The sequence below is a fragment of the Oncorhynchus tshawytscha genome, linkage group LG18 (genome assembly GCF_018296145.1).
Source record: "Oncorhynchus tshawytscha isolate Ot180627B linkage group LG18, Otsh_v2.0, whole genome shotgun sequence".
Classification (NCBI taxonomy): domain Eukaryota; kingdom Metazoa; phylum Chordata; class Actinopteri; order Salmoniformes; family Salmonidae; genus Oncorhynchus; species Oncorhynchus tshawytscha.
The window spans coordinates 21222816-21366994 of NC_056446.1; the positions used below are offsets into that span (position 1 = coordinate 21222816).

A 144179-nucleotide genomic window follows, 5' to 3' on the forward strand; every position below is an offset into this window, starting at 1 on the left:
CATAAAAATGTTAGATAAAAAAATACATAAAACATATTCCTTAAATTCTCATTTGTAGAGATTACTAATGTTACTGTCCCCACTACAACATCAAAATACTTAAATACATGCAATTCCTGTGGAGGACTGCTTCGACTGGGGAGTACCAATATGGCCGACCAGTGTCTTTAAAGCCTCTCAATGGCCAATACATAGCATCAGCAATTCAGGGTTGATATACATCATTGGTTTAAGCACACAACACAGACTGACTATGTAATAGATGGTTGGGTTGTTTAGCAACAAAACCGATGAGGGCACAACTCTGGGGCAAAACAACTGTCAACTCCAAAGGATTATTGACAACATGTAAACTATATTTAGTCTCCAAATGTTTCTTGAAAACATACATTTGCACAAGAAGCACTTGTTGTCTATCAAATATTTTGTTACAATTGTTGGTTAGCTACTTAGCTAAATTTAGCCATATTAGCTTAGATGTGACATAAGTCAAAACACCTCAAAACAAGACATGGTATCAAGAACAAGATACAACTATCTGAAACAATCTGCCTAAGATTGCCCACATGGCAGCTTCTTGTCATTGTTGCTACAGTAGGTATCTGACCATTCAGAATCAGGCAACCTGTCTATATGGCTCTTGTGATCTAATAGTACAGATCTCGTCAAGGAAGTGACACAATAGGGCTGAACTCTAACCCCTTTCCTTGACTATCTAGAATGGAGAAGGACAAAGTTGCCCATAGACACTGTCAAGGATCCTAGATCTATGCCTATGGGCAACTTCTACCTTAAGAGTTATCTTTAGGGGCCTTCTGAGTGGCGCAGTGGTCTAAGGCACTGCATCGCAGTGTTGTGGTGTCACCAAAGCCTGGGGTTCGATCCCATACGGGGGAGTCCCATACGGGGGCACAGTGTCGTCCGGGTTAGACTGGGGGGCCTTACTTGACTCATTGCGCTCTATTGACTCCTTGTGGTGGGCTGAGCACCTGCAAGGTGATTTTGGTGTTTCCTTCGACTCATTGGGGCAGCTGGTTAAGCGAGCAGGTGTTAAGAAGTGCGGCCTGGCAGGTCATGTTTCAGAGGATGCAAGACTCGACCTTCGCCTGTCCTGAGCCCGTTGGGGAGTTGCAGCGATGAGACAAGTTTGGAATCATGAAATTGGGGAGAAAAAGTTGGTAAAAATGTTGTTGTTTTTTAAAAGAGGACAGTTGAAAAAAATTTTTTTTTACTGCATTATTTGAGCTTAAAATGTACATTGAGGGGAATTTTGCAAGGGAAAATATTTGTTTAGGGAATTTTCAAAATACTTTCAATATTGTTAATTTCCATGTCGACTATGTCTGGAAATGCCCTTTTCCAGAGCAAATTATTACAATTTCAAACATTCAAAAAAAAAGTGGTTAAAATAAAGATGGCAATAATGGATATTAACTGAAAAATGATCTTATGTAGTTTCTTTCAATAGCCCTCTGTGACTTTAAATAATATTTGTCTGGGATTCCTAAAACGGTGAACTGTGATTCCTAAAAGATGTGTACGGAGATGTGGTGTACTCAGTCAGATTTGTCTAAAATCCTAAATGAATCAGGAATGAGCAGGGTCAGCGATACCCTTAAGGACCCCTTATTCATGTCCTCATTACATGTAGTGCAACAGGACCACTCATAGTCTGTAAAGTTCTCTACAAACAATATTGTTAACTCTGTTAAAGTGTTGAAATATCTTATAGAATAGTTGTTTTTATTGGGCATTTTCAAATAAATTATTTTACAAATGTTTGTATTGAGCTTTTATATCTAAAGACAAAAATGTGTCTGTTTTGAGTATCTGTTCTCAACTCAGTCAATGCTTTGTCAACTCCGTCATTGATGGAGTCAATATGATTATTTTATCTGGAAGAATATTTGTATCATTGATCTGCAACATATGCTAAAACAATGTGCTGTGCTGGACCTAAGGGATACTATTTGCTTTAGAAATGTTGTTTTATGTTCTAAATCTAGAAAAACATGCCAAAATGCTAATGAAATTAGCCAAGCATTTAATAGTGCTATAAAACAAAACAGTTTGGAGGTTGGTATTACATATTTGAATAATCTAATGTTAGAATTAAACAATCAAGGCCGTTAAACACTAAAAAGATAGGAGGACCAAGGCACTTTTCATATAATTCATTAAAATACCGTTATTTGTATGGCATGTTTAATGGAAACAAAGATTCAAAACTTCAAAGATACGATAATACAATGTCCTCTTTTGAACAGCTTTTTCCAATCAACCCTGATTTGCGGAGGGAGTGGTAACAGAATTCATTGGACAACACCCAGTATGCAATCCTATACACATTAAAAAGATCACCTAGTGTACTATAAATTAGATGGCTCATATTCAAGGTTAGAACCACTTTTCTAGGGGTTCTGATGCTTCTAGCCTTAATTTGCATTTTGATTGGACTTTTTAATGTGTATAGTATTGCTTACTAGTTGTTGTCCAATGAATTATGTAACCACTCCCTTTTCAAATCAGGGTTGATTGGAAAATGCTGTTCAAAAAAGGACATTGTATTATCGTATCTTTGTACTCGCTGACGAACGGCTATGCAGCCGAAACGCGTCAGAGTTTTTAATCTTTGTTTCCATTGAACATGCCATACAAATGAAGGCATTTTAAATAATTATATGAAGAGTGCCTTGGTCCTCCTTTCTTTTTGATGACCAATTTACCCATTTTACCAAAGAGCATCTTCTGTCTACAAAAATGTACTATTGTGTACCTTAGCAGCGCTTCCCTTCCTTTTTTTCCTACAAATTAAAACACTTTTCGGACAATAGTTGTAAAAATGAAATGCCTTTTATGATGTCTGACAGAGTTGACATACACTGATCATACAAAACGTTAAGAACCCCTGCTCTTTCCATGATACAGACTGACTCGTGCATCAATCTAAGTCACATTATCAAAAAAATCCCCATCAAAATCTGTCAGTTTAAGATAGAGATATCAGGTTTCCTGCCTGGGCTACATCTCAATCAACCACATCTGCCTGTCGGCCTTACGCACCTGCAACTGAAGGTGGCCGAGGTACATCCATCTTTATCAGATCATGAAACGTCTTAAAAATCGGTCTTCTCACGACAACCTCTGTAGCGTCCGAATGGTTACAAACTCTTATGACCAATCTATGGAACGGGGAGACTCTCACGAACACGACAGTGTCTCAGTTTTGCTCTAGGACCATCACTCATCTGACTGTAACCCATACAAATGCATGGAAGTATGAAGGTAGTTTTGTGCCTCAAAAAATAAGGGGTTAAATATGTGAAGAAAATAAAGTATATATATTTCCAGAGCTTTCTTATATCTCCTAGATGTAGGACAAGACACTTCAAATCCTTATTATTGATATTTTTACTGTCTTTTTTTGTCATTTATAAAGGCATTATTGAATCTGTTTCAATGGGCTATGGTAGAAAAGGCCGAATGTAAAATTTTATAAAATAATATTTTTTATAATGATCCATGGTTTGACCATCTTAAAACAATTCCATATGTTAGATTTGTACCCCCCAAAATAATAATTTTTTTGGGGGGGGGGGAATTGGGGATCCACAAGCTGCAGGTGGGTTTGCTACGCCAGTGTACTAGATAAGGGACATAAGCATGCCCCAATGAAACTCACAGGTCATTTGGTGGTTGGGTTTAGACTCAAGCCTAAACCCAACTACCAAAGTTCAGCATTCACCAAACAGTTCAGCATTGTTAGTTCAGCATTCATCAAACATTGAACATGTCACGATTCTAGCAACCATTAAGAGAGGTTTGCTTCAGGTTGAGATTTAGATTATAACATAGTTCTGACAAACCAATGGCAACCCAGTTCCAGTAGAATAAGAGGACCGCACACAACATAGACATACAATCACACTCCACTCTTTACCATGTTCAAATAGGAGAGAATCTGAACAAAAACGTAATTGGCAGCAATAGAACAAAAGTACAAAAATATAAGAAAATAAATAGCTACATTACTAATAGTGTCAAATAATGCCTCATTATAACATCACCCCCAAATGTAAACCAACAGAATCAATAAACATGAATACACAAAACAAATAGAAAACAAATCATTAGAAAACAAATAAATAGAAAATAAATCATGTAAAATGTAAAATACATAAATAATATGCTTTCACTGGCTTAAAAGGTAAACACCAAGGCCTTACAGTAAATCCATAAGGCTGTGTCTCTCACATGGCTCGTATAAGTGAAGGCAAGAAACATGCAGGCAGGGTATAGGGGCACAGACAGTGACAGACTGATGCATCGTCTACACACAAAGGCTTATGTATCACTGTGTAAATTCACAGCGTTTTACCCCACATGAAGGACTCTGTTTTGTAGTAAGATGTGGTCAGGAGAGTAAACTTCTTCATAAGGTTTGCAGAGGATCGTCATCGTATCATCATAAACATCACCATCATAACCATTACAATCATCATCGTTTCCATACTAACGTCTACACCTGCCCTGAAGAGAACCCAATACTTCACTACTCATTCATTACTATTCTCTGCTGCGACCGTTAGAACAGATGAGAGTCCTGTCTCTGTGTGTTCTACTGTGGCCATGTAGCTGTATCTGTATCTGTGTCTGTATCTCTGTCTGTATCTGTGTCTGTATCTATATCTGTGTCTATATCTGTGTCTGTATCCGTGTCTGTGTCTGTATCCGTGTCTGTGTCTCTATGTATATCTGTGTCTATATCTATGTCTGTATGTGTCTGTATCTGCGTCTGTATCGGTATCTGTATGTGTCTGTATCTGTGTCTGTACGTGTCTGCATCTGTGTCGGTATCTGTCTGTATGTATATGTGTCTGTATCTGTCTGTATGTATATGTGTCTGTATGTATCTGTGTATGTATCTGTATGTATATGTGTCTGTATCTGTATGCATCTGTGTATGTATCTGTATCTGGCTGTATCTGTATCTGTATAGGGTCAGCTGTTAGCACCCAGCATGAATAAAAGGTGTACGCCTCAAAATCAACTCACAAGGTACGATGACTCATTGATGCACCATATGGACAGAATTCTACACCCTCTGTTACACACACACACAGGACCCAGAAGCGTCCGCAGAATGACAAACACTTGTAATGTCCACATCTCACCATCATACATCAGCAATGCACTAGAAATAGAAAGATTAGAGTAGACTGTTTCACTATTCCACATACTGTAGCCTACTATTAAATAAGACTGGCAATCAACACTGTGGATTATAGTAGTTGTTTCATGCATAGCACAGAGTGAATTGATGCTATAAGTAACAATGGCCATTCTATTCCTTCTATTTCTAGAATCAATTCATTCTAAAAGGGGAGTAGACACGCCATGTATTTGATGAGAACAGAGAGGCTGGGAAAAGGCCTAATAGTTATTTCAATCTATTGCATCTTTGTTCGCTTTCTCTGGCCTGAGGCACACACACACACACACACTGTATCACAATAAACATTAAAACAGGGAAGCGTAGAAACGTAGATAACAGATAACCAGCAGGGTAGTGTGATTTTCATTGGCACCTATTAGCCATGCACCTCCAAGTATATCTAGTCTATTTAGTCTATTTCTACATGGTTATTTCATCCGCTCTCAATGGCTGAATGTACATACACACAACTAAAGATCTCATGTAGCCGCCTCTCCTCCTCTTCTTCATCTGATGTGAAAGAATTGGACAAGTGGAATAAAGTTCCAGTAATCATCTACCATATTGCTTTCACCTATCCAATGTTTTCAGATCTGTGCAGATGAAGGAGAGGAGACGAGGAAAGGAAGCCACTTTAGATTATTGAGATGAATCCACTTTAGATTATTGAGATGTCCCCTCAATCCACAGCATCTGAAACTCGCCCTCAACATCAATGACCATTCTACAAAGGACTGACGAAATACTCAATGATGGGTTAAGACCTGACTGCAGATGCAAAGTGTCAGTCATCTGGGTAGAAATAGATGCATTAGAATTCCTAAAACCTACACCAGCACAAGGGGTTAGTTGAAGGTCACCAGGAAGTTTGGTCATATCAAACAAGCAGAGAGGTTGTACAGAAGAACCACACAGAGTATTTACATTATAGGACATTGGGATAATATATATAATTTGCAGGCTATCTATACTATTTATACTCATATTGAACTGTACTCATTCACATCTTGCCTGAACAGTTCCCCACATATCATATATAATATCAATATAATGACTCATATTTTGCAAGGATGCAAGTCAGGGGGTCAGTATGTCAAACACACATGGTTGGGGCAATGCAGCTCAATTGTGGAACACAGGTAACACACACACGGTTGCCGTGGTAAGAGCAACTCGACAACAGGAAACTGGGCGACAGGTGTTGACATCACCCAGGTGGAGGAGTTTCTCAGTGATTGCGTCATTAATTCCTGATCTTTCTTTTGCAACTCTTTTCTCCATCCTTCTCTCTTTCCCTTTTATCTCTTCCAGGTTGATCTTTTCCTCTCTCTATCCCTCTTGGGCTCTTTCTCTATTGCTATATTACCCTTATTTTCTCTATCTTGCTATTCCTTTATCTCAATATTCAGTCTTTTGTTCCTCTAGCACATTGTGTGTAGAAGCTCTGATACCATCCCTCATTAGCACAGGCAACAACAGCCACTGGCAATAGAAATGCTCCCCAGTAGTTATTCCCTCCTCAACAGGTAGAGGGCACTGTATGGGGACGGAGTGTGTGTGTTGTGTGTGAGTCATATGGCGGTCAACACTTGAGCTGCTCCATCTCGGAGCACTCTGTGTCCATGTCCGAGTCGTAGAGCGAGTGGCCTGTACGGTCACTGTCTGGGGAGATTGTGTGTGTGTGTGTGTGTGTGTGAGGAGGACTGGCCTCATCCTGGAAGGTGTCTGTGCGGGAATACAGCCCCAGGTCTTGGAGTTTGGACAGGGAGTCATCATCCTCTGTGGTGTCATCGTAACAGAAGTCCTCCAGATCAACGAACCACTCGGGCCAGAAGCGCCGGCGGATCCTCTCACAGTACATGGCCAGGTTGATCAGCTCGCCTGGAGGGGACAGGGTGTGTCAAAGGTTAACACAGAGGCAAAAGTCAACAAGATCAGATGAGAATGGGTCAAAAATATTTATTTTAATAACTAAAGATGGAGTCTCTTCTAGAGTCTGATTTCTCTCAAGGTTTCTTCCTCATCGCTGTAACTAGATAAAAACACATTTAAAAAACATTTTGCCTGGGATGTTCTTTCTGGGGAGTGATGTTAACCATGACAGGCAATGTGGTTGGTGGTTAGCTCACCTTTGATGAGTTGCTCTGGCCGTGTGCCCGGCAGGGTCCACATAGCAGGGGCTAGATGGCTGAACACAGTGGCATCCACCATGGACAGCTTAGGACCCATCAGGTACTTCTTATCACCTACCCAGAGAAACACATCAAGAATCAGTGAGCGAAAAGAATGCTATATGGAAACAAGAGCGATGGGGTAAAATGTGTACCCGAAATTAGTCCATATGGTGTAGTATCCATCTTTCACCAGAAGAGGTCAAAGTTGTACAAGGCTGTTCCATCTAGCACTTGAAACTGGCCATAGTACTATATACCCGAAAGAGGAGGCTGGTGGGAGGAGCTTTAGTAGGACGGGCTCATTGTAATGGCTGGAATGGAATACATTGAACAGAGTCAAACCTGTGATTTCCATATGTTTGATACCATTCCATCTTTACAACGTGCCTGTCCTCCTATAGCTCCTCTCACCAGCCTCCTCTGATACCCGAATAATCTATAAAACAACAAAGGAACCTACAGCTGGCTTTAGGCCTGGCCTCGATATGAAATGAAGCGTGCTTCTAAGGCTGCAGATTGTACCTTGTGAAATGAGACGGGATGATGATCTTTAGGACTAAGTGTGATCTTAATGATTATCTACAGTGCACTCTACATACCGAGCAGGGCGGCCAGCGTCCGCATGTCTTTCTCCATCAGAGTGTAGACCTCCTCCTTAGTGAACCGTCCAATCCCGTGGCCGTACATCTCTCTCTTCACGATGCCGCCGGTCAGGTGACTCAGGATCCACTTGAGTAGGTCACTCAGCGGCCCGCTCACCGCCAGCATCTTCTGTGTCTCCTCCAGGTTGTCCACCCACTGACAGTACGCTAAGGTCCTGTCATCACATACAGATCAGCAGAGATTTTCATTTGGCCTACAGCAGGGATCATCAACTAGATTGAGCAGCGGGACGATTTTTTCTTGAGCGGATGACCAAGAACATAATTACAAATCATTTGTAGACTACAAATTGACAACAAGAAGTCCAAACAGATATAATATTTGAATAAAACATAACGTCGGCGTTACTCTGGACCCTGATCTCTCTTTTGAAGAACATATCAAGACCATTTCGAGGACAGCTTTTTTCCATCTACGTAACATTGCAAAAATCAGAAACTTTCGGTCCAAAAATGATGCAGAAAAATTAATCCATGCTTTTGTCACTTCTAGGTTAGACTACTGCAATGCTCTATTTTCCGGCTACCCGGATAAAGCACTAAATAAACTTCAGTTAGTGCTAAATACGGCTGCTAGAATCCTGACTAGAACCAAAAAATTTGATCATATTACTCCAGTGCTAGCCTCTCTACACTGGCTTCCTGTCAAAGCAAGGGCTGATTTCAAGGTTTTACTGCTAACCTACAAAGCATTACATGGGCTTGCTCCTACCTATCTCTCTGATTTGGTCCTGCCGTACATACCTACACGTACGCTACGGTCACAAGACGCAGGCCTCCTAATTGTCCCTAGAATTTCTAAGCAAACAGCTGGAGGCAGGGCTTTCTCCTATAGAGCTCCATTTTTATGGAACGGTCTGCCTACCCATGTCAGAGACGCAAACTCGGTCTCAACCTTTAAGTCTTTACTGAAGACTCATCTCTTCAGTGGGTCATATGATTGAGTGTAGTCTGGCCCAGGAGTGGGAAGGTGAACGGAAAGGCTCTGGAGTAACGAACCGCCCTTGCTGTCTCTGCCTGGCCGGTTCCCCTCTTTCCACTGGGATTCTCTGCCTCTAACCCTATTACAGGGGCTGAGTCACTGGCTTACTGGGGCTCTCTCATGCCGTCCCTGGAGGGGGTGCGTCACCTGAGTGGGTTGATTCACTGTTGTGGTCATCCTGTCTGGGTTGGCGCCCCCCCCCTTGGGTTGTGCCGTGGCGGAGATCTTTGTGGGCTATACTCAGCCTTGTCTCAGGATGGTAAGTTGGTGGTTGAAGATATCCCTCTAGTGGTGTGGGGGCTGTGCTTTGGCAAAGTGGGTGGGGTTATATCCTTCCTGTTTGGCCCTGTCCGGGGTGTCCTCGGATGGGGCCACAGTGTCTCCTGACCCCTCCTGTCTCAGCCTCCAGTATTTATGCTGCAGTAGTTTATGTGTCGGGGGCTGGGGTCAGTTTGTTATATCTGGAGTACTTCTCCTGTCCTATTCGGTGTCCTGTGTGAATCTAAGTGTGCGTTCTCTAATTCTCTCCTTCTCTCTTTCTTTCTCTCTCTCGGAGGACCTGAGCCCTAGGACCATGCCCCAGGACTACCTGACATGATGACTCCTTGCTGTCCCCAGTCCACCTGGCCATGCTGCTGTTCCAGTTTCAACTGACCTGAGCCCTAGGACCATGCCCCAGGACTACCTGACATGATGACTCCTTGCTGTCCCCAGTCCACCTGGCCATGCTGCTGCTCCAGTTTCAACTTCCACCTGACTGTGCTGCTGCTCCAGTTTCAACTGTTCTGCCTTATTATTATTCGACCATGCTGGTCATTTATGAACATTTGAACATCTTGGCCATGTTCTGTTATAATCTCCACCAGGCACAGCCAGAAGAGGACTGGCCACCCCACATAGCCTGGTTCCTCTCTAGGTTTCTTCCTAGGTTTTGGCCTTTCTAGGGAGTTTTTCCTAGCCACCGTGCTTCTACACCTGCATTGCTTGCTGTTTGGGGTTTTAGGCTGGGTTTCTGTACAGCACTTTGAGATATCAGCTGATGTACGAAGGGCTATATAAATAAATTTGATTTGATTATCGTTTCAAACCTTGCTTTCATTTGTATAAGATCACATACAGTATATCTCTCTATCGTGCTTGAGATTTCTGGAACAGATTTCCAAAATTAAAATCACTTGGAGCTGATTTGCTTGTGTTTTTTCAGTCTTTTACATCCAACAATGATTTTTTTTTTTTAAACACGTTGTTTTTTGGGCTCCGGACTCTTGGAGGGAGGGATAATAAAATGGCCAAATTCTCCAGCGGGGGAGCCCTAGACCACAGTATCTCAAATCTAGTTGCTGATATAACGTGTGCTCCCGACAGCACAGTTGGTTGGAGCATGCTGCGTGCAACACCAGGGTTTCAGTGTTTCATTCAAGGGACGGATTAGATGTTATGGTTTGTGACACAATCACATTCACCAGTGTATCATATATCCTTTCCCAGTATCTAGTGGATGTCCTTCGGTAGTGGAAGTGTCTCACCAGTAGAAGTGTTCCTCCACCATCTTTGTGACAGCCCGGGACACAGCCTTCTCCTGGGAACTGAGGTTCTTGTTGAGGCTCACGCCCAGCTTCTCCTCCAGGAAGTCGATGATGAACTCTGTACCAGACACCTGCTCCTGGTTGTACTCTATCCATGGCATCTTCCCCTGGGGAGAAAGCTTCCCATCAAAGTAGTTCTGCAGTAGAGCGAGAGCAAGAGAGAGAGAGAGAGAGAAGGAATTTCAATGGTCAATTCCTCTTCAATAGAAAATTACACAACCATTATATCAAAATCACTAATTCAAACACGCACCAACCCAAACATCTCTCACACACACACACACACACACACACACACACACACACACACACACACACACACACACACACACACACACACACACACACACACACACACACACACCTGGTAGGGCAGGTCTACCATGCGTAGGTAGGTTTCTATCTTGAGGCAGAAGGGGGAGAGGGAAGGGACTCCGCTCTTTGGCCTGGAGAACTGGTGAAGGATGATGGCATCTTTAGAGTTCAGCTCCTGTTCTTTCCTATGGACCAGCCAGGACAAGGCAGTGTAAGCTCCACATTCTAATTACTCCTCTTTAGACATTTTATTCACAGCAACTTACAGTTAGGGCATAATTATATGCATGAATTGTGTGTGGGAAACAAACCATCAACTCTGATGTAGTAAGGCCATCCTCATGTAAGGCAATCCTCATGTATGTCCATCCTTATATTGGATAAGTGGAAATTAAGTCGCAATTCAAATACACTGTAGACTATTTTACTATCTCTCGATATCTGCATCCCCTGGTAGGCTGTAGTTCACACGCTCATGACACATTCACCTGCAGGCGATTACAGGCTAATGATCAAATTGTAATATATATATATATATATACTTAGATCTTATGCATCAATCCCATGTGAAATAGTGTGTCACGTTTTACAGCTATCTAGCACAGAGAGCATTGCACAAGACCCAGGCTGAAGCTCGCTTCGGGCAAGGGCGCCATTGCCAACGGGACACTACAATGTCAAAACAATTAGGACACAACCGGATGAAATATTGCAATACATTAACATGGCCACTGTAGCAGATAATATTACACGTTTGTACTAACCAACGTGGTCAGAAATTAAGTCGCTATGTAAGGAAGTTGTTAACTTCATAAAGGTGCTTAAACGCGAGGGCAACGTCATTGCTGAAATTCCGAGGAGCTGTCCAGTTAGCTGTGGTGTTGAAATGCCCACATGCCAACAACAAAAAAGCGTTTTGATCCCATTATCTATAGTGCAAATTGCTTCGGTATAATGACATACAGGAAGAGTAAATTACAGAGTAACTAATTAGAGATCGATGTAGAATGGATCTTCATGACAGTTGTTTTTTTAAAGTATGAAAGAGCACAGGCTGAACAAAAACAAACGCCACGTCATTGCTGAGTAGGCCTTAGGCTATTGTTGCTGCAGGTAAACCGATATGTTTTGTAAGGACAGCAGCGACCAAAGTCACTACGTTATTACAGCGACAATCTAGGGATTCTACGGCGAAGCTGCAGTTCATAACAGATCGCCAATTTCTGTTTGCTCTTGTCTATTTGGGCCTGGCTTCTCTCGTAATAATTATCTCACGTGTGAGGTTAGTAAAGGTCATTTTATCACAACCGCAGTGTTTTTCTACTGCAAGAGACAGACAACGAGGAGACATCTTTGCCTTGGGTAAAGCCAGATAACTAATATCACACATGCACTATCATACCATGCCCTTGAGAAATTGTAAATAACTGGAAGACAACCTTTGCAGCAATAAACATTATCTTATTATTATTGTAATTACAACGAACAATCGCTAATAACATGCGTCTAATAGGCACATCACTAGAATACGAAGAGCCATAACGCCCGCAAAACGCATTGGTTTATTTTTCCATAACGAGACTGAACATGGAATCTCATTCAAGAGGGCGGTTACATCACATTCACAATCCACCCACTCACGATTCCTTATTATCAACCGATTCCGCTCATGCAGCGCTCAACTCGCCCAGATTAAGTAATATCATATATTGAAAATACAACAATAATATAGACATGTGATGTTCCTAAATAATGCCCAGGCACTACCGCAACCATTCATATTGATATCAATTCCACGAGTAACTGACTGTATACAAGCGTGTTCTGCATCTACAGTGTTATTGACATGGCTCTGATTTTGGTAGGCCTACCTGATGGCGAGCAGCTCGTGCAATAGATAGGCAGCGGTGGCGAGCAGAGCGCCCCCGGCAAGATAAAGCGTTTTCCGCCACCACGAGTCCGACCCAAGGGCCGACATGATCCCGCCGTAGTCCTGCAGAGGGTAGGCGACGATGTACCCAATAAACGAGAGCTGCTCATCGGAGCCGCCCAGGCCGAAGGAGAAGCTCTGGTTCCGGCCAAGATCAACCACACACGAGCGCGTCCAGGCGAACCCGACGCGCCAGTACATTCTCTCGCTCAGTGGCCTCTTTCCGCCTTGCTTTGGCCGGTTTTGGCTTCATCAACGGGGGCTTCATGGGTGCCGAGGGGTCGTCGCGGTGCGGGATGTGACGAGGAAGAAAGTAACGGCCATCTCGCCTGGCGGTTATCCCAGCAGCGGGGTAGGCATCCTCCGCAGCGGATCGCCGCCGCTCTCTCTCTCTGCCGCGGATGAGGAGTGACGTCACGAAGGCTGTACCTTTGTGTACCAGCTCCTAGAGGCGGAGGGCAAAAACATCAACAAATACACCATGTTGCTCCAACAACAATGACTGTTTTTGCAATAAGTTTGACAATACTACATTTCCTACCAATGTCAATGCAGTTGTCGAGGCTACTTTTTTTTCTTCCAGTAGTCCCAGTATAATGGACAGGTCTGCTTTGCAAGCATTTATATGTAACTAATCTGCATTACATCTGCTTACCACTAGATGTCGCACTACAGCCACATACCTATTTCCTCAGAATGGTGGTGTAGCCTGTGACTTTGGCAGACTGACATTTTTTATGCAAGATGTTCAGTGCAGTGTGATAGAAACTTCCAGACGATTAAACATTTCAAACGAGTCCAAACTAAACTCTCAATCATCTCAAAACTGTCTTCCTCTAATTATTTTCCTCTCCATCTGTAATGATTTGTAAACAGCCAGTAGGTGAAAGTAATATGGAGGATTACCACGTCTGACTTCATCTTGACTTTCTTTTCACATCGGGGTATATGAAGCAAAATATAGGAATTTACTATTGGGATGCCCCCAAAGAGAGGGGACTAATTAGAATGAACACCCCCCCAAAACATTACACTTCCATGCAATAGGACACAGCTCTGAAGTCCCTTGACAAGCAGCTTTATTTTGTAAGGCATTCAATCACCTGGTTCTGGACACAGACATAACACAAGAGAAACTCAACCCCAAACACTAATCACTCCCACTGTATTATTTACAGCACAGACAATATGTCAATATCCACAAGTAAATATGCACAAAGGTATTGTGACACTTCAATTTGATGTAATAGACAGCAGGTGCAGACAATAAGTAACACTGGACCTGGCAAATGTAGGACTGATTCAATATGCAATAAAAAACAAGGCTAAAATACAACCTTCCCTCCCCACCAAAAACAAATAAATGTGGTCCTTAGACAATGTTTTTTATTTTTATTTTTTTAATCATGATAGTAAACACATTTGAGCACTTTTACTTGAAGCAGACTTAGCTAATACAGTTCATGATTTCTACCCATGCAAATTTGCTCATCAAGCGAAACACAAAATATTAAAATAAAAGGAATAAAGATATGCGTAAGGCTATTTGCAAAGGTTGGAGATGGGTTGGGCAGGAGATATAACAGTAAATGAAGACATCTGAATCTAGTGTGCACCCCTGGAAATTACATTCTCGCCCGTGACTTCACCTGCTAAACTCTGCAACCAATCAATGTAGACCTCAGATAGCAGGACATCCAATCGGGTAACAATCAAACAGCCTTACATCCTATCAGATCGCATCGAAAACAGTACAGGGTACAATCATCTTACAGATACCAGTATAAAGGACTACTATTATCCCTGAGGAATGAAGCAACTATCAAAATGGGCCACTCAATCACGCACGCGCACACACTCACTAATGGTCAAGTTCTCTGGTCCCATGGAGCTCCATATTACATGACTGATCCCTGAGAGAGTTCAAGGATGTCAGGATAATCACAACTCAAAGTCCCCCCCTCCCTGCCTACATCCTCCTGTTTCTTGCAGTTTGGTTTAGGTCCATAAAGTTAACTGTTGAAAGACTGAGTAACGTGGCAACACATGACTGCTGGCACCGATTGACTGATGCCAGCATTCCTGTGGCCATCTCTCTGATGAGTTATCGTATGAGCAAAGGCGGACTGAGCGTGTGCAGACTTGGTCTTCTGGTTGGAATAACCATATCAGAAAAGAGGGTTTGGGCTTTTTTGGTACCCTGTTTTTTCTGCTATTCTATCAGTTGAAATACATATGATTTGTCTCTGATGTCACACCACGGTATTGTGCGACATAAGTTTCCCCCTGCACCCTGTCCATGGATACCATCTCGTTGCCTATGACTGGCTGTAGGAGTTGTTCTGGTTCCCATTAGAGCTCTGGTCATTCTCACTGGTACACAAACAAACAGGGAACAGTTAGTTTAGGCAGGAAGTGGATGTGTCATGTAAACAGCCAATAACTAGGACATTGAGGTGGGGTTAGGAAAGATCTCAGTACCTGTTGGGAGGAGGCTTGGGTTTAGGCATCTTGTGGATCACAACAGCCATCTCCTTCCTTTCGTCAAAGTTCTTCCACTGGTCATAAAGCTTTAGGATGACTCGGATGATCTCCAGAATCTGAGCAGGGAATAAACGTCACCGCACAGTACTCTATTATCCCTAAGGCAACTGGATCTATATACATACATACAATCAGCTTTCCCCTCTGAAATAAGCCATTTGTATGGTGTTGCCTTACCTTCTCCATGTCTACAGAGAGCTCAGCGAACCATTGCCTGGCGTCCTTCTGCTGCACCACACAGGCAACATGCAGACAGGCTGTGGATGCAGGAGGAAGACATTTAGTGTAACACCTCAACTATATTTTATTGAGCTGAATATCTAGCAGTAGTAAAGGTGAGTGGTCTGATAGGGAGTCTTACCTAGAGCGATCATGAAGGGAGGGTAGAGTAGACAGAGGTCTGTCCTATACGTGTCATTCACTATTCTCCTTTAGAACGAAGAAAGGGGAAACCATGAGTGTTCCAACAGTTCATATAAAATCAACACATGCTCCCACAAAGAATAACTCATACCAGGCCAACGGCAGTAGCATGTCCTCCTGCCCCATGTCCTGCACATACTGCAGCAAGGGTCTGTAGGGGTGGTACACTATCAAACAGCAGTCCTGGAACACACAAGATCAGTTAATCCATCCATCCAACAAATGGATGATATGATCCAGCATGGAGTGTATTGTGAGAGACAAAGCATTCTATACTCACCATGAGCTCCAGTAGGTAGAACTCACATTCTAATATCTGTCATGAGGAAAGCAGATGAAGTTTAGTAAATATATCAGTTTCATAGTCACAATTTAGAACCCTCCTTCTCTCTATTGGCCTCTATAGTTTTGAGAAATAGTATCTGGTACTAGCAGCATCCTGCTAACTGAATCTCTAGTGTGAATCACCATCATCTCCTCGCTCGCTCCACACCAAATCAATAATAGTCTACACAGCTTTTGGACAGGCAAGGTGTTAGGACAGCTCCAACGGGGTTCTGGTAACTCTAAATAACTGGCGCTGCCAACGGTGTTGCCTTACCTTCTCCACTTAGCACCGCAGGGAGAAATGCGCCCCGGCCAGGACACACGCCACCAACCAGTCAAAATCACCTCCCACAGCGATGGGAGTTTCACCATAGGCATGTGATTGCTAGTGGAATGTGGCATCAACATACTGATACCTAACTACAACACACACCGTAATGGACTCATAGTGGTGGATAAATATTCCACAATATAGTGAGTGTATGTTGCGTAAGAGATTGGTCCCACCACCATGCAACATGATCGTAACATCTAGCTCCAACAATGAATGATATCCTATCTAATAACTGTATAATAAATAGTACATTATTACACCTAAGAACTGTTTATATAGCACATCCTAAGTGAATAGTAAGGTTAGGTAAGACTTACATGGTTCATTCTATAAGGGAACTCCTTTGGGAAGGCATAGGAAAATCTGGTTTTTACTGCACAAAACAAAAAAACACTTGTTAGATTTGGAATTACATGAACACAACCCATCAGAATGAATGTAGCCTTTCTACCACAGCACTAGTGTATTTGTCATTTTCAAAATAAGCTAATATCTAAATGGACACACTTGAGCGTGTCTCCTGACTTACACACGGACGTAGCTGCAGAGATCAGACGAGTGTTTGAAACAACACCAAATTCCTGGAAGAGACAGAGGCTTTGATGATGCTGTCATAGTGCAGTTAACCCCATCCTACTTAACTGCTCTGTAACAATCTGTGTGGGAGTAGGGATGGGGTTATGTTATAGAGCAGTTAATCTGTGTGGGAGTAGGGATGGGGTTATGTTATAGAGCAGTTAATCTGTGTGGGAGTAGCGTTGGGGTTATGTTACAGAGCAGTTAACCCTACTCCCACACAGATTATGTTACACAGCAGTTAACCCCATCCCTACTCCCACAGACTATGAAATGTGGAACGGAAAGAATGGGAAATCAGGCCATATACCTCCACTTTAGAAGCCAGGAACACGCATGTAGGAGCCATGAGCACCGGGTCTATACTCTTCAGGGAGTACCTGCAAACAGAGAGAGATGGAGATATTAGGAAGAGCTATTATAAAAGTTTGATGTTTTTTATTTAACTTTTATCTAACTAGGCAGGTCAGTTAAGATCAAATTCTTATTTACAATGACGGCCTACACCGGCCCAACCCGGACGATGCTGGGCCAATTGTGCGCCGCCCTACGGGACTCTCAATCACGGCCGGTTGTGATACAGCCTGGATTCGAACCAGGGTGTCTGTAGTGACGCCTCTAGCACTGAGATGCAGTATGTTAGACCGCTGCGCCACTCAGGAGCCCGATTAATTATTTTTTTCTTAGGAGCACGATGCTCCCCCAATGACATTTAGAATTCCATAATGAATAGAACATAGTGTTCTTGCCATGAAAACGGCATAAGCACCTGGCATAGAAACGTTTGAAGTAGACGATTGCTGTAGCGATGACCTGCTGACGGAGCTTCAGGTGTTCACCCAGGGCCTGGATGACTAGAACAGAATAAGTCAAACATATCAAAAAGCAACCATAAAAGACAATAGATCATTTAGAATATAAAAGATGATATGTAAACAAGATCATTGCTGGTTATTGAACAGAGTGCTACGAGACCAGACCTCAGGGTGATGTGATATTGTACCAACAGTAGGCTAATTCTCCCATCACAAAAAACTGTTCCCACCACACTGATGTATCACAATAGGTGGAATCAGAAGAAATACAGTTAAAGATAGCCTTCTTTAGATACCATTGGCAAAGAAGATCTGCAGTTTCCAGTACTCCTCCTCATTCATAAACTTCATATCCTTCTGACGCTCCTTCATCAGGTCCTGTTTGTCCAGGACCCACTGCAAACTAATGACAGAAAGGAGACAATGAATTGCACAACGAGCGATCACATACACACAGTATCATAACAAAACGCTGCAGATTGGAAATCTGATAGCGGTGCGTCAGAAATAATCAACACAAAATGCCTTGACGACCAGTGGCTAGGCTGTCACAGAGGCACAATAATTAGCTGGCTCAATAAAGAAATCTTAGCATTCATAACTAGCTTATTACCCCTTGGAATTGCATTGATAGCTATTGAAAATGTTTATCCGCTACGCTAATATTGACCTAACATGAGAGTGGGCGAACACAACGTTAGCTAGCTGTTAGCTAGCTAACGTTAGCTAGCTACTGTGAAGCGGGCTAAGCTAGCAAGCTTGCCAACTACTTAGTCCTCAAAACAAAGGAGTTTATTTGCCATGCACAGTCCTTATACATCACGTTTGGCCAGAACACTTACTAATGCGAGCTCTGCCAGAAGTTCCCCGCCATGGCTTAATAGTTGAGGTAGAAAACGCAACTTTAAATTCTGTTCATTTGTCTTGAAAATTTGTCAAACGAATTCCAAATGGAGGGTGTCACTAGGTACCACACCCACAAAGTCAGAAAGCCCGCCTACTCTACCAATCAGATGACTGAGTGTGATGACGCGAATGCCGGTTTATGGTTAATGGGAAATGACCAATCAGACGAGGGAGTGTGATGACGCAGGTGCGAACCGGCTTGCAGGAGAAAACGAGAGATCCATTTCTTTTATCTAGTGATCCATCAATGATTTGGCTATGTATTACTCTAAAACCAACCGTTCTAAATGCAAGTGGTAATCCGATGTCTTCATCAAACTCAGCTTGCAAGCGTATTTATTTATTTTACCTTTATTTAACCAGGTAGGCAAGTTGAGAACAAGTTCTCATTTACAATTGCGACCTGGCCAAGATAAAGCAAAGCAGTTCGACAGATACAACGACACAGAGTTACACATGGAGTAAAACGAACATGCAGTCAATAATACAGTATAAACAAGTCTATATACAATGTGAGCAAATGAGGTGAGAAGGGAGGTAAAGGCAAAAAAGGCCATGGTGGCAAAAAAGGCCAAAGGCCAAGTAAATACAATATAGCAAGTAAAACACTGGAATGGTAGTTTTGCAATGGAAGAATGTGCAAAGTAGAAATAAAAATAATGGGGTGCAAAGGAGCAAAATTAATTAATTAAATAGTTGGGAAAGAGGTAGTTGTTTGGGCTAAATTATAGGTGGGCTATGTACAGGTGCAGTAATCTGTGAGCTGTTCTGACAGTTGGTGCTTAAAGCTAGTGAGGGAGATAAGTGTTTCCAGTTTCAGAGATTTTTGTAGTGTGTTCCAGTCATTGGCAGCAGAGAACTGGAAGGAGAGGCGGCCAAAGAAAGAATTGGTTTTGGGGGTGACTAGAGAGATATACCTGCTGGAGCGTGTGCTACAGGTGGGAGATGCTATGGTGACCAGCGAGCTGAGATAAGGGGGGACTTTACCTAGCAGGGTCTTGTAGATGACATGGAGCCAGTGGGTTTGGCGACGAGTATGAAGCGAGGGCCAGCCAACGAGAGCGTACAGGTCGCAATGGTGGGTAGTATAGGGGGCTTTGGTGACAAAACAGATTGCACTGTGATAGACTGTATCCAATTTGTTGAGTAGGGTATTGGAGGCTATTTTGTAAATGACATCACCAAAGTCGAGGATTGGTAGGATGGTCAGTTTTACAAGGGTATGTTTGGCAGCATGAGTGAAGGATGCTTTGTTGCGAAATAGGAAGCCAATTCTAGATTTAACTTTGGATTGGAGATGTTTGATATGGGTCTGGAAGGAGAGTTTACAGTCTAACCAGACACCTAAGTATTTGTAGTTGTCCACGTATTCTAAGTCAGAGCCGTCCAGAGTGGTGATGTTGGACAGGAGGGTAGGTGCAGGTAGCGATCGGTTGAAGAGCATGCATTTAGTTTTACTTGTATTTAAGAGCAATTGGAGGCCACGGAAGGAGAGTTGTATGGCATTGAAGCTTGCCTGGAGGGTTGTTAACACAGTGTCCAAAGAAGGGCCGGAAGTATACAGAATGGTGTCGTCTGCGTAGAGGTGGATCAGAGACTCACCAGCAGCAAGAGCGACCTCATTGATATATACAGAGAAGAGAGTCGGTCCAAGAATTGAACCCTGTGGCACCCCCATAGAGACTGCCAGACAGCAGACCCTCCGATTTGACACACTGAACTTTATCAGAAGTAGTTGGTGAACCAGGCGAGGCAATCATTTGAGAAACCAAGGCTGTTGAGTCTGCCGATGAGGATGTGGTGATTGACAGAGTCGAAAGCCTTGGCCAGATCAATGAATACGGCTGCACAGTAAGGTTTCTTATATCGTTTAGGACCTTGAGCGTGGCTGAGGTGCACCCATATCGTATCATGTTTGCCCTTACTCATAGTTACTTGTCAAAATCAAATCAAATTGTATTTGTCACATACACATGGTTAGCAGATGTTAATGCGAGTGTAGCGAAATGTTTGTGCGTCTAGTTCCAACCATGCAGTAATATATAACAAGTAAACTAACAATTTCACAACAACTACCTTATACACACAAGTGTAAAGGAATGAATAAGAATGCGTACATAAAAATACATATGGATGAGCGATGGCCGAACGGCATAGGCACGATGCAGTAGATGGTTTTGAGTACAGTATATACATATGAGATGAGTAGTGTATGTAAACATTATATAAAGTGGCATTGTTTAAAGTGACTAGTGATACATTTATTACATCTAATAGGTGTATTTCAATATCTGCATTGTTTTTAAAATGGCATCGAAACAAACACATTTTGCATTCCACATTGTGACAAAACAAAGAAATTAAAGGAAAAGGGGAATGGGGAAAATGTAATTGCACCACCAACTAACCCTGCACCTATACACCCCACTACTTGGGCCCTAAACGAGCCAACAACAAGTTGTAGGCCTGGGAGGATGGAACCCCTTCTCTCAAAACTTCCTGTAGATTTTCTGCACTAAAATCTCTCACACCCAAATATTTATTTGCTACTGCAACTACCACATCTATCTTCCGTGATTTTTGCCCCATCAGTGCAATGCAGTTGATCACCATGGCTATAAATGCAAGAAATCTAACCTTATTGGCTCTCTCTTCAGGCCTACTCACTGGGTGGCTCCCAGTCGACTTACTCTATACACAACTCTCTTCACTGCATCAGCATAGGACACTTTCTGCCCCACTTGAACTCTGGCAATCTCAGCCAGTCTCGCTCTCTCCCAGTGCACTTCAGATCCCCAGTTGCATGGGCACCCCCACAGTTGACACACAGTGCTTTCTCTATCCAAACTGTACACTCCCTCGGACTATGCCTTGCATGAGCACATTCCTCACTTCGTGGGATCTCCCTTCTACTCTGCTGCAACATGTCCTAATCCTCGGGACCTAAAGCACCAAAGCGGGTTCAGAGCATAGGCCCTCACAGAATAGTAAATGTAACCTTATCAGGAATAAACTCGGTGTCAAAGCTCTATCTCCATTGCCACCGGGTCCGCGTCTCACCAAACGGTGGGCGTCAGAAACACTAGAAATATTCCCTTTCATTTGATCCACCTCTACACTCAACGCTATCCCTCTGATCACCACTCATAACAGCACCCTGCAAAGCACACCACAGATTAAGCCCCGAGCCGCACAACTGCAGTCTGACTCCATTTCAAGATCATCAAGGTTCTCAACATAGAATTAAGACCTGCAAATAATATTACTTTGTTTGTAATGAGAAGACGTAGGCATGTACACATAATTGCCCAAAAAGGTTTATACCATGTTTTGTGCTGCTACCATGTTGTTGTCATGTTGTGTTGCCGCCAATGCTATGTTGTTGTCTCTTGTCGTGATGTGTGTTTTGTCCTATTTGTTTTTAAATCCCAGCCCCGTTCCCGCAGGAGGCCTTTTGGTAGGCCGTCATTGTAAATAAGAATTTGTTCTCAACTGACTTGTCTAAATAAAACATTTACATCTCAACGAAGGTGTATACTCAGGACACTAATCTCTGATTTTAACAGCGCCATTCTTACGCTACTTCGTCATTGCACCTCCTCCGTCGATCTCTCTATTTGGGTCCTCAAATTTAAACTCAAGACATGCCATTTCGAAAATGAGTATTTTCCCGCAAACCGGAGTACGGGTCTTCACACTTCCTCATTTGATTGGTCGGATAGGTGGGCCTTCTGCACTGGCATACGCGTCATCACACTCCCTCATCTGATTGGTCGAATAGGCGGGCCTTTTGACTTTGTGGCTGTGGTAACTAGTGACAACCAATAGAAAATTGTCAGTTTATCAATTTGCAGTAGCATCACACAATGTTGTTCTGACGGAGACTGGGCGTGCTATGCCTGTGTTCCGCGAAGAGGTTCCGGGGTAGTAAATGGTGGGGAAAGGCACATCTCCTGTCGTCAATGAAATTAACTAGTAAAGATAATATTGCTACTGTACCGAAGTATCCTAACAATGGAAATATATTATATTTCTATGAGCCTAACACAGAGATAGTTAGAGGACGCAACATTGTGTCTGTCAAATTATGGAAAACAACTTTCACAGCAGTGAATTTAGCACCTCAGAACCCGTATGACCTTACAAGTGACGTCAAAAATGTTGTCCCATTAGCGAAGAAGGTGAAGAGGGGGGTGAAAGTGAGGCTGGGTAATTTTGCAGTTCATTCACTCCATCCACTAATGGTCCACTAATTTAGGAGAGTAGGCTAGTCTAGATTATTATTGTCTGTAAACATTCTTTAAACCCAGTGTAATAAAACACATTGTATAAATAATGTATACTCATTCAACCCTTTATTTTGATCTACTAACAAAGTCTGTGATTAGTTTCCAGCGGTGAGTTAAGGTGAAGACACTTAAAGGCAATCATCATGAGTCGCAGCCCAGAAAGGATGTCTTCTTACTGCCGCCACTTCGAGGGCCCCCTCGCCGCCTCCTCTTCCTACCAGGTGCAGATCTCAAGCCCCTCGCCAACTTGTGATGCTGTGGGGAGACGCATGACAGAGGAGACACATCTGGTGAGTAGTGCAACTCCCACAACACATCTTTACTGTAGAAAGAAGCACGGCAGGTCAGGGCTTTTTTAAAAGTGGGCAACAAGTGAGTTTTTTTAAATGGACTCTAACAGCCGCTTAGAGATGGATCCCTATGACCTAAAAGCTTGTGTGTGTTTTCCACAGGAGAGTATTGAGGGGCTGAAGCTGGAGATGAAGGTGATGAAGGAGAAGATAGCTCTGCTGCTGAGGGAGTACCAGGAGCTGCTCAACATCAAGATGGCCCTGGAGAATGAGATCACCACCTACAGGTGACATCACACCTTCCCCAATAGTCTAAACAGGCTTCTGCTCTTCTTGCGTCTTATCTCCTTCTTGAATAGACAGAAGTGGACAGGTGAAAGCAAATTCACAGTAGGAATCATCCATATTGCTTTCAACTATCCTGGGTTTGTCAGATCTGTGGAGGAGATTAAAAAGAGAAGACAAGGAAAGGCAGCAATGCATGTCTTTTGATATGGTTGTTCTTTTGATGTTAGTAAGTGTACGTGTGTTTTGTCATTGCTTCTCTGTGGTTGTGTATTTGTCAGGGCGCTGATCGAGGGCAGGACACCAGTCTCAATACCATGGCACAGAGCATGTCTCTGGGTGGAGGAAGAGGGGGCATGGCCATCAGTGCTAGCATGAGTGCTTGCTCCGCCTCTGCCTCCGTTAGTGCCTCTGGGAATGGGTATGGTACCGGGCAGAGTCCCCAGTTATGGACATAACGGAAACCCCAAAGAGGCCCCTGTCGGGGCAGTGGAGGTGAAATCAACAGAGAGCTATGAGGAACAGTCAGTGGAGATGACTGAGCGGAAGACTCTTCTCATCAGGTAGAGCAAGCCTGGGTCATAACCTATGATCTATCGATAAAATATGAAATACCGGTCATTTTTGTCATCTGAAAATATGCTAAGTGTGTACATTTTTGTATACATTTGTATATTTGTGTCACCCAGTATCATTTTCAAAACACTTTTGTCCTGGCCTTTTATCTCAGAACAGTTAAGACATGTATGAGAGTGACAAACAGGAATGCACCATCTCCATCTCCGGAGCTGCTGACGACACAGACAAGGATTAGAATGTTAGACCAATACCCTTTAGACCTAAGCCCTAGCTCTTCCACCCACAAATGTATTCTACACCAACCCCCTCAGATAATGGTCTTCAGGATCAGGACGCCTATGGTCCTCTTCTGTGTGTCTCTGGCTGCACTAAACTCTCTGAGCCTCACACTGCCTTTCTGTTAGCCTTTAACTTCCCTGTGTCTTAGAATCATCTCTCTATATAAGCAACAACAAAAAAAACACAAAAAAAAGCAATTACCATATTTTCTCTTGATGTGGTCATTTCAGAGAGTATACCTGTATTTGGATTATTCTGTTAAGTAATAAGGCAATTAAGTCTATGTACTAATGCATGCCATTTATTCCATGTAACTGGAGGGTTTTTGAGAGGATACGAACTAAAAAGAAATGCAGAACAAGTTTGATGTCAGTTTCACTTTCATATCTTTACTCTTGGTGTTGAACAATTACATAGCAGCACAGTCTTTCCAGTTGAGATCTGTTCATAGCAGTGCAGTTACTCAGATATGAACAGAAATGCTAAATTGATCGACAATAATAACCGGTAATGTAAACACTTATAATTACATGGGAATAGTACAAAACAAATACATTGACTGGATTAAGGTTGGGTAAGAAGGGGGATTACATTTTATTTAACCTTATTTAGCATATGCTCTCTTCACATTTACTGAAATCAATCACATTTTCCAGACTCATAGAAAAGTAGCAATAATACAGTATTAAATGCAGTATACCGTATAAAATGATTTGGCACCTGATAAAAAGGCTACAAAATGGGACTGGATTCAGGAAGTGTAGTCCATCTTCAGGAGATTAATGGATTTTTCGTTAGACTTAAATTGCATAGTGTGTGTGTTTTATAACGATTTAGGCTCCTCTCCTACTCCTCCAGCGAGGCGGTACACTGCCAGGCTAACTTCATGTGCCAGGGCATCGGCACTCTCCTGAAACACACAGAAACACATTACCACCCCCACCATCAGACAGTGAGAGACAGAAAAAGAAAGTGCAAAGAAAGTTAAAGGCATAGTGAGTGAACATGGAAGGTGAATTGAGTGGCTCACTATCACTCCATGTCTCAGCCTCAGTCCCACCTGTGTGTCTGCCTCAGCGTACACTCGGACCACATCCTCTGTGCCAGAGGGACGGACAAAGGAGCGTGCCCGTCTGTACTTCTTCACCCGGCTGTCTATGGCCTCCTGCAGACCTGCTGGACTCACTGTTCTCCTCTCTGCATCTGTAGTGTCAATCACCCGCCGGTCTGCCACCTATAGGCCGCACAACAACACTGCAACTGTGAGGCACTGGGATGAACTGTGTTAAAACGTATGTACTAGTTTCCTTTTAATATACAGTCATTTATAGAAACATACGATGCAACTCCCCGAGTGCACACACGCACAAACACACACCTTGACTTTGAGCTGTCTGTTGGGCAGGTCTGTGTAGATGGCATCCCATTGTTGTACTGTCATCCCTCTGATGGCTAACACAGCCTCAATCAGCAGCATGTCAGAGATAGCATCTCCTACAGTCTTACAGAGAGAGGGAGAGAAAAAAATGTAAGTAATGCACACAGAATTTGACCCTTCATTGCAATGACTGTGTGTAGTCCCTGAATTGCTAAAATGGTTGACTGTGGGTGTTTTGCAATATGCATATTACAGTGCTGCACATTCATGTGCCGAGTGCATTCTCAGAGGACATTCTCTTGAGTATGTTCTTGTGAGGACGGGAGTGTGGAGAATACATAAAACATTACATTTGAGAAGCACTCGCACTTCCCCTACTGTATTACCTCACACCGCCCCTCCCCCATTCACTGAACATTCTTCCAGCCAGGCCAATGGCACCAATAGATGAAACAAGATATACACAAAGCAAACGTTTTACTTTATAACTATCAGCTAGCTATATGTCAATAGCAATACTCTAGCTAACCAGATAGTTTATTCACGTGAAAAAATGTCAACAGTCAGACGTCTACAGCGGGTGGTCCCTAAAACGCTGTGTGCTGAACGATCGGCAGACAAATGCTAGAGCCACATTCGGTACGATGTGTGTGAGCCTTAAGAACTGAAATTTCAGCCTGTTTTGGTGGGTTGGAGTTTTGGCCTGCCTGGTGACATCACCAGAAAATGTGTTAATGGACCAATAATAAAGGCAATTCCAAACCTCTCTGCCAATAGATGGGTTGGTTGTTTAGCAACAAGTGCGCAAATATGGGGCAAAAACAACAGGGTTGGCTTAGATTGTTGACAACATGTAAACTATATTTTGCCTCCAATGTTTATTGAATAAATTGCACATGAGCACTTGTTGTCTATGAAATACATTGTTACAGTTGTTGGTTAGCTAGCAAGTGAATTTTTTAAATATTAGCATAGAGGTGACGTCAGTCAAAACACCTCAAAACAAATCAAGGTATCAAGAATAAGAAAACACTTACGTTCCCACATGGCAGTTTGTCATTGTTGCTATAGCTATCTGGTCATCCAGAATCACAACAACACATGGACTTTTGTCCCATTTTTAAAAAATGTATTTAACCTTTATTTAACTAGGCAAGTCAGTCAAGAACAAATTCTTATTTACACTGACGGCCTAGGAACAGTGGGTTAACTGGTCTAGGAACAGTGTGTTAACTGGTCTAGGAACAGTGGGTTAACTGGTCTAGGAACAGTGGGTTAACTGGTCTAGGAACAGTGGGTTAACTGCCCTAGGAACAGTGGGTTAACTGGTCTAGGAACAGTGGGTTAACTGGTCTAGGAACAGTGGGTTAACTGCCCTAGGAACAGTGGGTTAACTGCCTTGTTCAGGGGCAGAACAACAGATTTTTACCTTGCCAGCTCGGGGATTCAATCTAGCAACCTTTCAGTTACTGGCCAAACACTCTAACCACTAGGCTACCTGCCGCCCCACTGAAGCATGCACATCATTTTTGTGACGTTCTCAGCTAAGCCGTCTATAACAGCTAGCTGTCAGTTTTCCCCTCCCCAATGAGACCACTCCCAGACAGTCCTAGGAAAAAAAATATCTTGAGAATTTGCTTAGCTAAGAAACTGTTTGTTTTCAATGAAAATGGTCAAAAAGAAACAATCACAGTAAGGCACGTCATTGTTACCCAGAAATGATTTGATATTGAGATAAAAACAGCTGCATTGGACCTTTAACATATCAAGATAAAATACTGTAGTCAGGCAACATATGAGATGTGAATAGGCAATATTTCATTCTGAAGTCAGAGTTTATTTTCTCTTGCATCAGCCCAAATAATGTCCACCAGCGGTTGTGTTATATTTCTTAACGGACTTGCCTCGTTAAATAATAATGCTTAGAAATGTGCACAAGCGGATTACGCATCTAAGGAGTGCCCTCCGTGCTTTTATTTGGACTCCGACTGATGCATGCTCCAATTTCCATGCTCGGACCGCGGTACTGTAGTATGCATATTTAGAAACACCCTGTGGTGACCTGACAATGTGTGGCCATACCTGGTTGATGAGGTTGACCGTGTTCTGCAGTAGAAGTGCAGCTCTCCTCCTCTCGTCGTTGGTGTTGGAGTCCTGGGCTAGCTTCTGAATCTTCTCCTCTGCTGCTTTACTGAACAGAACCTGAGACAGGACCACAACATAACCATAGTCAGACGGGCGGCCATTGATTGCATGCTTTCAGTGCGAGTGTGTATTTGTATGTGGCTTACTCACAGTCCCGTGGCCGTTAGCCTCAAAGTAAACACCAATGTCAAACTCCTGGGCTGCATGGTGAAGGTGTTTCACTCCTGTCTTGGTACACCTCACTATTACCTGGGAAGAGGGAGGAGAGGTCAGCACTGATCGCATGTGTGTGTTGGAAAGACTGAGGAGTGTGTCCACACCTTCATGGTATCTTCCAGGTATTGTGTAGAGCTGCCGTTAGCGTACGCTGTCTGCACCACGGCTATCTGCAGGTCAAGACCAGCCTGCACAAACCCAAACACACACAGGGGGAACACAGGTTAGTGTGTGCACACTTCTGAATGAGGATGGTACCGAGTCCGTGTGTGTTATGTAGGGGCGTGTTTAAGCATCATTCATCTTGGTTAACCCAGAACTAAAGTCTTGCGTAATTGGTCAGCTGCTCGATTAAGTTCTGAGTCCATACAGAAGCAATGAAGAAATGCTAAACGAGGAGCAGAACCGGAACAAGTAACTCCACCCTCTGTCTTCGCAAGCTATGGGCCGAATGTCACCTCCCCTTCCAAATTTCAAAAGATGCTAACACCTGCGAAATCGTGATTTGTCCAAATAACCAGTGATGAAAAACCCAAGCCCCGGAACTATTGCTGCTCGTTAGCGAACGGTGCTCATTGTATAGAGACAAATCGACAGTACCACTTATGTTTACTGCAGTCTGCCCACCAGAGATTAAAGCATCCAAGGTAAGTATAGCAAGTGTGTGAGTGTGTGTGCATATACTTGTGTGAGCAGTTCTTTGAGGTAGGTGCTGATGAGAGTGGCAATCTTGTCTCCATCTAGCAGATGAAATCTCCCTGCAGAGCCGCTGTAGTAATAAACTATACGATCAGCATCGCCATCATAGGAACAGCAACGCTCCCCAGCAGTCATCTCCACCCCTAGAGAGAGAGAGAGAGAGAGAGACAGAGAGGAAAAAAGAGAAGAAGAAGGGTCAGAGCCATCCACTTCATGAGTCTGGCTGTGGCCGACAGTATTTATTACATGTAACTCATTGAGATGTCTTCCCTCTGGTTGCCAAACATGGAAACTATAATATAACAATCCTGACTGTCCTGCGTTTCATAGTGAGATATAGCAGGTCTGTTTATCAGTCACCTGTAGTCTGAGACACACTCATGAGTCAAAGTTCGGTGTCGACCTCACGGTGCATTAGGACACACCAAGAGGTGAGCCCTACCTCAATAACAGCAGTCCCCGTGTAGCTCAGTTGGTAGAGCATGGAGCTTGCAAATACAGGGTTGTGGGTTGAATACCCACGGGGGACAGTTTGAGAAAAAACTATGAACATGTATGCACTTGCTAATGTAAGTCGCTCTGGATAAGACCATCTGCTAAATGACTAACGTAAATAATCTTAAATAGCTTCCTCTCCTTGTTTCTTGTTCTTTCCCTATACAGATCTGAAATGTAAAATGACAGTTGCAAGTGGATGTTCTCCATATAGCTTTCACTTGACTTACCCCATCTCTTCGCAGCAATACAGATGCCGTGCAAATAAAATACAGGAAACTGGGCGAGGATGCTATTTGTGGTCTATTGAGAGGCACACATGGAGAGAAAAGAGACCAGGAGAGGTCTGCTGGACTGCAGTCGCACCTTTGGGAGCTCTCTGCTGTACTTTGACGTAGTCGGCTCCACACAGGTGGTTGAGTTTCCCGCTGGAGCCGTCGTTGAAGAGGGACAGCTGCAGCTCGTTCTTCAGGTAGGTCTCCATCTCACACACCTTCAGAGCCCCGATACCATTAGCGCCGTCCACCAGCAGGGCCTTCTGATCATCTGTACGGTTAGGCACCTGGAGAGGGGGGGCGGAATGGGTAACATTATTTTTCATGAGCAATCATTTAACTGCTTGAAAATGTGTATACATGATTTATAAAATAATATACATGCTTATAACTGCTTACAAATGTGTGTATGTGATTATAAATGATAGAATACAAATGTTTTATGTATTGTCATGCTTATTAAATGGAGGTTATTATAGTGTTACAAACAGACAGAGGTGATGTAGTCTTACGTTCTTAGTGAGCTGGATGAAAGCCTGGGAGAGTTTCCGGTAGTAACCTTTGACAGTGGCTTCACCATAGCGACCCTGGGTGTTCTGACAGCATACCATGTAGTGCAGCTGGGGTGTCGTCACCAAGCCATAGTCTGATAGACAGGGAAAGATACAAATCAGTGATTTACAAAAAAATAAAAAATAACCAACAATCAATCACACACCAAGGTGTAGTCGAATAAGAATGACAGAAGGATTGACATAATAGACAGCTAAGGAAACCTAAGAGTTAACACACCTTTACTGTGGCCTCCCAGGGCATGGACTCCATCCAGTACTGCCTGTGATAGGCTGTCACTACTGGGCCTGAAGTAACACAACCAATCAGATTAAACGTCTAAGGAGATATCGGAGTTGCCTGACGACTCAAACTGAATTCTTCCTCTGCTGTATGTTCGCTACATAGTTCAGTCTGAGAATTCCATCTTTGAAGTTGTTTGTGGTGACGTCAAAATGTTGTACAAAGCAAAGTCATCAGTGACTGGATCATATCTAACCAATGAGAGTATCAAAGCCAATGACACATTTTTAGACGCCGCTTTACCCACGTGTGTTCTGGCCCAACCCATTGGTTTCTGGGACCAATCAGAACGGTTGCATTAATTTGCATCACCCGGTGCCTCATGTGGAAAGAGTTTACGTATTTAAGACCATTCCATTGGTCCTAAAGTTAAATCTCCACCCACCCAGGACACCGGGTGATGCAAAAGGAACTCACCCCGTTATATTGATATTCATGGTTATAGTTTAGTTTCTAAAGAATGCGAACACCCCAGTACCTGGTGTCTTTGCCCACGAACACGCTGGCCTCTTGGGCCATGCTGATGGCCTCTCTCTCTATGACGTCTTTCAGAGCGGTGAGTAGCTCCTCCTGCTCTGCGTTGGCCAGCTGGGTGGCATAGACCTCCCACGCAGGGGTCACCATCTCCCCCATGGGGTCCACCAGCTTCACCCCGTTATCCTCCTGGAGAGGGGGTGAGATAGTGGATAGGAAGGGAGAGGTGGCGAGACGGAAAGAAGGGGTATGATGAGAGGAATAGGTAAATGGAGGGTGAGGTAAATGGGGGGGGGGAGAGAGAAACATGGATATTGTGTAATTCAGAAAAGCAATAGTTTACCTGAAACCAAATCAATACTAGACAACTTTCCTCTAATAATATCTGAAAATTGGCCCTGAGAGCACACCAGAATAAAACACCAGAGACTATCAGTTAAAGAGAGACTCTGAAGCCACACAAACACAGTGAATGATTAATAGGCTACTGAATGCACTTCATGTTTTGTTCACCTCAGGGTTGTGTGACGCAGTGACCATGACTCCGATGGTGGCCTTAGTCTTCTTGGAGCGGAGTGTGGCCAGTAAACCCATTCGGAACATGACATGGTCTAACTGCTTAGAGTTGGTGCGGAACCCAGCAGTACCATACTGTAGGACCAACCCTACAGGTTTAGGGTGGACAGCAGACTTCTGGGATACTTCCTCAAACTGGGCCATTCCTGAAACACATAACAGGGAAACAAAGGGGATGTCCTGATAGTCTTAAATTGGTTCCTCTCTTCAGCTCCTCTCCTTCATAACATGTAGTTTATAGTCGTCAAGGGGCTAAACATGTTAGGAATCCCAAAGAATCATCATGATCTGATATTCATTCTGAACACATTACAATAATAACGACGACAGCAATACACCTTTGTAAACACTATTACAATATTTGATTTGTCAATTTAATGAGGTGACTGAGAAAACATGTTCATCATGCATTCGTCGTTAATCCACCATAAACCTATGCCCTACTAGGACATACTTTACGGGTCAAAGGTGTAACGTTGTCTGTGCTGAACATTCATGTCAACCAGCTAGCTACAGCAGAAACATGATTGAGCTCCTCTGACATACGTGCAGCGTAATTTACTTGTTAAACGATCAATAGAATACAGACTATTAATTTCGAAATACTTACTAAACTGATCAATTGTTTTTCTTTCACTTACTTGCAGTTGTTGAAGAAGAAGCTACCAAGGAAGTGGAGTGAATGGAAAGCTTCCTGATTCTCCTGGCGACGTGGCTGCGGTTCAGGGTACGTCACGTGACCACGCCCTTCAACTGTGGTGCGCTGCTACTTGGAACGAACCCAATAATCTGAGCACATGAACTGGGCGGATTACACATTCTGTTTTGATGCATTTATTCAGTGGCCACCGTTTTAGACGACGATTTCAAACAAGAACAATTAGTGGGTTTGTTTTTCCAATGTTTTTTTTCCCCAAGACAAATAAATACGGTATATTTTTAATCATAGAGCCTTTAATAAAGTGCCTAGAATAAATGTGTATAATAAAATGCAGTTATTGTCTATTATATTATCTTGCTCTGTATAGCTTTTGCAACAAACGGCAGACAACGCAACTTTACTTATAAGGGGTCGAGGCAATACAATTATGCTAATTATATTGCTGTATAGGCTACAGTGTGCGGCAAAATTTCAACGACCAGGCACGGCTACAGTAATAATGAGAGTGTAGTTTAATTGAGAGAGTAGCGTCATGAGGGCACCTGCCAATTGGAAAAAATAAGGTAATCCCTGTGCGCAGTGTGTTCGAACCTGGCTTTTAATATTGTGCACCCTTGCAGCAGTGCACACTTGAAAATGAACACTGTCATATTAGCGATATGAGTTATATACTGTAGGCCTACAGGAATACTCCCCTTTAAGAACGCACGACCGTGAGCGTGGTAGACTTGGGCGTGTGTCGGCTAATAAAGCGTCACCTGACCCTGACCTAACACTGACTGCACTGAGGGAAGAGAGGACAGAACCGCAGACAGATAGACACTCTAAATAAATAAATACACGAACGAGTGAATTAAATACACAATTATTTCCAACATCTCCATCTTCATAGAGTAGCCTATTCCGCGTCCTTGGATTGGTGCGCCGGTCAGTGTTGGCTACTGCCACAGGGGGAAGAGGCGCAACTGCTGTAGACAAAGAGGCGCGTTGCCCTTCTCTATCAGACATTCCTGATCAGAAAAAAAGATCCGGTAGGAATATTTTAACCCACGAGCCGACAAGGACACTGTGCGTCATTACTACAAAACGGTTATTTTGAAAGCTCTACATTCTACCCGTGCATTTACCTCCTCCGGTTTACCGTTTTGCGTGGGGAGTGGAAACACTTGACCGTCAATTCGATGTTCCTGCAAAACGGATAAGAGAATATTCTGTGGATTTCTGATGAAGTTTGGACATTTGGCCAAATCCATTCATTCCGAGGACAAGAAGCGCTGCGCGGTCGCAACCTTTTCGATCTCCTGGTTGATTCTTTGTTAGGCCTATTGCTTTATTGCTGTGGTGCGAGGAAATATATTCTATTGCCAGCGTAGTGTTACGTAAGAGTGGCGTTATCCAAGGTGCTGAACTGGACGTTATAACGGGACACAAGGCAAGGGAAGAGAGCAATCTTGCGTAAGTCTAACCATGTCAGAACACACATATAAACGTGACCTAATTATTTAATTTCAAATTATGTCTTTATTTATTTACTTGAGCTAATTTTGAAAATGTGTTACCCATTCAGAAGGTCACAGGCCTATCCGTGAGGGATTTGGAGAGGACCGCACTGCACTGGCATCGTTGATACCCGTATTCCTGTAGGAAGACCGCCTTTTCATATTCTTTTTTCTCATTAGTGAAATAAGTTCTTGAGGTGGTCGACTACACGGGGAGAAAATGTCGGGGCAGACGCTCACGGATCGTATTGCCGCTGCGCAGTACCAGTTGACGGGATCAGAGGTATCTCGCGCCGTCTGCAAAGCCACCACTCATGAGGTGATGGCGCCCAAGAAAAAGCACCTGGAATGTAAGAGCACTCCCATCCCCACCCTTTTCTGCATATATTGATATTTCGGGTCTTTAGGCCTACTCTCCAACTTGATTAGGATAGACATTTGTTTATTCAGAACTCACAGAAACACACACACATACTGTAATCACACACACACACATACACACACACACACACACACACACACACACACACACACACACACACACACACACACACACACACACACACACACACACACACACACACACACACACACACAGAGGCAATATCAAGTGTAGAACACATGTCACTGTAAACTGCATCATTTGTATTAGATGTCTATGGACAATTTGTTTGACATTCATTAGAATGTCACTTTATATGTTAGGCAAATCTTCAACCAATGCATTACATTTCTATGTTCCTGCCCAGCATGTGGGCAGAGTGGTAACATTAATTGATGTTTCCATGGAGATGACCCCATTGGTGACCCCTAGTCATCTCACATGTGCAGCCCATAGTGATTGGAGAGAGAGGTGGTCATAATTCAAGACAGGCTGACACACACAGAGGCCGATAGTTATAATACACAATGCTCTTGTTCACTTGCCTGCTGCCCTTGCACACTACCCCTCCCAAACTTCCCTTCACTGATCCTTATGGCAGGAATGCATGTCTTCAAGTCTTCACGGGCTGCAGTGTCTGCTAGTTTTGTTATTGATTAGCTAAAGAGCTCCCTTACTTGGTTTCACAGGTATAGCCTACACACTATGCCGTACATCAACTGACAATGCACGGGCAACAACTAGAAAACAGATATATGTAGCCCGACAATAGGTAGATAGGCCTTTACATCCAAGTTGGCTTATTAACCAGTAGACAATTTTTCCTGCATCACCACAGAATTGCAACTTCATACCAAACAACTCTGTTTCTATAAAGACACAGGTCTGCCTCATGACAAGACATTATTAATCACTGTCATTCGGCCTTGCAGCCTGAGTCAGACTAAACCAGTCATCCTCCGTTGCGTGGATGGGTGGTGTTCCACCTGGCTATGTGTGTGTGGTCAGGTGGCCGGCCTAGTCTTAGGCTAGGTCTAGCAGGACTCATGCCTTGTACTGTGTGATCCGCTCTCCACTGAATAATGCATTAATCAGCCAATGTCTGGCCTGCATTATTTACACAGCCAAAGGTGGCAATGCTAATGATAGAGTAGGCAGGAGACTGCTAGGGATTAGTTTAGCATAGCACAGACAGAGAGAGACAATTCACAGAATGGCTGTCAAGGGAAAGACCTGAGGTCTTTAGCCAACAAATTATATGTTAATGTTTACTGTACATTTATAGGATTTTCATTTGATCACCCTGTTGCAGGAGAACTTTTCTGCAATATCCTTCCTGATTTGTCCTTGTTTTGAAGATTGCTCATTAAGAAATGCTAGCGGCCATGACTGATGCCAAAAAACGAGAGTTGTCTTGGGAAGTGTGGTTTGATGTGGGTGTGTTATGTTCACATATCGTACCTTAGCACCGTAGCAACAATATGGTCACTTCCTCAAAATAGTCACTTCCTTAAAATAGTCACAATTAATCTAAGATAAATTAAGAAATCTTTAATTAATTTAGACGTTTTTGCAAAGGAAGTCTTAGTCATGCAATTGTACATAGCTAAGCTATTTGGTGCAGTATTTCTCAAGTGAAATTAGCATGAGGCCTCCCGAGTGGCACAGCAGTCAAAGGCATTACTACAGACCCGAGTTCGATCCCAGGCTGTGTTGCAGCCGGCCACGACTGTGAGACCCATGAGGTGGCACACAATTGGCCCAGCGTCGTCTGGGTTAGGGGAGGGTTTGGCCGGCCGGGATGTCCTTGTCCCATTGCGCTCTAGAGTCTCCTGTGGCGGCCGGGCGCATGCTCTCTGACTTCGGTCACCAGTTGTAAGGTGTTTCCTCCGACACATTGGTGTGGCTTTCTACCGGGTTAAGCGGGCAGTGTGTCAAGAAGCAGTGCGTCTTGGCAGGGTCGTCTTTTGAAGAACGCATGGCTCTCGACCTTCGCCTCTCTGAGTCCGTACGGGAGTTGCAGCGATGAGACAAAACTGTAACTACCACTTGGATATCCAGAAAAAGGGGTAAAAAGTACAACCCAAAATAACGAAATAAAATGTGCATGAAAACTAGTCAGTGCAAACAGTCTATCGAGTTGGGAAAGTCTGGCTTCGCGCTCAGTACTGATTTCTGAGAACAATAACATGTCGACAACTTCATCATCTGCAAGCTGTCAAACTATCGTAAATAAAGCGCAAGCTACACACTGTTTATCAGTAGACAAAATAATTTGCTAGCTAGCTAATTCCAACTCTGTGTTTGTCAATTAAGCTATCAAGTAGTAGCTAGCAGGCACAATGAGCAGCCAGGCCACAATCAGCTTATTAAGTCACTGGCCAGTGGCTTGGTGCCGCGTTTTTTTCACAACTTTATCACTATCTATTTCCAGAGTGTGTGTCTGTCTGTGTTTCATAGGGACTCATGTTACAAAACAGATCATGGGGACACATGAGGCTTGCAAAAGGGTTTTTGAATATTGACAAGTTGCAGTTAGGATACAAGTGTTGTCTGATCGTCTCAATTGATTGACACAACGGGATGCCAAACGAACTATGGGAATTGGTTCCCCTTCACGCAATGTGATTAAGATGAATAATATCAAAGATGTTTACAGTCACGCCACACCCTTACTGTACCCATGTGACATGTCACTATAAAAGGTGATGAGGTGTGACATACTGTCTTTTCTTCATGATCACATTTATGTGTTTTACAATGCAAGATTGCTATTAATCCCCTTTGGATTACTTTCTTACAATTCTTCTATGATTTGAGGAGGTGCCACGAGTAGTTATATTATCTAATCTACTCCCTCTCTCTCGCTCTCATTATTGTGCCTGCCCATACTAGCTAACTTTTATTACTTTTTGTAGGGCTTTTCTATACTTATGTGTTAGCTTCGGGTCTATCCCGTTACCTAAGAAGTTAACTTGTAGCTAGCTAGCCAAATTAGCCATGCATAGCTGTTGTTGGTGCTTGTTTTAATTTTTTATTACATTTTTACCCCTTTTTCTCCCCAAAAAAGGGGTATCCAATTGGTAGTTACAGTCATGTCTCATCGCTGCAACTCCGGTATTGACTCGGGAGAGGCAAAGGTCGAGAGACGTGCGTCCTCCGAAACACAACCCAACCAAGCCACACTGCTTCTTGACACAATGCCCACTTAACCCGGAACCAGCCGCACCAATGTGTCGGAGGAAACACTGTACACCTGGCGACTGAAGTCAGCTTGCACTGCGCTCGGCCTGCTACAGGAGTTGTTAGTGCGCGATGGGACAACTACATCCCTGCCGGCCAAACCCTCCCCTAACCCGGATGACGCTGGGCCAATTGTGCGCCGCCCCATGGGTCTCCCGGTCGCGGCCCGGCTGCGACAGAGCCTGGACCCGAACCCAGAATCTCTAGTTGCACAGCTTAGACCACTGCACCATTCGGGAGGCTGTTGGTGCTTGTTGACCCATTGATCCAACATTACCACTCCCTCACTTGGAGTTTTGTTGTGATCACGGAGCTCAGCGGTGTTGTAGGCTACCAGTCCTCGCTTGACCAAGTCCACCAACGCCGAGACTGACAGTCCGTGCTTGACTCTGCTATTCAGATTTTTTGTATGTTTTTTAAATATTTTTTATTTAACCCTTATTTAACTAGGCAAGTCAGTTAAGAACAAATTCTTATTTACAATGACAGCCTACACAGGCCAAACCCGGACGATGCTGGGCCAATTGTGCGCCACCCTATGGGACTCCCAATCACGGACAGTTGTGATACAGCCTGGAATCAAACCAGGGTGTCTGTAGTGATGCCTCTAGCACTGAGCATAATTATAATAATCACAGTGGTTGTAGAGGGTTTGTCAGCTTCCCACTCTTATGACACAGACTATGAGCGCTCTGATGATGCTATCTAGCATCATCATGTCCCATCATGTCCCAGGGTCGACCAGAAAATATTGTGTCAATACTTTGCCCCTTGATAACCAGGACACTTCTGTATGTTGTAAAAGCGTTACATGATCGCTGCCCATATCATTGCATAGTGCCAAAAATACACGAGAGTTCAGGGGCCTTACTTTAACAAAGTTAACAATTTTCACTGTAGAGTCCAAAACATCTTTCAAGCTGTCAGGCATTCCCTTGGCAGCAAGAGCCTCTCGGTGGATGCTTCAGTGTACCCAAGTGGCGTAGGGAGCAAGGAGTAGCTGCTTGCACGCGTGTTACCACTCCACTATGTCTCCCTGTCATGGCTTTTCCGCAATCAGTACAGATACCAACACATCTTGACCACCAAAGTCCATTTGATGTCACAAAGCTGTTCAGTTCAGTGCTGTTCAGTACTTATATCCTCTCATGTTATATCCTCTCAGTACTTATATCCTCTCCTGTTGTCCTGGTTTCCAGTACCACCCATAAAGTTATTTAACTAGGTGAGTCAGTTAAGAACAAATTCTTACTTACAATCACGGCTTACCAGGGAACAGTGTGTTAACTGCCTTGTTCCGGGGCAGAACATCAGATGTGTACCTTGTCAGCACAGGGATTTGATCCAGCAACTTTTCGGTTACTGGCCCAATGCTCAAACCATTAGACTACCTGCCGCCCGGAGGAAAGGCACTACTCCCAATATAAGTGAACCCCAAATCAATGTAGTTCTCATCATATTTACGCCTCTTCAATAGTTCAACATCCCTGTCTGTTGTTCAGTGCTTTCCTGGGTAAAAAGGGGGCAGTAGCTCTTTGGCTGCATCAGATTCACATGCTTGCTGGGCTAACAACATATTTTGAATTACCGATGCTAGCATTGGATGTGCTCGTGGAAGCAGAACAACTTGTATCGTCGACAGTTGCAGGTGTAGTCCTGCTGGTAGTAGCAGTACTACCAGTGGAGCTGATATGTGTCTCTATGGACGCAACCATTTATCAATTTTTGAGCAAATGGAATGAGCAGCAGCTACGTTTGGCTACATATTAACCGTTAGTGGAATTCCCACGAGAGAGTAACAGAATGTGATTGGATGGTAATTATTTGACTAAGCTACCTGTATGACATTGTGTTGTTATTTAGCTGAACACTAGATGGTTTAATTTTATTTTTGGCAGTGAAACAAGGCTACTGAGGCGTGAAAAGAAACTCACCCAAATGTATAGAACCATTGGAAAATATAAATATAAATGGACTGTTTTTGAAAATGTGAAGGAATTTTTTTTTTTTTTTTAACTTTTATTGATTTAAAATAAATGTGAATCACATTTTTATGTATGTAACCTTGATTCTCTGAGTATAGTAACAGGTCGCCAAGCTTTCATGTCGTTCCTCCACCTCCATGGGGTTCGAGTGAAGTAATAGACAGTATGTCATGCCTTTTATAAGTGAAGTTATGTGGGTAAAGTAGGAGTGTGACTGTAAACATCTTTGATATTAAGCATCTCAATCATATCGCGTGAAGGGGAAGCAGTTCCCCTGTAGGTCGTTTGGCAACCCGTTACTCAGAGAACCAAGGTTACATCTGTAACCTAACATGCTAGCACATGCGCAGATCAAATACACAGCTGGAACACCGATTGAAGGTGTTTACACGTCCTAGTAATTCAAAAGATTGCCCTGAAAACAAGGTGTTTTATTCTGCATATGCTTCCTTTGATTTTGACCTTACGGATAAGCAGAGTAGGGTGTTTACATTACTACTGCATAATGTGCCTACTGACATAATCAGTTTAATATCAAATTATTACTGTGAATGTAAACATACTCAATATGTCCCATTCATTTTCATTGCACTCAAATAAATGTGCATGCCTATTGGCGTGAAAAAAGTGATGGGAAAAATGCCTATGGACGTCACACGTCATCTGCCCAAATCAAATCAACTTTTTATTAGTCACATGCGCTGAATACAACATGTGTAGACCTTACAGTGAAATGCTTACTTACTAGTCCATAACCAACAATGCAGTTTTTTTTAAATGAATAAGAATAAGAAATGAAAGTAACAGGTAATTAAAGAGCAGCAGTAAAATAGAGCAGCAGCCGACGTTCCTCTGCACTGCCATGAGCAACTTTTGGCCAGCTGGCACATTTTGATTGGCTGCTGTCCGATTCAAACTGTAATCGGTTAAATAAAGAGTTGATGGGCTGCACACTTGTTTTCAATAGCATCATTTTTTATATTTGGGCTTGGGGAGGGTATCAAGTCAGTTTGAGTAAAAAGGCTCAAGTCCAAGTTAAGTGACCAGTCATTGGTGTTAAAGTCGAGTTGCAAGTCATGATATTTGTGACTCGAGTCTGACTCGAGTTCAAGTCATGTGACTCGAGTCCTCACCTCTGGGTGTTCCTTTTGTCCAGGTGGGAAAGGGCAGTGTGGAGTGCAGTAGAGATTGCATCATCTGTGGATCTGTTATGGAGGTATGTAAAGTGGAGTGGGTCTAGGGTTTCTGGGATAATAGTGTTGATGTGAGCCATTACCAGCCTTTCAAAGCACTTCATCAATCAATCAATCAGCTGATGTCACAAAGTGCTGTACAGAAACCCAGCCTAAAACCCCAAACAGCAAGCAATGCAGGTATAGAAGCACAGTGGTTTGGAAAAACTCTCTAGAAAAGCCGGGAGAGAGAGAGAGAGAGAGAGGAGTGGTCTGGAGACACTGTGGCCCCGGCCGACGATACCCCCGTACATGGCCAAATAGGCAGGATATAACCCCACCCACTTTGCCAAAGCACAGCCCCCACACCACTAGAGGGATATCTTCAACCACCAACTTACCATCCTGAGACAAGGCGGAGTATAGCCCACAAAGATCTCCCCCACGGCACAAACCCAAGGGGGGGCGCCAACCCGGAAAGGAAGATCACGTCAGTGACTCAAGTGACACACCCCTCCTAGGGACGGCATGGAAGAGCACAAGTAAGCTTGTGACTCAGCCACTGTAATAGGGTTTGAGGCAGAGAGAGGGGAACAGACCAGGCAGAGACAGCAAGGGCGGTTCGTTGCTCCAGTGCCTTTCTGTTCACCTTCACACTCCTGGGACAAACTACACTCAATCATAGGACCTACTGAAGAGATGAGTCTTCAATAACGACTTAAAGGTTGAGACCAAGTCTACGTCTCTCACATGGATAGGCAGACCATTCCCTAAAAATGGAGCTCTATATGAGAAAGCCCTGCCTCCAGATGTTCGCTTAGAAATTGTAGGGACAGTACGGAGGCCTGCATCTTAGGACCGTAGCGTATGTATAGGTATGTACGGCAGGACCAAATCGTAAAGATAGGTAGGAGCAAGCCCATGTAATGCTTTGTAGGTTAGCAGTAAAACCTTGAAATCAGCCCTTGCCTTAACAGGAAGCCAGTGTAGCGAGGCTAGCGCTGGAGTAATATGATCACATTTTTTGGTTATAGTCAAGATTCTAGCAGCCATGTTTAGCACTAACAGAAATGTATTTAGTGCTTTCTCCGGGTAGCCGGAAAGTAGAGCAATGCAGTAGTCTAACCTAGAAGTGACAAAAGCATGGATTCATTTTTCTGCCTCATTTTTGGACAGGAAGTTTCTGATTTTTGCAATGTTGTGTAGATGGAAAATAGCTGTCCTTGAAACAGTCTTGATATGTTCGGCAAAAGAGAGAGGGTCCAGAGTAACGCAGAGGTCATTCACAGTTTTTTTTGAGACAACTGTACAACCACCAAGATTATTTGTCAGATTCAATAGACAATCTCTTTGTTTCTTTGGGACCTAGAACTAGCATCTCTGTTTTGTCTGAGTTTAAAAATAGAACATTTGCCGCAATCCACTTCCTTATGTCTGACACACAGGCTTCCAGGGAGGGAAACTTTGGGGCTTCACCATGTTTCATTGAAATGTACAGCTGTGTGTTGTCTGCATAGCAGTGAAAGTTAACATGATGTTTCCGAATGACATCACAAAGAGATAAAATATATAGTGAAAACAATGGTGATCCTAAAACAGAGCCTTGAGGTACACCAACATTTACAGTTGATTTGTCAGAGGACCACAGAGATAAACTGATATCTTTCTGACAGATAAGATCTAAACCAGACCAGAACTTGTCCGTGTAGACCAGTTTGGGTTTCCAATCTCTCCAAAAGAATGTGGTGATCAATGGTATCAAAAGCAGCACCAAGGTCTAGGAGCACAAGGACAGATGCAGAGCCTTGGTCTGACACCATTAAAAGGTAATTTACCACCTTCACATGTGCAGTCTCAGTGCTCTGATGGGGTCTAAAACCAGACTGAAGCATTTTGTATACATTGTTTGTCTTCAGGAAGGCAGTGAGTTGCTGCGCAACAGCTTTTTCAAAATGTTTTGAGAGGAATGGGAGATTCGATATAGGTCGATAGTTAAAAAAAAAAATTCTGGGTCAAGGTTAGGCTTTTTCAAGGGAGGCTTTATTACTGCCACTTTTAGTGAGTTTGGTACACATCTGGTGGATAGAGAGATGTGTATTATATTCAACATAGGAGGGCCAAGCACAGGAAGCAGCTCTTTCAGTAGTTTAATTGGAATAGGGTTCAGCATGCAGCTTGAAGATTTAGAGGCCATCATTATTTTCATCAATGTGTCAAGAGATATAATATTACAAAACTTGAGTGTCTCCCTTGATCCTAGGTTGTGCACACTCAGGACAACTGAGCTTTGGAGGAATAGGCAGATTAAAAGAGGAGTCCGAAATTTGCTTTCTAATGATCATGATCTCTTCGTCAAAGAAATTCATGAATTTATCACTGCTGAAGTGAAAGCCATCCTCTTTTGGGGAATATTGCTTTTAAGTTAGCTTTGCAACAGTATCAAAAATCAATTTTGGATTGTTCTTATTTTCCTCAATTAAGTTAGATAAATAGGATGATCAAGCAGCAGTGAGGGCTCTTCGATATTGCACAGTACTGTCTTTCCAAGCTAGTTGGAATACTTCCAGTTTGGTGTAGCGCCATTTCCATTCCAATTTTCTGGAAGCTTGCTTCAGAGCTTGGGTATTTTCTGTATACCAGGGAGCTAGTTTCTTACGACAAATGTTTTTGGTTTTTAGGGGTGCTGCATCTAGGGTATTACGCAAGGTTAAATTGAGTTCCTCAGTTAGGTGGTTAACTGATGTTTGTATTCTGACATCCTTGGGTAGGTGGAGGGAGTCTGGAAGGGCATCTAGGAATCTTTGGGTTGTCTGAGAATTTATAGCACGGCTTTTGATGATCCTTGGTTGGGGTCTGAGCAGATTATTTGTTGCGATTGCAAACGTAATAAAATGGTGATTATGAGGAAAAACATGAAGATCCACAACATTTATTCCACAGGACAAAACTAGGTACAGACTGTGGCAGTGAGTAGGTCCGGAGACATGTTGGACAAAACCCACTGAGTTGATGATGGCTCCGAAAGCCTTTTGGAGTGGGTCTGTGGACTTTTCCATGTGAATATTAAAGTCACCAAAAATGTGAAAATTATCTGCCATGACTACAAGGTCCGATAGGAATTCAGGGAACTCAGTGAGTAAGGCCATATATGGCCCAACAGTAGCTATAAAAAGTGGTTGAGTAGGCTGCATAGATTTGAGTTTGGGTTTATTTTATTTTTACAGGGACAGTGCACATTAATCAACGTTTCAGTAAAAGTGCCGGTTTTAGCCAGCCGGCTAATTTTCAACCACAGTCCCCATAACTAGAAGCTCAAAAGACAAAAACGCAGTCGGTTTTTTTTTTGTAAATTTAAATTTGCTATTGTAAATGTTAGCAACACCTCCGCCTTTGCAGGATGCACTGGGGATATGGTCACTAATGTAACCAGGAGGTGAGGCATCATTTAAAAAAGTAAATTCATCAGGCTTAAGCCATCTTTCAGTCAGGCCACTCACATCAAGATTATGATCATTGATTAGTTCATTGACTCTAACTGCCTTGGATTTGAGGGATCTAACATTAAGTAGCCCTATTTTGAGATGTGAGTTAATAATGACAGGAATGAAGGTCTTTATTCCAGTGAGATTGCTAAGGCGAACACCACCATGTTTAGTTTTGCCCAACCTAGATCGAAGCACAGACACGATCTCAATGGGGATAGCTGAGCTGACTACACTGACTGTGCTAGTGGCAGACTCCACTAAGATGGCAGGCTGGCAATCTCATTGTGGATGTGAGTTTATAGCCACAGACATGAGTGCTATTGGTCGGTAGTCATTTATACAGGTTACCTTAGTGTTCTTGGGCACAGGGACTATGGTGGTCTGCTTAAAACATGTTGGTATTACAGAATCGGACAGGGAGAGATTGAAAATGTTAGTGAAGACACTTGCCAGTTGGTCAGCGCATGCTCGCAGTACATGTCCTGGTAATCCGTCTGGTACTGCGCACTTGTGAATGTTGACCTGTTTAAAGGTCTTACTCACATTGGCTGCGGAGAGCGTGATCACACAGTCTTCCGGAACAGCTGGTGCGCTCATGCATGTTTCAGTGTTATTTGCCTCAAAGCGAGCATAGAAGTAGTTTAGCTCATCTGGTACACTTGTTTCACTGGGCAGCTATCGTCTGTGCTTCCCTTTGTAGTCTGTAATGGTTTGCATGCCCTGCCACATCCGTCGAGCATCAGAGCCGGTGTAGTATGATTCGATCTTAGTCCTGTATTACACTTTGCCTGTTTGATGGTTTGTTGCAGTGCATAGCAGGATTTCTTATAAGCTTCTGGGTTATAAGAAATAAGTTACAAGAGTCCGACCTTGAAAGCGGCAGTTCTACACTTTAGCTCAGTGTGAATGTTGCCTGTAATCCATGGCTTCTGGTTGGGATATATACGTACAGTCACTGTGGGGACAATGTCATCAATGCACTTTTTTATGAAGCCAATGACTGAGGTGGGGTACTCCTCAATGCCATCGGAGGAATCCCGGAACATATTCCAGTCCGTGCTCGCATAACAGTCCTGTAGCTTAGCATCTGCTTCATCAGACCACTGTTTTATTGATCGAGTCACTGGTGCTTCCTGTTTTAATTTAGCTTGTAAGCAGGAATCAGGAGGATAGAATTATGGTCAGATTTGCCAAATGGATGGTGAGGGAGAGCTTTGTATGCGTCTCTGTGTGTGGGGAGTAAAGGTGGTCCAGAGTTTCTTTTCCATCTGGTAGCACATTTAGCATGCTGATAGAAATTTGGTAAGACAGGTTTAAGTTTTCCTGCATTCTAGTCCACGACTACAAGGAGCGCCGTCTCTGGGTGAGCTTTTTCCTACATGCTTATGGCAGAATACAGCTCATTCAGTGCGGTCTTAGTGCCAGCATCAGTCTGTGGTGGTATGTATACAGCTACAAAATATACAGAAGAAAACTCTCTAGGTAGATACTGTGGTCTACAGCTTATCATGAGATACTCTACCTTAGGCGGGGCAAAACCTCAAGACTTCCTTAGATATCGTACACCAGCTGTTATTTACAAAAATGTTCTGTCCTGCTTTTACAGCGTATAACCAGCTAGCTGTATCTTGATAATGTCGTCATCCAGCCACAACTCCGTGAAGCATAAGATATTACAGTTTTGAATGTCCCGTTGGTACTTTACGTTTGTTTTACTGCTAGCCAAAAGACGCTGATCAGGAGGGATGGCGAATATATTGCATCTGAAACAGTTCTCAAAGTTGGATTTTCTAACAAAATAGGGGGTGATAAGGGATGAAAGACCAACACTTGAGCTTAAACGTTTGAATCCTGTTGCTGCAGGATTATTTTTCTTTGACAATATAGTTCAAATTAAGATCCTACAACTGTATATGTCTTCCCTTTGTTGTGACATAGATAGCTTTGTCTCTTGACTTTTCCAGGGCCATTCAACAAACTAGATGAATATAGGGCACCCTGTTCTCCCTATATTCTTTTCTTGCCAAGTAGCTAATGCCCTCAAGGCAAAATTCAAGGCTTCAAACACCAAACGTTAAATTAGGTCAACATTTTTAGGCAAGGGCTCCGCTTAACCTATGTTTATCAAGGGAAACACTGGTAGGGCATATTATTTGTCTTCTCCTCAGGGATAATGATATGGAAGGGTGTTTCTACTTTACATATTATATATATTACATATAGTTTGCACTTTTATGTGTTTGCATAACACACATTCCACAAATAATGCCCTAGGCCTAGACAAAGACATGGACATGGAATAAGAATATTGTATATCTCATTGACACTTTGCCGGTGACATCAATTTGCCACTGTGATGATACATCAAACATCTAAACCCCTCTAGTCATTGTGTGAAGCCATTCTTTTGGAGAATATAGAACTTGTTCTCCTTCCTCATTGTGTCATGATTGCTGACCCTTGAGGGGCAGTCCGGTTGCTGTGGCAACAGATTGGAGAGAGGCTCAGAGACTCTGGGGGTGATACTAATGACAGAGGGGGGTTCTGGGTAGGCACAGTGGTGGACAAACGACTCCAGAGTGATATGACAGATAGTCATTTGAGAGAAAAGCATACATATCCTTGGAATTACATTTTCTAATCAAATCAAAGTGTATTGGTCACTACAAGGATTTGAAGGTGTTATAGGAGGTGCAACAAAATGTTTGTTACTAGCAGTACAGTAGAATGTCTCGCAAATACAACACACACACACACACACACACACACACACACACACACACACACACATACACACACACACACACAAACAACAACAAATAGAACAAATAAATCAAGAAATAGGCATCCAAATTAGATATATTAAAGTAGGCAGGTGTGAGAATCCATAATATAAATGTGTGATGTGTAGAGGCAGTATATAATTTGGAAAAGAAAATGGTAAGCACAGTAATGTAACCTTTTGATTTCACCTCATTTTAACATTCTGTCATAAAGAGCACATGTTCAACTTGCAAAAATATTTTTCCATCTCAAGCGGTTAAATTTTAAAAAATGTACTACAGAAATGACTTTGTCAAAGCAACAAAAATAATTAGGGCTTTACAATTATGGCGAAACCTGGACACATTTTGGGATTAAGTGGGTTGAAATCTTCCTAGAAGTGACACAAGGTTGACAGAGGGACATGTCAAAATGCTGCATTTTGGCACTTTTAGCCTTTATTCATATATAAAAATCAGATTTATTGAATTCTCCATGTGGTCTATATTGAAGGGCACTACTTTTTAAAGAGGCTTTTAAAATGCAATATAGGTGCACAATTTTGCAGGTACAGTATATTTGGACGAGCCATGTCGAGAATACAGTATACATACACAGAGCATAAACAACAATATACAGTATAAACAGAATATGAGCTGACAAGCATTCAATGACTCTTTATACAACGGGTGGGTCTAATCCTGAATGCTGATAGGTTAAAACCGTATTCCAGCTGGTGTCTATTCCATAAATTACTACTGGCTAAATCTATGACATTAAAATGCCTATTTACTCTGTTCCATCTGACTGCGCAATCCACCGTCTCATCAGCCCAGCCAGGCAATTCATAAACTTGATTTCCACTATAAAATAGCATCTAGACATTATCTCACATTTCTTTTAGACTAACATTTAGTTTTGAACAGCAGAGATTTGTATAACCTTGCTGTCTGTCTCTCTGACATTTGCAACATTGTTTCAATATTCCAATTTGATCTCCAGCTGTCCAATAGTAATGGACGTGTCGTTCTCAGCCAGTCGAAATAATGAAACAACTGGCATCATTTTTATGGATATATACAAAGACATGTCAATTGAAAAAAAAGGGCAAATGAAACGAAGGTCAACTAGTTTGCAGTCTTTCCAGCTTCAGTTTGAAATGATTGTGTTACTGTAGCTGTGTTGTTGGCTAGCTCCTCTGAACAACACTTTCCTGACGAGTGAGCACATTTTCTATACCAGGCGAAATCAGAAGTGAGTGCTACGGGGCGGTAGTCATTTAGCTCAGTTACCTTAGCTTTCTTGGGAACAGGAACAATGGTGGCCCTCTTGAAGCATGTGGGGACAGCAGACTGGGATAAGGATTGATTGAATATGTCCATAAACACACCAACCAGCTGGTCTGCGCATGCTCTGAGGACGCGGCTGGGGATGCCGTCTGGGCCTGCAGCCTTGCAAGGGTTAACACGTTAAAATGTTTTACTCACGTCGGCTGCAGTGAAGGAGAGTCCGCAGGTTTTGGTAGCGGGCCGTGTCAGTGGCACTGTATTGTCCTCAAAGCGGCAAAGAAGTTGTTTAGTCCAGGAGCAAGACATCCTGGTCCGCGACGGGGCTGGTCTTCTTTTTGTAATCCGTGATTGACTGTAGACCCTGTCACATACCTCTCGTGTCTGAGCCGTTGAATTGCGACTCTACTTTGTCTCTATACTGACGCTTAGCTAATTTGATTGCCTTGCGGAGGGAATAGCTACACTGTTTGTATTCGGTCATGTTTCAGGTCACCTTGCCCTGATTAAAAGCAGTGGTTCGCTTTCAGTTTTGCGCGAATGCTGCCATCAATCCACGGTTTTTGGTTTGGAAACATTTTAATAGTTGCTGTCGGTACGACATCGCCGATGTACTTGCTAATAAACTCGGTCACCAAATCAGCGTATTCATCAATGTTGTTGTTTGACGCAATGCGGAACATATCCCAATCTACGTGATCGAAGCAATCTTGAAGTGTGGAATCAGATTGGTTGGACCAGCGTTGAACAGACCTGAGCGCGGGAGCTTCCTGTCTATAGGCTGGAAGCAACAAAATGGAGTCGTGGTCAGCTTTTCCCGAAGGGAGGGCGGGGGAGGGCCTTATATGCATTGCGGAAGTTAGAATAACAATGATCCAGGGTCTTACCAGCCCTGGTTGCACAAGCGATATGCTGATAGAATGTAGGGAGTCTTGTTTTCAGATTGGCCTTGTTAAAATCCCCAGCTACAATGAATGCAGCCTCAGGATATGTGGTTTCCAGTTTACATAGAGTCAAATGAAGTTGTTAAAGGAATTAAATGACTCTATGTTTTAATATCCAATTAAAATTAAACACTCTGTCCATTCATAAGGATTTGTAAGACCCTTATTCTATAATAATAGACAGAGCCCAGTCTCAAAGTCAAACAGCAGAGTTTATTCACGAGAGTACTGAGCACGATACAGGTTACCACAGGTTATAAACTGAAAATGACATCATTAGTTCCAGCACCAACCAGTGCCATCTCCGTTCCAGTACAAAGGCTGTATCTCAAGCCTTCCCACATCCGTCTCCCTACCAATTTAATATAATTTACGAGTCAAGGTTTTCTCGTGTAGATAAGCATTCTAGCCAGTCTGATTCATTTGTACCAAGGAACAGACAGTCATTGTTCTAACTCTTGACCACATTCACACACATTATATTCAGTACTGGGATCAAGAAAGAAAACTCATACATTTACAGCAACATAATAGTATTCTGATTAGTATATATACAGCAACATAATAGTATTCTGATTAGTATATATACAGTAACATAATAGTATTCGGATTAGTACATATACAGTAACATAATAGTATTCTGATTAGTCAGTCCTGATTGTAATGTATACATAATTAGTCATCATTGATAAAAATTCCCTTAACAGAAGTTCGTTCAGGGCCATTGATGTGTCTGCTTGGGGGGGGAATATATGCGGCTGTGATTATAATCGAAGAGAATTCTCTTGGTAGATAATGCGGTCGATATTTGATTGTGAGGAATTCTAAGTCAGGTGTACAGAAGGACTTGAGTTCCTGTATGTTGTTATGATCACACCACGTCTTGTTAATCATAAGGCATACCCCCCGCCCTTCTCCTTACCAGAAAGATGCTTGTTGCTGTCGACGCAATGCGTGAAGAAACCAGCTGGCTGTACCGACTCCAATAGCGTGTCTCAAGTGAGCCATGTTTCCGTGAAGCAAAGAAAGTTACAGTCTCTTATGTCTCTCTGGAATGCTACCCTTGCTCGGATTTCATCTACCTTGTTGTCAAGAGACTGGACATTGGCGAGTAGTATGCTTGGGAGCGGTGCGCGATGTGCCTGTCTCTGGAGCGTGACCAGAAGACCGCTTCGTCTGCCTCTTTTACGGCGTCGTTGTTTTGGCTCGCCGGCTGGGATCCGATCCATTGTCCTGGGTGGTGCCCCACAAAGTGAAAGGTTTTTATAAAATTTGTCAAATTTAGGAAAATAAAAAAAAGATACCTTATGTACATAAGTATTCAGACCCTTTGCCATGAGACTCGAAATTGAGCTCATGTGCATCCTGTTTCCAATGATAATCATTGATGTTTCTACAAGTTGATTAGAGTCCACCTGTGGTAAATTTAATTGATTGGACATGATTTGGAAAGGCACACACCTGTCTATATAAGGTCCCACAGTTGACAGGGCATTTCAGATGAAAAACCAAGCCATGAGATCGAAGGAATTGTCCGTAGAGCTCCGAGACAGGATTGTGTCGAGAGACAGATCTGGGGAAGGTTACCAAATGATTTCTGCAGCATTGAATTTCCCCAAGAACACAGTAGCCTCCATCATTCTTTTATACATTTAAAAAAATAAATTTGCCTCCATCATTCATTCTTAAATGGAAGAACTTTGGAACCACCAAGACTCTTCCTAGGGCTGGCCGCCCAGCCAAACTAAGCAATCAGGGGAAAAGGGCCTTGGTCAGGGAGGTGACCAAGAACCCAATAGTCATCAAATCAAATCAAATCAAATGTATTTATATAGCCCTTCATACATCAGCTGATATCTCAAAGTGCTGTACAGAAACCCAGCCTAAAACCCCAAACAGCAAGCAATGCAGGTGTAGAAGCACGGTGGCTAGGAAAAACTCCCTAGAAAGGCCAAAACCTAGGAAGAAACCTAGAGAGGAACCAGGCTATGTGGGGTGGCCAGTCCTCTTCTGGCTGTGCCGGGTGGAGATTATAACAGAACATGGCCAAGATGTTCAAATGTTCATAAATGACCAGCATGGTCGTATAATAACAAGGTAGAACAGTTGAAACTGGAGCAGCAGCACGGTCAGGTGGACTGGGGACAGCAAGGAGTCATCATGTCAGGTAGTCCAGGGGCATGGTCCTAGGGCTCAGGTCCCCCGAGAGAGAGAGAGAGAAAGAGAGAATTAGAGAACGCACACTTAGATTCACACAGGACACCGAATAGGACAGGAGAGGTACTCCAGATATAACAAACTGACCCTAGCCCCCGACACATTAACTACTGCAGCATAAATACTGGAGGCTGAGACAGGAGGGGTCAGGAGACACTGTGGCCCCATCTGAGGACACCCCAGACAGGGCCAAACAGGAAGGATATAACCCCACCCACTTTGCCAAAGCACAGCCCCCACACCACTAGAGGGATATTTTCAACCACCAACTTACCATCCTGAGACAAGGCTGAGTATAGCCCACAAAGATCTCCGCCATGGCACAACCCAAGGGGGGCGCCAACCCAGACAGGATGACCACATCAGTGAATCAACCCACTCAGGTGACGCACCCCTTCCAGAGACGGCATGAGAGAGCCCCAGTAAGCCAGTGACTCAGCCCCTGTAATAGGGTTAGAGGCAGAGAATCCCAGTGGGAAGAGGGGAACCGGCCAGGCAGAGACAGCAAGGGCGGTTCGTTGCTCCAGAGCCTTTCCGTTCACCTTCCCACTCCTGGGCCAGACTACACTCAATCATATGACCCACTGAAGAGATAAGTCTTCAGTAAAGACTTAAAGGTTGAGACCGAGTTTGCGTCTCTGACATGGGTAGGCAGACCGTTCCATAAAAATGGAGCTCTATAGGAGAAAGCCCTGCCTCCAGCTGTTTGCTTAGAAATTCTAGGGACAATTAGGAGGCCTGCGTCTTGTGACCGTAGCGTACGTGTAGGTATGTACGGCAGGACCAAATCAGAGAGATAGGTAGGAGCAAGCCCATGTAATGTAATGCTTTGTAGGTTAGCAGTAAAACCTTGAAATCTGCCCTTGCTTTGACAGGAAGCCAGTGTAGAGAGGCTAGCACTGGAGTAATATGATCAAATTTTTTGGTTCTAGTCAGGATTCTAGCAGCCGTATTTAGCACTAACTGAAGTTTATTTAGTGCTTTATCCGGGTAGCCGGAAAATAGAGCATTGCAGTAGTCTAACCTAGAAGTGACAAAAGCATGGATTAATTTTTTTGCATCATTTTTGGACAGGAAGTTTCTGATTTTTGCAATGTTGTGTAGATGGAAAAAAGCTGTCCTTGAAATGGTCTTGATATGTTCTTCAAAAGAGAGATCAGGGTCCAGAGTAACGCCGAGGTCCTTCACAGTTTTATTTGAGACGACTGTACACCCATTAAGATTAATTGTCAGATTCAACAGAAGATCTCTTTGTTTCTTGGGACCTAGAACAAGCATCTCTGTTTTGTCCGAGTTTAAAAGTAGAAAGTTTGCAGCCATCCACTTCCTTATGTCTGAAAAAAGTATCAAAAAGGAATTTCGGATTGTTCTTATTTTCCTCAATTAAGTTAGAAAAATAGTTAAGTTAGTCAATAGTCAATCTGACAGAGCTCTAAAGTTCCTCTGTGGAGATGGGAGAACCTTTCAAAAGAACAACCATCTCTGCAGCACTCCACCAATCAGGCCTTTATGGTAGAGTGGCCACATGGAAGCCACTCTTCAGTAAAAGTCACATGACAGCCCGCATGGAGTTTGCCAAAAGGCACCTAAAGGACTCTTAGACCATGAGAAACAAGAGCCTGGATGAAAACCTGCTCCAGAGCGCTCAGGACTTCAGAATGGGGCAAAGGTCACCTTCCAACAGGACAACGACCCTAAGCACACAGCTAAGACAAAGCAGGAGTGGCTTTGGGTCATGTCTCAATGTCCTTGAGTGGCCCAGCCAGAGCCCGGACTTGAACCCGATCGAATATCTCCGAAGAGACCTGAAAATAGCTGTGCAGCAATGCTGCCCATCCAACCAGACATAACTTGAGAGGATCTGCAGAGAAGAATGGGAGAAACAGCCCAAATATAGGCATGCCAAGCTTGAAGCTTCATACAAAAGAAAACTTGAGGCTATAATTGCTGCCAATGGTGCTTCAACAAAGTACTGAGTAAAGGGTCTGAATACTTACTGAAATGTGATATTTCAGTTTTTAGTTGTTTTATATACATTTTTTTAAATGTCTAAAAAACTGTATTTCTTTGCCATGATGCGGTAATGTGTGTCGATTGATGATGGATTTAAAAAAATATATTTTGGAAAAATTCAAGGGGTCTGAATACTTTCCGAATGCACTGTACATTGAAACTAGTTCAATGGAGTTTGCCCTTTCCCTGTAGTGCTGCACTGAAACAGCTGAAAAAAAAACGGGTCACGTGACTCGTGCCATTGCTGGACGCAGGCCTCGCTCTGCTCTGTTGCCAGTGAATTCACGATAAAGAAACACATTCGTTGTTTTATTGAAAGCGTACGAGCGAATGAGATATTACAAAAAAAAGTACTATCAGTTGTTTTGATTCAAGAAATGTATGGTAATATTTTTACGTAGCAGGGTCTAACCCACAAGGGCTCACATGCGCAGTTGTTACCCATCTCCGCTGCTGTGCCAGTCTGCTACATAAAATAATGATCTAAAATAATCGCAAATGTTTTATTTATGTGGAAAAGAACACATTTCCCGACTCAAAGTACTTTAGACAAAAATAGCTTATTTGGTCATACACTTTCAATAAAACAACACATTTGTCCATATTTCACAGATTTCTGAATCATGTATTCACTGGCAACGGAGCAGTGAATTCAATTCTCTCCCTGTAGTGCTATACTGTAGTGTTTCAGTATAGCACTACGGGGAGAGAGAGGGGGAGAGGGGAAGCTCCCAAGCTCCATGAACTAGTTTCAATGTATGGAATCACTTGGGAGTTTCTGTATTTTGGGTAAACTTCTCCTTTAATGATCTTCTTGACCTTCCTTTGACAACTAGTGCTGTAAATGTCCTGGAGGGCAGGCAGAGTGCCCCGGTGATGCATTGGGCTAACCCCACCACCCTCTGGAGAGCTATGCTGTTGAGGGCGGTGCAGTTGTTGTACCAGGCAGGGATTCAGCCCAACAGAATGGTCTCAATTGTATATAAGTTTGTGAGAATCTTAGGGGCCATTCCAAATTTCTTCAGCTGCCCGATGTTGAAGAGTCGCTGTTGCGGCTTCTTCACCACCGTGTCGGTGTGGTGGGTCCATCTCAGGTCCTCAATGATGTGCACACCAAGGAACTTGGATGGGGGTGTTCATGGATGGGGGTGTTCTCCCTTTTCTGTCTGCTGTCGTCCACGATGAGCTCCTTATTTTGCTTCACATTGTAGACTGTCTAGTGTTGGTAATTAGGCCTACAACTGTTGTGTCATCAGCAACAAGGTTATTATAGTAAACAAAAACTGAAACTAAAATAACAACTAAAATTTGAAAAACTATTTAGGAAACTGAAATAAAAGCACTTGAAAAACAAAGTATTCTAAATATATCTTTGACAGCAAAACGAACAAAAATAAAAACCATCATGACTGATGTTTTTATAGATTTTTTTTGTAATTATATATATATTTTTATAATGGACATTTCGTGCTTCTGAATCTGGTGGGTAAATGCTGCCAGGAGATCGTGATGTTTCAAATAGGCCTAGCTTGTGCATCACTATCACTAGCTCTCACTAGCTAACAGGGAAGATATTCCAAAGGCGAGCATGGCTGGGCTAAAACAGCTTGTGAAGTAGCTGGAGCTTTTCGCAATCCACACCGACCAACTTCAAACTGACAGCCATTCGTTGTCTGATGTGGTTCCGTGGTTTCTGAACCTTGATGCACACTTGCAGTCAACTTGTAGTCAACTTGTAGTCAACTTGTAGTCAACTTGCAGTCAACTTGTAGTCAACTTGTAGTCAACTTGCAGTCAACTTGTAGTCAACTTGCAGTCAACTTGCAGTCAACTTGTAGTCAACTTGCAGTCAACTTGTAGTCAACTTGCAGTCAACTTGCAGTCAACTTGTAGTCAACTTGCAGTCAACTTGCAGTCAACTTGTAGTCAACTTGTAGTCAACTTGCAGTCAACTTGCAGTCAACTTGTAGTCAATTTGTAGTCAACTTGTAGTCAACTTGTAGTCAACTTGTAGTCAACTTGTAGTCAACTTGTAGTCAACTTGCAGTCAACTTTTAGTCAACTCTGAGCTATATGGGGTTACAAAGACATTGAAGATGTAGACCTATGTAGTCTGTGATGTGACAGGAATCAATGGTGTAGTGGTCAGTGTAGCCTCAGGCATATTTCTATGAATGGACACATAATATTTGTGCGTGGATGTATTTATGTGTGTAGGCCTTTTCAATGATCCAGTCAGTCAATGAATTAGTCAGTCATTGTTGCTGGAGCTTGTCCAGAGCTGATACCTCTGGATATTGATTCTATCTGTCTGACTGTGACTGCCGATATCTTCAGAACGAAGTTGACTACAAGTACAAAGTTGCCAAAGTATTTGAAATTGTTACAAACAAGTGAAGGATGGAATTATGCTTCAAATGAAAACCGAGATGACTGCATTGAAATACACTGAGTATACAAAACTTGAAGAACACCTGTTCTTTCCATGACATAGACTGACCATGTGAAAGAAATGATCCCTTATTGATGTCACTTTTTCACTTTTTAACTCCACTTCAATCAGTTGTGATGAAAGGGAGGAAACAGGTTAAACAATGATGTTTAAGCCTTGAGACATGGATTGTGTTGTGTGCCATTGAGGGTGAATGGGTAAGACAAAATATTTAAGTGCCTTTGAACGGGGTATGGTAGTAGGTACCAGGCTCAGCAGTTTGAGTCAAGAACTGCAACACTGCTGGGTTTTTCACACTCAACAGTTTCCTGTGTGTATCAAGAATGGTCCACCACCCAAAGGACATCCAGCCAACTTGACACAGCTGTAGGAAGCATTGGGTCAGCATCCCTGTGGAACACTTTCGATACCTTGTAGAGTCCATGCCCCGACGAATTGAGGCTGTTCTGAGGGCAAAAGAGGAGGGTGCAACTCAATATTAGGAAGGTGTTCCTAATGTTCGGAATACTTATTGTATAAATAGGCTACATGGGCTATATAGGCTATTTCAATCATATTGAAATATATTTCATGTTCAATCAATTGAGTTATATTTAGCAACTAAGCTACTGTCTGTCATTTTTGCCTCAATGTGTTTCATGATGTGTGACAACACGAGCGCAATGATGTGCGCAATCTGTGCTTTAATGCATTATTATTGGGTAAGCATAATAAGCAAACCTCCATATCTCTCTAGGAGCTGATCTGTCATCAGTATTGTGGAATCATTCTAATGTTAAGGTAAGATTTGAATGGATAAAGCTGATCAGAGAGCAGCACTGCTTTTCTTGCCATCCTATCAGTATCGACACATGGTCTAACGACGCACTTAGCAAACGTTCTCTCTATGTGCTTGGGAAACACTCTTAAAAAAGTTTGTTTGTACATAACGATGCATCCGGTAAGATGATCGTAATTCTTAAGTTACATCGCAACTGTCGAACGAGGCCCTGGTGTTTGAGTATGAAGAGACACACACACACACACACACACACACACACACACACACACACACACACACACACACACTCCTGCCTGCTGTGAATTACTGAAGTAGTCTTTATTTTGATCAGTCAATCATCATTAGACTTACACACACACTGCTCTGTGGTGCATGTGTGAATGTGATGGGCCACACATATTCTTGTTTCTCTCCCTTAACATTAAACAATACACACATAAACAACACACAACAGGGTTGTCTGTTGAGATGGAGTATATGGTTGAGTTGTGGTGTAAACAGAGCAGGGACAGGGACTATCCAAACAGGATATGATGTAAAGCGTGTCAGGTCCATAGAGGAATAATGACATCAGTTGTCAGTCCTGTCACTGTACTGTGATGTTATTAAGATCATCCTAGGAAGTGACAAAGAGATTATCTGCTAAATATCTCAGATGTGACTCTATATACAGTCTGTACATCCTTCAACATTAGACAAACACTGGACACAAAAGCTGTTAACAGGAGACGGTATTAGCACATCATGGTTTGTGTGTGTGTGTGGCTGTTGGGGGAGGGGTCACCACACCAGTCCCCTCACCAATGATATTATTCTGTGGACAAAGCCCCTGCCCCTCTATCTTTAATCCTGAAATGACCAACAAGCCTTCCTCTTCATGCATTCACTCATGCACACCTCTTCATGCATTCAGTCTAGTCAGTATTGGACAATAATGTATTAAATTGCAGCCTTCCAGCTTTTGACAGGACAGAAACATGGTTTGGCTATGCTTGTAGCAACCTTCCCTATCCTAGAACACAGTGGCATCATGCCCATAGGGGGCACAAAGGCATGTGGCCCCTCAAAAATGTCAGATGTTAAATGAATTACTTAACTGAATTTTTAAACCCACGTATTATAATTATTTTTAAAAATATGTCAGCGGTATTTTGCAGGGGGCACACTGACTGGACCAGGCAGATAGAACCCCCCTATTCTCCCTAGTAAGTGGTTCTTTCCAAGGTGCACAGAGAACAGAGATGCCTAGGCAGGACGCTAGATACTCTAGTTCGTGCGGTATCACCAGTGGAGGAGGAGAGAATGTAGAGTGAAACACAGCATTTGATTTTATTTGAGCTGCTGGTGATGTTCAGGAGGTATGTTTGTTTATGAATGTGATCCTGTGTAGCCTATTGGTTCCATTTTCATAAATAAATAAAACTAAAATGTTTTTGTTATTTCTCTGTAATACTAATAAGGAATACTCTGTAATAAGACAATAGCATTTTTTCCAAATTTCTCCAGGCCCCCTCCATCCTCTCGTACTTTGTGCCCCCTCTAACATAATAGGTGCATGATGCCCCTGGGTTGACATTTGTGATAAAAAATATTTTTATTTACCTAGGCAAGTCAGTTAAGAACAAATTCTTATTTTCAATGACAGCCTAGAACAGTGGGTTATCTGCCTGTTCAGGGGCAGAACAACAGCTTTGTACCTTGTCAGCTCAGGGATTTGAACTTGCAACCTTCCAGTTACTAGTCCAACACTCTAACCACTAGGCTACCCTGCCGCTCTTAAGTACATTGCAACTGTGGAACGAGGCCCTGGTGTTTGAGTATGAAGAGACGCACACACGCACTCACGCACGCACGCACATGCATGAACACACACACAGTCCTGTTTTTATTGCTATAGATGTAACTTAAGATAACAATAAAGGCCAGATGATATCTCCAATCCGCCTTTCTCTCTCTCTCTCTCTCTCTCTCTCTCTCTCTCTCTCTCTTCCGAGCAGCTAGTCTGTCACATACTATCTCCCAGAGTGCTGAGTTGACGTGTTTCAGAGGGAATTGCGCTCTTAGTCAGACCTGTCTGTCTGTCTGAGTGGCAGTCTCTCTTCTATGGGGGAGATCATGATGACAAGGCACTTGTCAAGGCACACACTATTTCTCATTGTGTATTGGATCCTCTCTACCACTGCTTGTGTGTGTGTGTGTGTGTTTTTTAGGCTTTGAATGTGTGTCCTGACTCTTAAATATATGTTTGCAATGCTTAGCTTCATGAGGTACATAGTGAAGTGAAGAACTCCAAGGGTATTTTAGTGCTTTTACACATTCCAGTAGCAGAACCAACATCCATACCCAAGCGCTCACACACACACGGACACACAGAGACACACAGATGCATTCACACACAGACACAGGTAATGACACACGCACACATAATACACAGCCCGCACTCATACTCCAAATCCACAAAGCGTATGAATGGAGCAGTCTGGAGACTGAAGCAAACTCATTTGACCCGATGTGAGGCTGGCTTCAGCTACGGCAGCACATTTCATATTTCTTGGGCTAGCTTGTCTTAAGACTTTTAAATACTTACTCATCATGATTTTACAACTCTGGATCAAAATGAATCCTGCTATATTCCACTCTCTCAAAATGGCTGACTGTTTCACTGGTCGTGAATCAATAACAGTACAGTTTCACTGATTCTGAACCTAACAGCCTCCCCCCAATACAAACTAACCTCTTTATGTGTTTCAGATCTGATCTCGGCCACCAATGCGACCAATGTGAACATCCCTCAGATGGCTGACACTCTGTTTGAGAGGGCCACCAACGCCAGCTGGATTGTCGTCTTCAAGGCCCTCGTCACCACACACCATATGTGTGTCCATGGCAATGAGGTCAGAGGACAGTAATTTAGTACACCACCACAATAAAATAACATTTTACTGTTTCATAACCACGGACAGCTGTCCATGGTGCTGAAAACAGTGCTATTTGGAATGCTGCTCATTCTGAAACATGGTTATCAAAAACAAGTGTGCATGTCAAGAGCTATTTTTACATGCTTTTCCACACTTTGCAATATATACTCTCGACATGCTAGTATTCAATTTGTAGTTGATTATTTCAGTGAATATGCCTTTATTTTCTTGCTGTTGTTTTTGATAATGGTTTTGCCATGTCAGCCTATTTTCTTCTGTTTCCTCAGAGGTTCATCCAGTACTTGGCCTCCAGGACCGCTCTGTTCAACCTCAGCAACTTTATAGACAAAACAGGTTCCAACGGTAAATGCACTTCCTTTCCAAAAAAATGTGTTTGTGTACAGTGCTTTTAGAAAATATTCAGACCCCTTGACTTTTTCCACATTTTGTTACATTATAGCCTTATTCTAAAATGGATTAAATCGTTTTTTTTCCCCTCATCAATCTACACACAATACCCAATAATGACAAAGCAAAAACAAGTTTTTAGATATTTTTGCTAATTTATTACAAATAAAAAATGGAAATATCACATTTACATAAGTATTCAGACCCTTTACTCAGTACTTTGTTGAATCACCTTTGGCAGTGATTACAGCCTTGAGTCTTCTTTGGTACGACGCTACAAGCTTGGCACACCTGTATTTGGGCAGTTTATCATACTCTTCTCTGTAGATCCTCTCATGCACTGTCAGGATGTATGGGGAGTGTCGCTGCACAGTTATTTTCAGGTCTCTCCAGAGATGTTTGATCGGGTTCAAGTCCGGGCTCTGGCTGGGCCACTCAAGGACATTCAGAGACTTATCCCGAAGCCACTTCTGCGTTTTCTTGGCTGTGTGCTTAGGGTCGTTGTCCTGTTGGAAGGTGAACCTTTGCCCCAGTCTGAGGTCCTGAGTGCTCTGGAGCTTTGCTCTGTTCTTTCCCTCAATCCTGACTAGTCTCCCAGTCCCTGCTGCCGAAAAACATCCCAATAGCATGATGCTGCCACCACCATGCTTCACTGTAGTGATGGTGCCATGTTTCCTCCAGACGTGGAACATTCTCCCATCTCCACAGAGGAACTCTTGAGCTCTTTCAGAGTGACCATTGGGTTCTTGGTCGTCTCCCTGACCAAGGCTCTTCTCCCTCGATTGCTCAGTGTGGCCAGGCGGCCAGCTCTGGGAAGAGTCTTGGTGATTCCAATCTTCTTCCATTTAAGAATTATGGAGGCCACTGTGTTCTTGGGAACCTTCAATGCTGCAGAAATGTTTTGGTACCCTTCCCCAGATCTGTGCCTCGACACAATCCTGTCTCGAAGCGCTACGGACAATTCCCTCAACCTCATGGCTTGGTTTTTCCTCTGACATGCACTGTCAAGGTCTGTGCCTTTCCAAATCATGTCCAATTAATTGCATTTTTTACAGTTGGACTCCGATCAAGTTGTGGAAACATCTCTAGGATAGTCAATGAAAACAGGCTGCACTGAGCTCAATTTTGAGTCTCATAGCAAAAGGGTCTGAATGCCACTGCCTGGTATGGCAACTGATTTGATTTGATTTGATTTGTATGTGCGTGCATGCGTGCATGTGTGTGTGTGTGTGTTGGGGGAGTGAAACGGGTGGATTCCCTTCCAGTTGAGAGCATAAACAGATACAGTAGATCCGATGTGAGAGGAGCATAAGGAGAGGAGGAGAGGAGAGGAGGATAGGAAGAGACAGGAGCTGTCTGGGAAGAGGAAAGGACATCACTGCTAATAACATGAGGAATAGGAGCAAGCGTACAATGTGCCCCCGCTAAACATTCAGTAATGTCAGTACATGCACAAACACTCACACTAGCACATGCATACACGCACATAATAGGGTTGCACAGTGTCCAGATTTTCATATCATCCTACCGTCCTCTTACTCTCATCCTGGGATTTACGGTATTACCGTTTTAGCATTCAAGGGGGATCTAAATACACAAAAAAAGCACATTAGGCGTGTATTACCAGAATGCTAACAAAATTAGCACAAACGTATAGTGAATATCAATATCTCCACAGAGGAACTCTTAGCTAAACATGCTAATGATCGCAAACAAAAATAAACTGATTGCAAGGGCAGGCAATTGAGCTCATACAGTTATAGAAGTATAGGTAGTAGCTTCCCTAATGTCATTTTTGGTGAGTTTGAACATCATTTGGACAGCCAATGTGAAGAGAGGCATCAAGCAAATGAACATAGTTTTGACTCATGCCTGTGTGAAGGAAGAACTGTACTGGTTCTGGAGCAGTGTGTACCTGCTGTATCTATGTGGAGTTGCTAGGGCAACAGGCCCGCCTGCGCTGTTCGGAAGGAGAATAGGGGGGAGGAGCAGACTGGGCCGAGAACGGAAAGAAGAAAAAAGAAACGCAAGGATATCAAGATAACTCATCCAATGTAAAACTTCAAAGAAATAGTATTGAAAAACCATCCGGTGTCCATTTCCAATTAACCCAGTATACTGTATATATGGTATACCCCCCAAACCTAGCACATACACACACACACACACACACACACACACTAAACAGCTTCATGTCCCTAGGATTCCGATGTCCTGCACTTGTCTCCAGTGTCTTGCTCTGGGGTCATTATAGATCCCTCCCCTTCAATCCTTTCAAAACCCTCAAATCAGATACAGAACTTAGAAAACTGAAGAGCCTGAAGTTAACTGATCGACAAGATCAATCATAAGATAAAAGACTGTCTTTAATGTGTTACAGAATTAAATCAACTTCTTCCTTCATGATGTTAATGATGTTCATGATGTTCATGATGTTAATGATGTTAATGATGTTCATGATGTTCATGATGTTCATGATGTTCATGATGTTCATGATGTTAATGATGTTCATGATGTTCATGATGTTAATGATGTTCATGATGTTCATGATGTTCATGATGTTCATGATGTTAATGATGTTCATGATGTTCATGATGTTCATGATGTTCATGATGTTCATGATGTTCATGATGTTCATGATGTTCATGATGTTCATGATGTTCATGATGTTCATGATGTTCATGATGTTAATGATGTTCATGATGTTAATGATGTTCATGATGTTAATGATGTTAATGATGTTCATGATGTTAATGATGTTCATGATGTTAATGATGTTCATGATGTTAATGATGTTCATGATGTTCATGATGTTAATGATGTTCATGATGTTAATGATGTTCATGATGTTCATGATGTTAATGATGTTCATGATGTTAATGATGTTCATGATGTTAATGATGTTCATGATGTTCATGATGTTCATGATGTTCATGATGTTCATGATGTTAATGATGTTCATGATGTTCATGATGTTAATGATGTTCATGATGTTCATGATGTTCATGATGTTCATGATGTTAATGATGTTCATGATGTTCATGATGTTCATGATGTTAATGATGTTCATGATGTTCATGATGTTCATGATGTTCATGATGTTAATGATGTTCATGATGTTCATGATGTTCATGATGTTCATGATGTTCATGATGTTCATGATGTTAATGATGTTCATGATGTTCATGATGTTCTTTCTTCATATGTTCCTTCCGTGGATGTTAAATGAAACAATGTATGAGTTTAGCACATGCATTTAGTCATTAGCCATTGGATTTATCAGGAGCTGTATTTTTGGTGTGATGTGAATGTGATGCTCAATATGTTCCTCAGGCTATGACATGTCTACGTTCATCAGACGTTATGGCCGCTACCTCAATGAGAGGGCCTTCGCCTACCGCCAGATGGCTTTCGACTTCACCAAAGTCAAAAAGGGGTGCGTCACTCACTTCCCCGTCTCTCAAAATCCTTTTAGGTCCTCATCAGGGAGGCCCACCTCATACCGTAATTCACCTCATCACTGAGGCCCACCTCATACTGTCATTCACCTCATCCCTCAGGCCCACCTCATACTCATTCACCTCATCCCTGAGTCCCACCTCATACTGTCATTCACCTCATCACTGAGGCCACCTCATACTGTCATTCACCTCATCACTGAGGCCACCTCATACTGTCATTCACCTCATCCCTGAGTCCCACCTCATACTGTCATTCACCTCATCACTGAGGCCACCTCATACTGTCATTCACCTCATCACTGAGGCCACCTCATACTGTCATTCACCTCATCACTGAGGCCACCTCATACTGTCATTCACCTCATCACTGAGGCCACCTCATACTGTCATTCACCTCATCCATGAGGCCCTCTTCATGGTCTTCCCTGTGTGTTTCCACCTCAGTGCTGAGGGGGTGATGAGGACAATGACTCCAGAAAAGCTGTTGAAAGGCATGCCTGTCCTGCAGACCCAGATCGACACACTGCTGGAGTTTGATGTGAGTTGGACATCTGGTCACGTCTGTCTCTGTCTGTCTGTCTGTCTGTCTGGCTCTGTGGGACTTGTGTTCTGATGACTGATGGTCATTAGCTGAAAACTGTAATATATGTCAGGCCACAAAGAATACTGTTTATTTTCCTGTTTAACATTCTCTTTTACTCTCTTTTTCTCATCTCTTCTCTTCAATACCTTCTCTTCCCTCTTTCTCTCTTCTATTGACCTTGATCTTTCTGTATGGGTGTACAATTGGTGATGTTTCGGTACAGAAGAATATTGCTGGAGTTTAATAAATTAGTTAATTGCTTGAGTTAATTGATGCTCTTCTTTTATACTATATGACTGGTTAAATAAAAAAGGTCTCTCTCCCAGGTCCATCCCAAGGAGCTGAATAACCCTATCATCAACGCAGGGTTCCTGCTGCTCTTCAAGGATCTGGTCAAGCTGTTTGCCTCCTATAACGATGGGGTCATCAATCTATTAGGTGAGCTAGACATTTCATTGGATGCATACCAAATGCCACCATTTTTCCTAAACAGTGCACTACTTGTTACCACAGCCTTATGAGCCCCATGGGCCCTGGCCAAAAGTTGAAGGGAATAGGGGGCCATTTGAGACAGACTCTTTGTCAACAATTAGTAGATAAATGACTTCCTTTCACCATGTAGCCATTTAGCAGATGCTCTTCTTCACAACAACTGTTGTTTCTGTAGAGAAATACTTTAAGATGAAGAAGAGCGACTGCAAGGAGGCCTTGGAGATCTATAAGAGGTTCCTGACCAGGGTCACCAAGATCGGAGAGTTCATGAAGCTTGCTGAGGTAAAGGAAACTTCCTTATGGATTAGGATGTATTCTAACTAACTCCAAATAAAACTAACACAGTGCTTCCTCATATGCAGTGTCCATCTGTACTTCAAATAGAATGGGAAATTGTGTCTTGTGTGTGTTTTTGTTCCACAGACTGTCGGAGTGGACAAAAATGATATTCCTGACATCAACTATGTAAGTCACTTGTTTTTGTGCTTACTCTCTGGAAGGATGATGAAATAGTTGTAACATGCCACCAACAGAGATGTTTCATCCATCATAATCCCCCCCCCCCTCCTCCCCGCAATCCCAGTGTCTGCACCCTGGGGTGGTGACGGACCTAGTAGACTCGGATGATGAGGACTGTCCCTTTAAGCCTATTGAGGACCCGGTAACCATAGAGACACAGGGTGGCTTGGCAGAGTGCCTGTTTGGAGGATGGGGTGTTGGCATGGGATCATTCTACAGACTGACACTTCTGACTGCAGTTTGTGTGTGTGTTTGCATATGTGTGTGCTTCCGTTTGCACAAAAGATGGTAGAGTTGAAGTAAAATGTTCCTGAACACTTCATTCTACAGGACATTGAGTTTATACAAAGGTGGGATAGTGTGGTGAGTTAAAAACCAAGGGTTTGGAGTGGTGCTGCCATAGAAATAGAATAGGGTGTTGAGTTACTTGAAGTGTTGGCATGCGGCGGAATGAGGAAGTTCGTCCCATAAACCTGCAGTTACTGTGTTTCTGATTGGTTCTCTCTTCTCTCCTCAGGCTCCCAGCAGCATCCTGGAGTCTCTGGAGACACACATGAACAGTTTGGAGGGGAAGAAGGGGTAAGAGGACCCTGTCTCTAACCAACCCATTTCTGAAAGAGCTAAAATGTGGAAATGTCCCCAATAGTTATCTTTACACAGAGAAAATAGTACATGAGAAATGACAGGGTGACAAAAACTAGAGGGAAACTCATAACTTGGGCTTTTTACTGTCCCAGCACTATAGTGTTCTGAATACGGTTTCCTGTTATTATCTTTTACTTGAATAGTCATTCTCTCTTTGTTCCTTTCTGTTCGTCATCGGGGATCACAGTGAAGGGTGAGCATAAACACTTTCTTTGGGGTCTGACAGATGAGTTTATTGTAAAGTCATGAAAATAAGTAATTTCAATGTAAATGATTTCAGCTCTGAAAGGTGATATCTAGCTGTGATGAAATTGTCATATGAACTTTTCCTTTTCTCTTTCAGGTCTCCAACAAAGGTGAGTGGAAGATTAAACATTATTTTCCCGCCTTTCTGTTTCTGCTCATATGTCAACACATGGATACAAATAGGCATTTCTCTCTCTGTATTCCAGGGGTCCCCTACCAATAACGTGTCCCCGACCTCCACCCCCGCCAAATCTGCAGCCGCCGTGCCCACCCTAGCGCCGCCACCTGAAGAAGCCACCGAGTGAGTGTCTACTTCCTTTGCCTACCGCAGCATTGACCTAATTTCCTCAGCGATTCCCTCAGTTCTTGCATTTTAGGGTTCTATCTGTTCCATTTTTATTTCATAAAATGGTGAATAAGGGAGACTGTATTTTCCCTTTCATCCTCTCTCTCTCTGCCACCATTTCACCATCTGTCTCCACCCTTCTGTCTCGCTCTAGTTCTCTCTTAGATCTGGACCCTCTCTCCTCCTCTGGTCCGTCAGTAGGAGCCTCAGCAGCCCCTACGTCCTGGGGAGGTAATGTCCCACATCAAAACTTGATACATAGCTTGATTATTAATTAAAACGTAGTTACATTATCTAATTAACAATCATGTAATTTAATTTCCCCCCCCCCCATCACCTTCTCCCATGCTCTTCTGGGGATGCTGTCACAGACCTCCTTGGGTCAGGTGAGTGCTATCCCACAGTGCCTCTGGTATTAACCTCTTTAGTGTGTTAACAGTATGTGTCAGTTCCTCTAGATCTCCCACTGTGTTTCATAGTGTTGCTCTAGTCTAAGGAAGCCGTCTCTTTCTCTCTTCTTTCTTTCCCTCCCCCGCATCTCCTTATTGGTTTTGGTTCATACGGGGACTTTTGTTTTTGGTTGCTTTGGTTCTAATGGGATGTTTTGTTGGTTGTTTTTTAAAATTGGGTTGATTTGGTACCTTCATTTCTTTCTAATGGGATTTGTTTGGTTGCTTTGGATCCTATGGGGTATTTTGGGTTGATTCATTGGGTTGTTTTGGTACCTTGTTTTGGGGTTGGTTGGTACACCTTTTGGGTACCTGCAGAAATGGGCGAGTCCATGCTTCCTGACCCCACCTTAGCTGTAGAACCCGTCCCCTCTCCCGCTGGTGTAACGTCCACCCCTGCAGCTGCGGAGCCAGGAGTCTCTCTGGCTCCTCCCCCTAATGCGGCCGCTGCCCCCACCCCCGGCGCGACGAATATGGATCTGCTGGGAGGTTAGTGGGCTTCTGGAGGATTCTCTACAACAGAATCTCTGCTGGACAGCTCAACCCAAACCAACCCGCCACATGCACACAGAGCATACAGTGTTCTCTACATGCATAGACACACAGTGACACAGATACCCCAAAACAAACACACCATGTTTGCAGAACATGTCAGAACATGTCAGTCAACACGCATATACACATACTGATATGCATTCTGTACATATACACACAGAGATAAGCATGCTCACACTTGCAGACACACTCAGACATGCTACTCATACATTTTTTTCACATGCTTCTTTTTGTTTGATAGTCCAAAAGCTTTTCCTCAACTTCAGAGAAAAGCCAGTCAGTCATGTTCTTTATTACCGCTTACAACCGGGTTCCCCAAACTCAGACCTGGGTTCCCCCCTGGGTACATGTTTTTTTTCTTCCCTAGAACTACACAGCTGATTCAAATAATCTAAACTTGATTATGAGTTGGCTATTTGAATCGGCTGTGTAGTGCTAGGGCAAAAACCTAAACGGGGGGGCAGGACGGAGTTTGGGAAACCCGGGCCTAAGAGAAATCTTGCTTTGTTTCTGGGTTCACTCTGCGCCATGCTTGTCCAGTTATGTAGTGTAAAATACCTAGTTACCGCTTTATAGTTTAGTTGTAGCTAAAGCCTACCTTCCGTACACTCTGCTGTGCCTCCTGTCTGTATTCTCATTCATCCCTTCACCTGTCAATCACTCATGCCACAAAGTAAATGTTTTGTAACTAATCTAAACTCAATTTGTTAATAAGTATATTAATCAAATATTTTAAATATTGTATACGTGACATGACATAAGTATTTAATCTACAGTATAGTACCATACCATATATTAAGTACATGAAATACCTTAATAAAGTAAAATTAGTATTTCTAAACTCTACAGACACAGTCTATCTTTTAAGTGGCTTCTTGACCTTCCTTTTCTGAAGTTCCTTGACTGACTTATTATCTCTGCTTGTGTTTCGTTTCCCTGTTCTCTCTACTTCTCTCTCTGTCATCTCTCTCTGTGTGTGTGTGTGTGTGTGTGTGTGTGTGTGTGTGTGTGTGTGTGTGTGTTGGCTATCAGATGCATTTTCGACCCCTGTTCTCACCTCTGATGCCACTGCTGAGGGCGGAGCTCCGGCCTCCACGCCAACCCCAGCCGCCGAAGCTGCTGCCGGTGGGTTACAGGACATGTGTATATATGTGACTGTGTGGCGTCTGTCTGTGTAAATGGATGTATATTTGTGTGGATGTTCGTATGTGTGTGTTTGGCTGTGTTCCAGTGCTCGGTGCGTCCATTTGTATATTTGCTTTTGTGTATGGAAAGTGTGTTGATTCCATTGTTGTGGGCTGGTGTACCTAGAAATGTGATGCTACTGGTTGTTTCTAGGCATGGCTGATGTTGTTACCATGGAGATTGGTGCTGAAGCTGCTATGAGAACAGTGGTTGACCACAACATGCTAGATTTCGCCTGAGGCTTCCTTTCCTTTGGTAAACTCTATCCCAAAATGCATCTGCAAGCTCCTTGGTTACACTCAAATCTGGTGTGTTATTGGCAGTGCTGGAAAAAGTACTCAATTGTCAAATCAAATTGTATTTGTCACATGCACCGAATACTACCATGAAATACTTACTTACAAGCCCTTAACCAACAATGCAGTTCAAGAAATAGAGTTAAGAAAGTAAGTATTACAAGTACATGGAATTGCTGAAATGTACTTAAGTACAAAAAAGTATAAACCATTTCAAATTCCTTATTTTAAGCAAACGAGAACGGCACAATGTTCTTTAAAAAAAAAAAAGATTGACGGATCACCAGAGGCACACTCCAACACTCTGACATAATTTACAAATCAAGCATTTCTGTTTAGTGAGTCCACCAGATCAGAGGCAGTACGGGTGACCAGGGATGTTCTCTTGATGAGTATGTGAATCGGACCATATTCCTGTCAAAATGTAACAAGTACTTTTGGGTGTCAGGGAAAATGTATGGAGTAAAAAGTATATTGTTTTCTTCAGGAATGTAGTGAAGTAAAAGTAGAAGTTGATAAAAATATAAATAGTAAAGTACCGATACCCCAAAAAACTACTTAAGTAGTATTTTAAAGTATTTTTACTTAAGTACTTCACACCACTGGTTATTGGTATATTGAGAGAGTGTGAATACTACTAATATTGTTTTTTCAAAGATGTTTCCTGCTACATTTCTTCACAAATCACGTTCTTTTCCTATAGTTTTTCATCAGACATGCATATTTTCCAGATTATCTCTTGATCATATACAGTACTTCATTGTTTTTTACATTTACTGTTTGTTTCTAAAGAATATGTAGCTGTGAATTCCTAACTGAGCTTGTATCTTCTCCCTCAGAATCTCAGACAAATGCAGCTACTCCTCTTCCCTACAGAACTCTTATATAGCTCTTCATTTTACACTGTGTTGTGGTCATTGCGTAACATCCTCATCTTCTCTTGTCATCCCTTCCCCCTGTTCTCTCCTCCCAAAGACCCCTTTGCCCCCTCTGGTGGTAGCTCAGAAGCAGTAGGCCCAGGGCTGGACCTGTTTGCTATGATGCCTATGGAGAACAACTGCTTTAACTCAGGGGTGCCCCCTTCTGCCCCCTCATCCACCATCACAGCACCTATCACCCCCACCACCCCATCGATAGACCTCTTGAGTGGTAAATGTTTACGCATGTGTGTGTGGTACTTCTTAACCTTTTCTTTTGTCCCCTTTCATCTCTGTCCTCTACTCTGCATCCATGTCCTCTCCTCTCCTGCATTTTTTTCAGTCGACTGCATTTTTCCTGGGTGTCCTTTTCTCTTTGTGAGGCTAACTTGCACATGTTTCTGTTCCTCTATTTCCTTTCAGCTTGGATGCATTCTGCTGCCTCTCTGCTCCTGCATTGACTTTCAATCACAATTGTTCATCTAATTAATCAGTGTTTGTATTCTGCTGTTCTCATCTCTGTGTGTGTGTGTGTGTGTGTGGGTGGGTGGGTGGGTGGGTGTTTTCTTGCCCTGTAGCTATGTTTGATTCCATGCCAGATCCAAGCGTCACCAAAGCAGACCTTGCCCCCAGTGTTGACATGTTTGGAGCAGGTACCCAGACTAGCGCCATCTCACTGCTCTCCTCCTTGCTACTCTCCTCCCCTCTCCCTCTTTCCCGTTGCCCTCTTTTCCCCTCTCCTCCATTCTCCATCTCATTTCCCTCCTCATTTCCCTCCATCGGTTGTCTTGTTGTCCTTGATCAGTGAAGAAAAGGAATTGTGAATGATTTCCTCTGGGTCTGCTACAGGCTATTCAGCAGGGCCTCAGCTGCTCTTCCTTCCTTCCTTCCTTCCTTCCTTCCTTCCTTCCTTCCTTCCTTCCTTCCTTCCTTCCTTCCTTCCTTCCTTCCTTCCTTCCTTCCTTCCTTCCTTCCTTCCTTCCTTCCTTCCTTCCTTCCTTCCTTCCTTCCTTCCTTCCTTCCTTCCTTCCTTCCTTCCTTCCTTCCTCTCCTCTCTCTCTCTCTCTCTCTCTCTCTCTCTCTCTCTCTCTCTCTCTCTCTCTCTCTCTCTCTCTCTCTCTCTCTCTCTCTCTCTCTCTCTCTCTCTCTCTCTCTCTCTCTCTCTCTCTCTCTCTCTCTCTTCCTCCTCTCTACTTTGTGTCTCAGTGTGCTTATTTATTATAAACTAAAACCTTGTCGTCTTTCTCAGCATGTGTTTGGAGTGCTATTTCTATATGTACATTCGTGCATGTGAATTATTGTATTTCAGGGATACTGATTGTGTACCAATCTAACCCTCCTCTACCCTCCCCTTACAACAGATGCCTTCTCCTCCCCTGCCCTCCTCTCCTCTGCTCCCCCAATGGACAAGGGGGTGATCATGGACCTGTTTGGGGGTGGGTAACTGTACACCCTCCCCCCCACCCCTCACTATGCCCCTTGCTGCTGGTCGACGGTCTTCACATGAGTGGCCTTTGTGAAAGAATATCTCTCTTTATCAAAAACTCCATAATTTGGATCTATTATCTGATTGTTTAATTGATTATTTTCATCATATCATTCATCTTCAATCAACATTTCTCATTTCTGGTGACCCGTAATCTTGTTAGTGTAGTTAAGTTGTTAAGTGTGGTATTAAGGAAGGACACAGTGACTTTTCTATCTCTAGAGCATATTGAGTTTGTGTTGCTAAGTAAACTCAGCAAAAAAATAAACGTCCTCTCACTGTCAACTGCGTTTATTTTCAGCAAACTTAACGTGTAAATATTTGTATGAACATAACAAGATTCAACAACTGAGACATAAACTGAACAAGTTCCACAGACATGTGACTAGCAGAAATGGAATAATGTGTCCCTTAACAAAGGGGGGGTCAAAATCAAAAGTAACAGACGGTATCTGGTGTGGCCACCAGCTGCATTAAGTACTGCAGTGCATCTCCTCCTCATGGACTGCACCAGGTTTGCCAGTTCTTGCTGTGAGATGTTACCCCACTATTCCACCAAGGCACATACAAGTTCCCTGACATTTCTGGGGGGAATGGCCCTAGCCCTCACCCTCCGATCCAACAGGTCCCAGACGTGCTCAATGGGATTGAGATCCGGTCTCTTCACTGGCCATGGCAGAACACTGACATGCCTGTCTTGCAGGAAATCACGCACAGAACGAGCAGTATGGCTGGTGGCATTGTCATGCTGGAGGGTCATGTCAGGATGAGCCTGCAGGAAGAGTACCACATGAGGGAGGAGGATGTCTTCCCTGTAACGCAAAGTGTTGTGATTGGTTGCAAAGTCAACAAGCTCAGTCCGATGATGCTGTGACACACCGTCCCAGAACATGACGGACCCTCCATCTCCAAATCGATCCCCCTCCAGAGTACAGGCCTCGGTGTAACGCTCATTCCTTCAACGATAAACGCGAATCCGACCATCACCCCTGGTGAGGAAAAACCGCGACTCGTCAGTGAAGAGCACTTTTTACCAGTCCTGTCTGGTCCAGTGATGGTGGGTTTGTGCCCATAGGCGACATTGTAGCGAGTGATGTCTGGTGAGGACCAGCCTTACAAAAGGCCTACAAGCCCTCAGTCCAGCCTCTCTCAGCCTATTGCGGACAGTCTGAGCACTGATAGAGGGATTGTGCGTTCCTGGTGTAACTCAGGCAGTTGTAGCCATCCTGTACCTGTACCGCAGGTTTGATGTTCGGATCCTGTGCAGGTGTTGTTACACGTGGTCTGCCACTGCGAGGACGATCAGCTGTCCGTCCTGTCTCCCTGTAGCGCTGTCTTAGGCGTCTCACAGTACGGACATGGCAACTTATTGCCCTGGACACATCTGCAGTCCTCATGCCTCTTTGCAGCATGCCTAAAGCACATTCACACAGATAAGCAGGGACCCTGGGCATCTTTCTTTTGATGTTTTTCCAAGTCAGTAGAAAGGCCTCTTTAGTGTTTTTATATCTGTGACCTTAATTGCCTACCATCTGTAAGCTGTTAGTGTCTTAATTAACAACCGTTCCACAGGTACATGTTCATGGAACAAGCATGGGAAACAGTGTTTAAACCCTTTGCAATGAAGATCTGTTTTTTAATTAATTTGACCTTTATTTAACTAGACAAGTCAGTTAAGAACAAATTCTTATTTTCAATGACGGCCTAGGAACAGTCGGTTAACTGCCTTGTTCAGGGGCAGAACAACAGATTTTTACCTTGTCAGCTCAGGGATTCGATCTTGCAACCTTTCGGTTACAAATCCAACGCTCTAACCACCAGGCTACCTGTCGCCACCTCTGTGAAGTTTTTTGTACTTTTTACGAATTATCTTTGAAAGACAAGGTCCTGCAAAAGGGATGTTTAGTTTTTTCCGGAGTTTAGATGTAGATGTGCCGCAGCCTATTGGGATCCAAGGAGTTTCTATTGGTGTGTACTGTATGTGTGTATACCTGTGTATGTCTACTGTCCTATCTGACAGTGATAACGCTGCTCTATCTGTTTGGCGTTCCTAGTGTGGAGCGGATGGCTGACTTCTTAACCCTTCTCTGCCCTCATGCTGCACTGCTAATGGCTTGGCCCACCTTGGCCTGGTATGGTTTGGCTTGGTTTGGTTTTACCCATCAGACTCCACTGGTGGAGAGACCAAGCCTGCTGCCCCTGTATCTGCCTCTGGTGCTGAGCTGATGGCAGGTAATGTACCTACCGATGCACGACACCCCCACCATGCACGACACCCCCACCATGCACGACACCCCCACCATGCACGACACCCCCACCATGCACGACACACGCACCATGCACGACACACGCACCAGGCATGACCCATTCACATTGTATGCAAGACATATAACAGTAACTGGATGGTTCAAAACCTGAATGCTGATTGGCTGAAAGACGTGTTATCAGACTGTATGACAAAACGTTTATTTTTACTCTTCTAATTCTGTTGGTAACCAGTTTATAATAGCAAAAAGGCACCTCGGGGGTTTGTATATGGCCAATATACCACGGCTAAGGACTGTATCCAGGCATTCCACGTTGAGTCGTGCTTAAAGAACAGACCTTAGCCATGGTATATTGGTCCTATACCACATACCCTCGGGCATTATTGCTTAAATATACAGTTGAAGGCTGAAGTTTACATCCAGCTTTGCCAAATACATTTAAACTCAGTTTTTCACAATTCCTGACTTTTAATCCTAGTAAAAATTCCCTGGGATCACCACTTTATCACCACTTTATTTTAAGAATGTGAAATGTCTGAATAATAGTAGAGAGAATTATTTATTTCAGCTTTTATTTCTTTCATCACATTCCCAGTGGGTCAGAAGTTTACATATACTCAATTAGTATTTGGTAGAATTGCCTTTAAATTGTTTAACTTGGGTCAAACGTTTCGGGTAGCATTCTACAAGCTTCCCACAATAAGTTGGGTGAATTTTGTCCCATTCCTCCTGACAGAGCTGGTGTAACTGAGTCAGGTTTGTAGGCCTCCTTGCTCACACATCCTTTTTCAGGTCTGCCCACAAATGTTCTATAGGATTGAGGTCAGGGCTTTGTGCTAGCCACTCCAATACCTTGATTTTATTATCCTTAAGCCATTTTGCCTCAAGTTTGGACGTAGACTTGGTGTCATTGTCCACTTGGAAGACCCATTTGCGACCAAGCTTTAACTTCCCGACTGATGTGTTGAGATGCTGCTTCAATATTTCCACGTATTTTCCCTCCCTCATGATGCTATCTATTTTGTGAAGTGCATCAGTCCCCTTGGCTGATTTCTTTTGATTTTCCCATGATGGCAAGCAAAGAGTCACTGAGTTTGAAGGTAGTCCTTGAAATACATCCACAGGTACACCTCCAATTGTCTCAAATGATGACAATTAGCCTATCAGAAGCTTCTAAAGCCATGACATCATTTTCTGGAATTTTCCAAGCTGTTTAAAGGCACAGTCAACTTAGTGTATGTAAACTTCTGACCCACTGGAATTGTGATACAGTGAATTATAAGTGAAATAATCTGTCTGTAAACAAGTGTTGGAAAAATTACTTGTGTCAATGTAACGGATCTCTTCGTCGTCTGACGATGAGTATGAAATATCGGACCAATGCGCAGCGTGGTAAGTGTCCATGTAAATTTATTAACTGAACACACAAAACAAAATACCGAAGTGAATGGAAGAAACAAAACAGTTCTGCAAGGTGACATAACCTAACAGAAAACAACCACCCACAAACAAGAGTGGGAAAACAGGCTACCTAAGTATGGTTCTCAATCAGAGACAACGATTGACAGCTGCCTCAGATTGGGAACCATACCAGGCCAAACACATAGAAATGCCAAACATAGAACAAAAACATTGAATGCCCACCCGAACTCACACCCTGACCAAACTTAAACAGAGGCATAAAAAAGGAACTAAGGTCAGTGACAGTCAAGCACAAAGTAGATGTCTTAACCGACTTGCCAAAACTATAGTTTGTTAACAAGACATTTGTGGAGTGGTTGAAAAACGAGTTTTAATGACTCCAACCTAAGTGTATGTAAACTTCCGACTTCAACTGTACCACATAATATTTTCCATTGTACTGTAATATGTAACCACATCGCCAAATATATCTGACATTATAAAGTTAGAGTGGATATATTAAAAGCTTATTGTGTGTGTGTTTTTGACAATCTAGATATATTATTTCACATCCATATTTTGTATACAGTGATCATTCCTTGATTTGACTTTTTAATAACCCTTGTATTAGTAACAACTGACAGCACACATGTATATGAACATGTGTCTGTCTGACTGAATACATCCTGATTGTATGTAACTTGGTTTTATGGCCATTCCACATGCATACTGCTGTTTTGTATTGTCATTATTGTTCTAGCTTCTGTCCTTAGTTGTCTCTCTCACTCCGTTGATGAGAGAGACAACTAAGTGTGAGACAACTGAGTGTTTTTCACTCAGCCACTTGGTAACCCTGGTAACTGTGTTACCGTGGCAATGTTCCCTGTTTCATGGCCATGGCTGTCACAAGCCTGCATGCTATGTTATTGACAATCTGCAAATATTACTGCTTAAGGCTTAACTCTTTCTCCTCCGTCTCTCGTTCTCTCGCAACATTTGTCATCTAACTCACTCCATTATTTTTCCCTTCACTACTCTCTCCCTTTCTTCTTACCTTTCCATCCTCTCCCTCCCCCTTTTTCTCCTTCTGCACTTTGTCTCTCGCTCTCAATCACTCACTCTCACACTCTCTCTATCCTATCATTCTCTCTTCTCTCTCTCCACCCTCTCTCCATCTGGCTCTGGGGCTGGCTCATTGCTTGCTTCCTGCATTCTGATTGGGTGAGTGTTCTGGCCTATTGATGTGCTGGTTTCCCACAGTGCATTGCTGCATTGCAGTAGAAGAGCCACTGCTGCTGTTCTGTTCCCTCTGCTCTGACAAATGCTTAATATATACAATGTGTGAGATGCTCACATCACAATGCCCATTTAGCTTTGTACTGGCTAGGCTGCAGTGCTTTCTCACTCGAGAGTAGTGTCTGCATCCTAACTGTCACCTGGATACAGAGGGTGATACCCTGTCTCAAACAATCTAGGTTCCAAATGGCTTATTCGGCTGTCCCCATAGGAGAACCCTTTTTGGTTCCAGGTAGAACCCTTTTTGGTTCCATGTAGAACCCTTTTTGGTTCCATGTAGAACCCTCTATGGAAAGGATTCTACATGGAAACCAAAAGGATTCAACCTGGAACAAAAAAGTTTTTTTTCAAAGGGTTATCCTATGGGGACAGCCGAAGAAACCTTTTAGATTCTAGATAACACCACAAGAGTGTAACACTATTGAGTAGTGTTAAGTTCAAAAATATGAATGCTCTTTATTGATATTACATGTACATGGAGAGCACTACTTAAACTGTATATTGCATATTTATGTGTGTGTGTGTGAAGACACAGTACATGTCCTCACAGTCATAGTGAGTATCAGTACGAGGGCTTGCTATACTCGTCTCTAATCACTGTTGACATGGAGACCGTAGCAATATGTCATCATGGTAATCCCACTCGTAAGGAGGACCCTTCCTGTCATGATCTGAGAGCATTATTGTGACTGTTTGATCTAAACCTGTCTCTCTCTCTCTCTCTCTCACCCCATCTCTCTTCCTTTTCTCTCTCTCTCCCCCTCTCCATCCTCTTCTCCCCCCTCCCCATTGCTATCTCTCTCTCCCCCTTCCTCGTGTCTCCTGTAGCGTTTGATGGTCTAGGGGATGTGTTGATGCCTTCTATGACACCCCAGGCCGGGGCAGCCTCGTCTCCAGTCAAACCTATGGGAGGAGACCTGGACGCCACCATGGCTAGCATGGCTAGCAGTAAGTCTCTGAGCAGACGAAGGACAGTGGTCCTCTATTTAGCCTGAAGTATTTCAGCATCATGGTGCTGCCCACCTACATAGACATGAATTTACATGGTAGTTACATATCGCTGCTAGGTACATTGTCATTACAGTGACTGTACATCATGTTACATAGTACTTACAAATGTGATAAGATACTGAATGGACATTATTCTGTGATTGGGAAATATTCATTGTCCAATGTCTTATTTTCTCTCTCTCAGATCTGGGAATGGGGAGCCAAAAACCGTACGTTTTCCTGTTTTGAGTCTGTGTCTTTTTGTGTATTGAAATGTCACTTAATGCCATGGATTACAATCACATAGCAGTTTCCATGTGCTCAACGAGCTTTACATTTTAAAAGGTTGGGAGGCTATAGCTGTCTTTTCTTTCTCTTTTTCTATTGGCTTACTGACTGATTGACATTCTTCCGCAGGGGGGAGAACACGATGGGAGGCTGGTCAACTCCTCAGGTAGCTCCTCCCAGTTGGGGCGCTCCCATGGTAAATGTTGTCTGGTTCATATAGCATGGAGTGCAGTGACATGGCAGTGACGGGCATGGAATGGACCCAATTACACTCGCCGTTCCTCTCTGACTCTCCAGGGTGGTCCAATCACAACACTGGGAAAATTGAAATTTGGAGTTTGGTGTTCGGTTTAAAAGGGGTGAACATTTTATGGGAAAACTAGGGGTTGGATTGGGAATAACCCCTGGAGAGCTCTGAGAGGACTGATGTTTGTCTCAAGCTAAGGAGCTGCTTGGAAAACCACTTCCCGTTTCTTCTCTTATGGTTCTGACCTCGAGCAAGCTACATGACCCTTTGCTGACCCCGAAATGCCCTGCTCATCTGCATATATCTTTATTTCTATCCCCATTGGCTTTCTTTAGCAACAGCTCCACTTCCCAGGGTCCAAACAAAACACACTACAAAACAGTCGCATTTAGATCACTTTAGCTTCATAATTTAATAAGCTGCACTTACCATTGCTTCACTTGGCCAAAAAGCTTTCGCTATAGGGTCTATAGTTGCTGTATTACCCCATGGCTTCAGCTGTTAATTTAGCCAAAGCCTCACTACTGATATAAAAATCTGATATTTAGCTGATTAAACTGGTCTGCCTGATCATTTGTTCCAATAATTGACCCTGTGCACTTCAATTGCTTCTGCTTGAGCAAATCACCTGAAACTGATTTTAGAGGCTAGGTTTTCTATGTGATCTCTCTCTCTCACTCTGTGTTGATTCTGTTTTAATGATGTCTTTGTCTGTGTTGTGTGTGTGTCAATGACATGTCTGTGTGTTTGCTGTTGCAGTGTTATCTTTGTTGTGCCTGTGTTGTATGTAGTGTAGTAACATCCCACCTCCTCTTCCCCCCCCCCTCCACACCCCTAGAACGTTCCAATGGGGTCCCCTTCTTTTATGGGGTCTAACCAAGGATTCAGCATGGTAAGACCACCCCGCCCTCGGTCTAGGACCATTAGGAGCACCTAAGATGGCCAATGACCGCATTAGGTGGCCCACTTAGTTTGGTGCCAGCCACTGTGAGAGATAGTAGCTGCCATAGTGTCTGACTGTCTCCTCTCTCTGTCTCAGGGCGGAGCGGTCGGGGCTGGAGCTCCCATGATGCCCATGGTTAGGCCAGGCTTTGGAGCCCCTGCAACCCCAGGAGCACCGGTAAGACACACACACACACACACACACACACACACACACACACACACACACACACACACACACACACACACACACACACACACACACACACACACACACACACACACACACACACACACACACACACACACACACACACACACACCTATTCCATGACACTGTGTTTCCTGTGACAGATGGGATCTCCAGGGATGGCCGGGAGTCCGAGGAGGCCTCCGCCCCCCAAGAATGCCCTGGATGACCTCAACATCAAGGACTTCATGTAAACCCCTCTAACCCTCCAAGGTAGGGCTCTCTCTCTCACAGCGGCACCAAACTACATACACGCAATGCAATGAAAAGAGAGAGTTACAGAATAACATTGTGGTAATCAACTCTCTCTCTCCTCTCTCTTCTCTCCAGAGGTTGTCGTTGTGTCTGGAGCTCTATGGATGTGGATGTGTGCACTCCCCGCCTTCCTGTCACGCCCAAGTCCCTTCAGCCAATCAGCCATCAGCATTACGACCCCTGCCCTCTGACTTCCCCGTAACCCCGCCCTCCCTCTCTGTCTGATGTTTTAGCACAAACCGTGGATGTGAATCATAAATAGAGAAAACAAAAATGTGTATGTGTGTGAGTGTACTTCAATGTTATCCTTTACTTAAATTAAGACAAAAAATGTAACATAAAAAATTATATTGTATTTTGAATCATTCTGGTACTCCCTGAAAGAGCTGAGTTGGAATGTGTTGTTAACCATGGACTGTGTTCGGTGTGTGTAAACCTCACTGGCCAATCCCTGCCCTATCCCCTCCCTTGCTGTCCAATCAAATTCTGTACTGAGCTGTGTTGCTGAGGTTATTCAACACTTTGTTGTACTTCTCTCCATTCATTGATCCATCCAGCCTCTTATACAGTTCTATGGGTGTATATTGATGAAAATTGAAATATGTTTCATCACAAATCTGGGTTTACGAGATGACGAATCATATGACAACTTCCATTTTCCATTCAATTCATATTTGTTTTATTTTGTTCGTTTTTTAAAATTGTGTGTTACATGCAACATTTGTTGACTATGTTCAAATTGACATATGCTTTTTTGAATATTTTAAATGATAGATTATACATATATTTCTTTAGTCTTTATTTTGAGAGAAAATGTATCGTATATTTTAATTATGTCTATGAATTGTAAGATTGAAAAAAATGTAAGAAGATTCAAAAAAGATCCTTTCCCTTGTACAGTATCTCCCTATCTGTATTTGAAGGCAGTATTGAATGCAAACTCAGTCCCAGTGTTTACTGTTGCACTCCCTGTTGGTGTGAAGTGGTACTGCATTTAAGCATGTCAAGTGAAGTTGATCATCCAAATACTTTTAAAAATCAAAATATACTTGTCTCCTTTCCTTAACGGCCAATTATCTGAATTGAATCGATAGATGAAAGGCAGTTGGTGAAAATAATGCAGTCCTTACACCTATCAGTGGTCATGGAGTGAATGAGACAAGGAAATGTTTGCAAACATTATTGGGACACTTCCACAAGGTCATTGTGATGCAGTGATCAGTACGGTTGTATCGTCCCCTGTAGCAACACTCCAGGGGTGTTGCGAACTAATTGGCTGTAAAGTATTCATATATACACTGGATGTTCCATGTGTCGTTTCTCTTCCAAAGTGACTATCTTAATGTGTTGAGAAAGAAAAAGATACAGAACATGTATCATATACAATAATGTGGATAACAATGTTTGCTATATATTTGGTTGAAGGCAGTGTTGTTTGGTTCTTGGATGGCATCACTCCTCTCCTCTCCCCCACTTGCATGTGAGTCCCATTGAGATCCAATAAAATTCAAATACACTGATGTCTTCACTGTTGTCATTCATGCTCGGCGTTCAGTCCATCACACATTTTTTGGTTTTTCAATGGTAGGCTTTAATATAAAGAAATACAAATGATTTTTAACAAGCTAAATTTATATTTAGGAAATACTCAAGAAAAGACACGTTTACATTTAATCCAGAGAGCAAAACTATGAATCATGCAGAGATGGTAAAAATGAGCACCAATGGAATTAATCTTAGCCCCCCGTATTAAGTGCACAATGGGCATTTCTTGGAAGCAACACATCAAGGCATATAAGACTGAAAAACCTGTTAGTGTTTGGAGAGCACCATAGAATTTTGAGACCTCAAAATCATTTTTTGGCATTCTGGATAGGAATCTGTTTGATTGACTGGAGCATGAAAATCATCCCATATTCCAAAATCCTATTCCATCTGATCTGTCTGTGCTGGCCATTTGATAGTTCGTTGACCACCATTTCAGCACTTTGAGGTCTCAGTGAAAAGTGCTAGATGAACATTTGTTTCTTCCTCTGATCAGTCTGACAGATCCAGCAGATTCCTGACTTCTCAGGCCTTCATACACATGCTGGGATCCCCATGGATCCAGTGGCAGATCTGAGCGTATTTAGGTGGAGTGATCCTCACCGCCACATTATAATCCCTCTTTTCACCCTGGTCCCCTTCCACCCAGCGGTGCCCTGAGAACACTCCAATCACCTTCCGCTGCCACTTCCTCTTATTGGACCCCTCCACTTCCTGTCTGAGCCGGATGTATACGCCAGCACCTGACGCCCCCTGCTGGGCATCACAGTGCTGATACAACAGGTCGTCTGACTCCTCCGTCACTGAACAGAAGCGATAGACCACCTTTTCTTTCTCTCCCTCTGTTTGTCCTCCCTCTGGCTCATTGTCAAACCCTGAGAAGTGGATGCGACCCAAGGGGAGGGGCTTTGCAGCGGGCGCCACCCCCAGCTCCATGTGCTTCTGTTTGATTGGCCGTTTCAACTCTAGGAGGGCGTAATCATAGTCAGGGGTGACGGCGTTAGTGTCATCGTCCCCTGTGTGTATCCAACCCTTGGGGATGTGGATTTGTTTCACGCGTGTCCAGCGGAAGGAGGGCTGCTTTTTAGTTTCTGTGCTGCGTTGTACACGGCTACTTCTGCTACCTCTCGTTCTCTGCCTACCCCCTCCCTCTCTCCTCTCCTTCTCTGTGTTCCCTTCTTCACCTCCCTCTGCTCCGGTCTCCCCATCAACCGCGTTCTGTATCTCCCCCTTTCCCTTCATTCCTCTCCGCCTCCCTCCTCTCCGTCTCTGCTCCTGTCTCGGTCTTTCTTCATCTATCCCATTCCCATCCTCCTCCTCTTCTCCAACCTCTTCCTCTCCTTCCACCTTTCCCAACCTTTCCACATCTCCTCCTCTCCTCCCACCTCTCCTCCTCCCCCCCCCTCCTCCTCCCCCTACCTCGTTTAGATTTGACCTGTAGGACCCCGACTTTCAGTCTGCGAACCCCCTGCAGGTAGTCCTTCCCGTCGTGGACACAGTGGGCTGCCGTCAAGATGTGTTTGTCAGACACCAGGACCCCGGAGCAGCCCGTGGACAGGCGGACCGCCGTGGAGAACGGGTAGTTGGTGGTAAAGTGGCTGTCTGAGATGACAAAACGCCCGTCTAAGCCGTACACCTGACGTTTCCTGCGAGTGTGTGAGGGTGTGCGTGAAGTCGTCTCATTCAGGCCCTGCAGTGTGACATCGGTGTATGTGCGCGTGCCGTTTTCGTACACCGTCTCGTATCCCAGCATGCTCTCCACCGTGGCCTGGTCGGGAGGGGGGAGAGCGCTCTGACACTCTATCCCACACACCCCCTCCCCATCTTTCCCCTCATCCTTCCCCCCAAATGTGGGAGCATCCCCACATGCCCCATCACCCTTCCGCCAAAATTTGGGAGTCCGCAGATGCACTGTGTGCCTGTCCAGAATCAACGGGATACTCTGCACGGACCAGCCATACTCTTTATCGTCATCATCGTCACCGTGGCCCCCCCAGACAGGAACACACAGGGGCAGGGCACAGAGCAGCAGACACAGGGGAATGGGGCCCATCACACTGCTCCACCAGGGCCTAAGAAACAGAGGAGAGAGGAGGGAAGAGTGAGCTAAAAGAAAGACATAGGTGACTGGTGTATAAAATGAGGACTCAGGCCAGCAGAGGGTGCTCTATCCCCAACAGTCATCACAAACTGCTTTAGTGTTATTGAAGGCTTTTCTTTGCAATAGCGTCTCACCGGCAGATGCCGCTGGTAGTGAAGTCCGTTATACATTTGGAACAGTTATGTGGCATAGGAACTGGCTTATTAAGACAAGTAGTAGCCTAACTAACGTTGGGCTCCAACAATACATTACATTGCCTACATTAAACGGAATCTTTATTTGAATGCAGCAAGACTACAAAATAAACAGCTTGATAAAAGAACAACATAGGTATGAACCTGACCAGAAATATGATTTTATTCTTATGGAAACGATGATGAATGAATGGAAATACTGTACATAGGCCTATTGGCTATAGTGTGATGCGTAATGGTGATAAAACGATGACATTTTCTCATAATGGTCGTAGTAGTCTAATCACTCATAGAAAATCACAATGCAACGTAAATAATGCAACTGTAATCGAAATTGAAGTTGATGATCATTGATTAGTAATGCCTGGCCTGTGTCACGTGAACTGATTGAAATGAAGAGTAAACGAAACAATCATACCTGCAAGCATTTGGCAAGAAATGCAGAAGTCAGCAAAATGCCCTTTTTAATATATAAATCGGTATTTCATCCAGTCGGGTTTGATTCAGTGAGTGAAAGAACGCGTCCCATCATCACCAGCGCATCAAACAAACGGAACGCAACGGAACGCCGTTCGCGAGATCTTCACCGAGATTTGTCCATGATGAAGAAAAAAAAGGGAATAACAAAGTGCGGCTCGTTCACGTTACAAGGCAACACCGGGGGAGGTACTGCCTGGTTTTGCGGAAAGCAAGGAGGAGGACTGACTGAAGTTGAATGAAGTTCTTCAGTATGCGAACTGTGGAATTTATGTCCAAAAGCAGGCAAATTATATAAAACGTGTTATTGTATTTTAGACCTTTTTTTTGCCCCCATATACTTATTTGCATTGCCCACCTCACACATCTACTGGTGTTGCTTTATATTGTTTTATGACAAAATAACTTATTGAATGGCAGGCTGGCACACATTGATTCAACTCTAGACCTTCATAGATCTTAAAGCTGCAATATATATGTGTTTTTGGGCGACCCCACCAAATGCACATAGAAATGTGAGTTTATCTGTTATTCTCATTGAAATCAAGTCTAAGAAGTGGGTAGATCTGTTCTATGTGCACTATTTCTATGCATCCCATTCTTAAATTTCGTTTTTGTCTTTTACTTCCGTTTTTGTACACCAGCATAAAATAGCTGAAAATACAATATTTTTGGTTATGGAAAATATATTTCAAAGCGGTTTAGATGGAACAATGATTCTTTACACAATATTTGCTTGTTTTGTCACAATCTGAAATTAGGTGAACCGTTAGAATTTTAGCAACCAGGAAATGCCGGAGCGATTTTTGCATAGTGCACCTTTAAGGAACAACCTGCATTTCAACTCCAGCAGGTTTATTTTGACAACGGGTTGGCCTCCTGGCTGCACAGGCACTCAACTCATTCACCAAATGAACCCTCTCTTTCTCTTCCTCCCTCTCCCTCCTTCCTCCCCACTCCCCTTCCTTATCCTTTCCTCTTTAATACACAGTATAGCAATAGCAGTATTCACAGTCAAAGATCTAAACATTTCAGTCTTTATCAGAGAGCTTTGGTTCATGTTACCATATATATGTCTGCCTTAACATGTTCATATTGATATACCAACAGCTCTGTTCCTATGCTGTGTTTGTTTCTATATGGGTCCCATAGATGCAACAATGCATGTCATTATATGGCTTTTAAGGATATAAGAACTGTTTGCTTTTTCCCCTTCTGTGTTTTATTTTGAACTTTTATTTATTTAACTAGGCAAGTCAGTTAAGAACAAATTCTTATTTTCAATGACAGCCTAGGAACAGTGGGTTAACTGCCTGTTCAGGGGCAGAACGACAGATTTGTACCTTGTCAGCTCGGGGATTTGAACTTGCAACCTTCCGGTTACTAGTCCAACGCTCTAACCACTGCCGCCCTGTGTAAATGGGCAGCCTGGTAGAACTCTTCCATTGGTTGATGAGAACAGGAGGTTGCTGACACATTAATAGGGGAGGATGTGCTCGTGGTAATGGCTGGAGTGGAATGAGTGTATTGGTATCAAATACATAAAACACATGGCTTCCATGTGTTTGATGCAGTTCTATTGGTTCTGTTCCAGTCATTATTATGAGCCGTCCTCCCCCAGCAGCCTCATGGAACAGAGGTCAATGAAAGAGCCAAAGATGGTCATTGTCATTCATCATCATGACAGGACGGAAATGCTTTGTTTAAGATAGCCATAATAACAACAACTTTTCATATTGATATACCAACAGCTGAATGGTGAGTGCAAAAGTGAGGTAAAGCAGAGGAGTAGAGAGAGAACACACTGTGTGTGTGTGTTCATTCTATGTCTCTTCTCTTTATGTAATATGGAACTTCTTTCTCTTCTTCTCTCCCTCCCTAGTGAGATGTGCCAGATTATCTCTGAGATTAGAGAGAGATGATAATCACTCCAGTGTGGGTTTCAAACAACAATGTGCAAATATGCATGTTAAACACTAGCATAACAGTCTCCTCGACTGAACTTCACACCCCATTCTAGAGGTTTAGCCCTTTGTGGGCTTCACATACAACAGATGCGGTAAAAGAGTCAATGTCACGCAAAAACGGACATACCAATCGGCATATAGGGACAAGAAAGCAAGAAAGACAGTGACTACAAAAGTTAGCCAGCACGACGGTATGTGTTGCTATGGTGATTTCAGTAAACAAACAGTGCAAATCAACATCCGGTAGAAAACCACGCTATGGCAGACAGAAGAAATGTAAATATTTGAGCCCTGGCTGCCAGTCCCGTCTACTGTGGCTGCTGATGGCATTCGCAGCCAACCTTAACAGCATTTACAGTCGTTCTCTCATTGAAAACAATGACATCCAATTTGCCGTCTATCGTTTTCCTCGTGCAATCTAAACTCAGAGTAAGTCATTCCTGCTGTAAAGATGTTGATGTTGATTCCATCCTGGCCCATGGATGTGAGTAAATGTTATTGGTTAGTTTGCTTGAGGGAAATAAAGCATTCTAATTGGGACAGTTAAGAAAAGTGCCTCCACTTTGACAGTGAAGATAACAAATGGTGTGAGGAGAATAAAATACAGAACAGTTTTGGACAGTTATTCAGGAAATGAGAAAAGGAGGCTTTCTGAGTGAAAGTTTTGTGTAGAGGTTTAAAGGAAAATGGAACAGACATCTAAATAAAGTTCAAGAGGTTGAGGAAGTAATATGCATGTTTGACAGGGGGGAGGGTGTGGGGAAATGGGATAGATTGGGATGTAGAAAGAGCACTGGAGAGAGAAAGACAGAACAGGATTTTTGAAAGAGAAGGATATGCTGGGGATAACTTAGTCAGTTGCACAACTGAACACATTCAACCTAAAATGGTCTTTTGGGTCATTCTACGAAAATTGTGTCTTTCCTGTTTTTCACTTTGAAAAAATGCAACATCCTTGCCAAGTTCTTCCTGGGTCACATGTTCATTGGAGACCGAACTATTTTGAAAGGCACATGATGAGTGTGCACTCTCTCTTCACATGTTAACAATTTGATGATTAACTTGGTAATTTCATGCAAGGACTTGTGTCACTGGTGTTATACAGTTTATAGTAAGGGGAGAGGAAATTGGGTTACAATTATTGATAAAATTGCATGATTAAGTGATTTATTTACAATTTAAAATTTGTGGATTGAGCTAATTGGCTGCCATCTTTAGATATGCCATCTTGTCTGCAGATTTGTCACTGGTGTTATCGTAACTGTTGTTACTGTTCTTGCTGGTATGACGATAATGCCAGTGACAATCAATAACACCACAAACTTTTGTCTCAACGGAATGTTTCATAAAACCATTAACAATTTTATAAAAAAAGACTATCAGCATTTTATTACTGTTTCAATATTGTAATCACATAATATGGCTTTACTTTTGATAGATATAGTGAAATTAGGTGCTGCTGAAAAGCAAAGACTCTACAGACATCGCAGGCATGCTGACCCACACCACAGAGCAGCCTACCTTAAACAAAAACTCCAGACTTACTTAAAGGATTTAGAGATTCAAAAAAAGAAATAGAGTGAAGGATCTCACAGAAAGGGAAAAAAGACAGGGGAGAAGGAAATGGCGAGTCAGACAGGCAAAACACAGAGAGATTGAGAGCAGAAAAGCAAAGACTCTACAGCATATATGATGAACAGAGAGTAGCAGTAGCATAAAAGAGGTGTTGGCGGGTGGTGGGTGACAGGACACAATGCAGAAAGGTTGGCAGGTTTGTTGCTACCTACCCTCACCACCTGGGGGTGGCCCGACAGGAAGTCCAGGATCCAGTTGCAGAGGGAGGTGTTTAGTCCCAGGATCCTTAGCTTAGTGATGAGCTTTGAGGGTACTATGGTGTTGAACGCTGAGCTTTAGTCAATGAATAGCATTCTCACATAGGTGTTCCTTTTGTCCAGGTGGGAAAGGGCAGTGTGGAGTGCAATAGAGATTGCATCATCTGTGGATCTGTTTGGGTGGTATGCAAATTGGAGTGGGTCTAGGGTTTCTGGGATAATGGTGTTGATGTGAGCCATGACCAGCCTTTCAAAGCACTTATTGGCTACCAACGTGAGTGCTACAGGTCTGTAGTCATTTAGGCAGGTTGCCTTCATGTTCTTGGGCACAGGGACTATGGTGGTCTGATTGAAACATGTTGGTATTACAGACTCAATCAGGGACATATGGAAAATGTCAGTGAAGACACCTGCCAGTTGGTCAGCACATGCCCGGAGCACATGTCCTGGTAATCCGTCTGGCCCCGCAGCCTTGTGAATGTTGACCTGTTTAAAGGTCTTACCCACGTCGGCTACAGAGAGCGTGATGACACAGTTGTCCAGAACAGCTGATGCTCTCATGCATGCGTCAGTGTTGCTTGTTTCGAAGCGAGCATAGAACTGATTTAGCTCGTCTGGTAGGCTTGTGTCACTGGGCAGCTCGAGGCTGTGCTTCCCTTTGTAGTTTGCTTCATCTGACCACTTTTTTAAGGACCGAGTCACTGGTGCTTCCTGATTTCATTTTGCTTGTATGCAGGAATCAGGAGGATAGAGTTGTGGTTGGATTTACCAAATGGAGGGCGAGGGAGAGCTTTGTACATGTCTCTGTGTGTGGAGTACAGGTGATCTAGAATTTGTTTTCCCTCTGGATGCACATTTAACATGTTGATAGAAATGAGGTAGAACTGATTTAAGTTTCCCTGCATTAAAGTCTCTGGCCACTAGGAGCGCCGCCTCTGGGTGAGTGGTTTCCTGTTTGCTTATTTCCTTATACAGCTGACTGAGTACGGTCTTAGTGCCAGCATCTGTCTGTGGTGGTAAATAAACAGCCACGAAAAGTATAGCTGAAAACTCTCTAGGCAAGTAACGTGGCCTGCAATTTATCACAATATACTCTGCTTCAGGCAAGCAAAATCTAGAGACTTCCTTAGATTTCGTGCACCAGCTGTTGTTTACGAATATGCACAGATCCCCCGGTGCTAGATAGAACAGTGATGTGTATACTGAGGAACTTACATTTTTGAGCCTCTCAACTGTGGCCCATTGATGTGGATGGGAGTGTGCTCTCCCTGCTGTCTTCTGTAGTCAATGATCAGCTCCTTCGTTTAGTTGATGTTGAGGTTATATTCCTGTCACCACTCCACCAGGGCTCTCACCTCTTCCCTGTAGGCTGTCTCGTTGCTGTTGGTAATCAGGCCTACCACTGTTGTGTCATCAGCAAACGATTGAGTTCGAGACATGCATAGCCCGCAGTCATGGTTGAACAGGGAGTACAGGAGGAGGCTGAGCACGCGGGGCCTCCGTGTTAAGGATCAGCGTGGTGGTGGTGTTGTTGCCTACCTTCACCATCTGGGGTCGGCCCGTCAGGAAGTCCAGGACCCAGTAGCATAGGGAGGGGTTCAGACCCAGGGCCCTGAGCTTAGTGACAAGCTTAGAGGGCACTTTGGTGTTGAAGGCTGAGCTGTAGTTGAGTAACAGGATTCTCACATAGGTATTCCTCTTGCCCAGGTGTGACAGGGCAGGGTGCAGTTCAATAGCAATTGGGCGGTAGGTGTCGGGTAAGGTGGAGGTGATATGGTCCTTAACTAGCCTCTCAAAGCACTTCATGATGACAAGTGAGTGCTACGGGGCGATAGTCATTTAGTTCAGTTACCTTCACTTTCTTGGGAGAGGAACAGACTGGGATAGGGAGAGATTGAATATGTCCGTAAACACTCCAGCCAGCTGGCCTGCACATGCTCTAAGGACGCTGTTTTGGATCCCGTCTGGGCTGGCAGCTTCGCGAGGGTTAACATGATTGAATGTCTTACTCACGTCGGCCACGGAGATCAGGACCTCAATTAGCCCGACTAACCGGTGCCTGTATATAGCCTCACTCCTGTTATTTCTCACTGTCTTTTTACTGTTGTTTTTTATTGCTTTACTTATCTATTGTTAACCTAATACCTATTTTTTACTTAAAAATTGCACTGTTGGTTAGAGCCTGTAAGTAAGCATTTCACTGTAAGATCCCCACCTGTTGTATTCGGCACACGTTACAAATAAACTTTGATTTGATTTGGGGGCCCACATCAGTGCTGTTTTCCTCGTGTGTGGCCGAAGAACCTGTTTAGCTTGTCCGGGAGTGAGGCGTCGGTGTCCACGATGTGGCTGGCTTTCCCTTCATAAACCATGATTGTCTGGAGCCCCTGCCACATGCGTCTTGAGTCTGAGCTGTTGAATTGTTACTCCACTTTACCTCACGGAGGTCATAGCTGGTTTGTTTGTACACGTCTATGTTCCCAGTCACCTTGCTGTGGTTAAATGCAGTAGTTTGCGCTTTTAGTTTCATGCGAATGCTGCCGTCTATCCACAGTTTTTGGTTTAGATGAGTTCTAATCGTCACAGTCGTCACAGTTGGAACAACATCCTCTATGCCCTTCTTGATGAACCGAGTCACAGAGTCCGTGTATACAGTGCATTCGGTAAGTATTAAGACCCCTTGACTTTTTCCACATTTTACAGCCTTATTCTAAAATTGATTCATTATATATTTTTTCTCATCAATCTACACCCAATATCCCATAATGACAAAGCGAAAACAGGTTTTCAGATTTTTTTCTTACAAATAAAAAACAGAAATACCTTATTTACATAAATAAATTGAGCTCAGGTGCTTCCTGTTTCCATTGATCATCCTTGAGATGTTTCTACAACTTGATTGTAGTCCACCTGTGGTAAATGAAATTGATTGGACATGATTTACAAAGGCACACACCTGTCTATATAAGGTCCCATGGTTGATAGTGCATGTCAGAGCAAAAACCAAGCCATGAGGTTGAAGAAATTTTCCGTAGCGCTCCGAGACAAGATTGTGTTGAGGCATAAATCTGGGGAAGGGTACCAAAAAATGTCTGCAGCATTGAAGGTCCCCAAGAACACAGTGGCCTTCATCATTCTTAAATGGAATAAGTTGGGAACCACTAAGACTCTTCCTGGAGCTAGCCGCCCAGCCAAACTGAACAATCAGGAGAGAAGGACCTTGGTCAGGGAGGTGACCAAGAACCCGATGATCACTCTGACAGAGCTCCAGAACATTGAGAGTCCCTTTTCGGGCTCCCGAGTGGCACAGTAGTCTAAGGCACTGCATCTCAGGCTTCATCACATCCGGCCGTGATTGGGAGTCCCATAGGGCGGTGCACAATTGGCCCTGTGTTGTCTGGGTTTGGACAGGGTAGGCCATCATTGTAAAGATGAATTTGTTCTTAACTGACTTGCCTATTTTAAAGATTAAATTTAAAAAATCCACGGGTACCTATAGTTTAATTTTCTGCATATAGGCGGGTAGGAGCAGGATGGAGGCGTGATCTGATTTACCCATCCCGGAAGGGAGAGTAATAATGGTCAAGAGTGTTCTCTCTGTGTGTAGCGCAGGAGATGTGTTGGTAGAATTTTTGGAGCGTATTCCTCAGATGGCCTTTATGAAAGTCCACAGCTACAATAAATGCAGCCTCAGGATATGCACTTTCCAGTTTGCACAGTTCAGTGTAGTTCCTTGACAGCCTTTGCAATGTTGGCTTGGGGGGGAAGATACACGGCGGTGACAATAACCACAGGTGATGCGGTCGGCATTTGATGGTGAGCTATTCTAAATCGGGAGAACAAAAGAACTTGAGTACCTGCACATTACCACAATCACACCATAAGTTGATAACCATGAGACATTCCACTCCACCTTTGTTTTTCCCGGAGAGTTCTTTCTTCTTGTCCATGCGAAATATGGATAACCCTGCTGGCTGTATACCCAGAGAGAGTCATGATTGCGTAAAAAATTGTATTTCACAGTCACTTATGTCTCTCTGAAAGGAGATCCTCGCCCTGAGCTCGTCTACTTGTCCAGGGACTATACGTTAGCGGGTAATATACTCTGAAGCGGTGAATGGTTTGCTTGCCGCCTAAGCATGGCTAGAACCCCACCTCTCCTCCTGCATCGACGTTTTGGTGAATGGGGCTGCCTCGGGACGTCTAAACAAAGGAGTCCAAAAGTTATTTTTGGTTGTAGGAAATAATACTAGAAACAAATAATGTAAGAAATAACAACAAATAAAAGCTAAATATTGCCAAGTTGGCTTGGAGCTAGAAACAGGGTAACCGTGTCTGACGGCGCCATCTTGTTATCTTGTTAACTAACACATTGAAAGAGGGAATGTTCTGAGTTGGGTTTGCTTGATTTGTGGTGTAATATTCTTCATGTTGGAGGTTTAGGAATTTGGAATCACCCTTGCTGATTGCGATTGGCTTTCTGCCTCTCAAGCAAAACAGGGAAAATGTAGTAAATGCAAAACTCACATGATTCCACTTTCATCATTTACAGTGTTTTTGATATTAGAGTCCTATGATAAATGTAAGAAAGCATTCTCTGACTACATAATGAAGTTTTCTGAATTAGTTGTATACATATGTCCAGAAGCGAGAGCAGTTTACATGTTCAAAGTGCCAATGAGAGAGAGCTAAACTAGCTTTTCCCGAAATCGGTCCTCGGGATCCCAAGGGTTGCACGTTTTGGTTTTTGCCTTAACACTGCACAGCTGATTCAAATTGGTTAGAGATGTGTTTGATTTGGAGTCTTTCCAGTTGGAGGAATGGCCCTATTTATTAGATTAGAATGTGTGCCTGTTAGTTTGAGCATTATGCATTCTGAGTGCACCCCTGATGGATTGGGACTTCACACAGACCTTTCAATTCCTGTCAATATCTACTGTAAAACCAGTGGACATTATTATTGTTCCACTAATTTATTGTCTCATGAATCCACCATGGTCTTTGGAAGCCTTCTTTTGAGCTCTCTTCAACACCACCTAAAAGTCATTCATCTGTTTAGCTATGCGATAGTAGGTGATGAACTGTGTATTAAACCGTCATAAAATATGTTCTGCTTAAAATTATTATTCTGTGTGGAGGATATATTTGTTTTAGTACTCTGGGGTATTCCAGCATATCTCCACTAAGGAATTCTAGTTGTTCTAGATGTTCAGAGTAAAGTACCTCTCTCCTCTCATATGTTGGTCATTAGCACTCCTCAGTCGTCACGCAGAGTGTATCACTCCTCACAGCTCAGAGGATCACTGTGGCTTCTGCACATCGCTCCAAAGAAAACTAGTGTTAGAAGCGCGGGGCTTTGTGTCTGTGTTTTTCTGTCTCTATTTCTCCTCAAATGATTACCGCACTACTGATATTGGCACAAAGTTATGTCTCTGACTATGTTCTCCTCTCCGTCTCTCCCTCTCTTTGTCTTTTGTTGTCTCTCTCTGTCTCCCATTTCTCACCATCCTTTACCTTCTCCCCTCCTCTGGACAGCAAACTGGGTGAGAGAGAGAGTCAGCTCATAACCCTGTGCTCCCTCTGTCTAGACACACACTTCACTATTAATAAAACAGATACAACAAGGGTCACAATGAAGAATATTGTGTGTGTGTGTGGGGTGTGTGTGTGTGGGGGGCTGACATGAGTCAGTAATTCCCCCAGCTGGCCCTTTAGGCTATGCCTGGGTTTTCTCTGGCTCAATTTCAGTCAATGAAAGCAGCCAGTTCTCATACAAGGATGACTTCCCCTCTATTCTCAGTCTGTACTCCAGCCAACAGGCTTGGATACACTTTTCTGTATTTATATTTGTGTCTTTTGTCCTTCAGCAAAGGTTATTTTGACCCAATACAGACGGAAGGGATCGATACAGTTAGATATCGGGATATCAATAATTCAATATTATTTTTGCGCTAGTTGGCTGTACCTGCACAGCATGTTCTCCATATATAAAAAAAGATCACAATACATATAGAACCGTGAGTATCGTAATACATGTAGAACCGTGAGAATCGTAATACATATAGAACCGTGAGAATCACAATACATTTAGAACCGTGAGAATCACAAAACATATAGAACCGTGAGAATCGTAATACATACAGAACCGTGAGAATCGTAATACATATAGAACCGTGAGAATCACAAAACATATAGAACCGTGAGAATCGTAATACATACAGAACCGTGAGAATCGTAATACATACAGAACCGTGAGAATCACAAAACATATAGAACCTTGAGAATCGTAATACATACAGAACCGTGAGAATCGTAATACATACAGAACCGTGAGAATCGTAATACATATAGAACCGTGAGAATCACAAAACATATAGAACCGTGAGAATCGTAATACATACAGAACCGTGAGAATCGTAATACATACAGAACCGTGAGAATCACAAAACATATAGAACCGTGACAATCGTAATACATATAGAACCGTGACAATCGTAATACATTTAGAACCGTGACAATCGTAATACATTTAGAACCGTGACAATCGTAATACATTTAGAACCGTGACAATCGTAATACATTTAGAACCGTGACAATCGTAATACATATCATATTGGCACCAAAGTGTTGATATAATATCATATTGTTAGGTCCCTGGCAATTCCCAACTCTACACTTTTTGTGTGTGTGTGTGTGTGTGTGTGTGTGTGTGTGTGTGTGAGCATTTCTGCTTACATAGACTGTACTGTACATACTGTACAGACTGTAAACATGTTTTTGTGAGAGAGTAAATGTAAGCCTGTGGACAAATATTCTCTCCCTTCTCTTCTTGCAAATAAATCAAGTTGAGTTTGGAGTGGGTTATGTTTTCTCTGGACAGTAAACAGCACTAGGATCTTAGATACCATCAATAAGCACATATTTATTCTAGCAACCACACAGTTTTAATCACTCAAATGGATCCGCTCAACAATTTACAAATCACTCACAGTTTATGTTCCTTTCTCATCATATACTGTAACAATACACACTAACCCAGCTGTGTCAAAGACATTTAACACAGAACCAACATTGGCAAGGTACCCAGTATTCGAAGAACCATTTATTTGTTATGGGAATGTATTGTTGTGTTGAAGCCTATAATGTATTTTATATTTATCACAGATAAAATGCCATCACCATATAGTTTTATTTTCTAATACTAGTGCAGCATAACGCGTTTTGACTGTATGTCCAGAGAGGCAGTGTTTATTGACATGCATGATGACGCAATCATGGTTTTAGCCATCATAATTATGGTTATGATGATGGTAAGGGTCACTTTATTATGCACACACAGTGATGAGAATGTACTACTGTGGTTTTAAACATGACAAAGCAATAATGAACATGCAGGTAGGTGGGTTCAGCCATTCAAGTAGCAAGGGTTTACGAATGAACACATACTGTATGTTCCCCCCCTAAACAAGGGTAAGTACAGTGGCCGTCTTCTTACCAGGGATGGTTCAGGCTCAGAATCACCAGTTACGCCACCGTGGAAATGTAGAACATTTGTCTTGAACTCATCAAGACGGTTTGTATGATTTTAGACCCTTGTATGGTGTGGTTATTTGAGTTGAACAGGGTGTGTGGAGGGATCCAGGCTTATAATGTGATCTAATCCTTCCTGTTTCTATCCTTCCTGTTTGGCCCTGTCCGGGGGTGTCCTCGGATGGGGCCACAGTGTCTCCTGACCCCTCCTGTCTCAGCCTCCAGTATTTATGCTGCAGTAGTTTATGTGTCGGGGGCTAGGGTCAGTTTGTTATATCTGGAGTACTTCTCCTGTCCTATTCGGTGTCCTCTGTGAATTTAAGTGTGCTCTCTCTAATTCTCTCTTTCTTTCTCTCTCTCGGAGGACCTGAGCCCTTGGACCATGCCTCAGGACTATCTGACATGATGACTACTTGCTGTCCCCAGTCCACCTGGCCGTGCTGCTGCTCCAGTTTCAACTGTTCTGCCTTATTATTATTATTGGACCATGCTGGTCATTTATGAACATTTGAACATCTTGGCCATGTTCAGTTATAATCTCCACCCGGCACAGCCAGAAGAGGACTGGCCACCCCACATAGCCTGGTTCATCTCTAGGTTTCTTCCTAGGTTTTGGCCTTTCTAGGGAGTTTTTCCTAGCCACCGTGCTTCTACACCTGCATTGCTTGCTGTTTGGGGTTTTAGGCTGGGTTTCTGTACAGCACTTTGAGATATCAGCTGATGTACGAAGGGCTATATAAATACATTTGATTTGATTTTATCTAATGAGTTTTTATTTGTTTTGGTGGATAGGTCTGGTCCCTAGTGGGCTTGTGATAACAGCACTATATTGCCGGTGTCTATGAGATGAGTCATCAACAGGACCTGGGCATTCTCCTCGTCTAACTCTCTCACACTTCTACAGTTGTGCCCTCTTAATTATATCACTCTGTTTTCACAGAGAATTGTCCTGTGCCGCAGGGAATGCAAACTTGTAGAGTATTCGCCATCTCACTCTGTCCACCTCTGTCTGTCTCCATCCCTTTCTCTTTGATTCTTTACCCTCCTTCACCAGGTCTCTCTCAGGCCAGCTGGCAGAGGAACATAAAGAGGAGTAGCTTTAGGAGGAGAGAGACCTTGCTGAGGCCAGCTGAGGAGGAGGAGGTGGGTGGGTTTGTCTTGGCTCTATACATCTGCCTTGTAACAGAGAGCTTTACAGTTTCCTGTCCACTTTTAATCCCCCTTTATTGTTATGCGGAGCTACTGTAAGTGGGAAGTTCCCTTGGAGCGATAATCTAATCAAAGTGCTCAGTGTTTTAGTAGTCCGATTTTTGACATAGCCTTGAGCTGTTGATGACCAGCTGGCAAATGTTAACAACACACAGATATGATCTTTAATATATCTGGTCTTGATTATCTTTCCACAGCTCAACACAAGAACACGTAAACATGTTGTTAACATGACTCACCTCTCTAAATAGGGTGGACCGGTCACACTTTCTGACACTATACATACAATAATTAAAATGGGCTCTTTTTATAGAAATAGAGCAGGCCTTTCGTTAAATAGCAGAAAACAAATCATTCAGTCGACATTCATTCCCGGCTTTAGGCTGTGGCAATATCGTCTATATGGATGCGGCTGCATATATATCCATCCATATATTGAAGACATTGGACACCGTTTATCATAGCACACTACACTTTATTACGGGCGATTGGTTCAGTACACATCATTGCATTCTGTATCAGAAAGTAGGCTGGCCCTGTCTTAAGTTTTGTAGATCAATGCACCAGCTCTCTTTTCGTTTATTAAGCACACCTGTGCAAACATCTGCCATACCTTACTTACTTCATTGTTAAATTGCAGAAATACTCTCGAGGTTCTGTTGATCTCTATGGAATTAGGTAAATCTGCATTGAGTTTTTTGTGCCCCCTGTATGGAATGATCTGCAGAGCTCTCTGCACCTTGACGCTCTGGTGTGTCTATTGCAGTTCAACTTAATGGAGGACCTCATTGTTGAGAAATGTTTCTACTTCTTAAATTGCTTGTAGTATTGTATGTTTGAATGTTGTACATTTTATAAATTGCTGTACTCCCTTGGGAAAGAGGCCTTGGTCTCAATGTGACTCCCTGCTAAAATGAAGGTTAAATAAAAGGATGCATGTCTGTGATGAACTGACATACATTATAGATGTGAGCAGTTTGTGCGGGAGGGGAACGGGGAGGTGTTCAATAACATTCCAAATGATGTTAATCAAGTTATAGTGTGCCAGTCTGCCAGATATGTAACAGGTCAGGTTGGAGGGTACAATTATATCATACTATTAAGTGCCTACTGGAACCCTCTGGGCTATTGTCATGGGCACAAGTACAACTTGCTCAACCATGAATTTTATACGTCTATTTTATTGTGTTATTTTATAGGAATATTTCTGTTTTATGGTGATGTGTCACGTCACTTGTAACTTCAACACACACCAGAAGAACAGGAAAAACATTTTCTATTCTTTCTTCTCAGGGTTTTAATGAGAGATTGGCCTGTGGGATGTTGCCTTAGGAGGAGGTCCAGGATGGACGGTCCTATGAGACCAATGAAGCATGGACTCTCACATGAACATCCTAGCTAGCACATAACATTCTGAGAACCTTATGTTTCTTAGAGCTTGGTTGTGAGTGCGTGGTTGTTCATTGATTATTTTGCCTTCAACCTTCCCACAGCTTTCTGGAAATGGTGTAGGATTGTTCCAAAGCCAAGAAACTTTCTCAGCACATTTAGGGAACTTGACCACAAAAAAAATCATTATTCTTTTGCTATTTTATTACTTTAACAGAATATTTCCTAAATGTTCTAACATGGTTACATTTCATTAAAATGTTGGTAATGTTCTTGGAACGTTCGCCAACTGGTTCGACATTGGGAATGTTCTCAAATAGTCCAGAGAACGTTAAGAAACAACATTCTTCGGTGGAAATTTCGGTACTTCAGCATAATATCTCCTCATGTGTCACAAACCTCGCCGAAGATGGTGCCTCTTCCTGTTCGGGCGGTGCTCGGCGGTCGTCGTCGCCGGCCTATTAGCTGCCATCGATTCCCTTTCCGTTTGTTTTGGGTTATTGGGTAATTGGGTACACCTGTTTTGTATTAGGGTTTGTTTGTAGGGTATTTAAGGGCACTAGGCCCGCTGGGTATTTGTGCGGGCTTGTTTTTGTTACTCTGTGTTTGATGGTGTGATTTATTCGTGTATTTATTCTCCGGACTATTTTGTCCTGTTGTTTGGACTGGCAACTTATATACGCCCTGTGTGTTGGCGTGACTGTTTTGTTGCGCTGGGGAATAAATTTGAAAAAAAGACTGAACCCTGCTCTCTGCGCCTGATTCCACCCACCACTCCTAGTTGATCGTAACAGAAGCCCGCACCCTTCAGAAATGGAATCAGCAGGAGCAGCGACCACCCCTCTCCCCACTATGGAGGAGCTCGTCCATCACCACACAGCGGTCCTCCATCGGATTGGTACCGCGATGGACCAGATGATGGAGAGGATGGAACGATGGGAGAGGAGTGGTCTACCGACGTCTACCCCAGCTCCCCCACTGCCGACACCACCTACTCCACCTACGTCGTCCTCTGGGTCCGGCGCACTGCGTCTCTCCCCCCCGAGGGAGTACGATGGAGCGGCGGCTGGGTGCCAGGGATTTTTGCTCCAGCTAGAGCTCTACCTGTCTACCCTGCGTCCGGCTCCCTCGGGTGAGGAGAGTGTGAGCCTCCTCGTCTCCTGTTTAACGGGCAGGGCCCTGGACTGGGCTAATGCGGTCTGGAACAGTCCAGACTCGGCTCGGGACAACTACCTGGAGTTCACCCGCCGTTTCCTGAGCTGTGTTCGATCATCCACCAGAGGGTAAAGCGGTGGGTGAGCGACTGTTCCACCTCAGACAGGAGACGAGGAGCGCACAGGACTTCGCGTTGGAGTTTAGGACCCTAGCTGCTGGTGCTGGGTGGAATGACAGGGCCCTGATGGACCATTACCGGTGTAGTCTCTGGGAGGACGTCCGCCGGGAGCTAGCTTGCAGGGACACAACTCTCTCCCTGGATGAACTAATAGACATGTCTATTCGATTGGCCAACCTGCTAGCTGCCCGCGGGCGTTCAGAAGGGGTCCTGTTAATTCCACCTTCCAGCTCTCCCACTCCCACTCCGATGGAGTTGGGAGGAGCTGCATCTAGGGGGATCAGAGGGGGCTCCTCCTGCGCCTATTGTGGACGGAGAGGACACACTTCGGACCGGTGTTGGAGGAGTCCCTCTGGGAGTCGAGATGGTCGGCGGAACACTCCTCGGCCACCCCAGGTGAGTAAGCACCAAACTCACCCAGAGCTCCCTGTTGGTCACATGTTTTTGTTAATTTTTTTTCCTGCATTTTTCCCCTCTCTTCAGCATAAGGCGCTAGTCGATTCAGGCGCAGCTGGGAGTTTTATGGATCGTGGACTCGCCCGTAAATTGGGTATTCCGTTAGTGCAGATAGACCCACCTGTCCCCGTGCACTCCTTAGATAGCCGACCGTTAGGGTCAGGGCTGGTCAGAGAGGCCACGATTCCGCTGGACATGGTAACGCAGGGGAATCATAGGGAGAGGATCAGTTTCTACCTTATTGATTCACCTGGGTTTCTTTTTTGTGAGGAAAAAGGAGGGAGGTCTGCGTCCGTGCATTGATTATCGAGGTCTCAATTCGATCACAGTGGGTTATAGTTATCCGCTACCTCTCATCGCTACGGCGGTGGAATCATTCCACGGAGCACGTTTCTTCACAAAACTGGACCTCAGGAGCGCGTATAATCTGGTGCGTATTCGGGGAGGAGACGAGTGGAAAACAGCGTTTAGTACCACATCAGGCCACTATGAGTACCGCGTCATGCCGTATGGGTTGAAGAATGCTCCAGCCGTCTTCCAATCCTTTGCAGATGATTCTCAGGGACTTGCACGGGCAGGGTGTGGTAGTCTATATTGATGACATCTTGATTTATTCTACCACACGCGCCGCGCATGTTTCCCTGGTGCGCAGGGTTCTTGGGCGACTGCTGGAGCATGACCTATACGTCAAGGCTGAGAAATGTGTGTTCTCCAAACCAGCCGCGTTAACGGCGTGCGTAATTGGCCGACTCCGACCACGGTAAAGGAGGTGCAGCGGTTTTTAGGGTTTGCCAATTACTACCAGAGGTTTATCCGGGGTTTTGGCCAAGTAGCAGCGCCCATTACCTCACTGCTGAAGGGGGGGCCAGTGCGTTTGCGGTGGTCAGCAGAGGCTGATGGAGCCTTCGTTAGCATTCATAGTGGAGGTGGATGCGTCCGAGGCTGGGGTTGGAGCCGTGCTGTCTCAGCGCTCGGGCACGCCACCGAAGCTCCGTCCCTGCGCTTTCTTTTCTAAGAAGCTGGGTCCGGCGGAGCGGAACTATGATGTGGGGGACCGGGAGTTACTAACTATGGTAAAAGCCCTGAAGGTGTGGAGACACTGGCTAGAGGGGGCTAAACACCCTTTTCTCATCTGGACTGACCACCGTAATCTGGAGTATATTCGAGCAGCGAGGAGACTGAATCCGCGTCAGGCTAGGTGGGCCATGTTCTTTACACGTTTTAGATTTACGATCTCTTACAGACCAGGTTCCCTCAACACTAAGGCCGACGCGCTGTCCCGTCTCTATGACACCGAGGACCGGTCCATCGAACCCACTCCCATCCTTCCCCAGTGGCCCCAGTGGTATGGGAGGTGGACGCGGACATCGAGCGGGCGTTGAGGGTTGAACCTGCGCCTACACAGTGTCCGACTGGTAGAAGTTACGTACCGTACCTTGGTGTCCGTGATAAGTTGATTCGGTGGGCTCACACACTACCGTCTGCGGGTCATCCGGGGATTGATAGGACGGTGCGGGGTCTTAGGGGGAAATACTGGTGGCCCCCCTTAGCTAGGGATGTGAGGCTCTATGTCTCTTCCTGTTCGGTATGCGCCCAGAGTAAGGCTCCTAGGCACCTTCCTAGAGGGAAGTTACAGCCCCTCCCAGTTCCACAACGGCCATGGTCCCATCTCTCGGTAGATTTCCTTACTGATCTTCCCCCATCTCAGGGGAACACTACCGTTCTGGTCGTTGTGGATCGGTTCTCTAAGTCCTGCCGTCTCCTCCCATTGCCTGGTCTCCCTACGGCCCTACAGACTGCAGAGGCTCTATTTACCCACGTCTTCCGGCACTATGGGGTTCCAGAGGATATCGTCTCCGATCGGGGTCCCCAGTTCACGTCTCGGGTTTGGATGCCGTTTATGGAGCGTCTGGGGATCTCGGTCAGCCTTACCTCTGGTTATCACCCCGAAAGTAATGGGCAGGTGGAGAGAGTAAACCAGGAAGTGGGCAGGTTTCTGAGGTCGTATTGCCAGGACCGGCCAGGAGAATGGGCGAGGTACATCCCGTGGGCAGAGTTAGCCCAGAACTCTCTTTGGCATTCGTCCACGAATATGTCGCCATTCGAATGCGTACTGAGCTACCAGCCGGTCCTGGCTCCGTGGCATTAGAGTCAGACCGAGGCTCCTGCGGTGGAGGAGTGGGTACAGCGCTCTAGAGAGACCTGGCGGGCAGTCCACGATTCTCTCAGGCAGGCCAGTGAACGGCAGAAGAGAGACGCTGACCGCCACCGCAGCGAGGCCCCGGTGTTCGCACCAGGGGACAGGGTCTGGCTCTCGACCCGAAACCTGCCCCTCCGCCTGCCCTGCCGGAAGCTGGGGCCGCAGTGTGTGGAGCCATTTAAAGTCCTGAGGAGGATAAACGAGGTGTGTTATAGATTGCAACTTCCCTCTTATTATCGTATTAACCCCTCGTTTCATGTGTCTCTTCTCAGGCCGGTGGTAGCTGGTCCCCTACAAGACAGTGAGGTACCGGAGGTCCCTCCACCCCCTCTGGACATCGAGGGGACCCCGGCGTACACAGTACGAGCTATTCTGGACTCGAGATGCCGGGTGAGGGGCCTGCAGTACCTCGTGGACTGGGAGGGGTACGGTCCCGAGGAGAGGTGCTGGGTACCAGGGAGGGACATTTTAGATCCTTCCCTCTTGAGGGATTTCCATCGCCTCCACCCGGATCGCCCTGCGCCTCGTCCTCCGGGTCGTCCTCGAGGCCGGGGTCTGCGCGCTGCGGGAGCCCGCGTCAGGGGGGTACTGTCACGAATCTCGCCGAAGATGGTGCCTCTTCCTGTTCGGGCAGTGCTCGGCGGTCGTCGTCGCCAGCCTATTAGCTGCCATCGATTCCCTTTCCGTTTGTTTTGGGTTATTGGGTAATTGGGTACACCTGTTTTGTATTAGGGTTTGTTTGTAGGGTATTTAAGGGCACTAGGCCCGTTGGGTATTTGTGCGGGCTTGTTTTTGTTACTCTGTGTTTGATGGTGTGATTTATTTGTGTATTTATTCTCCGGACTATTTTGTCCTGTTGTTTGGACTGGCAACTTATATATACGCCCTGTGTGTTGGCGTGGGGGAATAAATTTGAAAAAAAGACTGAACCCTGCTCTCTGCGCCTGATTCCACCCACCACTCCTAGTTGATCGTAACATCATGGTTATACTTAAAGAGCGACTTCCCCTAAAAAACAACTAATCCCTTTGAAAACAGCCTATGTGGCATCGATATGAGTCAGAAACATTTTTATTCTAGTATCAAAATTGACTACAAAGTATAAATAGGATAATTTTGGTCAGTCTTGTCCAAAACGAAATTTGGAACCTCCGTGCTTCACAATGAGTAAATTGTGGTTTGATTTGTATTGCAATTATGTGAACAAATCATGCCCCTTTTTGCCAAACTTCTCTGTAAAAAAGTGATTGAGTAGGCTGCATAGATTTCATGACTAGAAGCTCAAAACACAAAAACGCAGTCATTTTTTTTTTTTGTAAATTGAAATGTGCTATTGTAAATGTTAGCAACACCTCCGCCTTTGCAGGATGCACAGGGGTTATGCTCACTAGTGTAACCAGGAGGAGAGGCCTCATTTAACACAGTAAATTCATTAGGCTTAAGCCATGTTTCAGTCAGGACACTCACATCAATATTATATTCAGTGATTAGTTCATTGACTATATCTGCTTTGGAAGTGAGGGATCTAATGTTAAGTAGCCCTATTTTGAGATGTGCGATATATCTCTTTCAATAATGACAGGAATGGGGAGGTCTTTATTCCAGTGAGATTGCAAAGGCGAACAGTGCCATGTTTAGTTTTGCCCAACCTAAATTGAGGCACAGACACGGTCTCTAGCTGACTACACTGACTGTGCTAACGGCAGACTCCACTAAGCTGGCAGGCTGGCTATCTTATTGTGGAGCTAGAGGAGTTAAATAAGATGAGAGCACCCCTCCAGCTAGGATGGAGTCCGTCACTCCTCAGCAGGCCAGGCTTGGTCCGGTTTGTGGGTGAGTCCCAGAAAGAGGGACAATTATGTACAAATTCTATCTTCTGGGGGTATCAGAAAACAGTTTTCAACCAGCGATTGAGTTGAGAGAGATTGCTGTAGAGCTTATCCCTCCCCCTAACCCAGAGGGGGCCAGAGACAATTACTCGATGCCGACATCTTTCTAGCTGATTTACACGCTGAAGCTATGTTTGGTGACCTCTGACTATTTCATCCTAATATTGTTGGTGCCGACGTGGATGACAATGTCCCTATACTCTCCACACTCGCCAGTTTTAGCCTTAGCCAGCACCATCTTCAGTTTAGCCTTACCGTCGGTAAACCCATGCCCCCTGGTAAACAGTGTATGATCCCTGGATTATTATTTTTATGTAAGTCTAATACTGCGGGTAATGGAGTCGCCAATGACTAGGGTTTTTAATTTGTCAGGACTAATGGTGGAAGGCTTCGGTGTCTCAAACCCCGTAACTTATGGAGGAGAGACCAGAGAAGACTCGGCCTCTGACTCTGACTCTTTGCTTAATGGGGAGAACCGGTTGAGCATTCCTACAGCATTTCCTTCCAGAAGCCATGACCAAATTGTCCGGCTGTGGGGACTGTGCGAGAGGATTTATACTAATATCTGTATTTATTGGTGGCACAGACGCTGTTTCATCCTTTCCTACACTTAAATTACCCTTGCCTAACGATTGCGTCTGAAGCTGGGCTTGCAGCACAGCTATCCTCACCATAAGGCGATCATTCTCCTGTATATTATGAGTACAGCGGCTACAATTAGAAGGAATAATGTTAATGTTACTACTTAGCTTCGGCTGATGGAGGTCCTGTAGAACCATGTCCAGATAAAGCGTCCTGGGTGAAAAAGTTGAATGACAGAAGTTGAGCTAGGGGGAAAAATATATATATATATAAAATGGTGATTAAAAAGTAAAAAACTTAAAGTTCACAGGTAGCAATGTAATGTTTGCAACAAACCGCACAGCAGCACGTAAACATATCCACAAGTTGTGAGCGGAACTTACGTCACTCAATGAGCCCTCCCAGTCAATAACAACTCATATGATTGCCTGCTGCAGTTATTCGATAGATGTCCAGTTTGCAGCCGAACATGCAGCATAGAGAAGACCAGCAGGGGGGCCCTCATCAGCATCATGCAGATATTCCTTCGCTGTGAGCGTTCCTATGAATGCAACAGTCAGACACATGTTGGCAAGTATCCAGCCAGCAACCTTCACCTGTCAGTGGCAACAGCTTTCACAGACTCATCATTTGTACAGAAGATAACCCATTTCATTACTTTGATACATTTGATAACCCAATTGTGAAACATAATTTATGTAAACAGACATTATTTGTTGCTTATTTTCTACTTTTTAGATGCATATAATATCCCATGTCTATTTAGCTATTTCTGAATGTGTTATTCAATGCGTTTCTATGGGCTATAGTAGTAAAGAAGAAATTCAATATTTTATCCCCAAAAAATTACATATTTTTGGCGATACCTAAAGGGGTTCCATGTTGATCCATGTGATCCATGTTTTTACCGTCTTAAAATATTCCCCCTCCCCCAATGACTTTGACTTTTAGACGTTAACTGACAAACTGTATGGTCTAACTTAATTCTCTCTTTTAGAAATCCTAATCATCAAAACATCCATTAAAAATTTGTCCACAGATCTTATCATACCTGCAGAGACCAGGACCAGATTCCAGAACGGGCACACAGGGCACGTGCCGCTGGGCCCCGACTTCCAAGCTCCCTGGAGGTTGTGGTCCCCTAGATAGCATATAAACATGTCATAAGCAATGGCAAAATGTGTAGAAAAGCAGGACATTTGCTTTAAAATGGCACAGTTTTCTCTCATCCTCATGGCAAAATGTGTAGAATAGCATGAGATCAGCTATAAAACAGCAATTTTTTCACTAGAATTGCAGAAAACTATCTCTCAGCTGCATGACAAAATGTGTAGAATAACATTATTATAAAACTGCTTTTAGCTGTTTCCCCGCCCCAAAAAAATGAAATATTGCGGCATTCAGGGGCCCCCTGGAGGTAGATGCCCTCCTGTCCCAAATGCAGTAGTCCGATGGTTCCAGATGGTTCCAAATGAAAATACATCCAACCCCGAAATGCTCTCTATGCCCTAAGGGTGCTCCCGGGACCTTTATTCATATGGTCTGGGAGTGCCCTGAGGTATCCCAATTCTGGAGACTCATCTCCAAAATGCTCTCCACAATTCTCTAAACATATTCCATACTCAATGAGTATATCCAAAATGGATCTGTCTTTGCAGGAAAATCGATTATGTCTGGCTGGCCTCATGGCAGCCAAGAAAATGGTTACCTATCGATGGAAACCTCCCCATTCACTGTCTAAACATGGTATTTTATTGACATACAGTATCTTAATTAGAGCTTTCGGTAGCTCAAATGCATGGCGCAAAAAGCCATAACATTCACTATTGGAATTCCGCGGTGGTTAAGATAAAATCATACCTTTAATTACCTTGAGTACCTGTAGCGGTCCTGTGGGTGGTTGAGCCTGATACCGCCCCACATTATAATTGGAAGTTGATGTGTATACTTTAACATAGCCTATTAGCTAGAAAGGTAACCCATTTCATTACTTTGATACATTTGATAACCCAATTGTGAAACATAAATGATGTAAACTGACATTATTTGTTTCTTATTTTCTACTTGTTAGATGCATGTTATGGTCAGGGCATAGCCCAGCCTGGTGGAACCTGCCTGATTGCTGTGTTCACCATTTCATTTCACTTCAGTATTTTATGATAACTGAAAGTGAGTGAAATAGTGAAAAGTGAAATAGAAAAGGTGAATGCAGCAATCAGATTGGTTCCACCAGGCTAATCATAACCACCATTAATATTGTAATCAGTGCACTGTGTGTGTGTGTGTGTGTGTGTGTGTGTGTGTGTGTGTGTGTGTGTGTGTGTGTGTGTGTGTGTGTGTGTGTGTGTGTGTGTGTGTGTGTGTGTGTGTGTGTGTGTGTGTGTGTGTGTGTGTGAATGATTGAGTGAGAGACCAGTATCTTTGATGAGGGTCCAGGAGCTTATCTATGATGATATGCCCATCAATAGGGCCCTGGAAAAGACCTCACCTTTTGCCTGCTCACCAACTGTTGACGATGGGGAGAGCAAAATTAGGTAGGTTTAGTCTGGCTTGTTCAAACTTCAACATAGTATACTGTATGTTTGTGTCAGATATCATCTATCCCTAATTGTCATTGGATGCAGCATTTCCCAGGAGTTACGTGTATCCCCTGTCACAGGAGGAGACGGCGGCTATGGCAACATATGTCTCTGAATCCCTGAGGCAGGGATACATTCGGCCCTCCACTTCACCTGCCTCCTCGAGTTTCTTTTTTGTGAAGAAGAAGGATGGAGGTCTGCGCCCGTGTATTGACTATCGAGGTATCAACCAGATCACTGTTAGGTATAGTTATCCGCTACCTCTCATAGCCAGTGCGATTGAATCAATGCATGGGGCGCGCTTGTTCACCAAATTGGATCTCAGGCGCGCTTACAACCTGGTGCGTATCCGGGAGGGAGACGAGTGGAAGACGGCTTTCAGTACCACCTCAGGGCACTATGAGTACCTCGTCATCCCGTATGGTTTGATGAATGCTCCATCAGTCTTCCAGGCCTTTGTAGACAAGATTTTCAGGGACCTCCACTACACTCAGGGACCTCCACTACACTCGCCGAGCATGTGTCCCTGGTGCGCAGGGTGCTTGGTCGACTGTTGGAGCATGACCTGTATGTCAAGGCTGAGAAATGTCTGTTTTTCCAACAGTCCGTCTCCTTCCTAGGGTACCGCATTTCCACTTCAGGGGTGGAGATGGAGAGTGACCGCATTTCAGCCATGCGTAATTGGCTGACTCCCACCTCGGTAAAGAAAGTGCAGCGGTTTCTAGGGTTTGCCAACTACCACCGGAGGTTGGGGCTTTGGTCAGGTAGCGGCTGCCATTACCTCACTGCTGAAGGGGGGACCGGTGCGTTTGCAGTGGTCAGCTGAGGCGGACAGTGCTTTTGGTCAGCTGAGGGCTCTGTTTACCTCGAGTTCCCATGCTGGCGCATCCGGATCCCTCTTTGGCATTCATAGTGGAGGTGGATGCGTCCGAGGCTGGGATAAGAGCCGTGCTCTCTCAGCACTCGGGTACGCCACCCTGTGCCTTCTTTTCAAAGAAGCTCAGCCCGGCGGAGCAAAACTATGACGTGGGGGACCGGGAGTTGTTGTCTGTCGTCAAGGCCTTGAAGGCGTGGAGACATTGGCTTGAGGGGGATAAACACCCTTTTCTCATCTGGACTGACCACCGCAATCTGGAGTACATCTGGTCGGCGAGGAGACTGAATCCTTGCCAGGCAAGGTGGGCCATGTTTTTTACCCGTTTTGTTTTCACTCTGTCCTACAGACCAGGTTCCCAGAATGCGAAGGCAGACGCACTGTCCCGGATGTATGACACGGAGGAGCGGCCCATGGATCACACTCCCATACTCCCGGAATCTTGCCTGGTGGCACCAGTGGTGTGGGAGCTGGACGCGGACATCGAGCGGGCGTTACGTACAGAGCCCACTACCCCCCAATATCCAGTTGGGTGTCTGTACGTTCCGTCTGCTGTCCGCGACCGTTTGATATATTGGGCCCACACGTCACCCTCCTCTGGTCATCCGGGCATTGGTCGGACAGTGCGCTGTCTTAGTGGGAAGTACTGGTGGTCCACTTTGACTAAGGACGTGTGTTTATGTCTCCGCCTGCTCGGTGTGCGCCCAGTGCCCGGTGGATCTTCCTCCATCACAGGGTAACACCACGATCCTGGTCATTGTGGATCAGTTTTATAAGTCCTGTCGTCTCCTTCCTTTTCCCGGTCTCCCTACGGCCCTACAGACTGCGGAGGCCCTGTTTACACATGTCTTCCGGCACTACGGGGTGCCTGAGGACATAGTATCTGATCGAGGTCCCCAGTTCATGTCAAGGGTCTGGAGGGCGTTCATGGAACGTCTGGGGGTCTTGGTCAGCCTTACCTCAGGTTTACACCCCAAGAGTAACGGGCAGGTGGAGAGAGTGAACCAGGATGTGGGTAGGTTTCTGCGGTCCTATTGCCAGGACCGGCCGGGGGAGTGGTCGGTGTTCGTGCCTTGGGCAGAGATGGCCCAGAACTCGCTCCGCCACTCCTCCACTAACCTCTTCCCCTTCCAGTGTGTACTGGGGTACCAGCCGGTTCTGGCTCGTTGGCATCATGACTGGTTTAGGCGCGCTGAGGAAACATGGGACGCCGCTCATGTGCACCTTCAGCGGGCCTAGAGCGGCCCAATGAGGCCCGCAGTGAGGCCACGGGGGACCAGGTCTGGCTCTCGACCCAAAACCTGCCCCTCCGCCTGCCCTGCCGGAAGCTGGGCCCGCGGTTTGCGGGGACATTCAAAGTCCTGAGGAGACTGAACGAGGTATGTTACAGGTTACAGCTTCCCCCCGATTATAAGAACCGATTATAACCCCTCGTTCCATGTATCTCTCCTCAGGCCGGTGGTGGCTGGTCCACTCCAGGAGTCTGAGGTGCGGGAGGTTCCTCCGCCCCCTCTGGACATCGAGGGGCCCCGGCGTATGCAGTTCGATCCATACTGGATTCGAGGCATCGGGCGAGGGGCCTTCAGTACCTCGTGGAGTGGGAGGGGTACGGTCCGGTGGAGAGGTGCTGGATGCCGGTGGAGGACGTGTTAGACCCATCGATGCTGCGGGAGTTCCACCATCTCCATCCGGATCGCCCTGCGCCTCGTCCTCCGGGTCATCCCAAGGGGCCGGTGTCGGCGCGCTGCTGGAGCCGCGCGTCAAGAGGGGGGTACTGTCACGACTTCCACCGAAGTCGGTCCCTCTCCTCCTTGTTCGGGTGGCGTTCGGCGGTTGACGTCACCGGTATTCTATCCATTGCTGATCCACCTTTCATTTTCTATTGGTTTTGTCTTTGTTTTCTACACACCTGGTTTTCATTCCCCAATTACGTGTTCATGTATTTAACCCTCTGTTTTCCCCCATGTTTTTGTGCGTGATTGTTTCTATGTTCAATTCGGTTCATGATGGCTGTTTTTTTGACGGGAGCTGTTTTCACCCGTGCGTAATAGTTACCGTTTGTATTTGGTCAAGTGTATTTGTTTACCTTGTGCCTTTATTTTTGAGTAAAGTACGTTGCTCACTCATTTTTCTCTCCTGCCCCTGACTTCATGCACCAGCTACACTCACCTTCTGACAGATACTGATGTGTCTAAATGGTAACAGACCTGGCACTCGGCATTAACATTTTACTCGACACAACTTTGACTTGCATTGTATTTTTTACATTTTTCAATTGAATAGTATCAGTCAATATGGGGAGGAAGTAACCATTTAACTGTTAGTCTACATCTGACATGATTTGTAAAGGCACACACCTGTCTATATAAGGTCTTACAGTTGACAGTGCATGTCAGAGCAAAAACCAAGCCCTGAGGTCGAACAAGTCGTCCATAGAGCTCCGAGACAGGACTGTGTCGAGGCACAGATCTGGGGAAGGTTCTCCAAGAACACAGTGGTCTCCATCATTCTTAAATGGAAGAAGTTTGGAACCACCAAGACTCTTCCTAGAGCAGGCCGCCCGGCCAAACTGAGCAATCGGGGGAGAAGGGCCTTGGTCAGGGAAGAAAAAGAACCCATTGGTCACTCTGACAAAGCTCCAGAGTTACTCTGTGGAGATGGGAGAACCTTCCAGTGCTCCACCAATCAGGCCTTTATGGTAGAATGGCCAGACGGAAGCGACTCCTCAGTAAAAGTCAGATGACAGCCCACTTGGAGTTTGCCAAAAGGCACTTAAAGGACTCTCAGACCATGAGAAACAACGTTTCGGTACAAGTCTCTGAATTTCCTTGAATGGCCCAGCCAGAGCCCAGACTTGAACCTGATCATACATTTCTGGAGAGACCTGAAAATATCTGTGCAGCACACTCCCCTTCCAATCTGACAGAGCTTGAGAGGATCTGCAGAGAAGAATGGGAGAAACTTCTTTATAACGAAGTCTCTAGGCTGTAATTGCTGCCAAAGGTGCTTCAACAAAGTACTGAGTAAAGGGTGTGAATACTTATGTAAATGTGATATTTCAACAAACAACATTAAAAATATATTTTTTTGCAACATTTAAAAAAAAAAGTTTTGGGTTTGTCATTATGGGGTATTGTGTGTTGATTGATTATGAAAAAAACGATTTAATCCATTTTAGAATAAGGCTGTAACGTAACAAAATGTGGAAATAGTCAAGGGTTCTGAATAGTTTCCGAATACACTGTATGCAGAGATGGAGGGAGGGAGACCACACAGAACTGTACCAAAGCCAACGATATTGATCCCATGCAAGAACCACCACCAAACCCCACTGTACTGCCAAATCCTATAATGACCACCCATTTCAAGTACAGTGTACTGCATGTCTAAAGACATTAAAGTCTAACTAACTGTCATGTTGTTTTCTTCAGCTGATAGTACTATTCAGCAGTTCTGGCAGAATCTGTATAAACACAGCTTATTTTGTGTTAGTGTAATCACATTTACCACACTATTACAATAGTTGTATTGTGTTAATATTTAATATATCAAGTCCAGATGTTGTTGGGATTCAAACATTTTGTGTGTGTGTGTGTGTGTGTGTGGTCCTGTTTACACTTGTTATTATGATAATCGTCATTTGTTTGTGCTGTTGTTATATTTACTGTCCCCTAAACAAACACAGACCACCATGTCATCTGGAGGCTTGATCACACGCTTAAGACACTTCCTTTGCATCAGAGATGGGTTTAATCAGGATTTTCTACCATAATGCTTTCACCTATCTGATCATGTCAGATCCGTTATCCTCTCAAGTAATTAGTGTTAAAATGAAGAGCGGAAGACAAACTTGTAGATAATACAGGCTCTCGCGTGCGCTGCTTTATTACCTGTGTTTACTAGTGATTTCTCCTGTTGATTTTCCTGTGCACAGGGTGTGGTGAACTACGAGGTATTCCCTATAAGTTCAACACTCTCATCAAGCAAACCACATAGAGACCGAGAGCCAGAGGGGGAGGATGGATGGGTTGTTTTATGGGTTAAATAACAACTATAAATCTGTATAAACTGTCAGATAGGGGACTCATGTAGGAGTGCTGTGGAAAACACAGTGTAATCTCAGACAGTGGGAGAGAGTTGGCACTGTGGACCCTGCATACTTAAACAGCATGACAGGGGTAAATCATTCAACTCTCTACTGTATGTTTTTCTGCCTCTCTTTCCCACCCCCCTCCTTTTGCTCTGACTGTCTGTCTCTGTATGTCTATCCAAGGGAAATGCTGCATCTCTGCCTGTTTAGTAAACACATAAACAACTGGGGATGCAGGATATATTTGATGTTCTCTCTCTGTCCAACACTAAAGGGAAATGCATCATTTCTTTCTGTTTATTGAGTTTTAAAAAAACTGCTAATCCACATCAAGTTAAATCATGTATGCCAACATTTTATCTGCCTGGAGTTCCCTTAAGATGAAGTCATCACATTCCCCTCCACTCTATCGACCATTTTATCCCTGTTTTATATTTTCATTCTCATTTTATTTCCCTTTTACGTCAGCTTAAATGCAGGATGACTGTCAATATTCATCATCATTGTCTTATTCAGTCTGTAATGATGTGAATTCATGGTTTCTCGCTTAGTTGCATGTCTATCAATCTCCCTTATTCAAGGAGATAGGGTCAGTGGGGTGAGAGATAAATAGAGAGAGAGGAGAGAGAGAAAGGGAAAGGGAGAGATAGGGAGAGTGTAGGCAGTTATTTTGGAGACGGTACCAATACAGTATGAAGTCAAATAACACAGCTGAACACAAGTTCAAATCCAAACCATATGCATTTACCATAATATTGATTAAATCCTGAACATTCTCTCCATATTTTCCCTCTGTATGAATTAAATTAATATTGAAATTAACTACTTTGACCCGCTCTCTCTCTGTGTGAACCAAAGGGCTGAAATATGCTTCTCTGATGTTCACCATCTCAAATCAAAATCAAATCAAATTTTATTTGTCACATACACATGGTTAGCAGATGTTAATGCGAGTGTAGCGAAATGCTTGTGCTTCTAGTTCCGACAATGCAGTAATAACCAACAAGTAATCTAACTAACAATTCCAAAACTACTGTCTTATACACAGTGTAAGGGGATAAAGAATATGTACATAAGGATATATGAATGAGTGATGGTACAGAGGAGCATAGGCAAGATACAGTAGATGGTATCGAGTACAGTATATACATATGAGATGAGTATGTAAACAAAGTGGCATAGTTAAAGTGGCTAGTGATACATGTATTACATAAGGATGCAGTCGATGATATAGAGTACAGTGTATACGTATGCATATGAGATGAATAATGTAGGGTAAGTAACATTATATAAGGTAGCATTGTTTAAAGTGGCTAGTGATATATTTACATTTCCCATCAATTCCCATTATTAAAGTGGCTGGAGTTGAGTCAGTGTCAGTGTGTTGGCAGCAGCCACTCAATGTTAGTGGTGGCTGTTTAACAGTCTGATGGCCTTGAGATAGAAGCTGTTTTTCAGTCTCTCGGTCCCAGCTTTGATGCACCTGTACTGACCTCGCCTTCTGGATGGCAGCGGGGTGAACAGGCAGTGGCTCGGGTGGTTGATGTCCTTGATGATCTTCCCCCCTACTTTTTCGGAAATTCTGTTAAAAATCGCGCAACATTTTGGCGTCCTGCTACTCAGGCCAGGAATATAGTATATGCATATGATTAGTATGTGTGGATAGAAAACACTCAGACGTTTCCAAAACTGTTTAAATCACGGCTGTGACTATAACAGAACGTCTGTTTCATCGAAAAGCGCAGGAAAATCTGATCACTGGAGATGGGAAAAAATATCCATGCGCCACTCCCATGAATTGTTAAAGGTGAACCGTAATATATGAGGCCAAGCTTGCAGTACCTACAGCTTCCACAGGGTGTATAGAGTCTCCTCATTTGAATCTGAATTGATTCTTGGTAGATCCGACCAAAGGGAACCGATTCTCTCCGACCACCGACCCGAGGCATTGTCTCTGTGTTTTTCCGGACATTTTTCCACACGGCAGGCTATCGAATTTACATCGCCTCCTGATGATTTTTATAGCTTATTAACGTGTAGTTATACCTAAAGTTGCATTAGAAAGGTATTTCGAAGTGTTTTGTGAAAGTTTATCGTCGAATTTTTAACTTTTAAAAAATGACGTTACGTTATGAAACGCTCTTTTTTTCCGTTTTCCACACAGTCTTCATAGATCGATATCTAGGCTATATATGGACCGATTTAATCCAAAAAAAAGACCCAGTATTGATTATGGGACATCAAGGTGTGCAAAGAAAGAAGATGGTCAAAGGTAATTCATGTTTTATATTTTATTGTGCGGTTTGTGTAGCGCCGACTATGCTAATTCTTTTGTTTACATCCCCTACGGGTCTTTTGGGGTGTTGCATGCTATCAGATAATAGCTTCTCATGCTTTCGCCGAAAAGCATTTTAAAAATCTGACTCGGTGGCTAGATTCACAATGACTGTAGCTTTATTTCAATACCAAGCATGTGTATTTTAATGAACGTTTGCGTTTTAACTAATACTATTAGCGTGTAGCGTAGCGCATTTGCATTTCCAGAGCTCTAGGTGGGACGTCTGCGTCTCAAGTAGGCTCAAGAGGTTAAAGTGGCTAGTGATACATGTATTACATAAGGATGCAGTCGATGATATAGAGTACAGTATATACGTATGCATATGAGATGAATAATGTAGGGTAAGTAACATTATATAAGGTAGCATTGTTTAAAGTGGCTAGTGATATATTTACATTTCCCATCAATTCCCATTATTAAAGTGGCTGGAGTTGAGTCAGTGTCAGTGTGTTGGCAGCAGCCACTCAATGTTAGTGGTGGCTGTTTAACAGTGTGATAGCCTTGAGATAGACGCTGTTTTTCAGTCTCTCGGTCCCAACTTTGATGCACCTGTACTGACCTCGCCTTCTGGATGATAGCGGGGTGAACAGGCAGTGGCTCGGGTGGTTGATGTCCTTGATGATCTTTATGGCCTTCCTGTAACATCGGGTGGTGTAGGTGTCCTGGAGGGCAGGTAGTTTGCCCCCGGTGATGCGTTGTGCAGACCTCACTACCCTCTGGAGAGCCTTACAGTTGTGGGCGGAGCAGTTGCCGTACCAGGCGGTGATACAGCCCGCCAGGATGCTCTCGATTGTGCATCTGTAGAAGTTTGTGAGTGCTTTTGGTGACAAGCCGAATTTCTTCAGCCTCCTGAGGTTGAAGAGGCGCTGCTGCGCCTTCTTCACGATGCTGTCTGTGTGAGTGGACCAATTCAGTTTGTCTGTGATGTGTATGCCGAGGAACTTAAAACTTGCTACCCTCTCCACTACTGTTCCATCGATGTGGATAGGGGGTGTTCCCTCTGCTGTTTCCTGAAGTCCACAATCATCTCCTTAGTTTTGTTGACGTTGAGTGTGAGGTTATTTTCCTGACACCACACTCCGAGGGCCCTCACCTCCTCCCTGTAGGCCGTCTCGTCGTTGTTGGTAATCAAGCCTACCACTGTTGTGTCGTCCGCAAACTTGATGATTGAGTTGGAGGCGTGCGTGGCCACGCAGTCGTGGGTGAACAGGGAGTACAGGAGAGGGCTCAGAACGCACCCTTGTGGGGCCCCAGTGTTGAGGATCAGCGGGGTGGAGATGTTGTTGCCTACACTCACCACCTGGGGGCGGCCCGTCAGGAAGTCCAGTACCCAGTTGCACAGGGCGGGGTCGAGACCTAGGGTCTCAAGCTTGATGACGAGCTTGGATGGTACTATGGTGTTGAATGCCGAGCTGTAGTTGATGAACAGCATTCTCACATAGGTATTCCTCTTGTCCAGATGGGTTAGGGCAGTGTGCAGTGTGGTTGAGATTGCATCGTCTGTGGACCTATTTGGGCGGTAAGCAAATTGGAGTGGGTCTAGGGTGTCAGGTAGGGTGGAGGTGATATGGTCCTTGACTAGTCTCTCAAAGCACTTCATGATGACGGAAGTGAGTGCTACGGGGCGGTAGTCGTTTAGCTCAGTTACCTTAGCTTTCTTGGGAACAGGAACAATGGTGGCCCTTTTGAAGCATGTGGGAACAGCAGACTGGTATAGGGATTGATTGAATATGTCCGTAAACACACCGGCCAGCTGGTCTGCGCATGCTCTGAGGGCGCGGCTGGGGATGCCGTCTGGGCCTGCAGCCTTGCGAGGGTTAACACGTTTAAATGTCTTACTCACCTCGGCTGCAGTGAAGGAGAGTCCGCATGTTTTCGTTGCAGGCCGTGTCAGTGGCACTGTATTGTCCTCAAAGCGGGCAAAAAAGTTATTTAGTCTGCCTGGGAGCAAGACATCCTGGTCCGTGACTGGGCTGGATTTCTTCTTGTAGTCCGTGATTGACTGTAGACCCTGCCACATGCCTCTTGTGTCTGAGCCGTTGAATTGAGATTCTACTTTGTCTCTGTACTGACGCTTAGCGTGTTTGATAGCCTTGCGGAGGGAATAGCTGCACTGTTTGTATTCGGTCATGTTACCAGTCACCTTGCCCTGATTAAAAGCAGTGGTTCGTGCTTTGAGTTTCACGCGAATGCTGCCATCAATCCACGGTTTCTGGTTAGGGAATGTTTTAATCGTTGCTATGGGAACAACATCTTCAACGCACGTTCTAATGAACTCGCACACCGAATCAGCGTATTCGTCAATATTGTTATCTGACGCAATACGAAACATATCCCAGTCCACGTGATAGAAACAGTCTTGGAGTGTGGAGTCAGCTTGGTCGGACCAGCGTTGGACAGACCTCAGCGTGGGAGCCTCTTGTTTTAGTTTCTGTCTGTAGGCAGGGATCAACAAAATGGAGTCGTGGTCAGCTTTTCCGAAAGGAAGGCGGGGCCAGGCCTTATATGCGTCGCGGAAGTTAGAGTAACAATAATCCAAGGTTTTTCCACCCCTGGTTGCGCAATCGATATGCTGATAAAATTTAGGGAGTCTTGTTTTCAGATTAGCCTTGTTAAAATCCCCAGCTACAATGAATGCAGCCTCCGGATAAATGGATTCCAGTTTGTAAAGAGTCAAATAAAGTTTGTTCAGAGCCATCGATGTGTCTGCTTGGGGGGGGATATATACGGCTGTGATTATAATCGAAGAGAATTCTCTTGGTAGATAATGCGGTCTACATTTGATTGTGAGCAATTCTAAATCAGGTGAACAGAAGGATTTGAGTTCCTGTATGTCTCTTTCGTCACACCATGTCTCGTTAGCCATAAGGCATACGCCCCCGCCCCTCTTCTTACCAGAAAGATGTTTGTTTCTGTCGGCGCGATGCGTGGAGAAACCCGCTGGCTGCACCGCCTCGGATAGCGTCTCTCCAGTGAGCCATGTTTCCGTGAAGCTAAGAACAGTCTCTGATGTCCCTCTGGAATGCTACCCTTGCTCGGATTTCATCAACCTTGTTGTCAAGAGACTGGACATTGGCGAGAAGAATGCTAGGGAGTGGTGCACGATGTGCCCGTCTCCGGAGTCTGACCAGAAGACCGCCTCGTTTCCCTCTTTTTCGGAGTCGTTTTTTTGGGTCGCCGCATAGGATCCATTCTGTTGTCCCGGTTGAAAGGCAGAACACAGGATCCGCGTCGCGAAAAACATATTCTTGGTCGTACTGATGGTGAGTTGACGCTGATCTTATATTCAGTAGTTCTTCTCGACTGTATGTAATGAAACCTAAGATGACCTGGGGTACTAATGTAAAAAAACAAAACACTGCATAGTTTCCTAGGAACGCGAAGCGAGGCGGCCATCTCTGTCGGCGCCGGAAGTATGTTCATTTCACTGATTGGTTTTCCAGAGTGCATTGTTATGTAAGAAAGAGGGAACCTGAATTCTCATTGGCTTGCGCCACAAAATTGTTAATGTTTTGGTTGCGCTGACTGGCAAGACGCTTCAGGAGACAGTCATGTGTGCTAGCAAAGCAGAGGTCCTGGGCTGGAGCCTCGGTGTGAGCCGAACCACGTGGAAGCAGTACTCGCTAATCAAGCAGTGTGACGTCCGTTATTTTTTTGTTATTTAACTTTTCTTTATACAGGATGGGTCACCATTGAGACCAGGGTCTCATGTTTAATACACGTCAGATAAAAATGTAAATGCAATACAATAAATACAACAAGATTAATCAAAATAAACACAACTCTCAGATATCACCTCCCTTGAACTCAATCTAAACTTTCCAATAGAGACGAGTGAGTCAAATTTCAAGGTGGCCTGAAGGCTATTCCATTATCTGGGGGCATAAAATTATTATTTTATTTTAAACTAAAAGCATTTCTCCCTAGGTCAGTGGAGACCCACGGGACCGCCAGAACCAGCCAGTCCAGAGTGTGTGTCAGAAAATTGCTGGATCTCCAATGAATAATTGATCTGGGTAGGAAATAAGAAGTCTTCCCTGTTTATGGCGTTGTTTTCACTACGGAGGACTGGAACGGTGAGAGCAAATAGTTTCTTAAGCCCTGGTGTCAGGGTGGAAATTACCTGGGTGCTGGGTACACCCATAACATACCCCGGCACCCCATATTAGTTAACATACAATGAGTAATCCAACTGGTTCCATGCACCCATGGATTAACAATTGATCAGGAACAAAGACAGTAAGCCGTGTTCGAGAGCTACAGTATAATGAATAATAATGAGTTGTACTTATTGATGCAAGGTGATTTGTAGATCAGTGAGTCGGCAGTCGCCTGCAATGCTGGCTGCAATGTGCAATGTGAACAAGTGCATAGTTAATCTGGCTCATTTGATGTTGATAATTCCTTCTGTCCATGTTTGAAAGGTGCACTATAAACACACACAATATTTACAAGGCAACTAAAACCAAGGCCAAGAAGTTTTTCTATCTAGATATTTGCTATGTGTATTGGAACGGAACGAGTTGAACTCCGTAGTGAAAACAACGCCATAAACACTAATAATGTGCACGTAAAGTGCATATAATAAATAAAAACTGTTGATGGTGTCCTGGCTGTTCCATTAGTCTGGAGGCAGTTTCAGAGATGAGCTTCCAAGTTTCTCTCTCTCTCTCTCTTCAAGTTTCTCTCTCTCTCTAGGATCTGCATGAGATACGTCTTCAGACAGCATGTGTCTCAGGAATGGATTCTTAACTTGTATTTGCTTGATTTAGTTTGTTTGTTTATTACATGCAGGAACTTCCAATGCAAAACAGAGAAAACAAAAAAAGAATGAAAATGCAGGAGAGAGAGTGAAAAGAGACAGAGACAGAGGGAAGAGAGAGAGAGATATGTTTCTTAGTGACATCATTGTTTTGGAGGATCCCAGACTGTAAGATCTCATAGATGGGATGACTCAGAGCATGGATCATCTGAGTGTTATCTTCTGTTTTCCCATGCCCCTTTTCTCCTAGTTATTCAACTCATTCCACCTTCTCCTCTCCTCTTCTATCCGCCCCCTCATTTCTCCCCCTTTCTGTTACTTTTCTCATTCCTTCTCCCTGCTGCACCTTCTCATATTCTACTCCCTCCTCCACAAGACTATCCCTGGCTTAAGGTACACATCTAACACTAGCCAAGAGAAGGGAGGAGAACTGACCACAACCCAGAGGACTGTATATCTCCCTCTTCTGCTTTTCTCTTCTCTCTCTCTCTCTCTCTCCGTCTCTCATGCTCTCTCCCCCTCTCTCTCTCTCTCTCTCTCTCTCTCTCTCTCTCTCTCTCTCTCTCTCTCTCTCTCACTCCTCCCCCTCAGCAGAAAAGCCTCTCCCTAAATGACCCTGTACACATAAACCAAGCAGGCAGAAAGCAGAAGAAGAAAGGGACTCCACCCTAGTCTAGACCTGTCATGCCAATAGAACCTTCTAAATAAGAGCGCTGACGTTAGAACATCCATACTGCCACATCACCTTACGCAGCGGGCCAGGGTGACCCAAAGTTATGCACAGTTACAGAAAACTACACAGCACAAAAAGTGATGCGCAGCAAGAAAATAACGACATACACATCACACAAAATGACACATCAGCTCCACTAGGGAGGCCCATGGTGCAGTCCTTCACCTGAGGGGGACAGTGGATTTACCTTTGGAGAGCAGGGAGGGGTGAGAGACGTGTGTCTCCTCTGAACATGCCTTCAGACGGGGACAGTGTATTACTCCTTCTCCTCTCCTGAACATGGGAGAGCTGTTAACTGGTTCCAGATGTGTGCTGCTTGGAGCAGGTCTGACAGCAGCCAACACACACTCCTCCAGAGCACTGTCAGTGTGCTGAGCACAATGGAAATATCAGCTTTCACTCAGCTTATAGGACACGTAGAAATGTCAGAATACACACACCTTCATACACATAGGGATATCAGCTAACTCTCCATATTAGATGCAATGTCGTGGACACTCATATTTATACATACAGTACTTTTACATGCTTCCAGACATTAAAATCCACATGCAGTCACACACACACACACACACACACACACACACACACACACACACACACACACTTGGAAATACACACAACTCTGAACCCTTACAAACAAACCTAGAAATGCATATACAGTGGGGCAAGAAAGTATTTAGTCAGCCACCAATTGTGCAAGTTCTCCCACTTAAAAAGATGAGAGAGGCCTGTAATTTTCATCATAGGTACACTTCCAACTATGACAGACAAAATGAGAAAAAAAAGGATTTTTAATGAATTTATTTGCAAATTATGGTGGAAAATAAGTATTTGGTCAATAACAAAAGTTTATCTCAATACTTTGTTATATACCCTTTGTTGGCAATGACAGAGGTCAAACGTTTTCTGTCAGTCTTCACAAGGTTTTCACACACTGTTGCTGGTATTTTGGCCCATTCCTCCATGCAGATCTCCTCTAGAGCAGTGATGTTTTGGGGCTGTTTCTGGGCAACACGGACTTTCAACTCCCTCCAAAGATTTTCTATGGGGTTGAGATCTGGAGACTGGCTAGGCCACTCCAGGACCTTGAAATGCTTCTTACGAAGCCACTCCTTCGTTGCCCGGGTGGTGTGTTTGGGATCATTGTCATGCTGAAAGACCCAGCCACGTTTCATCTTCAATGCCCTTGCTTGTTTTCACTCAAAATCTCACGATACATGGCCCCATTCATTCTTTCCTTTACACGGATCAGTCTTCCCGGTCCCTTTGTAGAAAAACAGCCCCAAAGCATGATGTTTCCACCCCCATGCTTCACAGTAGGTATGGTGTTCTTTGGATGCAACTCAGCATTCTTTGTCCTCCAAACACGTTGAGTTTTTACCAAAAAGTTCCATTTTGGTTTCATCTGACCATATGACATTCTCCCAATCTTCTTCTGGATCATCCAAATGCTCTCTAGCAAACTTCAGACGGGCCTGGACATGTACTGGCTTAAGCAGGGGGACACGTCTGGCACTGCAGGATTTGAGTCCCTGGCGGCATAGTGGGTTACTGATGGTAGGCTTTGTTACTTTGGTCCCAGCTCTCTGCAGGTCATTCACATGGTCCCCCGTGTGGTTCTGGGATTTTTGCTCACTGTTCTTGTGATCATTTTGACCCCACGGGGTGAGATCTTGCGTGGAGCCCCAGATCGAGGGAGATTATCAGTGGTCTTGTATGTCTTCCATTTCCTAATAATTGCTCCCACAGTTGATTTCTTCAAAACAAGCTGCTTACCTATTGCAGATTCAGTCTTCCCAGCCTGGTGCAGGTCTACAATTTTGTTTCTGGTGTCCTTTGACAGCTCTTTGGTCTTGGCCATAGTGGAGTTTGGAGTGTGACTGTTTGAGGTTGTGGACAGGTGTCTTTAATACCGATAACAAGCTCAAACGGGTGCCATTAATACAGGTAACGAGTGGAGGACAGAGGAGCCTCTTAAAGAAGAAGTTACAGGTCTGTGAGAGCCAGAAATCTTGCTTGTTTGAAGGTGACCAAATACTTATTTTCCACCATAATTTGCAAATAAATGTAATGCTCCGGGTGTCGTGGGTGTGGAGTCAAATGCAGGAAACAGAGAGTTCAATGCTGTGCGTCTTTTAATAGCGCTTAACACACCACAGGGTGCTCACAAAAATAACGTTCCCAAACACAGGGAATCAAAATGTACAATGGAACAAATCACGACCAGGCACAAAACACGTACCTCCACAACAGAGCCGAAGGTTACATAGAAATAATCCCGCACAACAACCAGGCGGGCCGACACCGGCCTCGAGGTCGCCCCGGAGGACGAGGTGCAGGGCGATCCGGATGGAGGCGATGGAAATCCCTCAACATGGAGGGATCCAAGATGTCCCCCACCGGTACCCAGCACCTCTCCTCCGGACCGTACCCCTCCCAGTCCACGAGGTACTGCAGGCCCCTCACCCGGCGCCTTGAGTCCAGAATGGCCCGGATCGTGTACGCCGGAGTCCCCTCGATGTCCAGAGGGGGGAGGGACCTCCGGTACCTCACTGTCCTGCAGGGGACCAGCCACCACCGGCCTGAGGAGAGACACATGAAACGAGGGGTTAATACGATAATAGGAAGGGAGTTGTAATCGATAACACACCTCGTTTATTCTCCTCAGGACTTTAAAGGGCCCTACACACTGCGGACCCAGCTTCCGGCAGGGCAAGCGGAGAGGTAGGTTTCGGGTCGAGAGCCAGACCCTGTCCCCGGTACAAACACAGGGGCCTCACTGCGGTGGCGGTCAGCACTCCTCTTCTGCCGTCCACTCGCTTGTCGTAGAGAGTCCTGGACGGCCCTCCAGGTCTCCTTGGAGCGCTGTACCCATTCCTCCACCGCAGGAGCCTCGGTCTGGCTCGGATGCCATGGTGCCAGGACCGGCTGGTACCCCAACCCACACTGAAAAGGGGACACGTTAGTAGAGGAGTGGCGTAGTGAGTTCTGAGCCATTTCAGCCCAGGGAATGTATCGTGCCCACTCCCCTGGCCGATCCTGGCAATACGACCGCAGAAACCTACCCACCTCCTGGTTCACTCTCTCCACCTGCCCATTACTCTCGGGGTGATAACCGGAGGTCAGGCTGACGGAGACCCCCAAGCGTTCCATGAACGCTCTCCATACCCGAGACGTGAATTGGGGGCCCCGATCAGAAACGATGTCCTCCGGCACCCCGTAGTGCCGAAAGACATGGGTGAATAACGCCTCCGCAGTCTGTAGGGCTGTAGGGATACCGGGCAACGGGAGGAGACGGCAGGACTTAGAGAACCGATCCACAATCACTAGAACCGTGGTGTTCCCCTGAGACGGCGGAAGATCGGTCAGGAAATCTATGGACAGATGTGACCATGGCCGCTGTGGAACGGGGAGGGGTTGTAGCTTCCCTCTAGGAAGGTGCCTAGGAGCCTTACTCTGAGCGCACACTGAACAGGAGGAGACATAACCCTTAACGTCTTTAGCCAACGTAGGCCACCAATACCTCCCCGAAGGCTCCCACTGTCCTCGTCACCCCAGGGTGACCCGAGGAGGGTAGGACGTGAGCCCACCGAATCAGTTTGTCCCGAACACCAAGCGGCACGTACCTTCGCCCCGCTGGACACTGAGGAGGCGCGGGTTCAGCCCGTAATGCCCGCTCGATGTCCGAGTCCACCTCCCATACCACTGGGGCTATCAACTTTGAGGCGGGAAGGATGGGAGTTGGTTCGGTGGACCCATCCTCCGTGTCGTAAAGGCGGGACAGTGCGTCAGCCTTTACATTCTGGGAGCCCGGTCTATAAGACAAAGTAAACCGGAACCGGGTGAAGAAGATGGCCCACCTTGCCTGACGTGGGTTAAGTCTCCTAGCTGCCCGAATATACTCCAGATTCTGGTGGTCGGTCCAGATGAGAAAGGGGTGCTTAGCCCCCTCAAGCCAGTGTCTCCACACCTTCAGTGCCTTAACCACCGCTAGCAACTCCCGGTCCCCCACATCATAGTTACGCTCCGCTGGGCTGAGCTTCCTTGAGAAGAAAGCGCAGGGGCGGAGTTTTGGTGGCGTACCCGAGCGCTGTGATAGCACGGCACCCACCCCAGCCTCGGACGCGTCCACCTCCACTATGAATGCTAGAGAGGGGTCCGGATGCGCCAACACGGGCGCATCAGTGAACAGCGCCTTCAACTTGTTGAATGCTCCGTCCGCCTCTGCTGACCACTGCAAACGCACCGGGCCCCCCTTCAGCAGTGAGGTAATGGGAGCCGCTACCTGGCCAAAACCCGGATAAACCTCCGGTAGTATTTGGCAAAACCCAAAAACCGCTGCACCTCCTTTACCGTGGTCGGAGTCGGCCAATTACGCACGGCACTAATGCGGTCACCCTCCATCACTACCCCGAGGTGGAAATGCGATATCCCAGAAAAGAGACGGCTCGTTTAGAGAACACGCATTTCTCAGCCTTGACGTATAGGTCATGCTCCAGCAGTCTACCAAGCACTTTGCGCACCAGAGACACATGCGCGGTGTGAGTGGCCGAGTAGATCAGAATGTCATCGATATAAACAACCACTCCCTGCCCGCACAGGTCCCTGAGAATCTCGTCTACAAAGGATTGAAAAACGGCTGGAGCATTTTTTAACCCATACGGCATGACGAGGTACTCATAGTGGCCTGATGTAGTACTAAATGCGGTTTTCCACTCGTCTCCCTTCCGAATACGCACCAGACTATACGCGCTCCTGAGATCCAGTTTTGTGAAGAACTGCGCTCCGTGGAACGATTCCACCGCCGTAGCGATGAGAGGTAGAGGGTAACTATACCCCACTGTGATGGCGTTTAGACCTCTATAATCGATACACGGACGCAAACCTCCCTCCTTTTTCCTCACAAAAAGAAACTCGAGGAGACGGGTGAAATGGAGGGCCGAATGTACCCCTGTCCCAGCGACTCCGTGACATATGTCTCCATTGCCAACGTCTCCTCCTGTGACAGCGGGTACACGTGACTCTTGGGAAGCGCAGCGTCTACCTGGAGATCTATCGTACAATCCCTTCCCGGTCGATAAGGTGGTAATTTAGTCGCTTTCAGATTGCCAAATCGGCATACTCGGGGGAATGCACACCGTGGAACCCTGGTCTGGACTCTCCACCGACATGGCACCGATGGAAACTCCCAAACACCTTCCAGAACACTCCTCTGACCACCCCTGGAGAACCCCTGTCTCCACGAAATTTTAGGATTGTGCCGGGCCAACCAGGGAGTCCCCAGCACCACTGGAAACGCAGGCGAATCAATAATAAAGAAACTGATACGCTCCCTATGATTCCCCTGCGTCACCATGTCCAGTGGGACCGTGGTCTCTCTGACCATCCCTGACCCTAATGGCCGGCTATCTAGGGAGTGCACGGGGAAGGGAGAATCTATCGGCACCAGCGGAACCCCTAACTTAAGGGCGAGTCCGCGATCCATAAAGTTCCCAGCTGCGCCTGAATCGACTAGCGCCCTATGCTGGGAAGAGGGAAAAAGTGAAGGAAAAAAGTTAAGACAAACATGTGGCCAACAGGGGGGTCTGGGTGAGTTTGATGCTGACTCACCTGGGGTGACCGAGAAGCGTTCCGCCTGCCATCTCTACTCCCAGACGGACCCCCCCAGCACCGATCAGATGTGTGTCCTCTCCGACCACAGTTGGTGCAGGGAAGGCCTCCTCCTCCGGTACCCCTCGGCGCAGCCCCTCCCAACTCCATCGGAATGGGAGTGGAGGGGCTGGGTGGTGGAATGCACAGGGCCCTCTCTGAACGCCCGCGGGCAGCCAGCAGATTATCCAGTCGAATGAACATGTCAATCAGCTGATCCAGTGACAGAGTGGTGTCCCGACACGCTAACTCCCGGCGGACGTCCTCTCGGAGACCACACCTGTAGTGGTCCATGAGGGCCCTGTCGTTCCACCCAGATCCGGCTGCCAAGGTCCGGAAACCCAGCGCGTAATCCTGGGCGCTCCTCCTCTCCTGCCTGAGATGAAATAGTCGTTCTCCCACCGCTCGGCCGTCTAGAGGGTGATCAAACACGGCACGGAAGCGGCGGGAAAACTCTGGGTAGTGCTCCCGCGCTGAGTCTGGGCCATTCCAGACTGCGTTCGCCCACTCCAGAGCACGACCCGTGAGGCAGGAGATGAGGACACTCACCCTCTCTGCTCCTGAGGGAGTGGGTCTGATGGTGGCCAGGTATAGCTCCAGCTGAAGCAGAAACCCCTGGCAACCCGCCGCAGCTCCATCATAAGCCTTCGGTAGCGTCAGACGAGGGTGCTGGAGTCGGGAGATGGAGAGTCCGGAACCGTGGGTGCCGAAGGTGGAGAGAGGAGACCACTCCTCTCCCATCTGTCCATTCTCTCCATCACTTGATCCATCGCGGATCCGATCCGATGGAGGACGGTGGTGTGGTGGAGAACCCGTTCCTCCATCGATGGGAGAGGGTTGGCTGCTGCTCCTGCTGACTCCATTCAATTTGATAGGTGCGGGATTCTGTAATGCTCCGGGTGTCGTGGGTGTGGAGTCAAATGCAGGAAACAGAGAGTTCAATGCTGTGCGTCTTTTAATAGCGCTTAACACACCACAAGGTGCTCACAAAAGTAACGTTCCCAAACACAGGGAATCAAAATGTACAATGGAACAAATCACGACCAGGCACAAAACACGTACCTCCACAACAGAGCCGAAGGTTACATAGAAATAATCCCGCACAACAACCAGGCGGGCCGGCTGTCTAATAAAGACAAACTAATTAACCCTACACAGGTGCTACCACTAAACATACAAGGAGGGGGAGGAAAAACAATCAGTGGCAGCTAATAGGCCGGTGACGACGACCGCCGAGCGCCACCCGCCCGGGAAAAGGAAACACCCTCGGTCGGACTCGTGACAATAAATTCATAAAAAATCCTACAATGTGATTTTCTGTATTTTTTTTTCTCATTTTGTCTGTCATAGTTGAAGTGTACCTATGATGAAAATTACATGCGTCTCTCTTCTTTTTAAGTGGGAGAACTTGCACAATTGGTGGCTGACTAAATACTTTTTTGCCCCACTGTACACAAACACACACACACACACAAACTTTGGCACTGGATTCAAAGGAGATACTTTCACCTTTGCATCACTGTGGTTGTAACTTACAAAAATAAAGCCTTGCACAACTCTTCTCCCACATAAAGTAACACCATAAAGCAATATGTAACAATGGAGGCTGGTGTGAGGAGCTATAGGAGGATGGTCTCATTGTAATGGCTGGAATGGAATGGAGTCAAATATGTGGTTTCCATATGTTTGATCTGTTTGATACCGTTCCATGAATTCCATTCCAGCCATTACAATGAGCCCATCCTCCTATAGCTCCTCCCACCAGCCTCCACTGATATGTAACTCTGCTTACTCAGGGAATGTCACAGGACTGGCAAGCCCCCTGCCATGACAACCACCATGCTGTGTCTCTCTTTTCCTTCTGCAATGAGACCAGACCTGGTACATACTACAGTACTTCAAGTCTATTCAGCACATTCTACTATATTTCAATGATTGAATAACCGTGGTATTCTCTCAACCCCTCAGGTTGTGCTCATTTTGTGAGGCTTTAATTGGATTCATTGGAGTTTCATCATTCATTGGAGTTCAGAGTTTGGTCATTTATGTTCGGTCCAGACCATCCCGCTGACCACACCACTCTCCCTTGAGGCAGATAGAACAGCAAATTGTTCAGCCATGTTTCCAACACTTACCATGTTGCGTTCTATACATCAATAGCGCATGCTAGAGTTCCTTAACGTAAAGATTGTTGTCATCATCAATCATGAAGGAGTCAAGAACAATAGGTAATTCCTATATAGACAGCATTATATACCGTAGTAGTTATGACCACTTCAAGCCTGACTGTGACTCACCCTTCAGTGCACACGACTGTTCAGAGACACAGAGACAGACAGAGCGCTAGTGGTCTCATCAACCATGGCCAGACTCCAAACCAGCTGGCACAGACTCACTGACCGTAAGTGTCAGCATTTTGTGTCCCCCCAAAAACCACCAGAACAGTGATTGATACAGAATGGAACATAAATAAATGCAGTACAAGCAGAGAGAGGATTGGAGTATGTTCACAGAAGGAGATTTGATTGAAATCATGGTCATTACATTTTTTTATAATAATTGGGCCTATTCAATCAAAAGTTTCCGGATGAGGCAAAACAGAATTCTTCCCATGCAACAAGACAATCATTTAATTTCATAATGTCTGTTAGCAGACTTGTTGAAAGAGATAATAGGCCATAGCACAGTATACACTACAGCGTTATATAACGGTCTGTACAGGCCTATCTATTTCACTTATGAGAGTGAGATTGGACAGAGGTCCTACAGGGATGACCCTGAAGGTTCGTATACTGTGGGAAACCCCAGATACTGTATGCTTATTTAACCCCACAGTATGTTTCTGTAGTGTTGGTGTTAGCAGAGATAAATCCCAGTAGGAGGTGAATGAAGGTTTGACAAGTCAGTATCAGGGCCAGTAGCCTGTAGACACCAAATGCAGAACCATAACAACGGAACTGCTTTACAACCGTGACAGTAAAGTTGTATTCTATTCAATACTCCAGACTACAGAGAGATGGTTGATCTGAACCCTCTGTCCATTGCTCTCGTATCTTTCTGTCTTTCTCTCTCTCTCTCTGTTCGATATCAAGTTCTTTCCAGTCAAAATCATTAAGATGATGTGGAACATTAACCATGACTAATGGAGTCAGAGTTTCAAATGGTTCTCCAGAGCATATACAATCATATACAATCATATACAATCATATACAATCACATACAATCATTTACAATCACATACAATCATATACAATAATATACAATCATATACAATCACATACAATCATATACAATCACATACAATCATATACAATAATATACAATCATATACAATCACATACAATCATATACAATCACATACAATCATATACAATCACATACAATCATATACAATCACACAATCATATACAATCACATACAATCATATACCATCACATACAATCATATACAATCACATACAATCACATATAATCATGTACAATAATATACAATCACATATAATCACATACAATCATATACAATCACATACAGTCACATACAATCACATAAAATCATACAATCACATACAATCACATAAAATCATACAATCACATACAATCATACAGATAGAGACCTTTCCTGTTATGTTATTGTAGCCTTGGTAGCCTGTATCCTATTGGTCACACTGAAATCCACATGACACGAGGGAGCACTGCATTGCTCCCTGAACCTTGAAGAATAAAACGTATAAATTACTACCAGATATGGGGGGAATTACATAAGATTAGATAAATCACTTATTCTCTAGTTGTATAAAAAGCGATTTGCATCTAAAAGCGGCTGTCACTATAATGACAAACACTTAGTTGACATTCTTTTTCTCATTTGTGTTTTGAACTTATATTTAAATCAAAACGCTGTGTTTGAAAACCAGCAGAAGAGGACCTACTTATCATTCGAGACTTCCTTAATGTTTGACTGGAGAGGACTCAAAGGGACTCAAGCATTCTGTCCCCTCCTGTCTTTTCTGGGTGCAGTAAATGACAGCTGGAACAATTGTAACTGTGTAAAGACTGCCACCTAGTGTCAGCTAAGAGGGAGACGTCTTGGAGAGGAGGCCTTGGAGAGGAAGCCTTCTCCAATGATAGAACGTCTCCAGCTGATGGACCTGGTGTAGCTCTGTCCAGCAGATGGCAGAACGGTACCTTTTAGTTGTATGACGCATTAGACAGTGAGTGACAGGTAGAGAGAAGGCCGTTCTTATTCCTTACCTTTCTGCCCCTGTACACTTCAGGGAGAAGGGTAAAGAATCAGACAGCAGCTTGTGTGTGAGGGTGTGAAAGACTATATCTTAAGAAGAGATATTGTGGGTATAAGCAGCAAGGGAATATCTGGACCGTTTATCTGTGGCTTTGAAGGGGTGTTGCTGTGTGAAGTGTGCCTGTGTGAAGATATTGAGAATGATTATGTGGTAGGAGATGTGATCACCACATTTATAAACAGGAAACTGAGTCCGATCTCTTCTCAGCCTAACTGACACCACACACCTCACTTCCTGTTTATGTCACTCTGGCAACGCCAGTCCTCAGACAATTCTGTTTCTCCTAGGATTTTTTAAAGTAGTGGTGGCAAAGTTAGGGGGAGGCTGTTTTAAAGCTAGTTTTCTGCAATTCTAAACATTTTGCCATGGGGCTGAGATCATTTTTAGTTTTAAAGCTAATTTTCTGTAATTCTACACATTTTACCATGGCTTATGCCTTGTTCTTATGCTGTCTGAGTGACTAAAACATTATAACAAAATCAATGGGGGCCACATGCCATGAGATGTTTGGAATTTCAGATTCTCCATGACAGTCTAGTTTTTATTTTGATGATTGTTAGTTCTCAAATATGATCTTATTTAAAAATATATATTTTCTACATACTTTATATCTGGTGTTTGCCATTGAAATGTTACACTGAAAACATTGCTAAATGCTTATAGGGGACACACTGTGAAAGGTCCCTCAACATGAGGGGGAAACAGTCTGATTAAAGACAACCAGCAATGGAAATAGATTAAGTAGAATGGACTTGGGTCTCAATTCCAAATGCAATGCAATGTCAAGCTATACTTTGTGTGTGTGTGTGTGTGCGTGTGTGTGTGTACGTGTGTGTGTGTACGTGTGTGTACGTTTGTGTGTGTGTGTGTGTACGTGTGTGTGTGTACGTGTGTGTGTACGTGCACGCTTGCATGTGTGTGTGATCAGCCTTGTTAACCATTGTTCTAACCAAAGTGTATATCTGTGAGGATTCATAACAAAACATCACACTTGTTAGATGCATAGATAGAGGGGTTATTCCATGACAATAGTGCCTTTTGCGTCCCTTTCGAAATTTTAAGTAGAAATTGTGTGCCAGTATTTAATTTTAAAAGCTTTTTATATTAAATCAAGTGCTCTTTAATATAGACCACATGGAGAATTTACAGTGAAAAATGCAGCATTTTGACATCCCTCAGGGCACCCTCTGTGACTCTAAGTTTCCACCGTTATTGTAAAAACCTAGTTATTTGGTTGCTTTGACAGTGATTTCTGAATATGGTACTGAAGATTTGTATTTATTTTATGTGATTAGTGATTCATTTACATTTGTTCCTCATTTTAAGGTCAACCTGTCACAAGTGTAGAGAGGAGTAGGCAGGAGCCAGTCGCAGGTTTAGAAATACTGAATTTATTAAAGCACCATATATTAAAGTGGGACGAAACCTAAAGTGCAAAATAATAAAATACTCAGGTATACTCAGGTATACTCAATACTCATAGTAGGAGAGATTCCTCTCAGAAAAACAAGCAACATATACAATGACCGACAAAGACAAATGACAGAGTGAGTATATATACAGTGATAGAGTGGGGATTGGAACCAGGTGTGTGTAATGAGACAAGTCCGGGGTTGATGAGTGAAGGGCGTTCGCCAGCAGCAGGTTCAGTAATGGCTAGAAGGCCGGCAACACCGAATGCCTGAGCTGGACAGGAGGGGGAGCTAAAGCGCTGCAGACCTTGTAGACTTTTTTGTTGTCAATTTTAGCATTGATTGTAACAAATTAAAGGAGTATTATTATAAACAATTTGCATTGTGTAAGGTAATGTAAATATTTTCTAGTACTATTAATATTCCCAGTTTTTAATATTTTTTGATATATATACATTTTTTAAAATAAAATAATTAAAATAATCTAAACACCTGCAGTACCCCTGCTAACCACTGCTGGAAGTCACTGACCTATAGTTTTGACAGTCATGAACAGCTTCCTCTTTATTATGACTACATTTTGTGAAGTTTTTGTTTGTTTTGGTGTTCAGCCCCTTTGTCGGTGATTGGCCAACAGTAGGGTTGGGAACTATGGATGGGATTCTTCAATGAAGTGTTTGCTGTCATTCAACGGTTCAATGAGAGCGAGGGGAGCGCAGCAGCAGCTAGGCCGTGTTGTCAGTAGTGCACTGCTAGTTTTCATGCACATTTTTTGACTTGAGAAGAACTGCACCAAATCTCTTAGCTAGATGTAAAATTGCTTGACTAAGACCTCGACAAAAACATCAAATTAATTACGGATTTCTTGATTTATCTTAGATTAATTCTAACTATTTTAAGGAAGTGTTATGGCTAAGTTGTTGCTATGGTGGCTCAAGAGTGACAAACAATAGTAATATTGCCGCTTTGTTCTCTTTTTTCAAGCAAAGGTCTTTAGGGAGTATGCGAGCACAGACGTTGGCTTCATCTAGCCGAGTTCTGCTAGGAACAAACCAAAACTATGCATGCGGATGCCTTAACTCAAAGCAGAGCCATTGCACCTCTGTCTGTATAAATCTAAATTATTCTCTGAGGCTGCCCAGGACATGTCCCAGTCCGCATGATCAAAACAATCTTGAAGCGTGGATTCCGATTGGTCAGACCAACGTTGAATAGTCCTTGTCTCGGGTACATCCGGTTTGAGTTTCTGCCTATAGGACGGGAGCAGAAAAATGGAGTCGTAGTCAGATTTGCCGAATGAAGGGCGGGGGAGGGCCTTGTATGCATCGCGGAAGTTACAGTAGCAGTGATCCAGTGTTTTGCCAGCCAGGGTACTACAATCAATATGCTGATCGAATTTAGGTAGCCTTGTTCTCAAATTTGCTTTGTTAAAATCCCCAGCTACAATAAATTCAGCATCAGCATCAGGATATACGATTGGAGTTCCTTGAGGGCCGTCATGGAATCGGCTTGAGGGAGGAGGTACACGGCTGTGACAATAACCGACGAGAATTCTCTTGGGAGATAATACAGTCTGTATTTGATTGTAAGGAATTTTACATCAGGTTCACAAAAGGACTTGAATTCCTGTATGTTGTAACAATTACACCATTAGTCGTTTATCATGAAACATACACCCCCACCCTTCTTCTTCCCGGAGAGATGTTTATTCCTGTCGGCGCAACGCACAAAGAATCCCGGTGGCTGTACTGACTCCGACAGCATGTTTCCATGTTTCCATGAAATAGAGTATGTTACAATTCCGGATAACTCTCTGGAAAGTAACCCTTGCCCTAATTCCATCTACCTTGTTATCTAGAGACTGGACATTAGCGAGTAATATACTCGGAAGCGGTGTGTGGTGTGCACGCCCCCGAAGTCTGACCAGAAGGCCGCTCAATCTACCTCTTATGCGGTGACGTTGTTTTGGGTTAGCCTCTGGAATCAGTTTGAATGCCTTGGGTGGTTCGAACAAAGGATCTGCCTCGGGAAAGTCGTATTCCTGGTCGTAGTGCTGGTAAGTTGACTTCGCTCTGATATCCAATAGTTCTTCCCGGCTGTATGTAATAACACTTAAGATTTTCTGGGCTACCATTGTAAGAAATAATATATTTAAAAAAACTAAATATGGGATAGTTTCCTAAGGACTAGAAACGAGGCAACCCTCTCTGTGTTATGAGGTGTTGTTTTATTCATTTTTTAAAGCAAATTTAGCTGTTCACGGTAAAGAATATTGAGTAATCATCCCCCTGCAGTTGCAAAAATAGGCTTGTCTAGTATGGATCTATGCATCCCTGTACAGGCCCAAATATGCATGTCTATATGAATACCTACTGTACAACTGCTGGCACCATGAATTTAATTTCAATAGTCAGTCTCTCACTGTACGTGTTTCCCTTCCCAGTGATTAAACAATTAACACCAATCACCTTTATAGCTTTCATTGAAGCAGGATCTAGCCTTGTGAAAAGCAATGCTTTAAATAGCCTAATTAACAATTAATTAATTAATTGAGACAGACAGACAGGCAAACAGACAGACAGAAAATTTGGTCCTGATAAGGTAGGAAAGCATGTACACACACACACACACACACACACACACACACACACACACACACACACACACACACACACACACACACACACACACACACACACACACACACACACTGTTAGATAGTACCCTGTAGGGATGGAAGCTGTGAATCTTTGGCTTAACGGGCTGGGCGAGTCACCGATCTCATTAGGAGCAATGGAGCTGTTTAGCAGGCTTACTGAGAGAGCTCCAGTAGGTCAGCTGTGGTCTGGAGCGGTCACTCACTAAGGTCAGGGCCATAGGGAGGGGTGGGAGTGGCCATAAAGAAATACAACCTATCGAATGGAAATATATCCGCCATTTTACACATACTGTACCATGGTCCTGCTTGTAATTCAACATATAGAAGAATTGGTGCAGTTGCTGTATAATTCCAAAGTAACCTCCACAAAATGACTGGCAGTTCACATAGAGGTACAGATTAAGACAGTTTGCTACAGCAGGAAAATAATCCTGCAGCAACAAGAAATGTGAGTTATTATGTGGATTATATAAATAATGGACATTTTTGTAGAGTTGATACATTTTTGGTAAGGAAAAATCATAAATTGAACTGACAATCTTCAGAAGCCATTTTAAACCTCAAATACACTACAAGTTTGACATTTTCTGCATTGCAGGAAAGTTCTCCTGCAACAGGGTGATCAAACTAAGATCCTACATTTGTACCTTGTCTAGAAAGGACATTTCTCCACCTGTGCTAGCACTTCTATTCCACAAACCATGGGCAAAACAGAATCTATTTATCCTTGCTAGAATCTATATTTCACAGACTTGTGCAATTGCAGTGCAACTGAAGTTACTTCTCCAAAAGGTCTCATGTCCAGTGAGTTCTAAGTACTCTCTATATATGAGCATCAATTAAGCACAGTTGCTCAATACGTCTTTTCTGGGCCTGCTCAGAGCATACCTGACATAACCTGCTAATAGCTGCTACAGCTGGTGGGGGAGGAGACAAGGAGGGATGGGGGAGGAAAGTGGCAGAAGAGGGAGGGGAGTGGAAGAGAAACGGGGCAAGGGAGGAAGGAGGGAAAGGAATAGTAGAAGGAAGGGAGAGAGAGTGGGAGGGAGGAAGGGAGAGAGGGAGGGGATGTATATTCGGCTCCCAGGCTCATGGTAATCTTATTATGTACTTCCTGAGGAGGAGGAGTTGGTGAAAATGGAGATGGAAAAGTGGATGAGGGAGGAGGAGGAGGAGGAGAGGGGGTGGGGGGGGAGGAGGGCAGAGGTAGCCGCTGGTTGCCCGTTCTCTCAATTGATTTACTACTACCTACAGCCTTCATCTGCTTTCCTATGACGTCCCACGGTGCCCAACTTCCTGTCTGCACTCACATGTTTGTGTCACAACTGCAAATCCTACACTTCAATATGCTTGAATAAGACAGCATGATACAGTGTGCCTTTTATTTAACCACATGATTTAAGGAGTGGTCTTGGGGGCAAGCTGTCATCCACTTGCAGTGTCTTAGTGTCAAAGCTAATGTAAGTAGCTGTATCATACGGATGGTCTCCTAAGCCTGACATGGAGTCAATAGCTGAATGGAGACTGTTCACTGGTCTCTCTTTCTCACCTATAGAAATGAGCTGCTCTCTAATACAGCTACATCATGTCTCTATTTGTAATGTACACAAAAGCTGTGTGATATGTAGCCTATTGTGCATTAGATGAATCCTTGAACAAATACAGTTTTACTGTGTTGCTTTGCATTGATTAATATTGCATGCATTTCATTATATTCTATGGCAAGATTCTTTGGAGGACAAACAGAAACTAACTCATAGTGAAATTGCATTGGGTAGCTGATAGAGGATTGACAATTATCTCTTGTTACTGTAAGTCTTCAAAGAGACTTGTGTTATTCTGGGTCAAATCAGCCTCTATAAACCAATCAGATCACTCAACTGCCCTCCCTCTTCCCTCCTGTGTGAACGTGACTATGTATAACCTCAGCCGGAAGCGTATAGCTGCACTCTGACCCCTAACCTATTACCTCTACGACTAAGTCTCAGAGTATGACACATATATTAGTCCTGTGTTGCACCCCTTTTCCCAGACGTTGCCCACCATCTTCCTAAATCCATTATGATTCTGGGGTAAAACGGTTAGGTTGGAGGTGAGGGTAGGCCACTATGATTTATTTCTTGAGTCATTTCAATGGTCAATTCTAACATGACCCATTTGTAAGTCTGACAAAGTAACCATACAGAAATGGTGGATTGAAATTGCAGCCACTCTTTCTGCATGGACTATATTCCAGATACTATCTCAAATAACTAATCTAAAAAACACAGTGTAACTGTGTGTCTGAATATTACTAATCAAACTATTTTCCATTCTGTTTCTGGATCGAGACCTCTTTTTCAGAGAGGTGTAGGATTATCAGTATTCTCTTTCACCACCTCTCCTCTTACACACCTCTCTTTTCAACAGGCCAGCCCAGGGGAAAAGTGGGTGGTTTCATAGCGAGACTGTGCAAAGGTTTATTTTTCAGGTCACTGTTTATAGACCCAAAATGGCTGTACCCTCTGTGGCAGTAAAATAGTGGTTTTACAATGCAGAGCCTGCACAGGTCCAGGTCACATGTCATTTGGCAGGGTGGTCATTCCTTCCTTGTTTCTGCCAATGTGTTGTAATTATAACATTGTAAAAGAGCAAGTTAGGTTAATAGTCATGGGAAAAAACACAGGCATACTAGAAACAGTAGTATGAGCTGTGTGTGTGTGTGTGTGTGTGTGTGTGTGTGTGTGTGTGTGTGTGTGTGTGTGTGTGTGTGTGTGTACATACAATGAGTGTACAAAACATTATAAACACCTGCTCTTTCCGTGACATAGACTGACCAGGTGAATCCAGATGAAAGCTATGATCCTTTATTGATGTCACCTGTTAAATCCACTTCAATCAGCGTAGATGAAGGATTTTTAAGTCTTGAGTCAATTGAGACATGGATTGTGTATGTGTGCCATTCAGAGAGTGAATGGGCAAGCCAAAATATATAAGTGCCTTTGAATTGGGTATGGTAGTAGGGGCCAGGCGCACTGATTTGTGTCAAAAACTGCAACACTGCTGGGTTTTTAGCACTCAACAGTTTCCCATACAGTATGTCCCAAGAATGGTCCAGCCATCTTGACACAACTGTGGGAAGAATTGGAGTCAACATGGGCGCACACCTACAGTATGTGTGTGTGGCTGTGTTTGTATGTGTGTGTGCTACTGTACATACAGAGTAATCTGCATTAAGCTGGTTTATGAGGTAGTCAACAGTGACGCAGATATGCCAGTGAAGCTCTATCTGATGGGTTCTGAGTGATAAGGAGCACAACCTGACACTATGGAATATAGCTTACATATTGTACCATTACTCAGAGTACTGTTACTATACACACACCTAATACACCTTGAATTGACTTTAGCACTGTGATTCCAACACTTACTTTTTGAAGAAGGTTGTACATGCAATGTTCATGTCACGAGAGAGGTGTTGCTCTTGCCACCCCTAGATAGTGATATATGCAAGGATCTAGCATAGTCTAATTTAGATTTTAAGAAAAGATGAATATGAGTGACTGATAGTTAACATTAATATTTGTATAAATAACATGTATCTACATATCTGATATAATATCTACACAACATTAACGGTACTCTCTGTGACACATGTGAAGGGTATGATGTGCACATTTGAGTTCCTCAACAACAAATGTATGTTGCTGTAGTAGTGAATCATTGGGGTGTAAAATGACTGTGAAAAGCATATATTTAAAAAAAACTTTGCAGAAGGTGTTGTGTCTATAAAACCACCGTTGGTCTGCAAGTGTCCATGTAGATTTAGCCTATAGTGACAGATCTATAATCAAGGTTCCTTCTGCCAATATAACATGCGGTGTGAAATGCAAAACTGACCTCATATCAGCATATGGGACAACTTAATTCACTCGACAGGTTGCTAGGAATGTACCGATTACAACGATTGATGGAACGAGCTGCCACTCAAACTAACCCGCCCCGCCATTCCTTTGCTGGGGAAAGCATACTCGTCAGAACCTCTCATCTGTAGCGCGAGTCCTCTGTGGCATGACGCACTGCCGTCAAGCGAAAAACTGGCAAAATGTAACATGCAAGTAGAAGCCATACACCATTTTCTGTGAATGGTAGGTGAAGAAAGTGTATAGGAATACGTATTTCGTGGGTTAAATATGATGCGTAAAATAGACGCAGAGGAGAAATACCAAGATCCGTGAAACTTTCTGCGCGTAAAAGTGAAAGGAAAAGCAACTTTGGGAGGTGCAAAAATGTTTTTGAGTCGAACAGAAAAGGCGCATTGAGAAAGTGCAAGAAGCTATTCTGTATTGATGATCATCGACAGGCGCACATTTAAGCGACGGCGACACAGACGGAAGAGAAAGCGCACAGTGAGGTAAATAATACAGGATAGTGTGTGAACCCCACGGCTGGACAAGCCCTTGAGACCCGCTCAGCAATCGAATAATATCCCCACTGAACTTGGGGAAAGGGAAGACAATGGACATCTAGCTTTACGCAGGACAACTGGCTGACCATATGCTTCATCTCTGCTACAAGCAACAGAGAAGTGCAACCACACGTATACTGTGTTTAAATGAGAGATGCTTCGTCTTGTTATGGCAAACAACGTTATCTAAAGGACGGTGATAAAGATACGTTATCTAAAGGTCGGCGATACAGATAAATACAGCCAGCTAATGTGGCCAAAGCACTCTGTCAATCTACCCCAGCGGCAACACGGCCGCCTTATCTCACAGCGAAGCAGGAGACGAAAGGACACTTTCAGCGTTTACATTTTCATATCTACCTCTTACCAATATGGGCGAGAAAGTCGACTCGAGTCGATCGACTCCGGTGGAAGGCTGTCTGGTGGACGGGGAGAGCAGAAACCTCAGCGTGCTCAATTGGGAACAAGTGCAGCGCCTGGACGTCATCCTGGCTGGGTCCATCCCCATCCACGGCCGCTGGAACTTCCCTACCCTGGAGATAAAACCGCGGGACATCGTCAAAGTGGTCCGGTGTCGCATGGAGGAGAAACGGATACATGTCCGAGAGGTCCGTCTGAACGGTTCCGCGGCGAGCCATGTTCTACATGAGGACAGCGGGTTAGGATGGAAGGATCTGGACTTGATATTCTGTGCTGACCTGAAAAGTGAGATGGAGTTCCAGACGGTGAAGGATATAGTTCTGGACGCTCTGCTAGACTTCTTACCCGAGGGAGTGAACAAGGACAAGATAACGCCAGTGACCTTAAAGGTAACATAACTTATATTTTTATTTGACATTATCATTTGACATTCATAATGCAGGTTTATGTAGTTTATTACGCACCAATTTTAGGTGCGCAAATGTTTCTATATTCATTGCAAATGTCGTATCAAGACTTGGATTCTAATGCAACCAGTGAAAGTTATGCACAAGTTTGAGAATGCATTACGATTACACGTTACTTTCATATCTTCATTCCATTTCAAAGTGCTTACTGCAATATATTATGCACCCTACAGCAGCCAATAAATTACAGTTATGCCAATCCGTACAGTATCAACATTACCTTATTTGTAAAATAGTGCATTCAGAATTCTTCCCTGCATTCTAAGCTGCATGGTGATAGGGCTGCAGATAGTAGAAACAGTGGTTTCCACTACAAAGAGGATTCACGCTAATCCAATCGGAAGTGGAACCGCATTAATGGTCGCTTCTCAGTTACATGGATACGTATTTACGCATGACCCAGCGCTGGGGGGAGAGGATTACCCTCCCTTCAATGCAAAACATATACAGTACCAGTCAAAAGTTTGGACACACCTACTCATAATTCCATGTGTGTTATTTAATCTTTTTTCTTTATTTTTTAAAACTATTTTCTACATTGTAGAGTAATAGTGAAGACATCAAAACTATTAAATAATGTGCATGGAATTATGTAGTAACCAAAAAAGTGTTTAACAAATCAAAATATATTTTATATTTGAGATTATTCACAACAGCCACCCTTTGTCATGACAGCTTTGCAGACTCTTGGCATTCTATCAACCAGCTTCATGAGGTAGTCACCTGGAATGTGTTTCAATTAACAGGTCTGCCTTGTTATAAGTTCATTTGTGGAATGTATTTCCTTCTTAATGCATTTGAGCCAGTCAGTTGTGTTGTGACAAGTTAGGGGTGGTAAACAGAAGATAGCCCTATTTGGTAAAAGACCAAGTCCATATTATGGAAAGAACAGCTAAAATAAGCAAAGAGAAATGACAGTCGATCATTACTTTAAGACATGAAGGTCAGTCAATCTGGAAGATTTCAAGAACTTTTAAAGTTTCTTCAAGTGCAGTTGAAAAAACCATCAAGCGCTATGATGAAACTGTCTCTCATGAGGACCGCCACAGGAAAGGAAGACCCAGAATTACCTCTGCTGCAGAGTTACCAGCCTCAGAAATTGCAGACAAAATAAATAAGTAAAAGACACATCTCAACATCAATTGTTCAGAGGAGACTGCATGGATCAGGCCTTCATGGCCGAATTGCTGCAAAGAAACCACTACTAAATGACACCAATAACAAGAAGAGACTTGGCTTGGGCCAAGAAACATGGGCAATGGACATTAGACCGGTGGAAAGCTGTCCTTTGGTCTGATGAGTCCAAATTAGACATTTTTGGTTCCAACGGCTGTGTCTTTGTGAGACGCAGAGTAGGTGAACGGATGATCTCTGCATGTGTGGTTCCCAACGTGAAGCATGGAGGAGGAGGTGTGATGGTGTGGGGGTGCTTTGCTGGTCACACTGTCTGTGATTTATTTTGAATTCAAGTCACACTTAACCAGCATGGCTACCACAGCATTCTGCAGCAATACACCATCTCATCTGGTTTGTGCTAAGTGGGAATAAAACATTTTTTTCAACAGGACAATGACACGCCATACCTCCAGGCTTTGTAATGGCTATTTGACCAAGAAGGAGAGTGATGGAGTGCTGCATCAGATGACCTGGCCTCCACAATCACCCGACCCCAACCCAATTGAGATGGTTTGGGATGTGTTGGACCGCAGAGTAAATTAAAAGCAGTCAACAAGTGCTCAGCATATGTGAGAACTTCAAGACTGTTGGAAAAGCATTCCAGGTGAAGCTGGTTGAGGGAATGCCAAGCGTGTGCAAAGCTGTCATCCTACGTGGAAGAATTTTGAAGAATCTAAAATCTAAAATATATTTTGACTTGTTGAACACTTTTTTGGTTATTTCATAGTTTTGATGTCTTTACTATTATTCTACAATGTAAAAAACAGTAAAAAAATAAAGAAAAACCCTTGATTGAGTATGGGTTTCCAAACTTTTGACTGGTACGGTAGATTAATTGAATATTGAACAGAAAGTGAAAATGACACCAGAAAATCATCTACCACACTCAAATGAACCCCTGACATGCTTTATTTCTTAATATAGTGTATTACAACTCCCCTTCACCAGACACATTGCCAGACCTAGATACAGAGGATGATACATGTACTGAGAATAAATGCAGAAATGCACCATGAGACATAATAAACACTTTAATCTATTAACATGTTTGGTTAAATTATGATGAATATGCTGATCATTCTATACAATGAAACATTTCATTGATGTATTTAATGTACAGGTCTAGGATCTTAATTTGATCGCCCTGTAGCAGGAGAACTTTCCTGCAATGTAGGATATTTTAAATTTGTGGTCTAATTGTAGTTTAAAAAGTCTTCTGAAGTTTGACATTTCCACTGGGTTTTCCCTTACAAAAATGTATTAACCCCTACAATAATATCAATTAATTATAATTCACATAATAATTCAAATTTCCTCTTGCTAGCAAACTGGCTCAAATTAATATTCTACATCTGTATCTAATCATTCATTTATGAATGACCTATTACCATAGACAAAACATGTAGATATAGAGATGTCAGATGTGTGACTAAGACATGTTTTTTTTATGTCTGTGTTGTTGTGTTTTCAGGAGGCCTATGTGCAGAAGATGGTGAAAGTATGTAATGACTCAGACCGCTGGAGCCTAATCTCCCTCTCCAACAACAAAGGCAAGAATGTGGAGCTCAAGTTTGTGGACTCTCTGCGTCGCCAGTTTGAGTTCAGTGTGGACTCCTTCCAGATTCGCCTGGACTCCCTTCTCCTCTTCTACGAGTGCTCCGAGCACCCCATGGCTGACACCTTCCACCCCACCATCCTGGGAGAAAGTGTGTACGGGGATTTCCCCGCGGCCCTCGACCATCTACGCAAACGCCTCATCTGCACAAGGAACCCTGAGGAGATTCGTGGTGGTGGTCTTCTGAAATACTGCCATCTGCTGGTCCGGGGTTTCTGCGCCGCTTCCGGACCCGAAATGAAAATTCTGCAACGCTACATGTGCTCTAGGTTCTTCATAGACTTCCCAGAGCTGGGCGAGCAGAGGAGGAAGCTGGAATCCTACCTCCAGAACCACTTTGTGGGTCTCGAAGACAGGAAATACGACTATCTGGCCACTCTGCATGGGGTAGTGCAGGAGAGCACAGTGTGCCTGATGGGCCACGAGAGGAGACAGACACTGGGCCTCATCTCCTCCCTGGCCCTTCGGGTCCTTGCAGAGCAGAACGTCATCCCTAACACAGCCAACGTCACCTGCTACTACCAGCCTGCCCCTTATGTGGCCGACAGCAACTTCAGCAACTACTACGTGGCCCAGGTGCAGCCTGTTTACCCTCACTACCTCCCTCCGCAGTACCCCCATCAACAGTACCCCCCTCAGCAATACCCCCCTCAGCAATACCCCAATCCACACCAACCGCCTCCCCACCACCCCATGTACACTGCATGGATGCCCTGCAACTGAGTGTGAGATAGTGGACACACACAGTCACTTATGGAACAATGGAATTCTCATCCTAACTAATGAATGGATCACAGGATGATGGTGGATCCTCTCTTTATTCAAACAGAGACTCAAAGAGAGGCATATTCTTGCTTTGGCTATGAGCAGGATGGAGAGGAGAGAAAGAGAGAGGCCACTTGGATGTGGTCTGACCCTGGAGCGAAGGCTTTCCTCCAAGGCAAAAAAACAGTGGTGGAGGAGAGGAGGGCAAAAGGGAAGGGAGAAGGCCAACCTAAGATGAGGCTGAGGTTGAACCCAGGAGGCCAGTCAGTCCATGGCGACTAGCCAGTCCTAGAATACCAGGCTAAACACCTTGCTGGACAACCATGCATTCGGCTTAGGGCTGAATACTACCAGTGTTGATGATGCAGTGAAATGATGTATGTAACCAATGTGTTAGTGGTTATGTTTTTGCAAGCAATGGCTTGAATTTGAGACTCACTCTTAAATATACAGCCACCTACAGTATACTCCCTAACACTCAAACATGCATAAAAACAAAGACACACTCTCACACACCATACAGTGCATACATGACACATGTACAGTACATAGGCAAACACTGAGTGTATTGTGTAGGAAAGTGAGAGACTTCGGGAAGATGTGGACACGACCTGATTGGCTACGAAGACCTTGCGTTGACCTTTTTTCTGACCAGTGAAAATAAGAAGTAAGGCTTACCCCAGACAATGCAAAAGAAGAACTGGACATTGTTTACAAACCAAAGATCTATCTTTTAGAGACCCACGTTTTGGCTGATCAAGGAGAAGAAGAAGAAAAAGCAACAAAAAAAATGCAATATGTTGATGTGAATATTTTTGCTTTAAGTGCCTACATGTCTGAAAGGAAGAAACAGGTTTTTGTGAATATTTTGTGAATAAACCCAGACTTGTTCATTTTAGATAAAGGACCATGAGCCTTTTTAAAGATGATGGTGTGTTACTTGTGTAAATGAATGTATTTTAGACCAGAGAGGGACACAATGTGAACTGTTATTGAAGTAGAGGAACAAGGTTTGTGTCTCATATCTCCCAGAATTCGAATTGGATGACGAGAGAGGGAGATGAGTTATAGTGTGAGAGAGAAAGGAAGGAGAAAGTGAGAGAGGGTCCTGAGTGAGTGAGGAGGTTACAAGGGGAGAGGATTAGAGTAGGAGTCAAGCCTTTAAACTCCTGCAAACGTGTAGTGTCTGGGGACACGCCTGTAAACTCTTGTGCACTACGAGTGTGCAGTAGTTTACAGGCCTGACTCATACGGTTAGAGAGTGGTTTTACCAGTAGAGAGAGAGGTCTGAAAGTGTTGCTTGAGAGATGTAATTTGTGATATTTCAGTGTGTGTGTGTGTGGGCAGTATATGTTTGGGTTCAAAAGGTGGAAATTGTCCTCCTTTGATGTATTCTTCTTGATTGTATTTCTGATGTTTTTTTGTGAGGAAATTCCATGTGGGATGTGAGTAAGGGGGGTTCAAGCATTTGCACCTTTGCAAAGTGTGCGCCTGTTATTTTTAAGTAATGAAACCTAAAATAATGAACAAAAGGTAAAGGTTAAGAGAAGGATAATAACTAAGTTGATGTATCAATAATGATTGTTTTTTGTTCCCTTATAAAGATACCAGGTGAAAACTTTGAGTAAATCTAACCCGATCAATGCAGACATCTCACATCCTTCTATTAAACCTGTTCTCAGATCTCATATTTTTCTATCAATCTCTCTATTTTTGTACGTTGTTCGGCTCATGCCATAGTCTTGTTGATTGCCACGTTCCAAGAGGTTGTAAAGAGTATTAATGCAAGTGCGTGTGTGTATGTGTGTGTGTGTGTGTGTTTGCACATGCGGGTGAGAGAATGTTATTTCAATGGTGACTCATACGCACAACCTACTGGGCACAGACGTCAGTTCAATGTCTAGTTTTGAGTTGTCAACCAACGTCAATTCTGCTTGAAATCAACAAAACATTTCCCCATGTCATTGGATTTAGCTTAAAAGTTGGGTGAAAAGAGACGGAAAAGAGACAAAATGCCCTCATATTGATCACAGTTTGCTAATGCAATCAGTTTTTCACATTGATTCAACATCATCACATTGAGCAGGATGCAGAGGAGAGAAGGAGAGAGGCCACTTGGATGTGGTCTGACCCTGGAGAAAAGGCTTTCCTCCAAGGCAAAAAACCAGCGGTGGAGGAGAGGAGGGCAAAAGTGAGGGGAGCCAGGAGAAGGCTGAGCTAAGATGACGCTGAGGTTC

At 44.1% G+C, this 144179-nt stretch overlaps 7 protein-coding genes across 19 annotated transcripts; 3 read left to right on the top strand and 4 right to left on the bottom strand.

The window, feature by feature from the left end:
* Positions 1-4873: 4873 nt before the first annotated feature.
* faxca (failed axon connections homolog, metaxin like GST domain containing a) lies at positions 4874-13318 on the bottom strand. Its single transcript, XM_042300814.1, has 6 exons — positions 12806-13318; positions 10984-11119; positions 10560-10756; positions 7989-8206; positions 7345-7461; positions 4874-7096 (listed from the first exon to the last, which is right to left on the bottom strand). Exons 1-6 carry the CDS (start codon positions 13063-13065, stop codon positions 6798-6800), a joined length of 1227 nt encoding a protein of 408 aa, XP_042156748.1. The 5' UTR covers positions 13066-13318; the 3' UTR covers positions 4874-6797.
* Positions 13319-14239: 921 nt separating this feature from the next.
* On the bottom strand, positions 14240-22136 carry ccnc (cyclin C). 2 transcript variants are annotated; one of them, XM_024378148.2, is made up of 12 exons: positions 22114-22136; positions 18180-18286; positions 17838-17922; positions 17379-17448; positions 17022-17073; positions 16810-16865; positions 16112-16147; positions 15923-16014; positions 15770-15837; positions 15586-15665; positions 15346-15464; positions 14240-15237 (listed from the first exon to the last, which is right to left on the bottom strand). In XM_024378148.2, exons 2-12 carry the CDS (start codon positions 18253-18255, stop codon positions 15183-15185), a joined length of 789 nt encoding a protein of 262 aa, XP_024233916.1. In that variant the 5' UTR covers positions 18256-18286; positions 22114-22136; the 3' UTR covers positions 14240-15182. The 2 variants fall into 2 exon arrangements, with proteins under 2 accessions (XP_024233916.1, XP_024233915.1); XM_024378147.2 differs by lacking the exon at positions 22114-22136 and adding an exon at positions 18726-18874.
* Positions 22137-22695: 559 nt separating this feature from the next.
* Positions 22696-25058, top strand: LOC112217690 (desmin-like). The gene is made up of 4 exons (XM_024378155.2): positions 22696-22998; positions 23178-23368; positions 23531-23655; positions 23935-25058. The coding sequence occupies exons 2-4, from the start codon at positions 23222-23224 to the stop codon at positions 24029-24031; spliced, it is 369 nt and encodes a 122-aa protein (XP_024233923.1). The 5' UTR covers positions 22696-22998; positions 23178-23221; the 3' UTR covers positions 24032-25058.
* pgm3 (phosphoglucomutase 3) lies at positions 24881-32397 on the bottom strand. The gene is made up of 13 exons (XM_024378138.2): positions 32266-32397; positions 31562-31770; positions 31053-31237; positions 30512-30579; positions 30232-30365; positions 29811-30006; positions 28935-29092; positions 28355-28438; positions 28185-28283; positions 27972-28091; positions 25890-26012; positions 25572-25745; positions 24881-25421 (listed from the first exon to the last, which is right to left on the bottom strand). The coding sequence occupies exons 2-13, from the start codon at positions 31766-31768 to the stop codon at positions 25335-25337; spliced, it is 1635 nt and encodes a 544-aa protein (XP_024233906.2). The 5' UTR covers positions 31769-31770; positions 32266-32397; the 3' UTR covers positions 24881-25334.
* Positions 32398-33019: 622 nt separating this feature from the next.
* LOC112217677 (clathrin coat assembly protein AP180-like) lies at positions 33020-80469 on the top strand. Of its 12 annotated transcripts, none has more exons than XM_042300816.1 (28): positions 33020-33740; positions 33853-34134; positions 59259-59401; positions 59713-59788; positions 63167-63269; positions 63739-63832; positions 64204-64315; positions 64545-64651; positions 64793-64834; positions 65406-65467; positions 65721-65726; positions 65877-65889; positions 65986-66080; positions 66280-66356; positions 66497-66511; positions 66893-67063; positions 68162-68254; positions 69586-69759; positions 70106-70180; positions 70889-70963; positions 73180-73245; positions 76806-76925; positions 77173-77197; positions 77385-77451; positions 78341-78394; positions 78542-78622; positions 78799-78907; positions 79025-80469. In XM_042300816.1, exons 2-27 carry the CDS (start codon positions 34005-34007, stop codon positions 78886-78888), a joined length of 2166 nt encoding a protein of 721 aa, XP_042156750.1. In that variant the 5' UTR covers positions 33020-33740; positions 33853-34004; the 3' UTR covers positions 78889-78907; positions 79025-80469. The 12 variants fall into 12 exon arrangements, with proteins under 12 accessions (XP_042156750.1, XP_042156760.1, XP_042156749.1 ...); XM_042300815.1 differs by having other exon boundaries at positions 33021-33740; positions 33965-34134; XM_042300818.1 differs by having other exon boundaries at positions 33021-33740; positions 33965-34134; positions 77385-77421.
* On the bottom strand, positions 80451-83482 carry LOC112217692 (serine protease 23). Its single transcript, XM_042300505.1, has 3 exons — positions 83208-83482; positions 81801-82566; positions 80451-81763 (listed from the first exon to the last, which is right to left on the bottom strand). Exons 2-3 carry the CDS (start codon positions 82545-82547, stop codon positions 81020-81022), a joined length of 1491 nt encoding a protein of 496 aa, XP_042156439.1. The 5' UTR covers positions 82548-82566; positions 83208-83482; the 3' UTR covers positions 80451-81019.
* A 53578-nt stretch (positions 83483-137060) lies between these two features.
* On the top strand, positions 137061-142491 carry LOC112217680 (terminal nucleotidyltransferase 5A). The gene is made up of 2 exons (XM_024378142.2): positions 137061-138308; positions 141034-142491. Exons 1-2 carry the CDS (start codon positions 137871-137873, stop codon positions 141898-141900), a joined length of 1305 nt encoding a protein of 434 aa, XP_024233910.1. The 5' UTR covers positions 137061-137870; the 3' UTR covers positions 141901-142491.
* Positions 142492-144179: the final 1688 nt, after the last annotated feature.

What these genes read in the sequence shown, in the direction of transcription:
- faxca (XM_042300814.1), bottom strand. Translation starts at nt 13,065, where the DNA reads ATGTACTGGCGCGTCGGGTTCGCCTGGACGCGCTCGTGTGTGGTTGAT. An exon ending in GTGGAGGAACACTTCTACTG is followed by an intron (nt 8,207 to 10,559) that starts GTGAGACACTTC and finishes ATGTGATGACAG; the next exon opens with GACCTTAGCGTACTGTCAGT. An exon ending in GCCAGAGCAACTCATCAAAG is followed by an intron (nt 7,097 to 7,344) that starts GTGAGCTAACCA and finishes TGTCCCCTCCAG; the next exon opens with GCGAGCTGATCAACCTGGCC.
- ccnc (XM_024378147.2), bottom strand. Translation starts at nt 18,757, where the DNA reads ATGGCGGGGAACTTCTGGCAGAGCTCGCATTA. An exon ending in CTCTGCAGCTACGTCCGTGT is followed by an intron (nt 16,866 to 17,021) that starts GTAAGTCAGGAG and finishes TGTTTTGTGCAG; the next exon opens with TAAAAACCAGATTTTCCTAT. An exon ending in TCTACCTACTGGAGCTCATG is followed by an intron (nt 16,015 to 16,111) that starts GTGAGTATAGAA and finishes TGTGTGTTCCAG; the next exon opens with GACTGCTGTTTGATAGTGTA.
- LOC112217690 (XM_024378155.2), top strand. Translation starts at nt 23,222, where the DNA reads ATGAGTCGCAGCCCAGAAAGGATGTCTTCTTACTGCCGCCACTTCGAG. An exon ending in TGACAGAGGAGACACATCTG is followed by an intron (nt 23,369 to 23,530) that starts GTGAGTAGTGCA and finishes TGTTTTCCACAG; the next exon opens with GAGAGTATTGAGGGGCTGAA. An exon ending in AATGAGATCACCACCTACAG is followed by an intron (nt 23,656 to 23,934) that starts GTGACATCACAC and finishes TGTATTTGTCAG; the next exon opens with GGCGCTGATCGAGGGCAGGA.
- pgm3 (XM_024378138.2), bottom strand. Translation starts at nt 31,768, where the DNA reads ATGGCCCAGTTTGAGGAAGTATCCCAGAAGTCTGCTGTCCACCCTAAA. An exon ending in CTGCGTCACACAACCCTGAG is followed by an intron (nt 31,238 to 31,561) that starts GTGAACAAAACA and finishes CCCCCTCTCCAG; the next exon opens with GAGGATAACGGGGTGAAGCT. An exon ending in ACAGACAGCTCAAAGTCAAG is followed by an intron (nt 25,746 to 25,889) that starts GTGTGTGTTTGT and finishes TGCGGCCTATAG; the next exon opens with GTGGCAGACCGGCGGGTGAT.
- LOC112217677 (XM_042300816.1), top strand. Translation starts at nt 34,005, where the DNA reads ATGTCGGGGCAGACGCTCACGGATCGTATTGCCGCTGCGCAGTACCAG. An exon ending in TGTGTGTCCATGGCAATGAG is followed by an intron (nt 59,402 to 59,712) that starts GTCAGAGGACAG and finishes CTGTTTCCTCAG; the next exon opens with AGGTTCATCCAGTACTTGGC. An exon ending in GGAATGGGGAGCCAAAAACC is followed by an intron (nt 77,198 to 77,384) that starts GTACGTTTTCCT and finishes ATTCTTCCGCAG; the next exon opens with GGGGGAGAACACGATGGGAG.
- LOC112217692 (XM_042300505.1), bottom strand. Translation starts at nt 82,547, where the DNA reads ATGGGCCCCATTCCCCTGTGTCTGCTGCTCTGTGCCCTGCCCCTGTGT. An exon ending in GGAGAAGAGGAGGAGGATGG is followed by an intron (nt 81,764 to 81,800) that starts GAATGGGATAGA and finishes AGACAGGAGCAG; the next exon opens with AGACGGAGAGGAGGGAGGCG.
- LOC112217680 (XM_024378142.2), top strand. Translation starts at nt 137,871, where the DNA reads ATGGGCGAGAAAGTCGACTCGAGTCGATCGACTCCGGTGGAAGGCTGT. An exon ending in TAACGCCAGTGACCTTAAAG is followed by an intron (nt 138,309 to 141,033) that starts GTAACATAACTT and finishes TTGTGTTTTCAG; the next exon opens with GAGGCCTATGTGCAGAAGAT.